Here is a 144,179-nt window from a genome sequence, read left to right as displayed (position 1 = left end):
GGTGCTCGTCTACGGTCACCCTAATGCAACCCCAAAACATGTAAGCGCCAATCATTACAAATTATTTGCGTCCGCCACCGGCATCTTTCTCACACATTTCAAGTCTAGTAGACCAGAAATAACAGTGGTATGTCTACGTTAGCGTCCTGTAACACCACCCTGATGACATTGCTCGACACAGCGACCACTGTGGTTAGTAAACCATGGTGATACATATACGTTCTCTCCTTTGGCATCACCTTGTGGCCCTGTCAAGCAGTAATACCCTAAGGTGACAGCATGAAAAGAATCCGATAGATATTTATCGGAACACAATGTCCGTGAAACAGATGAATGCGCCGTAGACAACGGGACGAACATGAAAAAAAAAATCAGTTTCATCGCTCTTTTTTTTAAAGAACCGCACTGACTATCGCCGCGATAAGATCTCGCATGATCATGTCACATGCTTGGACCGAGTGCTATACACCTCCAACAGATCTATAATCCGGCATCCACCACTGCTTCGAACACTTGCGCAGTCCGCAGTTGTTCGCTCGACAACTCAACAAATGTGATTGACACTGCATGCTCCATGCTGTTATTAGTGACCAAAGTTATGTATTGTGGGCGGAAACCTTGTCCAATAAGTAAGGTAGTCGTCGCAATGTATTTACGAATAACAATTTAACTCATGTCAAAGTAAACAGCGTAACTTATTTCGCAGCAAAACTGTGCCTACGCTGTTAGGATCGTCTTACGTTTCGTAACTACTCATCGCTGTAAACCACAACTTAAAATTACAGTCAGAATTCAGCAGTAAAGTCACATTCGTGAAAAGAATTTTGAGAAATAAATAACTGATCTGAGAGACTGATTATAGGTTCAAGCACGTGCGCACACGTCAGCCTGCGTGCTCCGTCCACCTATAAATGCCAGCAGGAACTCCGCCCACGCCGATTTAAACAAATATGATGAGGTTTTACGTGCCCAAACCACATTATGAGGCACGCCGTAGTGGGGGACTCCGAAAATGTTGACCACCTGGGGTTCTTTAACGTGCGCCTAAATCTAAATACACAGGCGCTTTCGCATTTCGCCCCCATCGAAATGTGGCCGCCGTCACCGGGATTTGATCCCGCCACTTCCTGTTTAGCAGCCCAACACCATAGCCACTAAGCAATCACGGCGGGTACATGCCAACTTAAATCAGTTCAGTAGGTCTCACAGAATCGTTTCCTATTCAGAAGACGCCGCGTCATACTAAATAGACTACGCGAGTGTGAAAGCAACCACCAGAAATTGCCGCCTATGGTAAACCTGGCATACAACACGGAGCGCTCGCCCGAGCCCGTATACGGTATCCCAATAGAGAAGGCGACTGTCTACGCAGTATGGCGGCGCCCATTAAAAAAGAGACCTGCAGTAAAAAGACCTTGCAAGAAGCTTTAGCTCATCGCTCAACCTTGCTAACACTGTTGATTCTTTGTCCCTTCGGGTGAAACTGCCAAAATTTTTCTATGCTTAGTAATTCCTATCTGTTTCGAGTTAGGTTTCAACAGCATCACGCTCTGTAATACTACAGGAAACAATGACATGAAGCGTGCAAAGAAAAGATTTAAGTTAACCAAAAGTCGAAATCGCCATTTGAGTATTAGAAATCAGATATATCTCTTAAACACCACATCCATTCGCATTATCGATATAAAATAATTTATTATATTCTTGCCGCATGTCCATTTGGTTACTGCATCTTTTAGAGCACTATAATATTTACGATTTGTTACGTTGCTTTGCTTGTAGTTTATAGCTTTACCGCCTCACTGGCCAAGAGGAGCACATCTACTTTGTTCTTTAAAGAACACTGTCCACGAAATAAAAATGGCATGCAAGATTTTACCAGTAATATTGCTCGCAAATGTTGTCTGTGCAGCTTTAAAATACTGTGAACTGTTTCTTCACTTGTACTGCCATAAGTTTAAGCACACTTGTAACATTCGGGAAGCATGTCTGATGACTGATTTGACGTGGAAAGTTCACCCCTGTGACATTTTAAAAGGGCTTTTCCACAGCAAGAAAACGTCTGCAGAGAAGCGTTCTTACTGATGGAGCTTTGCCCGGTCAACAAAAACGAGGTGTTTATATTTCCATTTCGCCTCACACATACCAAATATTGACTAGCAATGCCTTAATACAGGACTCAAAAGTTTGGTTTACAGTACTGGGGCTCTTCAACGTGTGCAGATACGCGGGCGCAGCACAGAGTTTACATTCCACGTCCAGCAAGATTTACGTTGTGGTGCGTTGTATAGAACTTCTGATCTCGCAATCATGGGCAGAGTGTTGTCCTCAGAAAGTGTTACGATTACACCAAGCGCCGGTTGGGCCTTTTTTGTTTTACACAGTGAGTATTGCGATTAAAAGGGCATCAACAGATCATTTGACATTAAAGAAATTGAAGATGAGTGCTTAAAATATAGAAACGTAGACCCTTTTTTAAGTTTCAAAAGATGAAGCGCGAACAGAGACACCACATCAAAGAAGAAACACCAATGACAGGATAAGGCGCTACTTTCAACTGTTTATTGAGGTCAAAAGCGGCTGAATATACAGCCATGGGGAGAGGGGGAAGTAAAAGGAGAAGCACTGAACATGGTATGCGCAGGCGCGAGAAAACAGATGTATAGGAAGGGAATGCCGAGATAACCAATAAATTCAGAACCTATCTAAAAACATACTTTCATTTCTGTAAATATTCAGAGACGGGCTGACACAGGTGTTTCACCTTTCCTTAATCTGCTTGGCCTCCAACAGTTCACGCGCCACAGTATCTTTGCTTCTAAACATGATTGCTGTATCACGAAGTCTCGTTTCACATACTTTCTTATGCTCATACCCGCAGGCCTTGCAATTGAATCATAACCATTCTTCAGCGAAAGCTTGTTCTTCCGCAGGCGTTCATTAATACATCAGCAAATTACGCCCATATATTCTTTCCCACACTTCAGCGGTGGTATATTGTTGCGCATTTTCTGCCACACCAAACAAAACAAGAGCTAGCGTGGGGTTGCACAGACGACACACAAGTGATAACAATTATGTCGACATGTCAGGCAAATGTTCACCATCGCCGTCACTGTAACGTTTATCATCTTTTGAAAGCTATGAACCAACAAGCCACACAATGTATTCTACTACAATACGCTTTTTTAAGATTTCTAGGTAATGAAAGTTAGTCATGGACTTGAATTTATCCACGTATAAATAAATATATAGCTTTCATTGATTATGAGAAAGCGTTTGGTTCGGTAGAAACGGCAGCAGTCATGGAGGCATTACGGAATAAGGGTGTAGACGACCCGTACGTAAAAATACTGAAATATATCTATAGCGGCTCCATAGCCACCGTAGTCCTCCATAAAGAAAGCAACAAAATCACAATAAAGAAAGGCGTGAGGAAGGGAGATACAATCTCTCCAATGCTATTCACAGCGTGTTTACAGGAGGTATTCAGAGACCTGGATTGGGAATAACTGGGGATAAGAGTTAATGGGGAATACCTTGGCAACTTGCGATTCGCTGATGATATTGCCTTGCTTAGTAATTCAGGGGACCAATTGCAATGCATGCACACTGACCTGGAGAGGCAAAGCAGGAGGGTGGGTCTAAATATTTATCTGCAGAAAACTAAAGTAATGTTTAACAGTCTCGGTAGCGAACAGCAGTTTGCGATAGGTAGCGAGGCAGTGCAAGCGGTAAGGGAATACATCTACTTAGGGCAAGTAGTAACCACAGATCCGGATCATGAGATTGAAATAATGAGAAGAATAAGAATTGGGCGGGGGTGCGTTTGGCCGACATTCTCAGATCATGAACAGCATGTTGCCACTATCGCTCAAGAGAAAAGCGTAAAGCAGCTGTGTCTTACCAGTATTCACCGACGGAGCAGAAACCTGAAGGCTTACGAAAAGGGTTCTACTTAAATTGAGGACGACGCAACGAGCTATGGAAAGAAGAATGATGGGTGTAACGTTAAGTGATAAGAAAAGAGCAGATTGGGTGAGAGAACAAACGCGAGTTAATGACATCTTAGTTGAAATCAAGAAAAAGAAATGTGGGGCATGGACAGGACATGTAATGAGGAGGGAAGATAACCGATGATCATTAAGGGTTACGGACTGGATTCCAAGAGAAGCGAAGCGTAGCAGGGGGCGGCAGAAAATTAGGTGGGCGGAAGAGACTAAGAATTTTGCAGGGACAACATGGCCACAATTAGCACATGACCGGGGTAGTTGGAGAAGTGTAGGAGAACTCTTTGCCCTGCAGTGGGCGCAGCCAGGCTGATGATGATGAAATAAAACCTACGAAGAATTGTGGCTGGTACAAAGTGAAGAACTCGAGAAAATGCGATATTTATAAGTAAGAACGTTAAGGGATAGCTGGCTTCTACCTCTCACGCAAAAAAACTAAGGTTGCAAAACCAGAACTGCGGTTTTGGATAGATTGGTTGAACGCTTGTCTGCAGAGAGGGCAGAAATACGACACAGCATGGACCTTACGCACACACACGCACAAAAGAAAGAAACACATTTGTGCCAAGAAAAACAAACGCAGCCCCCCCCCCCCCTTACAAAATCTATTTGGTTGTACCACCCTTGCATCGTCAACAGTCCAAGTTTAAAGCCCCCAAAAGACATCGCTCTCAATGCGTGGCGGCCGGAAAAAAATAAAAGCGGGCTCCATGCTTTCTTCTCGTGGGAATCGTGAGCGACGCGCAGACGAAGATTTGGTGTCCGCTTTCTTATTTGCCAGCGTTCTCGTTGCTTTCGTCGGCTTCCTGCTTCGTTTTTGCATCCTATTTATCTCTCTGACAGTTGCTGATTGTCTTCGTAAAATATCTGAAAAGTGTTTGCTATCAGTCTTGCATTCATCTTAAGGAACGTAAGAATTTCAACAACGCATTTTCTTACGATGGACGACACTTGAAGGAGTAAAATAAAAAAAACGCTGAATCATGGTATCCTTTGCGGTCCTCGTATATTTGTTGTGTATTTTCTGCCACACCGAAGAACACAAGAACTTGCGTGGGGCCGCACAAACTACAAAGAAGTTATAGCAATTATATGCACATTCCAGGCAAATGTTCATCGTCACCGTCACCGCCGCTGTAATGTCCCGTATAAAGTTGAAGTGCAATGAAAATAAACTACGCACTCCCCGTGCCATTTTCACCTACTGTAATGTTTAATATGGCTAATTGGCGAATTGCAAAAATGTTCATACTTTCTAGTTATTCATTTAATTGCTCAATAGTTAGATAATCGATGGTGATCTGCATTCTTACACCATTGGGGTCTCGAGAGCTCTTCTGTCCTTGGATTATTTTCTGCGACTGAAAAATCGACGTGCAAGATAACAGAAAGGGGACGCCAATTTATGCTTGTGCGCACGGCACACAGCAAGCTCACGTACATTGTTGACACAGGAAGGCAAAACACTGGCTACAAAAAGCCAGCAGACCGTAACATGACCATCCAACGTCACTATGTTCCCTATGCAATCACAAAACGGCAGCCTCTACTGTCGATTAGAAATAGATTGGTGAGAATAGCCACTAGAAATGACATAAATCCTGAGGCCATTGAACTTGCGTGGGCATGCTAGATTAAAAGAAAGAATCAAGCACTGCATTATTTATACCCTATTTAGGTATGAGTTATATCTCGAAATGTGGGAGAACGTCTAAGTGACCCTATTCATAATGAGTACCTCTGTATATTAACAAAAAAACTGCTATCGCAACCGAATCTGACGGAGAAAACACAGACAGAAGAAGGCATCCAAATGAGATACAGCGTGAATACCAACGAAAAAAAATACAAGTAAATTCACTTTGTACCCTGACACAGCTGAACATCTGTGAAAAGATAATTTTTACTTCTGTAATCATTATCTGTATACCTATTCCAAGATTTTCCTTTTGCATGTTTGGTTAATGCTGCCAAATTGTTTTTAAGTTGCTATTAAGAGGGTTTAGGTATGCTGTTTTTATGCGAACATGCTCATCTGTTGTAGGGAGCACAGGCCCAGTCAAGCCATTTCTCTTATGGCTCTTTGTGGGTGCTACTGACATTTTGCACACACTGTTGAATAAAGATTTGATTTGATTTGATTTGAAAATGCTTCTTGGCGAGCTATGTGCTCAGTGCGAGTATTATGTCAATTGTTATGAGCAAAACAAAAATTATATTTTGTAACGAAAGAAACTGATGAATAGAATGATGTAATGAAAGTTGATGAATAGAATGGCGCCTATCAGATGAAAAAAAAATGGTTAGTGGAGGACCGCCTAGCCATTGTGAAGCTACGTTGATTGTTATCCGAGATGATTCCTCTCGTGGGCTCGCGAGAGCAACCGCTTGGTAACGTGATCGCACGAGACTACTTTCGCGTAGCCAAGGACTGCCGCCCATTTCAGTTACTCTTTCTTCTTGTTTGTCCCTAGCCTTCTGTACATGTAGTAAAACTGTAGTCAAGTTGGCCGAAGTCAACACTAAATTATCTATGTAGGTAGAAGAAACACAGCTACCACTACCACACGTGTTTACTTGGCTACATTTGTTATCCTTCGCCCTGTGGCGGCCTTTGCGCTTTTTGTAAAGTAATTAAGAAGCCCTTGCCATTCTTCTTTATTCAGTATTAATATTTATCTTTCTTTGTGGCTTGACTGGCAACAAGTGTGCTTGTTTCTTGTATACGAATATGTGTTTTGGTGTAACGTAGCGCGAATGGCGAATACATATATTTGTAGTATAATTCGCACATGCACTATAACGAAATAGTGGCTTTTTTTTCTTGCATGGTTGTGTCACCCATTAAGTGACATATTTATGGTGTACTGTTACATGTGTAGCCTATAAATACGGCTGCGCGTCGTGCAACTTCCTTTGGCGCTTAGTAAGTAACTAAGGCTGTTTCTTCAGAGGAGGCATGTGCTCTGTTCACATTTAGGTCGTCAGACGGTAGAGAGACGCGCATGTCACCATTGAGATGAAAATATTCAAACAGAAATTAATTAATGAGTCATTCTTGCTATATAGCCTTGCCTGCTGCATAATGCAGTAGCTCCTGTGAATTCTATACGATGGGGCTTTGCTCAGTCGTAAATTTCCTATGAAGTGCTTAGACGCGAGAGAGAGAGAGAGCAAATGATAAAGGAAAGATAGGGAGGTTAACCAGGACTGAGCCCGGTTGGCTACCCTACACTGGGGAGAATTTTCATGACACCTAAGTATGTGATACAGCAGTTTCAGTTACGGTTTCAGCTTAATACGGTAATGCCGATCGAATAGGCTTCCGAAGTTCTTAAACGATGCGAAAATATCCGCATGCTTTACGTGTCAGATGAGGGGATGTATGACAGCAATCAATCGTGCGAAGCAATAAATCACAGCAGAGCGAACTGTCAAGACTGGAAATGCTTTCACTGGCAGCATTGAGCCTAGGGGTGCAAGGAGAAGAGTAAGTACTGTAAGAGAAGAGAAACACACAAAGTACGAAAAAGAAGAGCTGCACCAAATTTAAGCGCAGCGCTTCAGGAGAGTCGCCCGCGGGACGTGGTTGATGGTGGAGACCCGATACGGGCAGCTTCTCGCTTGAATTCGACAAACGTAATGACGCCAGTGAATGCGACCTCCGAATGGATCGAGTTTGGAAATCGAGCTCAAAATCTCGACAAGTGGGAGTCCTCGCACGTAGAATATGGCTGTCTATAGACAGCTTCCAACCTCTGACCAAGGTGTGGTTATGCATTCGCCCCTGCAAATAGCTATGATGTGTAGATATTATTAAACAACTTTCCGCTTCCTTCGACCAATGATTCTGGAGAAAACCGTAACCCTAATATTTCTTATAGGTATTGCTTTTTTTACAATTACGCTAGGTACATTCGGGCTGCAGTACATGAATTTACACGAGGTTCTCCTGGGGCAACAAAATTCTTAATTGTTTTTTTCGAACTCGTGGTTTATTCGTAGGCAAGTTGTGCAAGTAATAAGTGATGTTGAACAGGCTGAGAACCACGACTGCTACGAAAAGAAAGCGGATACAGCTGCAGTGTTTAGAATATTTTAACCTAACATGCAAGCTCGCTATTTTCGTCGTACGAATGTATCAGCTCTTTGAGAGGTGGAGCTGGCTGTCCACCAAGAGACGCAGCAGTTTTGACAACGACCGAACCGATCAATAGACGCAAAGAATATTACTGGATTCAGCACAGTGGCCTTATACGTAGTTCTGTCGTGAAGAAACGGCGTTTATTTCCCGCAAATGGCCACAACAAAACAAAAAACAAGTGGCCTATACTGGCTGGTTGTGTGGTCGTTTCCTATAGTGAACAAAAAGGGTATGCGCGCTGTATTCTCAATGTGCAATTCCCTCGTCACGTCGTCGAGCCTTTGCTGCCGATAGCAGGCATCGGCAGAAACAACATGCAGGGTCTCAAACGACGTTTCACGCCATTCAGAACGCTATATTACGCACCGTCCTGACTACCACGCGACGCCAGAAGGGTGTTGTTTGCACACAAGTGGGCGTTGCAAAAGCGTTCACTTGTGCTTATCTGTGTCGCCATTTATTATGTTTGTTTGCCCTCTCTTTTTTTCTTGGCGTGCCTCAGTCGTACGATCGAATGGCCGGACATTGTGGACACCTAAAAGCACCGCTCTTGGTAGAAGCGGCGCAAACGTTTGGGCAACTTGGCACTCAGTACTCTTCGCAGCTTGTGGTCTTGTATTATACATAGTGCATAAAATTTCAGATGCACTATGGTAGTTTATGTAGCAGTCTGCTAATGAGCAGCAAGTCGCGGGTTCAATTGTCGGCCATGGTGGTGGCATTTCGATGGGGGCGGAACATACAGACAAAATATTGCAGAAACAATGGACGATGATCGTCAATGTAAGCGAATAGAACGAACGAACGAACGAACGAACGAACGAACGAACGAACGAGCGAACGAGCGAACGAGCGAACGAGCGAACGTACGAGCGAGCGAACGTACGAGCGAGCGAACGAACGAACGAACGAACGAACGAACGAATGAACGAACGAGCGAGCGAACGAGCGAGCGAGCGAACGAACGAACGAACGAACGAACGAACGAACGAACGAACGAACGAACGAACGAACGACCGACCGACCGACCGACCGACCGACCTACCGACCGAACTAACGAACGAACGAACGAACGAACGAACGAACGACCGAACGACCGACCGAACGACCGAACGAACGAACGAACGGCCGACCGACCGACCGACCGACCGACCGACCGACCGACCGACCGACCGAACGAACGACCGACCGACCGACCGACCGACCGACCGACCGACCGACCGAACGAACGAACGAACGAACGAACGAACGAACGAACGAACGAACGAACGAACGAACGAACGAACGAACGAACGGACGGACGGACGAACGAACGAACGAACGAACGAACGAACGAACGAACGAACGAACGAACGAACGAACGAACGAACGAACGAACGAACGAATGTGCGGTTTCCTTGCCAAGTCCGACCACCAACCACCGACCAAGTACGTAAACGGGTGAAACAGGAAAAAAAATTATATTCGCTTTTAAAGAACAAGAAAAATACAAACTCATGTCGCCTGTATTGCGTGCACTTCGAAACTGCAAATAGTCGACAATAATTAACAGCCCCCCAGAAAGGAGTGTTTACAACCCGTGAGTTGGTTTGGGAGGTCAGACTCCATAACTTCGTTGAGATGTGAGAATACAATAACTCGATTTTATTTCGATTTGGTTGAGCATTTATGTACAACATTGCACGCTCGAAAGGTTTTAATGAGAGCGCACCCGTGGAGCGCACTCCGCGAGGCTCCTCCGATTACACGTTTTTTATCTGTGTTTCATATCATGGATGTTCCAATCAGCGCTGTACCCGCAGTGGTTGCTCAGTCGCGATGGCGTTGGGATGCTGAGCACGAGGTTCCAGGATCGAATCCCGGCCACAGCGGCCACATTTCTACGGGAGCGAAATGTGAAAACACCCGTGTACTTAGATTTAGGTGCACGTTACAGAAACCTGGGTGGTCGAAATTTCCGGAGTCCTCCACTACAGCTTGCCTCATAATCAGAAAGTGATTTTCGCACGTAAAACCCAATAATTAAATTAATCAGTGCCTTCTATAGACGCACCCAAGAGAACCATATTATACCGTCTTCCGTGGTCTGTGACGAAATAAACAATAGATACGGTAGCACAGATTGAAAATCGGAAAGGACAAACCGAACAGTTTCGCAGTGCCATGCTACAATTGATGGGAATGTGTCCAGCCCGTACCTCCCTCTGGATTACGAAAGGCACTACACAATATATACGCCTCCGGACGAGCGCGGTACCTTGGAAGCACGACGTGATTAAGCCCACTCGCAACGACCCACACACCTCTACGGCTTCCGCCAAGGATCATTGGACACGGTTGTTGGATCATGGGTGCTTCTCAGGCATTGCGCCCCTGCACGCGGTTAATTTGCTAGCAGTGGTCGTAGGCGGCTTGAAATAATTGACGCAGTCATACCAATCAATTGGTGGCCCCTACACTGAATGCCTGTATGTTCGCACCGGCATCCTCGAGCCACATCCATGGAATCCGACACGAAGAACGTGTTACGCGTGGAGAATACCGTTTGATTATTTTCCAGTGCTCATTATGTGCCTTCCGTTTACTCGTGTTCCGGCGTTCTCATAGTGATTGCCATATATATATATATATATATATATATATATATATATATATATATATATATATTGATCGTACATATTGGTTGCAACTCGAGCTTCCAAAGGTTCTGAAAATGGGTTACGCGAAACCCAGGGGTTCCGTGAATAGTATTTTAGGGTTCCGCAAGCGGACAAAAAGCGAATCAGACTCCATCCTCCCTTGGGTAGATTTTTACATTAAAATTTGAATTAAACAATTAAAACAGCCGCTTACTCAGTTCGGTAGCCTTCGTGAGCAATATTCATTCATCGCAACAATTAACACGAGCCTGTTCATAAGCACATTGTTGGGGGGAAAAAGGAAACGGGGTGCGGCAGTCTGGGTAGGCAGGCGAGGTTTCCTAAGGCCAAAAGTTTGGGAAGCCGTGGCTTAGGCTATCGAGCGACCAGCCACGTTAATTTCCAGCAGGGCAGCACACCAGCTTCGTTCTTAATTTGATGAATAACGCATGAATTTGACGTGTTTACTGAACTTCGGCAACTTGTATTTTTATTGTGGGAAGCAGTATTGTTCCAGAGAAACGAGCGCGAGCGTCGCTTTCAATGCATATGTTGCTTAGTAAGTTAATGAAAAAAAAAAACGTGACAAAACCAGACAACACAAGTCCAGACTGACAACAAACGTTTGTTTGAAAGGTAGATATATGGGGTGCCGTAGCCAACAAAGCCCGAGTTAAAGAAAAAATTAGGAACTGATGAGCTTAAGAAGAATGATGAATGGTGCGGACAAGACTAACTAGGTATTATTCACAGTTGACTTGAGATGCTCACGTGACTTTGTATTGATAACAATACGATATTCAATTAGGACAGTATATAATGAGTGTGATAATTATTTATGAATAAGTAATTGCTTGTCATGAAAAAAAAACTTGTGACTGTGAAATGTCTGCTTTGTTTTGTGCGCGTAAAATCATCCACGTTATTTTCTCTAAATACTCGCTGGGGCACCCTGTATGTAGTATAAGGTATAGAGAAACGGCTAACGCTAAAAATTTGTACGAACGACCGAGGTTACCTGGCTTTATTCTATTTTCTTTTCGCGCAATTCCCGAGCATTCATATAGATATTTACCAACAATGGTAAGTGTACCAGCCTTTTGTACATAATAAATCGTTCTCCTGGGCAAGACAAAATACAGCAATATGAGGAAATTCAGATGAAGTTATCAAATTTTGAAAATTGTGCTAAAATTATGATTGTCATATTTAATCTAGATACAGTTGTTTGCTGCTGATCGGAACATTCGCGCTGCTGCATGTTCCGACCCATTGACTTAGTACATGCTTTCGTAATTTCTGCTATAACTAGGCTATGTGAAAGCTACCTTGTTTCTGAGAACAGCTTAAAATGAAGCAAAAATTCGCGGACATACTAAGCGGAAGATAGCACGCCATAAATTTACCTTTGGTATATAAGCCTTCCGATACATTTGGCGTAGTATCTTAGCAATATTTTTCGATTAGGCTTTAACAAACTTGATTTGATGTTTTCTAGAAGGAGATAAAACTTATATAGAAAACAGGGTTGTGCTCTTTGGCACGTAGCTTCTGCCTTCGCACGAAAGCTTCCTATCGAAGGGTAGGTGTGTTCCAAGACAATCAACGTGCACCAAAACAGCTCATGTTCCCGCATGCACTGCGCATTGCCTAAATTTGTCTGCTTTTTCTTCATTTTGCGGCACCACCGCCGTCCAAAAAAGCAGTTTAAGTATTATGATTGTTGCCGTTGCTTTCTTGAGTATAGTTTCTTCACACGAAAGTGCGTTTTAATGGTTCCATATCTCCGCCATATCTCAAACCTCAACGGCTAATCCGAGATGCTTTTTCATGACTCTAGGCGGGAAATGTATGCAGGTACAAACAGGTCGACCTAGTTTTCAGATACACGCAGTTCACATCGACGCCTATGCAAGTCAATCCTACACATTCACTGCCATCTTCGGCGCCCTTTCTACTCAAGTGCAGCACTTTTAGAGCACACATGGAGACATTTATTGCGTATTTGTGATCGAAATTCTAATTTTCCCTAGTGCGAGTTCCACCGTTACATATATAGCTATACGTATACGAAGGCTGCTAATACTAAGGAAAGTGGTGGCAGCTTCTTCTTTAAGGGGTATTGAACAAAGTCCTGAATCCACATTTTCTTCCATCTACGAGTTTGTGTTGAGTATTTTCACTCTTGCTTAGGATGCCTTGCCATTTTACATTCGCCTGCTATCATTTCAAGGCGAATGCCTGCTTAACGAAGCTCATTTCAGTCAACCAATTTGGAGATGAAACGGGCCAACTTTCTGCACAGTATGCTTCAATTCTTATTCCTCAAATTAGTGTATGAAGTTGCAACAGTCTACTACGGCACAATCTCGTGAGTCAAAACTAATTTAATAGAAGCGAGATTCTGTCCCTCGTAAGTCCTTGTGTTTTTTGTCGCAAAGCAAGGTAAGTAAAAGAATAGAAAACGTCAATCATCATGGCGGATCTCCTTTCTGTATCCGTTTTTTGTAAACTTGAAATACTTGTTTATGTACTTATTCATTCCTTCATTCATTGAAAAGGAATATTGGGTTCCAAAGATGGCTTCATTCGAATGCTATATGGCTTTCTTGTAGCTCGAGTTAGGGAACATACTTTATGCAGTGCTCCTATGGGATTTGTCTCAAGGTTTATTTCCTCTGAGTGTAACCGCTCTTCTGACGCATGGTCTTTCGCTATATACAAATACAAGGCACTTGGAAGTATGGTGAAGTTCTCATGTCTTCTTGCATGCTTGTTTACACTCTCACTAATAAATGCGGCTTAGCGAGAAAAAATCTGGGGCGCCGCTCAGGACCCGTCGATCCAGGTCCTGTCTCTGCGAAAACAAATGGCAGGCGACCATGATGCGAAAACATAGGCAGCCCGGAGAGATGGATCAGCAAAGGTTGTCCTTAACGTTAAATATGCAGATCGCTAACCTTAAAATACCCGTGCGCCTTTCAGTCTAAATTATTACTGACACGCTTTGTTGGTAACAAGGTAAAGGGAAATACGTGCTCTAAGAAATTAGCGAAACTTCATTCCAGATTTCACTAGATAGAAAGATTAGCAACGATGTCTTTCGTAGACTAAATGTCGGTGCACTTATATTAGCCGATATTGTTAATGACAATAATTTTTCTTTATTTTTTTAGATCGTTTTTCTTTTTGAGCTATTTTGACACTTTTCAGTGGAGGGTAGCCAACCAGGCTCAGGCTCTTTCTCTCTTCCTGTGTTTTCCACATTATTTTTCCAATTCATGCCACGACAACAACCGTTATTGTTACCAAACTGCTTAGTTATTTTTTTACATACTTGAGCTGGAAATTCAAAAACAGCACATGTTAGTGCATTCGTAGATCACACCAAGCCTTCGGTACCGTAGTACCAATTTTTAGCCTGGTGTTTCCGGCGTAGGACGCAGCTAGCCCTGAGGGCAAACTGTCAGGCCTTGAGCGTGATTTGTTCTCGACACGCGCTTGGCATTCCCGTGAGACGTGTCGGCCAAGCTCATCGGGTGGATAGGCAATTACTGTGTTGCTCTGTATGATTCATCGGCGGCTGCACATCATAGGACGCTCGGTGGCTTTGCGACCCCGCTTCAACTTGATTTGCATAGAGTTTCTGTTCACTCTCTGCTCTTCTGGTTCCATACTCAGCGAGGACACGGGGCATCTACAAAAGTGGTAGGTTTTTCTTCGTATCATGGCTTACGCGTGGAACACTATCATCAAGCGCGGTCCGGAGGAGCGCGCATATTGTGTATGGTAGCAAAGATGGACTTGCGCTTACATCAATACTTGGCATAAATTTAACACGGTGCGATAAAGCCCCATTATTTTGCACATTTGCTAAACTGGGTGAGCGAAGTTCAAAAAGGGAAAGAGATAGAAAAAAAGATATAAATGGCGTTTGAGTGGGTGTGGAATGTAAACATGCTCCCGCACCGCTCTTTCGGTTCGCGTTGTTGTGAAGTCGGTTGTCCGAGCAGCCACAAAGGTTTCATGGCTGGTGCCGTGCCAGGTGCCGGGAGAAATAGAGGTCCAAAGCGACGTCTGAGCAAGGAGAAAACAAGTTTTATGTACAAATTTGCGTCATGATTGTTTACAAGGACGGCTCCGTGATTCTCGCAGCCTACTACACGTCCAAGTACTTGCATGTCCGAGCAGCCTTCAACACACTCCAGCTCCAATATTTAAGTAGTTGATTTCCCTCTTGCACACGACGAGGAAATTGAATGTCCTTCCTTGCGGCCAATTGTAAGTGCCGCACAATCTGCAGAATCTCCCTCATGGTGTCTCACCATCCCACCGGACTCCGCCTCTGGTGCCCAACCTTCGGCCCGCCCTCGATGCAATGAAGATGCAATTTCGTGTGAAACCGGGGTCGACGCGGTTGACACGAAGTCACCGCCGTAGCCTCTTCAGGAATTGGTAGGTTTCACATGGCCGATGACCCCTTTACAGTGTGGGGCCAAAGAACTCGCCTCGTTCGTCAGCTCCGGCTTGTTGAACAGACATAATTGCTTGTCAATTATATTGACGTGACACTGATTCTGTCGCCAGCTCTTTCGCGTCCAAAAGGCCATGAAGCTCGAATGGCATTCCATAGCTGCACGTTCGCCAGTGTGCATCCTTTGTCCAGAAGGACCACCAGGCACAACAACGTTGAACAATACCACAAGGTAAAAGTTATTCTCAAGTCCTCGACTATACGGCGCCTCTCAGAGTCCCTAGTTTCTATTGGGAATGTAAAAATAAATAAATAAATAAATGCATATGTAAATAAATAAATAAATAAATCAGTCGGTCGGTCTGTCGGTCGGTCGGTCGGTCGGTCGGTGAACGCGTGCTTGGGGTAGGGTGCGAGAGTGATGATGTCTTATCTCATTTATCTGTATCTTATTAAACCGACAGAGAGCGCTTCATCTGTCTACTAGGACGCTTACAATTCATAATTTCAAAATACAACTGCGCTCATCACCGTCGTCTCCGCACCCCAATAACAAGTGCTTCGTGGTCACATTATCGAACCGCGTCGGCTGCGAACCATGGCAGCCACTGCAGGCATCCAGTTATCATGCGCCATTAAGCGCGTTCGCGTGTCGGGTAACAGGCCATTAGTACCGTGCGAAGAACTTGAGTCCGGTAAATCTTTCCCGCCTGACTTGACCTAATTACGGGAAGAAGGGAGCGTGGAGTCCTTTATTAACGATGCAATCAGATCATACGTCACAAGAGCTGGCTCGGAGATTCTCCCGGTTGCTTGGAGCCCCGTATATTCTTCGGAATTGGTGGTGTGCGAGGAAGAAAGGGTCTCTTACAGTATACGTTAGTTAGTTAAATGTGCTTTAGTGGCGCGAAAGCGGCTAAGGCTATGCTGCACCAAACACAAGGTGTTCATTAAAATTCAATTTAAATAGAAAAAGGTTTTGTTAATTCATAGTTTGTGTAAAAAGCCGATGTCATCTAGAAATTTACGCACGTCAGGTAATGGGACCATGGAATCATCTCCTAAAATTAAAGCTGATTCTCAAGGTATTTGTAGTTGATATAAGTTGTGCAAAATGTTTCTTCTGAGTACTTCTGTACGTATATATGTCAGTATTATATGCATAACTGTTATTGGTTCTTGGCATTTCTCGCATGTTGGTGCGTCTTCTTTTGTAAGTAAATAATTGTGTGTGAGGTGTGTGTGCCCAATGCATAGTCAGTATAAAGCTACTGCAAAGAACCGCTCCTTGTGGTTACACGACTTCCACTCACCAAGTACGGGTTTAGTAAGATGTAGCTTATTCTTTGCACAATGGTCCCATTCCTGTTGCCACTTTGACGTTAAGGCCTTCCTAATCGCACGGATACTATCTTTATATGGAAGTGTTGCTTTTGTTGTGTCTTTTTACGCTGCCATCAAAGCACATCTATCAGCTGCTTCATTACCCGGTATCCCAACATGGCTTGGGACCCAGCAGAAACGAATTGATCTTCCGTATTTCTTTAGCGCCACCATGTTTAGAATATCCACCAGCAGGGGTTCGCAGTGAGATTTCAGATGTAGAGCCTTTAGTGTACTTAAGGAATCGGTGTATATGACTGCGTTCTTCTGTTTGTCAGTGACAAATTTTTAACTACCACCCATACAGCATAAAGTTCCGCAGTGAAAACAGAGGCACGTTTTGGTAAACGAATACTTGCTTTCCAATTTTTCGTTAAGGCCCTTGCCCCAAAGTGTTCTTTTGTTTTAGAGCCATCAATGTTAAATTTCATGTTATTTGTATGTTTGTCCTGGAGAGCACGGAATTCTTGTATAATGCGTTCATGTGGTTTGTCTCTTTTCTTTAAATGTGCTATTGTCCAGTCCCATAACTGTGTGAAATCGTACAGCGGTGGGAATCGTTCTGCTTTTTGGCATCCTGGAGGACTTCATGAGGAATGTAATACTCCCGGCAATATTCCTCATACTGCAGGACAAGTGGCCTAATCATGTTCGGTTTGTTTGTCTACTGTAAGCGTGAGTTGAACCGTGTGACGATGTTGTAGCATATGTGTTGGGGTGAGGATTGAGCTCTGAGCACGTATGAAAAAGTGAGTAACGCTCTGCACTGCTGTAAGGAAGGCTCATTACACTCAACGTATAAACCTGGGACAGGTGATGTTCTGTAGGCACCGCTTGCTCGCCGCAATCCAAGGTTATGTACTGAATCAAGTCGTCGAATGTAAGGCTGTCTGGCTCAGCTATAAGCCACGCAGCCGTAATCTGGAATGCCGGGCACAAGATACCCGTAGATACGTAAAAAACACGTTCTGTTGGAACCTCAGTGCTCATGAGATAAAAATTTGAGGAGATTTGACGCCTCATTTGCTTTAATCTTTAATGTTTTTATGTGAGCTATGAAGTTTAACTTGGTTTCAAAGGTTACTCCTGGAAACTTGTGATCTTGTTTCACCGACAGTATGGCGTCATTCAATTTTAGGACTGGATCGTTGTGTAGCCCTCGTATCTGAGAGAACAAAACAGTAACTGTTTTCTGTGTGGAAAAACTGAAACCAGTTTTCTTAGACCACTGTGTAAATTTATTATGATTTGAAGCTGACTTTCACCGATAGACAAATTTTAGGCGCGGCAACCCTTTTGGAGATCGTCTACGTAAACGGAGTGCATAGGAGACGACGGTATAATCTTATTACCTGAGTTCATTTTTACTATGGACAGTGTCGTTCTGAGATAAACAGCCTTGTGGAACGCCATTTTCCTATGTAAACGTATGAGAATGCACTGAGCCGAGACGTACACCAAATGCTCTATTAGACATAAAATCAGCCGGGCAGTTCAGCATTTTACCAGGGATCCCGAGGTCAGCCAGGTCTCTTAAAATTGCATATCTCCACATGGTATCATAGGCTTTTTTTAAATCGAAGAAACCTGCAAGACAGTGTTGTTTGTCTAAAAATTCACGTCGAATTTCTTGTTCTAGACGGACAAGATGGTCAGTAGTTGAACAACTATTTTTGTATCCACACTGGTGGGGATGTATTAGGCTTCTTGATTCTAAAATAAATGAGAGTCTTATATTGATAATATTTTCATATGGTTTTGCCAAACAGCTTGTGAGGGCAACTGGTCTGTACCTACTTGCGGACGTTGGGGATTTACCAGCTTTTACAAATGCAACTGCTATTGCTCTTTTCCACTCTTCCAGCATTATGCCAGATGCCTAGAGAGTATGCTGAAACATTTTCGGAGGGCATTTACTCATGCTTGAGATAGATGTGGCAGTACGGCGTAGTAAATACGGGCGCGACCTGGCGCGTTTTTTTTTCGTGCAGAAAGGACTGTTATTTTCTTGTTGTGTGAGGAGGGAATTGTACGGTTCATTTGACGCGCCAGTAGTGGGCAGCTTCTGTTTTTCAGCAGACTGTTTGTGCTTTAAAATTCCTTTGTATAATTTACTGAACTGGAGACATCGCAAGAATGTTCGCCGAGTATATCTGCCTGTTCTTGTAGTGTTGTTCGTGTGCCTGAACTAGCAAGTACCGGTATTATGTTAGATGAGTAATCTACCCGAAACTTTGCAACCTGTTCGCACATTCGTTTAGATTTGACTGAACTGTTTATTGAAGATATATAACTATTTCACGATGATTTTTCTGCCTACCTTCAGATAAATCGTGCTTTGGCTTTGGCCTGTTCAAAGCATAAGGCGTTTGTATTGGTGGGGTGTCTTCGTATGATTCCCCAAACCATATTTTGAAGCTTCTTTGCTTCTGTACACTCAGGAGCCCACCAGGGCTAGATTTGTTTGCGCACCACGCTAGATGTTTTCGGTATTGCCTTTGTCGCCACTGAAATTAAAACCATCGTGAACTTTTCAATAATTTCGTTTACGCTGAGTTCACTTGAAAATACTTCGTCGAGTTTTGCATGTTTCAAGAAAAGCGGCCAGTCGGCAAGATGTATTTTCCAGCGACGAAGTTTAAAATTTGTAATTGGTAGTGATGCTGCGAGTTTCATGACAGCAGGTAGATGATCGCTGCCATATGAGGTGTTCCCGACTTCCCATTTAAAATCACTAAAAATACATGTTGAGCAAAAGGCTAAATCTAGGCAACTAAAATTCCGTGATGTGGGCGAGAAATAGCTTGGCGTACCTGGGTTTAAGAGACACATGAAATCTTCAATAATCTACTCTCTTTGGCCAGTTTTATCGCTGCCCCCAAAGAGCAGAATGAGCATTAATGTATCCCACTGAAAGAAAAGGCTTAGGCAAGTGTTCTATTAAGTTTTCTAGTTTTGTAATCGTAACGTGGGTGTGAGGTGGAATATAAACCGAACAGATGGTAACAGTTTTGTATCATATAAGAGTGATGCCTACAGCCTCGAAAAACGTATTTACTTGAATGTTGCGGGTAGGATTGGCACCTTGCACGATTATAGCGACTCCTCCCGACAAACGACTAAAGTTTTCGCTGTCCGTTCGGACAGCGGTGAAACCATTGAGAAATTGACTGTGTTTAGGGCCTAAGTTTGTTTCCTGTAGGCGAAATGCGACTGGTGAGAACTTATTTATTATGTCTTCAATGTCACCTAAATTGTGTATCAGTCCTCTACAATTCCAGTGTATGATAAAAGCCATGGTGGCTGAATTGAGAATGTTAATTTATGTGTATGTACTCAACAATTGTAGGTGACATGTGTTAAACGTATTGTACTATTGGAAGAAGGGTAACTGTTCAGGTTACCACTCCATTTCTTGGTGCAGTTACTAAGAGCTTATCTTTCTCAGCGTGTTCCAGAGAGCGCTGATCTTTTGGTGTCAATGACGCCGGAGTTATTGCGTCGACTTTTATAGCCTTCTCCGAGGCGCTGGATGATCGAGAGCCCGGCGCTGAGACGCGCGTCTCAGGCCTTGGAGTTCGGTTTAGCCTAGGGCCGTGCGAAACCGGGGTCTACAGGCCCGTCTTTAATGATGATGGAGCAGCACTGCCTGCTGCCACCTAGGGGGCGGATGGAGTTACTACTGGGCCACTGACTGTGGTCCCTGTAGAACCCTGAGACCACTGTGGCTCTGGCCCCTGCCGCACCGCACTGGCATAGGTTGTTTGAGGTAAGCGTCATACCTTCTTTCTTGCTTCATAAAAGGAGGTCTTCTCTTTCACCGTAAGTGCAATTATCGCTTTTTCTTTCTTCCAGCAAGAGCAAGATGCGAATAGGCTAAATGATCTCCTTTGCAGTTTGTACAGTGTGGAGGAGCGTTGCAGTTGTCCGACTGATTATCATCGGCACTACACTTTGCACACGTCGATTTACTTCCGCATGATTGCGATGCATGTCCGAACCTCTCGCACTCCAAACACGGCCTCGGGTTTGGGATGTACGGTCTCACGTTGATCTTCACATACCCGGCATCAAGTGTACTAGGCACAATACTGCTACCACAGGTCAGTATGACGTGTTTGGTTGGGATTTGTTCGTCATTTCTTCGGAGAGTTATTCTTTGAACCTTGATTACATTTTGTTTTTGGAAACATTCCAGGAGTTCTCCATCGCTCAGGTTCAAGAAATCTTCTGGTATGATGCCCTTGCTTGTGTTTAGAGAACGGTGTGCTGAAATTGACTTTGATGTCACCGACACTGGTGAGATCAGCCAGCTTTTCTACTTGGTCTTGGTTTTGAGTTCGAGGAGGAGGTCGCCACTTGACATCTTTCAGGCCTTGTATTGCTTTCCAATTTTTTCTACGAGGCATTTCGCCACTAGGAATGGAGAGAGTTTTCTCATTGGTGTGGATCCATCACTGTGAATCACATGGTAGCGTGGGAATGCTTCAAAGTTGCTTCTTAAAGTGAAATCAAAAATCGCTTCGGTGCGCCCTCTTTGTAAGGGTGATCTGGAAGTGTGTGTGTGTGGGGGGGGATTGCATTTGCCATGGTGTTCTTGGAATATTAAACGGCGATGGTAGCCACCCACCACCGAGCCTAACAAGGGGACCCCACGAGGTTAGGAAAATATCTGTAGACGTCAGCCATACAACACCACTATAACCTAATATATGTACCCGAGGCTGGGTAGATACACACGGTTAACCCTTTCTGCCTGAACACGAGAAGTAAAATGAAGTGAGTAGGAAACAGCAAAGATTGAAAGTGAGAGAGAAAGGCGCAGATTGGAGAGCGTGACAGGAAGAGGCAACTACCGATTTCGCTCGGGTGGGTCAATCCGGGGATGCCGTTTGCGTAAAGCGGTGGCCAATGAGGTGTGTTGCCGCCACCGAGGAGCCGTAAAGGTCCAAACAACTGGAGTTGTCGCAAACCCCGGGATCCCTATTCTTCGCGACACGGCTGAGCCGCGCACGGCAACACGTGGGAGGTTCCAACCCTCGTGTGCTCGGGTACGTGGCGTCACAACACACCAAACGCCTGCTGACGCAGACGCCACTCCGGGGTCTTACAGTGTTCGCATTTAAGGTTTCCAAATATCTTGTATTTGTGTTTGCTTTTTCTTAGTTTCAACTAAGTCATTTCAGTGGAAATTAGGACAGGCCGAAATAAAGCAATGACAATTTGGAATATATTAAATTAAATACCGAACAAATATATGACAAGTTGGCATGCTTGCTTTGACTGCGATATGCCAGTAGTTACCCTTTCATTTCCTTGTTTAAAAGAGATGGTGAAAAAGGCAGGAAAGGCAGGGAGGATAACTCGACCATGTTCAGTTTTCTTCCCTCCAGGTGGGGGAGGGAAGTGATGGATCGTAGCGAAATTGGCTGCGGCCAGTAAGCAATAAATTAAAGAATTATGGGTAAAAACACTTTTACTTTCCTGCCTATAGTAATGCGTTCGTCAGTAACACAGGTTTATTACTACACTCCATTTCATACATAAAGTGAAACGGTGTGGAAGCTAGGCAAGCAGTGCGGTCTTCTAATTTCATCACTCCACGCGTTCCGTCTATGCTTCGCCGGGCGCCAGCGGTGTTTGCTCGCGCGATCATGCACGTACGGCTGCCGCGGCGGGATGCAGATAAAAAAAGAACAACGAAAAGCAAATTGATACAAAACAATGTGTTAGCAGCCGAATAAGCGCATGGTTTGTCTGCTTCTATGGGTAAATTCTTATTTTCCTTCAGAACTGACTTTATATAAAAACATTTTCACAAAAATCGGTCAAAGTACACCGAACTGTTTCCAAGTGCGAACGCAGCCACTGCAAAAAGCATCTCTAGCCTCCACAGCGTTGCACCTGATGCATGAAACACAGTATAAGTGCTGGAACACTGCTTCCATGCTGCGTAATTAGACCCCGCCGCTTCTAATAAGGCCAATACTTCAAGGCCAAGTGTCTATTCGCAATACTATTATTAATACTGTTATTATTGTGCCTCAGGAAATGCCTCTCTGTGTAGGACGCATCAAATTTCTTTATTAAGTGTTACAAGAGCTTTAACATCTCGAAGAAAGCATCATTATCATCATCAGCAGCAGCAGCAGCAGCAGCAGCATCCTATTTTATGTGCACTGCAGGACGAAGGCATCTCCATGCGATCTCCAATTACCCCTGTCTGGCACCAACCGATTCCATCTAGCACCTGCGAATTTCTTAATTTCATCATCCCACTTAGTCTTCTGCCGTCCTCGACTGCGTTTCCCTTCTTTTGGCACCCATTCTGTAAACCTAATGGTCCACCGATTATCTAACCTACGCATTACGTGACCTTCCAAGCTTCATTCCTTTCTCTTAATGTCAATTACAATATCGGCTATACCTATTTGCTCTCTGATCCACACCGCTCTCTTCCTGTCTCTTAACGTTACGCCTAACATTCTTCGTTTCATCGCTCTTTGCGCGGTCCTTAACTTTTTTTCGAGCTTCTTTCTCAGTCTCCAAGTTCTTGCCCTGGCAGCACTGTCAGAATGCAGTGTCAGCACTGGCAGAATGCATTGATTGTACACCTTTCTTTTTGATGATAATGGTAAGCGTCCAATCAGGTTCTGACAATGTCTGCCGAAAGCATCGCTGTGCTAAAAAACATATCCTTGAAAGAGTTTTTGAACATTATTTCTTCCTCGGTGTTTCTTCATACGTGTATATTGAGAAGATGGGAAGAACTTTAGGATAATTTCTATTTAGCAGTATGACTCATGATTTCATAACGGCATTTGAATTTTCCGAACTGGAAGTCATAAGTCATAAGACGAATGTTTAGATAGCGAAGGACTGCTTTGCGCGGAGTGTGGCTACCGATACCATTTTGGAAATTGTTCTAACGTGTCTGAGAACACATTTAAGTCAAAAGGCGAGTCATGGAGAAAGGCATGGCGGTGCCCTACTTGTAGAACGGGCCGGACGAGGGGTGTTCAGGAAACTAAGCCCAGGATTGAAGCTGAACTAGCAACACTCCTGGTTGCTCTGAATGAAAAGGTGGACGGACTTGCAACGCTTAAAGATACTGTTGAAAATATCGAGAAATCAGTTCAGCTGATGTCAAGTCAGTATGACGAAATTCTGATCCACATGCGTCGCCAGGATAACGAAATGGGTGAACTGAAGAAACGTGTTGAAACAATTGAAAGGCAAGAAAAAATCTTTGATACCTCCCAGATCATGAAAGAGGTTGACCAGCTAGAATGGCAAAGCAGGAAAATGAATCTCGAGTTTCACGGCATTCCGGTAACTGAAAAAGAAAATCTGTTGTCAAAGGTAAATGAAGTAGCAAGGAAGATTAAAATCCCGGAGTTGACTGATCATGATGTTGTCGCTATTCACAGGCTGCCAGCCGCTAAAGATAAGGTGCCAGGAATTATCGTCCGTTTTGGAAGGCAGTCGACAAAGGAGGCGTTTATGAAACGAAGAAAGGAACTAAACGTGTTGAATGAGCGATGTCACATCCTTGAAAATCTGACGAAAAGGAACAGGACACTTCTTGCAAACGTTAAAAACTGGGCACGAACGCATGGCTTCAAATATGCGTGGCATCGAAATGGAAACATATATCTTCGCCAGAAAGACGGTGACAACGCTATCAACGTCCGCCACGAGGAGGACCTAGATAAGCTCGTGTAGTTCGTTTGATCTCTAGTTCTAACCTTGGTCCCACAGTTTATCATGGCTGAGTCTGATTATGTTTTACCTTCCGATCTTGCCAAACAATCTTGCAATCTACACTCTAATTTTTTAAAGTTTTTCCACTTGAATGTACAGTCTGCCAGAAACAAGGTCGCTCAACTCGGAAACGTTGTTCTCTGAAATTCAGACTCATTTCGACTTTGTAATGTTAACGGAAACGTGGTACGTTGACGATTCAAACGCCTTTCGCTTGAAGGAATACAGTAATTTTTATCTCAACAGAACTACCGGCCGTGGGGGCGGTGTAGCAGTGCTTGTTAAAAAACAGTTTTCTTGTGAAATCTTGCCGGCCTACTCATGCATTCACACAGACTATGAAGTCCTGACATTAAGGATAGACAGAAATATTATTGCTGTTGTTTACAGGCCCCCGAGCGGAGACATACGCAACTGGTTTATTTTTCTAGAGTCTTTACTGGCTTTTGTCGGTGATAATAAGTACACCATTACAATGGGCGGAGATTTCAATATCAACATGCTTACTGATACTCCCGCTAAAAGAGAAATGGAGCAGCTTTTTCTGTCCTTTGGATGCTCAAATGTTATTAGTTCCCCCACCCGAATTACCGCTACATCTGTAACACAACTTGACCTATTTATAACAAATAACTACACACCTTCTTGCAAAGCCGGAGTAATATGCAGTGATGTTAGCGATCACAATGCCATATACATGTACCTTGAAAACAACCACACACGCCCAAAGAGCACACAGCGTGTTCAGTTCCAAGAAATAACACCGAAAAACTTAGAGCTTTTCAGACAAAGAGTCAATAATTTTGATTGGAGCAATGTGTTGTGCGAAACAGACGCAGATCATGCATATAACTTATTCTTGAGTAGCTTTGTGAAATTATATAATGCATCATTTCCTTACAAGTACCTTACGCAGTCAAAAAAAATACGTAAACCCTGGATAACGCCAAGTCTACTTACTAGAATTCAAGCGAAGGATAGGATGTATAAGAAGTTCTTGAAAACTCGCGATTCTGATCTCTTTAAAACATACAAATGCCTTCGTAATAAACTAACGAAAGATATTAGAACCACTAGAGACGAGTATTATTGCAATTTCTTTTTTAACTCAACCTCTAGGACTGACGTGACGTGGAAAAAATTAAAAAGTGTGCTTCACCCTCCCTCTTTATCAAATCAAGTTATAAAAATTCGTCGAGAAAATGAAGAATTGTCAGGCAGGAAGCTGGCTGATGCGTTTAATGATTTTTTTATTGATCTCCAGAGAAATGATTATGATGTGATGGCTCTGGACTACATAAATTGTACCATGAATCAGACATGTTTCCTAAGTCCTGTCACTCAGTCCGAAGTAAAGACCATATTTTTTTCATTAAATAATTCCGGGAGTTGCGACAAAGACGGTATTAAGGTGAAACCTGTGAAATATGTTATGGATGTAATAGCACCGAGTCTCACCCATATATTTAACCTTTGTTTGGCAAATGGTGTCTTTCCTCAGCAAATGCAGATTGCAAGAGTAGCAGTTGTTTATAAGAAAGGTGACAAGAATGACTTTGCAAACTATAGGCCTTTGTCAATACTACCTGTTTTCTCGAAAGGGCTTGAGAAAGTAATTTTGACCCGGATGAATAACTTTTGTAGTAAGCATAATATACTGACACCTTCACAATTTGGTTTTCGGAAACACCGGTCCACCGAACTCGCTTTATTAGAACAAAAAGAATACATTCTAAAATCTCTTGATGACAGGAATTTAGCATTAGGAGTATATGTAGATTTTTCGAAGGCTTTTGACCACCTGAACCACAAGTTACTTTTAAAAAAGCTTCAAGTATATGGCTTTAGAGGAACGTCATTGATGCTTTTGAGCAGCTATCTCGGAAGTCGACAACAGTATGTTGAAATAAACGGTCACCGATCCAATGTTAAAGCTCTCTCTTCCAGCGTACCGCAAGGCAGCATTATGGGCCCGTTTCTTTTTAACATATACGTGAATGACATAACACAAATAGACAGAGAAACAAAAATGGTCATATATGCTGATGACACCAGCTTATTCTTTTCAGCCTCGTCTGCCTCGAACGTGGTCATGAAAGCAAATACAGCACTTAGGCAGCTTGAGAAGTGGACAAAATATAACGCTCTAAAAATTAACACTTCCAAAACAAAGGCCATTATTTACCGTCCGAAAAACAAGGATGTTCATATTAACGATGATATCATTCTTAATAATTTTAAAATAGAGATAGTAAATTCCTTTAAAGTACTAGGTGTACTTTTCAATGAGAAAATGACGTGGGATGACCACACAAATTACGTAGCATCTAAACTGTCACGTGTCATCGGATCGATTTACACTCATAAGGACATCCTCCCTATAAAAGTGAAATTGCTCCTTCACAATTCATTGTTCTGTTCGCATCTAAATTACTGCCATTTGGTCTGGGGGGAAACATCCTTCGCGAATTTACGAAAATTACACGTTCAGCAGAAAAGAATGCTCAGAATAATATACAATGTAGCATATGACCACCCATCTACACCGCTCTTTATGAAAGACAACATAATGCCGATTCATGATCTGTACGCATACCGCCTAATCACTAAATACATTACCGAGGTCAAAAATAACGTCTCGTCATTGCACAACTGGCATCACTGCAGAAAAGAAATTTCGCTTACGCAACTAGAAACACCGATATTTGGCACATACATTCATTCAGAACAGGTTACGGACAACATATGCTCAGAAACACTCTTCCACATCTCTTAAACCTGTGCCAACATTACAATTTAAATCTCCAACGCACCCGGTCAAAAGATTTGCGTCATTTTGTTTCACTTATAAGTGGAAGGGCAGCACTTTCTGTTTGAAATATACGATATGATATTATGCACATCGCTTTGTTTTTTTTTTTGGAATTGTACATTTTTGTAAAAATTGTCATTTGTGATATTGTGATATTGTGATATTTTGTCTGTACTCACATGCTTGTACTGTTTGCCTTTTTTTCTAAACATCATGTATTGTATCGGGGAGGCGAGAGCCCGTCAAGCTGGATATCTAGCTTTTTCTCTCCCCCTCCCTCATCCTTGGGATGGAAAATAAAGGCATTATTATTATTATTATTATTATTATTATTATAAGTGCCGTCACATACAATTTAAACAGAAAGCCACTCACCTCTCTCAGAGAACTAGTAAATAGAAGTGTGAAAAGAGGCCAGGGGGGTACTGCAGGGTGGCTCAAAAAAGAAAGCTTGCCCGCTAGTACTGAAGTAATAAAAAAAAACTATAGAGGAAAGAAGAAGAAGAAAACAAGAAGAATGTTGCTCTGAAATGCCAATACCGCTAGGCTTCGTCTAATTTCTGTCCCCGGTTTCTGAATTTATATGGCTTTTCAGTCGCCATGGCAAGCGCCGAGACGCTAAAGAAATATCTCGCGCGTGCTGCCGAGACCTGTAAAACTCCCCCCAAGTCGCTGCATGTGGCGCAGTAGTCGTGATGGTGTGCGGTCGCCAAAGTCCGTGTGGTTCAGGAGTTGCCGTAAGCGCTCTGGTTCGGATGGTGCGAGGCATCGAACGAGTGTATCCTTCAAAGTATGGTATGCGTTCTCCGCAGGTGGGGCGAGAAGCAAATTAGGGACCCCGCTGGCCGCAGCTGGCGGTAAACTGCTCACGATGTGATGATACCGCGTGGGGTCGGCTGTGATGCGCCGGGCGGCGAATTGTGTCTCGATTGAATGACCGAGAGGTCCGAGTCTGCGGGTCCAAAATGGGGGCAGCTTCAATTCGACTGCAGGCACAGTAGTGGGGTTGGTGTTGCTGTGCGTTCTCATTTTGCATCACGACTGTTAGTTGCTAGCGCGAGCGAAAAGCAATGAGACCGTAAGCGATGAGTTCCAAACGCAGACTAAATTTTTATTCTCTCACGAGACGGGAGGAGGGGAAAGTGATGAAAGTAAAGCTTGAAGGGAGTCGTTCCTGTCGTAAATAGAAAAGCTGTAATATAGCCCTATCACTCCATTATTTTTCTTGAAAAATGTGAGTATGAGTGACGGCGACATTCCTTGGATTCATTCAAGGCGCCATCGCACGTAATTTGAACTGTTTCTACAGCATCTCGATCAAAATATCCGTGTGCATTTGATTTTACTGGAAGCGGAGACCGGATTGACCGAGATCATGTTTTAACAAAAATATATACAGCTGGAATTTTATGGGGAGCAGAAAAAGTAACATTAATGCCAGCTGGCGTAAATTCCTACTGGGTATCCAGCAGTGCACGCGTTTGACAGTGTCTGGTGATAAAACAAAAAGTCAGCAAATTACATTGCCAATCATACAGTCTCACAGCGAACATAAGCGGTGAACATTTCTTGTTTACTGCATGCAGAAACAGCGCATTGCCACAACCGGCGAAACAACACTGTTTTGGCTATGCAGCTGTTATTCCAGGCAAACAGATGCCCGATCGAATAAGGTGAGGCGTAATCTTCGTATTAAAAGTTGACAGTCACCTTAGCATACGCAAAAGAGGACGAAGCCGAAAGCCAGGGAGCACACGACATATTCAATAAATTACTTTGACATTCTCATTTGAATGCGTTCTTACTTCCTACTTCTTTTCCCTTTACTTGTTGCCTTGTTTGGTCGCCTAGACATCGGCACTGATTCTGCGTGATTAATGGCACGTTAGCATGGTCGTGGTTAGTCTAAGAAGGCCATTAAAATGCATACGCAGTTTCACAGAATTAACATTTTTCCTTTTAAAACTTTAATCGACGAGGGTAGCTACATGGCCTTGTATACGTATATGGTGCCTTCTACTTTCTTGTAGCCAAGGCAGAATGAGCGCGACACGGAATGGAAATTGGGCAAACACGGGGCGCCAGCTTTCTACGGCAGATTTATTTGCAGTTCTCGCAGGTGTACTTGTACTCCCAAAAACATCATAAGACATGTGTACAGTGTTCAGTAAATATGAACAAAACTGGGAAAACCACACGCAAACATTTTTGTGGCCTCACTGATTATTTAGAAGGGTGTCCGTTCAACACGAACAGAGCTAATCGAGCTATATTATTGATAAAGAAATTGATGGCTCCCTGACGCAAGCACTTGTATTTTGGACGGTCATCAGATTATTCGAGCCAAGAGCCATCTAAGGCTTTCGCCTCAGGAAAGCGATGTCCACGATCGCACCTGCAGCACCAACGAGATACAAGCACAGTTCAGCTGCAGTGCATGCCTACGAACGACGCACGGCGAACCGGCTGGCTGGGCTCGCACCGCAGCCGACGGCGTCACAAACACCGGCATGTTTTCTTCTTTGTGTGAAATTATTGATGCGAAAGCACCAAAGAGCCCATTAAGCGAAAAAGCTGGCGTCTGTAGCAGCATGACGGCACTTAAATTCGCATTGGCTGCGACGCCACGTGATGTAGCTCTGGCGTGCTAGGTGTGCGTGAGGGGAGAGGTCATTGCCGCGATGCCATTTCATCCTCAGTCTCGCTCACTGAGTCCTGTATTATCCGCACATTCCTGCTCCGCGCAAGCTCTCGCCTACGTTCTATGTTCGCCACGGTAATGGTTATAAGGAAATTGATGTCTAAAAAACTCAGTAAATTCAAAAGAAGAAACGTTGGCGGTCGGGAGTCTTGAACCTACGACCCCAAGCTCTGAAGCCGAGTGCCTTACAGACTGGGCTAAACCAGCTCCTCCTACATAGGAGGCCTACGCACTATGCTTGATGACGTCATGCTACTTGGACGAAACTTCCATTAAGAAGCCCGGCGTGACAAAAGCGCTGAGGCCTAAATAACCGCGGCTTACTCGGTTGCTTTGATTCTATGGCAGTTGGTCAAGGTAGCATGACGTCACGGATTGGCCAAGCGTCTCAACACGCTCGCTTGCCCTCGAGGAGTTCGGAACTAGAAGGACAGCTCAGAGGCGTTAAATTGGACATCAATGTTTTCGCATTCACAACTCATAAGAAGTGCATAGGTGTCCTCGGATATATTTCCTTCCTTTTTTTTGCGAGGAGAGGGTCAAGCGGGAACAACGGTAACAAAACCTTGTGGCTTGGGAGTGTCATTGGTTCGTTCTGAAGCTCCGTCAGCTACAGACTCGAGGTGAACCGGAAAAGGCATATAGACAAGATCAACGGCGGTGGGGCTGTCGGCCGCGCCAAAGCGTAGCCGCATCGAAAGCTCTGTCTCTGAAGGGCCACGTTGCTGCGTCGTAGGGCGATCTCACAGGGAGATCCTCTGTGCGACAGGGAGATCTCGTCGTTTGCCAGCAAGACCGCCGTCTCCCGGTGGTTCGCTAAGGGCAAACGGCGTGCGGCGAGTTCCCGTGCTGCTATATATCATTGACGCGCCTTGAGTTCCGGCGCCGTGGACACCATAAGTGGCTCCCGAGAAATTACCCTCACACTGCTTGCGAAAGAAATGCAGAAAAGTACGCATTTGAGCTGGTTTGTTCATGATTACGAGCAGTAAACAGCGTTAAGCAACAGGGCGAAGAGAGGGACACAGGCCACAGCGCTAACAAACAAGTGTCTTTGTTCTTTCAGTCAGCATGTATGTGTATATATATATATATATATATATATATATATATATATATATATATATATATATATATATATATATATATATATATATATATATATATATACTGCACTGCTATACCAAAGCACAAAAGCAACAGTAGTTCAGCATGCACAGGAGCAATGAATTGCAATTAATGAGATAGGAAGGCTATCTCCTTCGGAAGGCGAGAAATTTAGGGGAGGCTTGCACATGCTTCACCGCTACTATGAGTGTCAAAGGCTTTGGAAATAAGACGTGCGCGGTCATCGCGGTATTTTAACAAATAGTTCAGCACTGTGGTCTGTGTCCCTCTCTTGGTCCTGTTGTTTATCGCTGTTTACTGCTCGTAAATATGAAGGAAATGTCTGAACTTGCGTCACGAATATGCAGAAATGCAACAAATGATCGCTTACTTGAATTCCGAGGGCGTTTATTTAGAGATTAACCAACGGTGACTTGTATTTCGCTGAAACCCTAAACCGCCTTTGTTAGGTGTCGTTTTCTCATCGTAGAAAACAATTTGCTGTATGCAAGCATGCAATTCTCGCCCTTCTCGAATAATTTTGTATGAAATAACTCTTACAGCGAGTCCATTCTTTAGAAACCAAAATGCACCGCTATCGGCGGCACATATGCTCGCAGGTGCTGGTGGCTCCCAGTTTTCTGTGCGAGATACCTTTAGAGCATAAATTCACAGTTAGAGAAATGAAAACGATAAACACGGCAAGGTCGCTAAGGCTGCATACAGTTTCGTAAAATGTGAAAACAACCTGTTCCCTTCGGCCCAATGTTTCTTTGGAAGACAAAAAGCTACGGCGCTTTCGCATTCACGGCGCTGAGGGCCGTTTTTCCCGAGCGCCCCCTTGGAAGCGCTGCTTTACCATTGGGGCAATCTTAGGGACAGATAGCGAGAGCATTTACGACCGTCAAATGCACAAGTGAGCGCCTTCATGTAACAGCAGTCATTGCGGCAGAGGGCGACATGAAGCTAATGCTTTCATAAAGGCGACATGAGAAAGAAATCAAGGAAAGCCAGTGACGTTAACGAGACAAATGCCTCTTGGGAGAAGTCAAAGATGTCACAGGGTGGCATGGCAAAGCGCTAAAAAAGAGCCTACTGGTTATTTAACGAGTCTACTATATCTAGTCCTCAGCAAAATTCTTCAGCAATGTCAATTTCTCTGCGGCCCTGATGCAAAGCGAGAGATTTGAAAGTAACACGATCTTGCGGTGATACGCGAAGTCCCCGAACAGTTCTCCATATCTGAGATAAGCGCTGACGTGCCAGCTTAGAAAGAAATAATGGAAAGAATTTGGCTTGCCTGGAATGGTACATGTAAAATTACAACGTGGACCCAGGTGCTATGGCTGGCTTCCGGCGTGGGTGCTCATCCATAGATAATGTCATCGATTTGGTTACGTTTGTTCAGCATAAAAAACGTCTGAAACGACTCCCTGCGGCAGTATTCTTAGACATAAAAGGCACCTATGATAATATAGCACATTCTGCCACTATAGATGCTCTGATTGAAGCCGGAATCGGTGGCCGCACTTTTCAGTGGCTGTGCAGTTATTTGACCGACAGGCATTTCTTCGTGATGACCGAGGATGACGCCACGACTCAATACCAAACATTCCATGGAGTACCGCAAGGCGGAGTGTTGAGCCCGACGCTATTCAAACATACACTGTTAGCCCCCTACCCAAAAACATGGACCCAAACCTCCGCACGGCGCGAAGGGACGCAAGGGCGAAATACGTCGAAAAGTACCTGGCCACAAAAAACACAACAGTATACACAGATGCTGCAAAACACACTAAGCAAGATGTTTCCAACCCCGTATAGAGACATTTGCCCCTGGTGCGGCGCCAAGCCCAGCTTATACCACATTACATGGGAATGCGTTCACAACAAACAATTCCTTCAAATAAAAGACCCGAGAGCGGAGCAGTGGGAGAGGGTGCTCTCCAGCAGCGACCCGAAAGTCCAGCATGGAATAGTAAGGCACGCTCACCGAGTAGCCACCCTCAGTGGTGCCCTAGAATAGGGGCGTCGACCCTGCGCAGATGGGGAATAAGACCGTGAAGACGGCCGACCACATCTGCCACCGCTAATTTCTAATCAATTAGAGCAAATAAAATTTTTCCTCCTCCTCAACCTAGTGCTCGTTGGCCTATTTAGATGCTTTCCCAACACAGTTAAAGTATCAATCTATACTGACAACATCTGCATTTGGGCATCTGCTGTATCACGACTGCAGGTAGGACCAAGGCTACAAAAGGCAGCTACGTTAACATCACTGTACTTGCCAAAACAGAACTTAGATATCTCTTCAGAGAAATGCTGCCTTGTTATATTTACTAGGAAGGCAATGAAACGTTACTCTGTGAGTGTCAACTGGCAAGCAATTGCAAACGCATGGAAACACCGCTTTTAGGGGTAATTATCGACCGCGACCTATCATGGAGCCCGCACGTTTCATACCTAAAGAAAAGGTTAGCGGCAATAATACATCTCCTCAAATTTCTCGGCAAATCGGGGAAAATAGTGCTTCCAACGTTATAACGCCTTGTTTCTCGTTTTCGCAAGATACAGCCCTGTGCTTGGTAACACCTGTGAAACAAGCCTCCGTGTACTGCAGGGACTACAAGCTCAAGCCCTAAGGACGTGTGTCGGTCTTCCGAAGTGTGCGTCTACAGCGGCAACGATTGTCATAGCAGGAGTTCACCCAATATCATCGGCACATATTCGGCACGTTTCCCGACCACCATCTAACCATCATACCGCTTTATCCGCAGAAGGGCCACACACAACTTTCAGTCGTATATTTGCTGCCAATCGTACCTCATTGCCATCGAGCTAAATGCCTGCAGCAAGACCACCCTCACCTTTATGGTGCCTGCAAACACCTGAAATACGCCTCCACATCCAAGGAAACACGAAGAAAGCTAACATGCCGTCATTTTCCCTGCAGCAGGCCACATTAGGACTTTTACTTGAGTGCACAGTGGCCGCGTACACGTTTACATCGATGGCTCAGAAGACTAGGAAAGCCTTCGCAGACTGCGTGACAGTGCCCACAGAAACAGTTCGTGTGTATCATGTGTACGTGTGTGTATGTCCGTTGTAGTTTTTTTTTCTTTTGTTTTTTATCCTTTCCCCTCTCTCCCCTATCGTATTCCTTTGCCCGTCCCCCAGTACAGGGTAGACAACTAGAGATAATCTCTGGTTAACCTCCCTGGTTTTCGTTTGCCTCTCTGTCTCTCCCTCTCTCTCTACAATATCAATAGAAGGTGCGTGAAACGTGCATGCATTAGTTGAAATGACAGTTCTGATTTAGGAAGGTCTTGAAGCAGGAAAACTGGTGTGGTTGTATGTGAGAGAGAAAGAGAAGAAACTTTTTTTGTCAAGGTTGAGGGGAGTTTTCTTTCCCAGCGGTGTGGGCTAGCGTGGCGCCGTGGGCTGATGGCTGATGGCTAAATAAACTGATAGCTTCGTGGCTTCGCCGCGACGCTATCAGCCCATTCCGTTAACCGTATCTGTCTTGCGGGTTGGAAGTTTTCGTCTTCATCTCCCACTCTTCGTGTGAAGGAGCTCGCCTAAAGAGTTCTCTCGGGGGAGGCTTCTTTTGACATCCCCACAAGATGTGATCTTGGTCCACCAGGGGGCAGTTACAATGTTTGTAGTTTGGTGGATATTCACCACCAGTCATTGCAGCTAGCCTTTTTGGTCTAAGTACAGATCTAGTCTGCACTCTCCTGAGGTTAGTGACCTGTATTCTTGTCAGTGTCTCGTGCGGGGATAAATATATTCGCCTGGATTTAAATAACGGTGATTTCGTTAAAGGTATGGATACCCTTTCGTCGGTCAACCCCGTAAGGCAAGCCCACCTCCCGGTTACTAGCTCCTCGGGCGGCTACGTGGGCGGCCTCATTGCCAGGGTTGCCCGCATGAGCGGGTGCCCACACCAACTTCAATTTATTGAGTTTTTTGTTAATGATTCTGAATGCTCGAGGGTAAATGAAACCTGAGGTGTAGTTACGAATCGCTGTTTTAGAGTCTGATATAATAATCTTGGTAACAAAAGGCCAAGACAAGAGGCCACCATGGCGATGGCGGCCTCTTCCGCCTCCACAATGGAAGATGTGTTTACGGTCGCACAGCTGATGGTGTGTCCGTCGCCAGTAGTGACGGATATGGTGTGTCGACCATCACTGGCGCGAGCAGCATCCACGTATAGGGCGGGTTGGTTTTTGTAGCATTTCCAGAGTGCCGCCGCCCTAGCTTTGCGTCTACCGCTGTTTTCAGTGCTCATGTTTTTCGGTAGCGGGGGGATAATGATCTTGTTCCGGATAGTGTTATGTATCCGCTGTTGTTGCGGGATGTCTAAGGCTGGGTGATACCCCAAGGTGTCCAGGATCCGCTGTCCCACGTGTGTGCCGGATAATCAAACTGTTTGAGCCTATTTGGGGGCCTCTATGATTTCCTCAACGTTATGAGGGCATATGACCTCAATACATGGCAGTGCGGAAACGTTCTGCGAGAATTTATAGCTGAGCTTGCGTATTATTTGCACCAGCACGCTCGACAACTGTCAGCTCTGTACACCGTGCTATAACGAATTGGTCCTCACGAGCCGGACATGTAAGCGTATACATGCACTGGTGCACAACCGCTCTGAGCACGCGGCACGTTTTAACAGTTCTGCGCCTTCTTGTCTGCGGGAGTAGAGGACAACCCCCTCAGTTTTTCCATCGGCTCGAGCAAAGGGACGTGTGCTCTTTAAACTATAGCATTGATGAGTCGCGGCACTAAAAATGTCGCCACCTAATGGATTACCTCAGCCCAAGAAAACACGGTCACAAAGCACGAGCGCCACGAAGAACTCGCTAAAGCTGTCGCCCAGTAGTGGTCGTGTTTTTGTGCTGAAGCTTAGTAATTCCTTAGCATGTACCAATCAGGGCAGCAGCATGTTCTTGTCACCATGTTTCTCGTTGTCTGATCGATGGCATGTTTCTTTTTGTATAATGCATTGTATTCTTCAAGTGTTCATTTGGCGGCCTGGCCAAAGTAAAATAAACTGAAAAGGAAAGTTAACTGGCCGAATTCCGTGCTGGCAGAACCCGGAGAAGCGTGTATCTGCACGGTACTACACGAAAAGCTCTGCATTTTGCGCCCATTAGTCTTCTATTTCTTCGAGCACGCATTACTTATAACATTTTTTCTTTCGTGGCGATGAAAACTACAAACCAAAAGCTGACAATATAAAGGAAATCACAAAAATAGGAAGAACAAAAAAAGAGGGAGAGTCAGCAATCGACAAGGAAGAAGTCAAGGAGTCAGCCACACAACATACGCCTGGGGCATTTCCAAATGCTACAGGTGGCCTTGGATCATCTTTGTGTGATCGAGTTCTTTTGGTAGAAGCGGATCGGGCTAGGCTTGAAAGTATCGTGCTTGAAAGTATCGTCTGAGAAGAAAAAATAACTGACACATTTCGGAATGTAGCTTTTTCTGATGTCTGAATCATCCTTCTTGCGCTCTGCCCTACACTTTGCAAATGAAATTGCTAAAAATAAAAAAAATATAATTATGGTGTTTCACGTGCGAAAACCACTTTCTGATCATGAGGCACGCCGTAGGGGTGGACTCCAGAAATTTCGAACACCTGGGGTTCTTTAACGTGCGCCTAAATCTAAGTACACGGGTGTTTTCGCCCCCATCAAAATGCTGCCGCCATAGCCGGGATTCGATCCCGCGACCGCATGCTTACCAGCCCAACACCATAGCCAGTAAGCAACGACGGCAGGTTAACTGAAATTGACTTACTGGTCCTTAATAAAAAGAATGACATTGCCAGATGGAACCAGCCATTCCCTGGGACGTTATGGTTTCGCAGCATTTATAAGCACGCCACAAAACGCAATGTTTGCCTTCGAAAGAGGCCACGATTTCTGGTCTAAGGGTGGCGCTGGTGAAGCTGCTTCATTTGATAAGCACGCAGTGTTACGACGAATTCTCTGAATGTGGTGGTTGGTACAGGGCTGTATAGAAAAAAGGTAGGTACCAGAATAGGTGTAAATACAAAAGCAAGAACAATTACGCAAAAATTATTATGTGACGATATAAAGGAAAGCTATGAAACCGACTATAGTACGATTCACAGATAGATCGCCCAGAAACATGGCCAATAAAGGCTCCTCTGTGACCCACACGGGCAAGCACAACTTGTTCTTCTTGCCAACCAGTGCGAAATCTAATAGCTTCAATGCTGATTGGGTATACGTATCAGACGACCAAACACAAAAACAGTACAATGCACAAATTCCCCAGTTAGTATTGCTTTATTGCAAAACGCCGCAACCTACTTATTGGCACCTATTCTCGGCGATCATGCTAAACCAACTTCCCCAGCGTAAATACTTGAAATGCTGCAGGGATACGTAGTGGAAAGACCATCCCCAATGTTTTACCTCAGCATCAGAAAGCGCAATATATGGGGCGCTTTTTCTTTTGCCTGCCCCAATTTTTTTACGCTTGCCTGTGGCAGATAGGATAATTCTAAGTTTTGATCTAAATTACTCAATCAGACGTCCATTAATTCTTCGAAAAAACAACATGTTTAAATTAGGAATAAATATAATTACGCCAATTTACTTTTTTTTAATGTATAACTTTACGGCACATACTTCAATCCACAAATTATAGCCGATGAGTTGGCAAGGCGTATCAACATGGTGCAGTCCTGACATAGAATTGTCAGGACTGTACTAGCTTTGATATGTTAATTTTTAATGTGTCCGACGAAATGTACTGACACTTAAGCTACGCTTTAAAAATTACAAAGACGCTGTTTTATGCATAGAAGCTCAAGAGGAACGGAAACACCAATGCATTTCTTCGGGCACTTAGGAAATTAATCTCGAAATTGTGAAGTCCTGAGAATTGGTTCCAAGAGGACATTTGCGAAGTCAATACCTACAATTCTTACATTGCGATATATGCCGCAGAATACTTAATTCAAACGTTAGTTAGCAGAATTATGTTAAATATTCATTTATGCATTGTGGTTTTTTGTACAAGTAATGGCCGTTGCATCGAGTAATTTATATAGAGGGCTACAATGTGCTATCTGCCACTGATAATTTTTAAAAATTTGGTGCAGCAAAAAAATAATCCTGTATTGCAATTTGTTCAGAATACATGGCACATCAAAAGTTCCTGTACTTCGTGCAGCGCTCATATTTTGTATGACTTAAAATAAAGAACTAGGCGACAATCCCAGATCCTGATGGCACTTAAGAACAAGAAAAAGACAAGCAAGGTGGTAAAACATACCGTATTCTTGCACTCTTATGCAAAATTGTGAGCAAGTTCAAAGTTTATGCTAGCAAATGTAAGGATCTGCTTGGGCACTGTACGGATTTGTGAATAATGAACGCGAGTACTCGCCATCGTATAGGCCAGCGCCTTATGACGTATATAACCTCGCACGATAGCTGAATCGGAGACAGGTTCGTGCTCGCCAGCGCACGCGCCAGTTCGAACGCTACTTGCATAGATAATGCCATGGCAACGGAAACAGGCGGACATCGGCAAGTTCACCCATCACAGCTTCTGGGCATGACAGCGTAATGAAGGGCTTTTTTCTGACAAGTGCGAGCAGTAAGAACACAATAGAAGACAGCTAGGCGCATTGTGCAAGCCCCATCGCCTACGCATTGCGCCGGAGAACGAATGAAATGATTGCTGGTCTTCGTGGGAAGTTCAACACCTGCCCAAACACGAATAGGTCGCGAGAACACTGCTTTCCTGTCCTGTTTTATGATGCCGCCTCCTTTACTTAGCACGAAACTTCGCATCATTTCGCCAGAGAACCGCGCTTAATCATCGGTCACTTCAATCGACGTACAACGACCTCGTTCTTCTTATTATCAGTAAAGTAAAATGTTTCAGTAGCTCTCTCCCCATAGAACTCCCAGAAATAAGCTGAACTGATATTGACGGAGTTAAATTAAAAGGTGTGGTTTCTCCTGATTTTAGCGCAGCTGGCTTCACCGATACTCTTCGCGTCTACCTGTTCCCGTAGAGCACACGATTTGTAGGTCGAGGCGTGCCGCCCGTTCCTGTAGCTCTAGCAAGAACCACTAGACCACGTCGAAATTCCTTGTTGATAAATAGATCTACAACCTTTACCTAAACATGCGTGCACGCTCAAAGAAAGACACCTGTTGACCAGCTTGCGGCGCAATACTTAATCTGTTATGTGCAGTAAAACAGTAAAGGTGTTGCTGCAATTGTGCTTTCTTACTCCGTCTTCTGCACATTGTTTTCCGTTGTTCGATGCGTATACTGCGTAGTCCATCATGTGTTCCATTTACTGCATTCGCTTCCTGCGACCTATGATTGTGTGCTTCAGGGAATCGCCTGGGGTGCATTTGATTTAGATTGTTTCATATTAAGCACTCTCTCTGAGCAGTCATCACTAGGTGCAGTCACACTGCGATGATTTTCTTTTTATTTCCTATCCTTTATTAAGGCGAACGGCTCTTTCTGTTTGCTTCGCCATGGTGCATGCAAGTCAGATAACACTCGATATGAGCAAACGTCATAACTTGACTTCAAAACTGTTGAAAGGTCTTGGAATCAACAGTGTGAGAAAATATTTTGTTACCAATTTCACGTAATTTGATACTAGCAGGCTGACAACCATTTTATACTTAACTCGCAACGCAGATCAGGAAAAGAAGCTTTCCTATTATGAATATGGCTGTATATGTTGCTTGATTTACTTTATTCTGTTATATATATTCCTGAATTTTATATACAGCAACACAGAGCGAGGACGGAAAGGACACCCTGCCCTTGTCCTGTGTTACGATGTCTAAGAACAGAGATGATCAACGAACTTTCTCATATTCTGAACTGTTTTGCTTCCGCCAAATGCTGCGCCCTAATGTAGATATATTATCTTCGCTTCCACCGTATCCGTGGCTGCTGTTAAACGTAAAAGCGGGAAAGGTTGTTTCTGCTCTAACTAAGTTTCTATTCTTTGATTTGTAGGAAATCCACGCACGGGAAAAAAACCACCCGCAGTGGCTATGCGATTCTTGGCGCGCGTGTAAACACGCTAAGCTTTGTTGTCTGGCTTCGAGTCAACAAAAGCAGCACAATGCTTTCTTTCGAACAAATTTTGTTGGAAAGCAATATCTTCAGGTTTTTCGCGCTTCTTAATGCGAAACTAATATTGAACAGCTATGAAAAGCATAGCTGAAAGCATAGCATCGTTCACGCATAGTGAGGGTGTTCGAGACAAAATAAAGCGCATGCCCAGATGTAATTGTAATGAATTCTTCTGTGCGGAAGAAAAGAAATGAAGAAAAGAGACGCTCCAGCATAAAACGTGTACGAATTTGTTTTCAGTACATAGATTATATGCAAAATGCAATCACGCCGGTTTTTCTCCCAGGAGTGTTTTGTTGGTCCTTAAGTGAATATCTGAAAATGATTTCTCCATGCATTACGACTAAAAGCAATATAGTAAGACGTTAGCAGATTTCTCTGTTTTTATTTGTTTCACATACTGTTGGCAAACTTTGGTATCGCCGCATTTCAGGGCATTTTCCGCTCCATTTCAAGGAAGCTTTTAATGTCATGGGTTTCTGAGAATAAAACGGTGGACTGATTACGCCCACCCGTTTTAAGAGCCTGTCTGGATAAGGACACTTGATGCTCGTGCCATGTCTACTGCACGGAGCTTTGTCCTCATTCTGCGCGAACTGGTATTAAGGTAAGAAGGAGATTATGCTGCAGAAATTGCATTGTATAGAGCAATAAAGAAGAACACCGTTTCAACTTACATTTCTGTGCTGCTCATAGATGAATAAGGCAGTTGGCATGTTATCTTCATGCTTATAACCCAGCATTGCTTACCTTTATTTTATGCGACGCGCGAGCATTACTCGGTCATTTAAAAGAAGCAGAACTTGGGGGAGGGGGCGGTCGGGAATAAGATAGGAAGGGGGGGGGGGCGGAGCGATGCGTTATAGTATGGACTTTGCGCGAGTTTGAAAACTCCGCGGCCAGTTCTCTATTTTCGTTCTTTTGGTTGAGCTTGCGCACACGAGCTCATGCTCTAAAGCAGGCTTAATACAAGATGGGGCCTGGCAAGTTCCCTTTTACAGAACTTCTATAAAACAAGAAAAAAATATGCCGCTTTACCAAGAACACTTGAAAACGGGCTCCTACAGATGAGAAAACAGGCAAGATATATCTAGGGCTTCACGTGTAACTGGGAAGCTAGAATCGTCCATTCGGATGCAGAACCGCATTCCTTTTTTGATAATATAAACTTGCTTCAAAAGATGAACCTAATGCGTGATGGTCAAGACCCTAAATTTGAATCCTTCATTAGTTTCCAAAAGCAGTATTTAAGTACGAGCACACTTTATTTTTAATTGTTTCTGGAATATACGCGCGATTATTTAGCAGGATACCTAGGATATTTACATTTACTATCCGTATTGTTAACTACGATATTCATAACTTTAATGTGCACGACTTTCATGTATAGACTTATGCACAAGAAACACTAGCCGGCCTATCAAAACTTATTACATTTACGTGACAACGTATCGCACAGGTCAGGTGAAGTGAACTACACCTTCGACCTTTGTGCATTTGAAGACGGGTGTTTAGAGATTTACGGCCTGCCGCGTGTTACTTTGCCTTTGGAGAAGCAAATAAAAACGACCGATAGAAGGCGGTGGAGCAACTGAGGGTCTTTCATAGCTCCCCAATTTGCCGCACACAGAGATGAATCTAAATGAGCCGCGAGATCAGAGACTAACGATCTTGACAGCAGTGAATGGGCAAAGGAAGCTCAGATCCTGAGATTGCCGTTCGAAGGAGCTAGCCAAAGCGAGTAGAGGTTGTGAAAGGGTGAGTGATTGGACGAACTTCTAGGCAATAAACAGAGAGATGGGCTGAGGCTTTGGTTGCGAATGATCACTGCGTCATCGATGCCCACGAATATGAGAATGTTGTGCATACTTGACTGTTTGTTAAGTCTGGTTTTTGGGTAATTTCGTCTAAGTTACCTTAAGTGTTGGAGCTAAGATTGACTGCTTTTGGTGGAAAGCATGAAAGTAAACAAATATGTGAGCACAGTTTTTCTGTATGATCCTTACTAACACATTGAAGCTTGAGTTGCCTAAATTATTGCGACCTCTTACACGGGCTTCTATGCAGAATACGTACTATGATATTTAACGCAACTAATGCACTGACGCAAGATTGAAAGAATAAATTACTGACGAATTAGCTCATGGCCTCCATTTATGTCCTTTGTTGCCAGCATCAGATCAAAAGCGAGAGCTGTCCTTTAACTAAATGACTTCTAAGCGCATGATTGGTACATCGTTCACACTGACTTGTCTGTGTGTTTTTTTCAGTGATGTGGGTGCAGTTTAACCACATTCAGAGTGTACAGTACTATCCTATCTAATCGCAAATATATGAGGCATACATGCCTTCTGCAGTAACACCATACACGAAGGAAGAATTTTCTAAAATAGAACGATGGATGTACTCGCCTGAGCACTCCTTGTTGCGACTTTGCATTCAGTAATGTCGCCAACATCGAGTACCAGCAAATTCTACATTATTTATTTTCTCTAGTATTTTCTCTCGCCCCGAAGGAAAACGGCCGGACCAGTTTTTAATAAAGTTTATTCTCTCACTCTCTCCGGCATTGGCTGCACACCACACGTACTTCTGACCGATACTTGACAGAGGCGAATATAGAAAATCCAAACGTGGTATAGAACTACGTAAACCACAAAATTCCCAAACCATGAAAAAGCTCAGCTCGAAAGAGCCAGCTGTTTCGCCGGAAACGCCGGAAGCAACCTGCACTCCTTCATACGCAACATTATGTACTGTACCAATCAGCTTGTGGATTACGCGCCGCGCTTGAACGTTTCTTTGTATGGGCACGTCATTTCGTGCTATATACGATGAACCGTATAAACCACACACGCTGCGTTCCTACGGAAACTTCGGAGTGCGGCTTTTGGCCAACCCAAATTTTCTTCGTTTCTTTGTCCCACCATGGCCAACTTTTCTCAATTCGTTTGCAAGGGCGCGTTGCAATGTTCCCACTTTCTGGAGTCATTCCTGAGATTGTTTTCACGCGAACGTGTTTTATGCCGGCATCCACCATCAACTTCCTGTGACGGATGTGACGTCGGCACCAACGCGTCAAATATACTCTCTCTTGACAGGGATGGCGCTGCCATCTATAGGAGCGGTGAAGCGAAGTACTGCATCATGAAACTAACGAGCGCCGACAGCGAGCACTTCGGTAGTCTCATCGTAGCGGGGGCTCCAGCGCGGCGTAGCCTGGTGTAGATGGTGCAGGCCTACTGCTGAATTGACGACGCAATTTCCGCACCTGGTTTGTTTTCGCGTCGGATTAGCTTGTGATGCCTCGCCGCCTACTAAATGCAGCTTCAACACGCATCAGTAGCGCTCACACGCCGCCTACTGCTTCATTTGCGACGGCATGAACTAAGAACCAACTCGCGCAGAAAGGCAACAACGTCGACGAGCGAATCTCGCTTTGGTCTGGAGACACCGCTAGAAGGCGACGCGGAGTACACGCGCTTCGCATGTACTCAGTACACAAAAAAATAACTCCAGAGGTGTAATTTTTCAATATTCCTGGAAAAGGACCACGACATCGAGTGCCTGAAGGTATTCCCCACCCGAGGAAACCAAGGTTTCGAAGATCCGGCAATCGGCTGGCCCGGGGCGGCCAGTTTCCATGTTGACAAATCGCCGCCCCACGAACGCTAAAGAGGAACACGGCTGCAGCGGCACGGTATCGGCGGTGGCCGTAGGCCCAACCTCGACGCCTTCGACGCGGTTAACACCCGGAACGATCGGAGCCATCCCAACGGCCAGCGGACTCCGGCGTGGACTACGTCGAAGTAGCAGGTAAGGAAATCTCACCCGCGGAATTCACAGTAGAAGAAGGCTCCATGGCTCGCGAGCCATTGACAACGTAGCAAGAGAGCCCTCGGCCAGCTAAGCCTAACTGCAAAGACTACGACCAAGGAAGACGCCGGCACCCGAGCAACGAGTCGGAAGCCACATCACAGACAAAAGCTGTGTCGGCAGGCCGCCTTCCCGCGGCAAAACATAGACCTTCCTGAAACCTCGAGAGGGCCAGGATGTTACTAAGTTCAGCGCCGCGGGGCTACGCGATGGAGTCTTCCGAGCCACCGGCCTCACGGCCCAAGAAACGACAAAAGATATCCTCCGTACCAACCCGGAGAGGAACATAGTCATTGCTAGCAAGTCCAGCATGGCCAGGGCAACGAAATACAACTGCATATTGGAACTTACCCAAGCGGGTAGAATCTACGAGGTCAGTGCCTACGTAGCGTCGCCTGAAGGCCAACCAAGGAGGTGATCCGCAACATTCCTGACTACCATTCAGAAATAAGCATCACCCGAAGCCTAGTATACAAGAAAAACCCAACCATTCTCCAAGCAAGAAGTATGGGCAAGACAAATTCAGTGGTCATAGTCTTCGAAGGTGAAAAGGTTCCCTGTTACGTCTATTACCATGGTGCGGAGTACAGATACTACGTGCACAATAAGAAACACAAAATATTATCTGCCTGCGGCACGGTGGGGCACCGCATGAACGTCTGCCCAGCGCACGAAAATAAGACATGCGCCTCCTGCGGTGAGACAAATCTGCTAGCAGCACACCAGTGCGATCCCACATGCGCTCTGTGTGGAAGAAATCGCTCTATACGGGAGACAAAAAATGCAAAAACCGCCTCCAGACGCCATGTCTTCGGAAAATGCAGTGAGCGAAGGAACAAAGGCAGAATGGGGCCGGCCAACGCGCCAGCCATCCAAACGCGACAACGACGACTGAGCTTCAACGCAGGGGCTCTGGCGGGGGAGAAGAAGAGTGAGGAAGGATGAGAGATCGTTCGAACTCCTTTCCCCACCTGCCGCTGCACGAAGCACGTAACGGAGACAGTGCGGGGTAAACGCCAGCAGCTACACGCTCAAGTTCCAGGTCAGAATAACGCAACCCTACTACGCAAGACCGGCGACAATCACAGTCGGCGTCACGTTGGATACATCATCACTCAAGATCGGCGTCCCGGGGCAGTGAGCATCGACCCTCGGGAGGCACCGGGCAAGGAAACAAGGTGAGCTGGGCTAGCGCGGTCTCCAATACTGCTCCGCTTAATATTCACACGATAGATTCCCCCACCTTTCCGGACGAGGGAAGCCACCAGGCAAAAATCACTAAACTCAGGCAGATGACATAAATTGTAATCGCCGAGAATAAGGCCCTCAAAGCAGAGATTACTAAGCTCAAAAGCCCATGCGTGGGTATGGAGCCCCCACAGCAGCGCAGCCTCCTGATCTCGCATAACACTCACATAGCTTCATGTGCAGAACGCTTCAGGCAAGATCTGAAGTGAAGGCGCGACAACGACGGTGGACGAAGAAGGAACGCCGTCATTGTCGCACCTTAACTTCAGATCATGCTTAACCAACCTACCGAAGTATCCATCCTAGCTTCAGGCAATGCACAGACCGGCCCTTCTGAGGACCCAATTAAAGAGGACATGCAATCTCAATCCCTTTTCATTAAACGCAAGGCGGAAGGCTCGAATGCCGTCACACCGCGACCCCCCAAAAAAGCAAGGGTCACGGAATTTGTAAACATGTAACAGCTAGAGGAGAAGCAAAACGAATGTAGCAAAACGCTCTTCGAAAGGCTCACCGAGAAATTGAAAGCCCAACTCACCAAATTTGCCGAAAATATAGGCAAGCAACTCACCGCGCTTAACTCCAGAACATGAGTGCTAGAGGCAGCACTACCGCGGTTAGGGAACGAAGGTGGGTACGCCGGCCTGATAAAATCGACCAAACGCTATGAGATCCAGCTCCTCAGACAGACGTAGAACCGGCTCAGAGAACGCACGAGTAAGAAACTATGGCACCGATTAACCCAAAATACGTAATCTGGCAGTGGGATTGCCACGGGTACCGCCCCAAACGGGACAACCTTCAGCAATTCATTGACAATAAAATATCGGGAGAGGCGCCAGACGTCATATGCTTGTAGGAAGCTGGAAGCTTGGGCAAACTATCGGGATAAAAACAATATTACGGGGGAACGAGCCAGCATCGGACGATAGAAATGTCTCATTTGCGACTCTCATTCGACGTAACAAACCGGCCATACGTAACGACACCGGCGTGGCGACCGTGGACCACGTGCTCGTGGGAATAATATCGAGCTACAAAATGATTCAGGGACGCTTATTCATCTTGAACGTATAGAGCAGTCCGAGGAAACAATACAGGTTCGCGAACCTCTTCCGCAAAGCATTGAACATTGCCAAGCATCAAACACTAGTAGTATGAGAGGATTTCAACTCACACCGCCCTACCTGGGTGGGGATACAAACAGGAAGCGACCGAAGGGCGGAATCTCTGTCTGGGTTCCCAGCACGAGGGGTGTCCCTGATCATCGACCCGGCGCACCCCACCAGGATAGGCAACAGCGTGAGCGTGGACACACACCGGGCCTAGCATTCAGCAAAAACGTTCGACATGGTGCCGTATGGCTAAATACGCAAGGAAATCTAGGAACTGACCATTACGTAGTCGCCACAAAACTCAAAGCAGGTCCACGCAAACCGAAGGGAGGCACGCCAACAAAAATAGAGCGCGACGTTTTCGGGGCGCTTACAGCAGCCAAAAGGAACTCGCACGACGGCAGCGCAGAAACACTCGAAATCGAGGACATCGAATTGGGAGTCGAACAGCTTCACACATGCGTGGCGAAAGCCACAAGGACCATTACACAGGAGGCCGGAATGCAACAGGCCGACGCCAAACTTCTACACATGTGGGAAGCGAAGGCTTGCAGAAATGGCTTGGGAAACAAAAGCTCAACCACGCACTCCGCAGTCACCTGGCAATGGCACAACACCTGCGATGGCATAAAAACAGATAGGCCTGGCAAAAACCTGGAATATCCTTGGATATCTGATAGACCCAACTGGCACCAAAACTGAACAAAGACACAACCTAAGCAAAATTCTGCACTTCTTCCAAAGCACGCAAGACGCGCTAATGAAAGAAATCTGTGACTGATACATCGAGACAAATCCGAATTAGGAATCCTAAACTTAAACCGTAAGCGGGAGCTGCAAACGCAACGCTCGACCTCCCGCTCACGACGGCGGAGGTGAGGGGAGCCGTACAGGATCTCCTTACCGAAGCCGGGAAAAAAATTCAGTTGGAGAACTTGCGACCCATCTCGCTTACCTCGTGCCTGGGAAAGCTAAAGGAGCAAGAAGTGTTGAACAGACTCAACAGGTACATGGATGAGAAGGGGATTTTTCCTCATACTATGATTGGATTTCTATCCAAGCTGTCGACTCAGGACGTGTTACTGAGACTCAAACAGCCCCTCCTCTAGACGCTGCTCTCCTCTAGACGCCAGGGCAATACTTGGGCTGGATTTCACCAAAGCCTTTGACAAAGTGAGGCACGAAGCGGTGCTGAAAAACCTAGGAAAACTAGGCGTGGGCCCTCGAACCAACGGCTACGTGATATCCTTTTTGACGAAATTGACGGCAGTCCTAACGATAGGGGGATTGAGCCTGTCGAGTTGGAGTTGGGGAGCAGGAGCACGCCGCTAGGCTCGGCCCTTTCGCATTTACTCTCTACCCTGTAGCCTACAATCGTTGTTACCCAGGACAGCATGCAGCCGAATGCAAAATTGGCAAAGGCAGGCCAGACCTTCAGCACGTGGTTTGGTCGTGCGCCCTCAAACGTAATCACGTCCAACAGAAAGAACATTCTTTAGAAATCAGGTCTGCGTAGTAGTGCGAGACCGCGATGCTAAACTCCGATTCGAAAGTGCAAGTCCGACTCGTCCGTATGGCTGAAGACGCCGCCGGGGCCCAAGGACTCCTGGCTGCCGCCTAAAGGGGGAAGAAGACAGAAGAGGATCTCCCACCTCTTCCCCTTCCCTTGACCCCATCCCGGGTACACAATATTGTTGTTCTCTCTCTCTCTCGCTCGCTTTGGTCCGGCGAGCAGGACGCCTTCGCATGGTGGCGGTGCCAGAGACACTGCGCCAGAGAAAGAAAAACTTTATTTTTTTTAAGCCAGAATCCGGCGCTCACCTCTGGTCCACTCGCAATCCATGAAGCTGAGCGCATGGCATTTGAACTGGGTGCCTAGGACGCTACACAGACGGATGAACGTGCTCGCAACTCCCTCAAAGTGACTCGCCAGCAGGACGCCGCGCGTCAAGGAAACCTGCAACACGGTCGCCGTCCCTAAAATCGTCCGCATTTCGCCGCAGCTGGCCATGAGTTAACGAAGCAAACATGCAACAGCTTCTGTGAAGACACGCTTAACTTTTGTTTTTCTACCGATTCCTATGAAAAAGGGGTCAATTTATTACATATTTGTCTTGCATGAGTGGGCGTATGCCCTCCAGAAGAGAATACTGATTTGGATGTCCTTGTAACTTTGCCTCCATGGCAGAAAAAATTTTATTGGGCCTAAAAGAATAAAAACAAGTTGCCTTCGTGCGACACCGAAGTGCGCCTAATTAAAATAACTAAAATAAATCTTAAAGAAAAAGAAAATTTCGCTGACGATTACCGTACTCCCTAATACGAAGTTTTAGGGAGTATTAGGCACACACACTCCCTAAAGAAGTGTGTGTGCCAATATTGCTTTCAGAATAATGTCAATAATGCTTTCTGAATGACTTTATCATTTCATACAGTCGGCACTTCGTGACGTCCACCTAGCAATACTCGAGACCGGCGAGCAGTAAACGGAATATTGATATGCTCGAAGCTCATATCCTGTGTCAGTGTCTCTCACTTTGATATAGAAATTCCCACCATCCTGCGCCCTGATACGGGTGTATCTGCGGCACCATGACTGCTAGTTCCCGAGCAAACGGGAATAGATTATTGACAGAAAAATAACTTCAATTCTTTTCGTTAAATTTTGGTATCGTCAAAATAGCCTTGATAAACAAATTTTCTCGGAAATCGAAAGCTATAATTATGAAGGCAAGTATAAAAGGAAGACAGGGGCTACTGTTAAGCCAGCATGTGGTGAGACGACTTTACTGTTCGCCTTTATAGCTGTGTTGTTAAGGCTTACTTAGCCCAATATTCATTATTTTTTAATACCGTATACCTACATCGCCTATAAGGCATTATTGTAGGTGGGGGGGCGGGGGTTACAATAGAGGGGGTCACAATGGAAAAATGCTCTGTATTGAAAGTACACATCAGTAAATGCAACTTCGGTTAGGCACTGAAATTCGAAATAGTGGAAGACAAACTAAGAAAGAGTGCAATAGATTCTAGAGCAAAAAAATCGAAAAACAGTGCATACAATAATGTATGTTCGGAAAAGAATAAAAAGAACTTTAAAAGAATATGTCTCTCAATAGATTTTCAATACTAGACGCTGCCATAACTTCATTATGGAGCTCATTCCCATCGTTCATCGCTTTTGGAAAAAAATGAATATTTAAACACACTGGTACGCCACCGATAAGGTCTAATTTCGTAAGCGTGGTCTCTCCTAAAGGAAAAGTAATGTGGCTCCTGAATGAAAAATGTTTTGCCAATACCAGTTTTACTTTTGTATATATTGTAAAGAAATTTCAATCTTAGGATTTTCCGGCGTGAAGAGAGAGTTTTCCAACTCAATCCTTCTTGATGTACAGCTAGTGCATCATTCATCAATATCACTAGGATCTGTGACTGTACATAGCAGATGTTTCGTTTCTAGGAGATAGTGCAAAGACAACTTTGAATGCATTTTACCTGTTTTAATAGACTGGGAAGAATTCGTAGAAAGGACGTGATAAATGTCGTAGTTTCCTTCAGTTAAACGCATTCCTAGGATTCTGTGCTGAACTGGCTCATTATGATTTTATGAGAGCATGCTCAAAGCTTTTGTGGCTTGAGAGAGGACACCACATTCTGAATACGTCGTTTCATTCGTCACCAAACAAGCGAAACGGCTACGCTTTTCCTCACTAATCTGTGCAACGTTGTGGGAGCTAAAGTTAGCGTCAGTCTATCGGGGAGCGAAATAACAAGCCATTCGCAATTGACAGACTGCGCCAGAATCATATTAATTATTAGACTGCGTACGTGTATGTTGTCAGTCTAAATATCCCACCGACACACACACACACACACACACACACACACACACACACACACACACACACACACATATATATATATATATATATATTTATATATATACACTTTGTAGATAACCGGCGCCTAAAGAGAGGCGTTGATGAATGATTATGGATTGGAAGTAGGTGGAAGGGCCTACTTTAGAGGAGGCCCTTCCACCTATTATAATTTATGTATATATATATATATATATATATATATATATATATATTTTTTTTTTTTTTTTTTGAGGCCATACAATATGTACAAGTACCGAAGTTCTAGTTCGACAACTTTCAAGTCCAATATTATTATGTTGCCTATGGGATGCTATAAGATAATCATATTCAAAAGGAAGATATATAGGCTGAAGAAGTAATTATCAAGACTTCTATCAAATGTTCGTTGACTTCTGTATACTTCTTATTTCTATGGTTAGCTTTTGGTGGTCAAGCAGCTGAAGAGCTAGAAGAAATAATGGATCTTTTTTTAGTTACGTGCAGAGTCCTGAAATTCGTCTCACTGTTCGGTGGCATCAGCTCTAGACACCGCATCACTGCACGCACTTAGAGCAGCGGAATATGCAGAGAATGGGTCCGTTCCATTGTGGCGCGTTGCACCGGGGTGATCTCTTTTGGAGCGCATTTCATATATACGGAACGGCTTCGTTTCCCGCTCGGTGGTCTTATTAATGATGCGCGACGTCTGCCTATGAGTGGCGCCTTCCAGTTTGACATTCGGTCGAGAAAGGGTGGGCTTTAAAGCGGACGACAAAAAAAGTATATTTATTCATCTTAAGCATAACAAAAAATGCAGCTCAAACCACACTTTCAAGCTGTGTGCTTCCTGTCAAATGCAGGAGGTCTTCTGTTTGCTTTCCAACCTTGAGGCTATTCCGCCTCCTCTAAAGCATGCCCTTCCACCTACTTCTCTGTACGCTTTCGAACGTTCTATTCCTTCAATAGCATTCCGATTGTCCCACACGGTATAGAATGGAGACGATATAGCTTTGTTCCTGCTGGCAATTATTCTTCTTTTTTTTTAATCCATGTTCGCTAACGCAGAACATTCCTCATCTTTCTTCGGGCACAAATGCCCTCCGCCTAACATTTCCTGCTTCATTTAAAGATCGATTTTGCTCTGCCATTAGCTATGTCTCTCGAAATTCGTTTGCTATTTCCAGCTTTGCCTTAAGCTTCGCCTATCTTCAGACTCCTTGAGCATTCTCCCAAATTTGCTCTTCGCTTTGTGGTTCATTTATGTTCTCGAAGATGACCCGCCTCATAATTTCACAACACATTGTTCCCCTTGTTACTTCCACCAGTTCTTAAGCGTCTTTATCTGTGTAGCCGCCCAGCGTTTAGAAGATGTGGCAGAGCGTTGCCACTAAACATTTGAAGGTGAGTTTTGATTCATAGTTTGTTTCACTTTGGAGTGATCGTTCCGGTGAGCTTAGTTTGTCGTGATCTGAAATGGTGAAAATAAGTTGTAAAATTGGCAAGGGTGTTCAACTTTAGTATAAAATACCCTTACTTTTTATTTCTTAATACTACATGGCTGTCATTTTGTGTTATAAAGCGCTCTTCGAGTAATATTTTTGCCTTTACCCACCTTTCTTTTCATCATCACAGTGATGCGATCAGCCCTGAACCCGACCCTTCTGTGCTCAACCCAATTCTAAAGCTCTCCTGCTTCTCCGTACCTGGAATTTGTGTACGCATACGGTTCGGGAATGCTACGTTGCTAGACCTATTTCTAAGACTCCCTATGTTGGCAAAGAGCAACATGCCTCTGCATTTACAGGTCCATTTCTCTCCCCTCCTAATCTTCTTATTCTATTTCGGTAACATTAACGCAAAATGATCGCAGCATGCCTACTAACATTGGGGCATCTTTAACCGCACACATGTTACAACGAGACGCTCGGCCCGAAACACTGCTGGCTTGTCTTTGCAAGCATTGATCCCTCTGTAGCGAAGCTAATTTTTCCGCTTCTTTGAGTACTCCACTGACTAATTATTTACACGGTGCTAGGTTTCTTTCGAAACACGGACGGGTCATTACAGGCCAAATCGACCAGTGTTTTTAATGCGAAAGTATTATGTGCCCTATTATACGAAAATCCGCCGGCGTCGTTGGCGTGACCGAAGATGGTACCAAAAATGGTCAATGGCGCATACAATAAAAACACATAAAAAATTTTCGAATCGACGTCTGATTTCGCAGGGAAGTACCTCTAAACAAAGTAAATAATGGCTCTGGAAAGAAAATTTGGTAAATTTTGGTTTGGGTGGGAATCTCATTGGGGCCTCCAGGGTCCGAGACGAGCACGCTTCCCCGACAACATGGCAGCTCCACGATTCCGGCTGAGTAAAGGCGCGCCGAGTGCATGCATTATTGCAACCGTCAAGTCGCAGTCATCGGGGTGACTAAGCGTGTGGCTTAGTGCGAGCATCATTACTGGGCACGTGACGGCGCAGCCAATGGGGAAGAGGTGGCGCCACGTCATTAGCGTATAACATGAGCGCGTTCATGGCGTTCCGAGGGCTACAAACAGTACAATGCTTTCGCATTCCCACACGTAAGCAGTCGTAAGTGCCTCAGCCGAAGAAGTTTCTCTCGAACATCACAGATATATAGGTGAATAAAAATTCCACATGTTTGTTGGTGTTAGAAACTCGTTCCCGACGTTTATTTTTCATTTATTTTAAAACTTGCAGCATTTCAGCTAACATTTATTTTTTCGGCCGAGATCACCAAGAAGGCATCAATCAACGTTTTTTTACAAGGTACGTTACATGATTCAGTTGGTGAACTGTTGTGTATGGCAAGACAGTGAAGTTATGTGACTGCCAAAATAGGCGATTTGTCAAGTGTTTGAAGACTTCGATAGCTTTTGGTAAAGGCAATAGCGAGTAAAATGACAAAGTTTAAATTTTTTATCGGAACGTAAGAAAATACAGAAGGCGCAGATTAAATACAGTATGGTAGCCCTTTTGGCATAATAAAACTGAAGAATGGTTGGTTAGTAAGGTAATTAGTTAGTTCGTTAGTTAGCGAGTTAGTTACTTAGTTGTGTGCGGCATAACGGAGAAAAACCGACTACGGCGATGGTGCGCCAGCCACAAGGTAATGCTCAATCAAGAGTTTCGTGAAACAGATAAAAGGAATAAGACCTTCTTTTACAGCTTATTTATGAGACTCGTGGCCTCCAAAAACCTAAAAAATGTCATCGAGGGGTACTAGTGCATGTTCTGATAGTAATAAATGTGGGTGAAATGGTGTCGGTGTTATGTATAGCTCGTGAAAATATTTCTATCATTCCCGAACGTGAGGCTTGGCCTTCCGCTCCCCACATGGGAGCGGCCCGCTTAGTGTTTAATTATCACTATTTGCAGGACCAAATAAAGATTTCCTTCCTTCCTTCCCGAACGCCGGACATGTGACTGAAATGTGATTCCCAGTGAGAGGTCTTTTGCATTGTTCACACTCCACTTTTTGCTCTCCTCTTAGTAAATAAGTGTGTGAACTGTGTGTGGCCCATACGTAGATGGCATAAATCGCTTTAGTAAAATGTTCTTGGTGGCAAATCGACTTCTATTCTTGTAGAATGGGCTAAATGGTCAGGAGTTTGTTGTGTACCTTGGAGTCCCATTCCTCCTGCCACTTTGAGTAGAACGCTGTGCGAAGTTTGTGGATACAATCTCTGAAAGGTACCTTCATAACTACTAATGTTCCGCATGCCACCGTTAGTGCTAATTTATCTGACCTTTCATTTCCTGCGATACTAGTAGGGTTCGGCCGCTCGACAAGGCGAATTATTTTGCCGTGTTCTTATGCTCTTCGCCGCATCCGCAATACGTTTCCTAGAAAAGATTCACATTCAGATTTTAGATGTAGAACCTTTAGTGCACTTAAGGAATCTGTTCACATTCACCTTTTTGTAATTCCCTGATACGATTCCCTTTACAGCTATACACAAGGCTCATACTTCAGCTGCAAAACAAACTGTGGCCGTGTAACGCAAGATTCTGAGTGTTTGGATAAAACGGCACTTCCAGAACGTTCTTGTGTTTTCCAGCCGTCGATATAGAATTCAATATGTTCATTATATTTTTCTTTGCAGTGCCAGGATATCCTGCATAATGTGCTCACGCGGTGTTTCTTTGTATTTGTTATGCGTGAAGGCTGAAAATATCTTGAAACTTTGAAGGTTCAGCTGGTCGTCTGAAAAAAAAAAAAAAGCTGTGAAGGTCTAATCTTTTGCAAAAGAGCTTCGTGTTCGGGGTCAAAAAGTAGCTTTTGTGGTCGGTCTAAAAATATGTCTGATACATCATTAGACAGGTCTACCTATATGCTACGCATCTGAGAAGTTACAGAAAGTTATTACATTTCAATCCAAAAAATTATTTCTTTAAAATTTATGTGAGCACCGCATTTTCTCCGACGTGCCCAAGCTTGCTGTCATGGCATGGACACGACAAAGGTGGCCAACGCAGATGACACAGAAATGATGTCATTGTCTGCGTTGTATTGCCAAGAGACGCACATTCTAAAGCGATGCGGCTTAAAGGGCCCTTCACCAGGCCCCATAGCAAATTTTGGTTATACGCTGGAAGTTGCTACGTCTCCTCTAGGGAGCGTTCTGCCACAAAAAGTTTACAAATCGGCTCATTATTAGCCGAGATAAAAATGTTTCAGTGCCGTGAACCCACGATTCCAGCAGGCGGGCTCCACTGCCAAGCAAGACGCTCTCTCCACTCGCCCCTTCTAGCCTCCCCAAGCGAAATTCCTTCCCTGCGTTTTCCCATACCTTGAGGATCGCGTGATGCATATGTCACAGGCTCCGCCTTCATTTTTTTTCTCCTCGCTTTTTTTCGGCGCTATGGACTTCCGCTGACGGCGTTGCACGCGAGCTGTTGTCTCGTTCACGCAGCGCATGATGTTGCGCGCTGTACACAAGGAAACATGACTAGCGGTATAATTCAGTGCTACACGAATACTGAGGCACAACAAGCGGATCGCAGAGCGTGATCACGCGCTGAAGCACGGTAGAAGATGTCATAGTTTCGGTAACGGCGCACGTGACCGCACGACCTTGGGAACAAGCAGACGAAGCGGAAGTACCTCTGTCGTGCTTCGGTGCGAAGTAACACAAAAGACACGCAGATTACGTTTGTGTGTTTTATGATTTCTCTAAACTCCAATTAGTCAATTGAAGCAACAGATCTCGCAGATAACAGATGTCTTGAATAAATCTCACGTGTCACCTGTCACGCGCCACGTGAAGTCACTTTTCACCACAAGCGACATCACACGACTACGTCATCCTCCGGCTTGGAGCGCGGCGGCGGCGAGGAGCAGAAAAAAACGGCGTTCTGTTCGAAATTTCCGATCTTTCTGCGGCGCGCAGCGATGTAATACTTTGCAGACATGATCGCTATCCCGCATTGGATGCTTTGTGCTTGTCATCGCAATATGGCCAGACTTGATGAGGGGCCCTTTAAGCAGGAGGTGTAGCAGGTGAACCATACAGCCATTGCACTTAAAATATTACAACCTGTTAACTTAGTCAGGCAGCCCGGCAGAGTTGATAGGCACGTTTTATGCAGCTTATAAATAGCAATATTTGCTCCTGAGTAGAAAATGAATCTAGAAATAGCGGTGATATTGTTACGCGAACGAAATATCAAGAATTGCAGACTATTTACAAAGTATTTACAAAGGGAAATGTACCGCTCGCCAGTTAAGCCAACAGCTCGAGAGCCCGAGAGCATTCGTCGTCTTCGTCGGGGCGCCCGCGTGCACCGGCCACAAGAAACACGCTTATGCATGGTTCATTATCCCCGGCGGCGGAAGCACCCTCCCGGTGCGTCTAAATATCGGTGATAAGAGGAGAGTAATATGGTAGGTTCCCAGCGGTTGTTCATGATCTTGGCCGGAGAATATGCCAGGGTCGCGGGGGTTGGTAACCCTAACGTACGTAGTTGTCGGGGTCGCAGGAGTAGAAGGAGACGAGGTGTCGTCACAGGGAGCCATGGCGGAAAGCAGGGCGGTGCGGCCGCTGCGGAACTCCGTGGCGAGGACGGGAAACGGCACCCTCCACCAAAATGTTACGCGAACGAGAGATTAAGAATTGGAGACTATTTACAAAAAGTATTTACAAAAGAAAATGTAGCGCTGGCCAGTTCAGCCGACAGCTTGAAAGCCAGAGAGCGTTCGTCGTCTTCGTCGGGGCGCCCGCGCGCATCGGCCACAAGAAACACGCTTATGCATGTATCAATATCATTTAGACGAAGCATATTAAAATACATGCCGCACTGCAATACAGCGCAACGTACCAACCTGCATTGCGACCTGCATTGCAATGTGACATACTGAGGGGGCAGCACACTGCGCCCGGCTCCCTGGAACATTTGTAAGACTTTTATAAGGCGATGCAAGCAGAAAACGCCTTCATAATTACAACTTCGACATCCTGAACATGCTCGGCTATAAAAGTCTTATATGCCCTGTTAAGGCTGATGTGCTCTGTCGTGGTTGATGTCCACTTCAATGGGAAAATAAAAAGAAAAAAAAATGAGTGGACACTGCACCGCTTGACGTCGCTTGTCTTGGCATTGATAAAAGAAGAGAGTCCCAGTTTGTTGCATAAGTTATCGGGCTCATTTTTAAAACAATCTCTACTTGTTAGACGGCAAGGCTTCATATATTTATGCGGTCTGCGCGATACAGGCATGAAGAATTCAAACAATAATTGTTCCCGTTTAAAAATTATTACCTCTTTTTAACTTCTCACAAGAATAGTAGACACGTAGGGCTATGCAATAATGCATCACAGATGTTCTTATTCCGTACACCAAAGGAACCTGTTTAACCTTGAACACGAAACTTTTTGCAAGAAGTTGGAATTGTGCAGTTATTCTTAGGCGACCCGCTGAAACTCCAAAGCTTCAAATGTTCTTCGGCTACATTATGTCAGTTGGGCTACCACCCTATACTTATTTTGTGCCTTCTGAATTTTCCTGTGTTGATAGAAAAAATTCAAACTTTCTAATTTTACTCGCTTTTGCCAGTTCCAAAAGCACTCGAAGTGTTCAAATATTTAAAAATTGGCTGTTTTGGCAGTCACACCAGTTCATTGTCTTGATACACACATCGTCTGAATGCCTGGATTGTGCAATGTCGCTTTGAAAAAAGAATTAATACCTTCTAACTCAGTTGGGAAAGGGCAATACATTTTCTCCGAAATGCAACAAAATTTTGTGGAAGAAAAATAAACGGGCAGAATGAGTTTTTTATCTCAATACGCACGTGCAAAGCTTTTCAAGTGTATCTGTGACGGCAAAAAAAAAAAAAAAACGCGGGTTGATTTGGCGTGGTACGACATAGATGTATTCTTCAGGTGGAAAAATAAGCCATTCATTTCATTCGAAGAGATCCAAAGTGCTACATGTCTGAAGCTGTACTCCTACCTACTAGTCTCTTCGCTATCGATTGCAACAGGAAGCAAAGTGTTCTATATTTTTTATGTTTACTTGCTGCTTCGCTGACATACGTATTCTTATTTTTGCGCTATTCTTTTTATTTTATTGCATTTTTTACGTTACTTTCACTCTCTAAGCCTGCGCCCGTTCTATAGCTTCACCTCTGGCGATCAATGTTTTCTGGCCCGCCGGTGTCAACTGCGCCGGCAGTTACTGAACGCCACCCCGACGAGCTCCGGTCGCAGCACGCAGTGCAGTCGTGTGCTGCGGGTCTGAACCACTGCCTCAGGGCTCCTTGGGGCTTCTGGTGTAGACAAACTCCCGCTCAGCCCCGTCTTTGCTGTCGGTCGCATATTGCTCTTCGGGCGTGATTTATTGCGTCATCGTTGTCGTTCGGGCAGCGATGACGACAGGGTAAAGAAAAATAAATACGGGCCACCACAGAAGTCTGTGCCCGCGACTTGGCAACTAAACGATAATAATTTCACGAGAGAGCTAGCTGGATGGCCCCGAATAGCCGGGAAGGATAAGGACACCAAAGATTAACTATAAGAAAAGAGGCGTCACGACATCTTATTTCTGTCAAAGTAAACAATCCTTACTTTTCATGTTCAGCAGGACCCCCCCCCCCCCCTATTTTTCTGATTCATTTTCTAGTTATTCGGCTCGCTATAAAGGTATGAGTCATATAAGCAAGATTTAGTCCTCAAAGATGACAATTTTGTACGTAACATTGACCCCTTGAGAAACTTACTTATTTCCTTGTCTCGGCGATTTCAATCCGGAGAAAAAGAAAGAGAACACAGAATTTAGATTGTTTAAAAAGTATCATATGGAGAACTGCATCACAGTGTTTGGTTACAGTGGGCACAGCTAAAAAAATGTAACATATAAAAATTATTTTCACAAGCGCTACAATCCTAAAATTCTAGACAGAGAACTAACCTTTGTTGAAAACTAAGTCTGGGAGCCTAAAACGCAAGGAACACGGCGTTGTCTCGCATCCTCTCTAGCTTGAGGCAAACATGTGGTATAGTACAGTCTTTAGCGACAGTGGAGACAGAACTGCAACTTTGCTTCAGCGTAGTCATTTATACGCGTACCGGCTGTCTTCTGTGCTGTACTGAACAATATTCTGAGAGAAGCGAACTGTTTGAGAGCAGTGAGTTGCTGCACGAGTGTGGTCCCCAGTGTGAAACGTACATTTGCTGCCGCGTTTCTATTGTGGTATATCACAGAAATGTTCACATGATAATAAAATAATCACACATCTTTTGGTACTGAAATGAAAGCAAGTAGACGAGATTTAGCCACCCCACAACAACGACAGGCTACTGCTCTCCATATAGGAGTAGCAAAAGTAATAATAATATAAATAGAGAGCAACAAGCCCAGGACAAGGAGAGAGATGGTTGCCATGAAAAGTAAATCGGGTCCCAGTGAAATCCGAGGAATCTTATTAAGCAGGAAATACGCACCATAAAGGCCAAAGGAGGGGCAAAGCTGTAGTGTCTGCGAAAAGAACATCTACCAATCGGTAGGCAGCCTGCTCTGAGAATGCCGGTGAGCAGGCGCCGCATTGCTGCATGCGGCGCATATGGGTCAACGAACGCCGAAACAGACCAAGACGATGGCGTCAGTAAGAATGGCGTGACAAGCAAGGGAACAAACACGCAAATCGTCAATAAGTCCACCGCCGGCGTTCAAGACTCGAATAGGTCGTCTTTCGACGGCTACGTTCGACGCGGGCCATGTTCTCCGGGCGCAGCATTCTCGGTCCATTTATCGTGCGCTGGGTAATTTGATTTGGTGTCGTTCGCTCTGCGCGGTCCTGCCGCACGACTATCGGTGCCTGTCCAACCGTGCCCTTTTTCTTGTCGCGCAAACCAATCGTCGCTTACGGTCTGGCTGGCACCATAATGCCACTTGCTCTCCTTCCGGCATTCTCGCTTTTGTTGCCGCGAGGCTAACACAACACGGGCTCTGCTTTATGTTCATCTCGCCGACCGGCATCGTCGGAAAGGCTTCGACCCTGGAAGATTGGAATAATAGCGTTAGCTAATGTTAATTGCTTTCTTTACAGCATTTGGCAGCCACGTGGTTATCTTATGACAATACCAACAGAGAGGCAGATGAAACGGCCTCCTCGCATCTTCGCGCCTTAGCGCGTTGAATAGTGTTTCTTTTACTTTGTTTTTTTAGTTTCCTTTTGGACGCTCTATATCATCTTAAATGCTTGTCTGCAGTGTCTCGTGCTAAACTATTTATTATATACGTCATGTAGTACGGAGAGGCAGGTGCTGTTTACACCGGATAGCCGGCCATTGTCAGAGCAAAGAGAGAGAGAGAGGTTAACCAGATATCAGTCTCCGGTTTGCTACCCTACACTGGGGATGGCAGATAGGGGTTAGAAAGATGACAGAGAGAAAAACCTAAAAAAACAAAAAAGACATGAACACATGGAGACACACACACACAAAAGGTGTTCCAGAGCAAAAAGTACTATTTGGACAGTGGTCACAGCGGACGTATGGGCCAAATTTGGCAAGAGCACTAGATCATTTCCCGCGGCCTGCATATGGACTGCCATAATGGCTTGTGCCGCCTGAGAATATTGTGCGCTGATCTCCGTACAGCTTTTCACTTTTCTCGCTCCCTATCTTTTTGAATCCCTTTTTCCATTCCGCACTGCTGGGTAGCAAACCGGCATTTTTTCTTGTTAACCTTTCTGCATTTCCTTTGTTTATGTCTTTCTCTCTCTCTCTAATTATATTGTTGTCCAGAGAGAATGAACACCAGTTCTATAATTGCACAATAATGATGCGATTGTCGCTTACCCGAAGCTTACTCCGATCTCTGATATTTCTGAAATCAAATTAAGCTGTCGTGTTGCCATCTCTTCTTTTGCCAATATGACATAATCTCCTCATTTATTTATTTTTACAATTTTTTTATTTTGATCGCTGTCTTTTTTTTATTCTACACTGGATCTTATTTTTGAGCTTGAGCCAAAGCGACCGCCATTAAGCAATCAAGGCAGATAGCTGGGCTAGTTGGAGTGTCATCATTATTCAAACGACTAGCGCAAAATAGCAGGACAAAGACAGAGAAGACGACAGGACGAGCGCTAAACATCAACTGGTTTTTACTGCGAGCGAAGGTACATATATACATTTCGTTGGTGCATGCGCACACAGTGTTAAAACAGTACAATCACGTTCTAATCAAAATGTGGCAGACTGTTCTGTAAGTACATTTTTTCTTTTTTGGACAAGGCAAGTGAAGCCGTGCTGACACAGTTATCACCCTCCCTGTCAATGTGATTAGCCTCACAAATCTCGCGCCCCACCTTGTGCCTCCCCTACCAAGCACACACGTGGTGTCAGACGCCGGCACGCACCCGCATCGCTTACAGTGCATGGCCAAATGGCCGCCCCCCGCTAATGAATCTACCAGCGTTCGGTGCTCTCGTAGCCGTTCATTTAGGCAGCGACCAGTCTGCCCTACGTAGCATCTACCGCATGAGAGCGGTATGCGGTATACGGTATGCGGTCAACCTATTCGCCATTAAGCAAGGCGTAGCCTGCGCAAGCGTGATATAAGAGTAAGACCCCATTCATGTACGCCGTTAAACAAAAGAAATTTCAAATGAAACAAGGCGTTGGAGACTCTCTACAGAGCTTTGCTTTGAGTAGCTGCTTAGTATAAGTATTGTAAGGAAGGTGGCGCCTGATTCAAATGCGCCTTGCGGACCCATCACTCATCACCAGCTCGCTCCCAGACTGATCGCCGTCCTCGGTTCGAACGCCTCCGAGCACCCTCCCCACGTCGCCGATCGCTTTCCCCTATGCGTCGACGACCCGTCTCTAACGAAGCGGGAAACTAGACGACGCAGTTCCTGATGCAAGAACTGCGCAAATGTCGACATGCCGAAGTCCTCCTCCTTTACCTGCCAATGTCATTGATGTGTTATCGAAGATGTCGCTACAGTCGCCCTCGTCGATACCGGTGCCGCTATTTCTTTTATGGATGCCAGGTTTTGCCGTTCGCTTCGTAAAGTGACGACGTCTCTGTCAGGATTGTCGCTTCGAACGGCGAGTGCTCAACCCATTTGCCCTACCGCTGCTTGTACTGCCCGTGTGACCATACGGTCCGTTTTGTACACAATTGAATTCATAGTTCTTTCATCGTGCTCCCACGCCGTTATTCTGGGATGGGACTTTCCCTCACGCCACAATGCCATCATCAATTGCGCTCGGGCTGAGATTGAACTTTTCCACCTTGGTGACCTGGCCTCCGTTGAGGCTCATCCTGCCGCTAAAATTGTCGTGAAAGAAAACACCTGTATTCCCCCGTGCCCTTCAGCATTCGTACCAGTCTTCTGTAGTACCATATCCGACGGGACGGTCTTCTTCATGCCCTCTCATCACTTTGCTACCTGAAAAGCGCTTCCTTTGCCCTTTGCAGCTCTTAACCTTGCCGCAGCTGTCAGCACGATGCCCATTTACAATCATCTTTCATTCCCGCTATCACTGCTCCGCTGCGAATGCCTTGGTTACGTCGAGTCGGTCGATTCAACACGAATTGTCTCCGTCCTCGACGAAGTGCCTTCTACAGCCGTCCATGAACTGAGTGCCCTATCCGTACCCGACTCAACATCGACTGGTGTGTTCAGCCGATTCATCGCCGAAGAACTGACGCATTCGCAGCGATCTCAACTTCTCGCAATCCTTCAGCGCTTCCGCCTTTCTTTCGACGTTGCGCAAACATCTCTTGGCCGTGCATCGACGGTCGAGCATTACACTCACCGCTGCGACAAAGACCATATCACGTGTCCGCTACGGCACGTCGCGTCATTGCAGACCAGGTCGATGACATGCTCCGTCGAGGCGTCACTCAACCTTCCCAAAGCCCATGGGCCTCTCCCGTGGTCCTCGTCACAAAGAAAGATGGTTCCATCCGCTTCTGTGTTGATTTTCGACGTTTGAACAAGATTACGCTGAAGGACTCTACCCATTCCCACGCATTGATGATGCTCTGGACTGTATGCAGGGAGCCGAGTTCTTTTCTTCGCTGGATTTGCGGTCAGGCTACTAGCAGGTTCAGATGGCAGAGGTCGATCGCCCTAAAACTCCCTTTGTTACACCGGACGGCTTGTATGAATCCACCGTCATGCCTTTCGGACTTTGCAACGCACCTGCTACGTTCGAAAGAATGATGGATAGTGTTCTGCGTGGCCTCAAATGGAAAATCTGTCTTTGCTATCTTGACGACATTGTGGTGTTCGCCCCTGATTTCGCAAAGCACCTGCTCCGCCTCCAGCACGTACTCACTTGCTTGACCAACGCCGGGTTGCAACTTAACTTGAAGAAGTGTCGATTTGCTGTTCGTCAGCTAACAATTTTAGGCCATGTCGTGTCAAAGGAGGCCATTCGTCCGGATCCTGAGAATCTACGTGCGGTGACTGCGTTCCCAAAACCTACCACTATGAAAGAGCTACGCAGTTTTATCGGCCTCTGCTCTTACTTCCGGCGATTCGTTCGAAACTTTGCGTCAATTATATCGCCTCTCACGCAGCTCCTTGGTGGCGCTAGAGATCTCTCATCATGGTCTCCAGCGTGTGACGATGCCTTCACAACCTTGTGCCGTCTTCTCACGTCGCCACCCATTCTTCGCCATTTTGACCCTCAAGTGCCAACTGACATCCATACCGATGCAAGCGGTGTAGGCCTTGGCGCTGTGTTGGCACATCGTCAACCTGGCCACACAAAATACGTCGTCGCATACCTGAGTCGCACGTTAACCAAGGCGGAGACAAATTACAGCGTTACAGAAAAGGAGTGTTTGGCAATTTTGTGGGCGCTTGGCAAGTTTCGCCCATATTTATACGGCCGATCGTTTGACGTAGTGACAGACCACCGCGCACTATGTTGGCTGTCGACGCTCAAAGATCCATCGGGCCGCCTTGCCCACTGGGCATTGCGAATCCAAGAATATGACATCCGCGTGCTTTACCGTTCCGGGCGAAAGCACTGCGACACTGACGCGCTATCCCGATCGCTGCTTCCCCCGAAGGCCAGTCACGACTCCTCCTGCGAGTGCACATTATCCTCTCTGGACGTTGACACTATCGCAGCTGCACAGCGTAATGATCCCTGGACTGCATCTCTGCTCGACCTTCTCTCGGATACGTCGAAAGTTCCGGCGTCACGTATGCTTCGGCGCCAAGTTCCTCATTTTACGATTCTAGACCAGCTACTTTATCGACGCAACTATGCCCCAGAGGGACGCGCCTTGTTATTCGTCATTCCGAGAATCTTGCGATGAGGGGCGCTATAACGTAAAACTATTGACAAATTTTCCTCTTCCGATTCTGCAATCAGCCCACCGCGATTGGTCAAAAACTTTTTTGGACCACCCCCATTTCACCTGTCTCACACGCGACATCACGAAAACCGCGATAGCTCCCCATCTGATATAACGTGCACACACGGATTATAATAATAATATTTGGGGTTTTACGTGCCAAAACCACTTTCTGATTATGAGGCACGCCGTAGTGGAGGACTCCGGAAATTTTGACCACCTGGGGTTCTTTAACGTGCACCTAAATCTAAGCACACGGGTGTCACACGGATTATGCATGATTCGAACGAACAAAAGAAAAAACAATTATTTCTGATTCGACGCCTTTTCGCCATTAACCCTAGGCTATTGGTCAAAAGTTTTCGGGCCGCGCCCACTTCACCTGCCTCTCATGTGACGTCACAAACACGCAAAAAGTCACCGCATCAAAGTGACGTGTACGTGATAAAGATGCATTAATATGCCGAACAAAACTGAATTTTCTTCTATATAGCCGCAGCCTGCCCCGTTCCGAAAGGAATAAAAGATGGCTTGGCTATTCGCACCTGTCGGATAGCATAGGTTTATTTGCGTATAATAAAACTTTTTGCGTGGCCGTGTAATGTTTTCGAGCTCTTTCGGCATGTTTACGACCTCGTTCTGCCAACTCTTCTTTGCTGAGGATCAGTTTTAGCATCATTCTTAAGCTTCCGTTGCGTGCCGCCGCGATTGTCGACGAGCCACCGCAAGCTAAGCAAGGGAAAGCGGACGAATCTCAGGCGCCGCCACCACCCTCTTCATCCGGTTATCGAATTTCAGTGCAGTGGATCGGCCCTAATGAATCCCTCTCCACTTGAGCATGCTCCTCGCCTCTTGTGACCCAATTAGATAAGACAAGCCGTTGAGTGTAGGCGAAGTTATTCGTTTTTCAAGCAAACAAAAGTTACCTCCTATGAACGAGGAGAGCGTTTGATTCGACTGTTCAGACAACCTCCGGGAGACCGCCTGATGCTGGCGTCGGCAGTTACGCAACTTTGACGTCAGGAGATTGGAATAAAACATATCGGAATAGTTTTACGTTATAGGGCCACAGAGCTCTGCTCCTCGTTCCACGTCGACCCTCAGTGTGGTCACGCGGGAGTCTTCAAGACCTACGAAAGACTTCGACACCGCTATTACTGGAGGGGAATGTACAATTTCGTTCGAAATTTCGTCCGCTCTTGTCATGAGTGCCAACGCCGTAAAGCGCCACCGCACAACTCCGCCGGTGAACTCCAGCCTTTACAATGCCCATCCCGACCATTTGATCGCGTGGGCATAGATCTCTACGGGCCACTTCCGGTGACTCCTACCGGCAACAGGTGGATAATCGTTGCGGTAGACCACTTCGCCCGTTATGCGGAGACTGCTGCTCTACCAAATTGTACAGCGCAGGAGGTCGCCAATTTAATACTTCGCCGTTTTCTTCTTCGTCATGGAGGTCCACGTGAACTTTTAAGCGACAGAGGCCGCGCCTTCTTATCTGAAGTCATCGAACAATTGCTAGCTGAATGCGCTATTGTTCACCGTAAATGCATTGCCTATCACCCACAGACTAATGGTACCACGGAACGCTTTAATCGAACTCTTGGTGACATGCTCGCCATGTATGTCTCACCTGATCGTTCTAACTGGGACCTAGTTCTTCCATTTGTCACCTACGCCTACAACACCGCGACTCAGGCCACTACCGGATTCTCACCCTTTTACCTTCTTCACAGCCGTCATCCTTCGCACACAATCGATACCGTTCTGCCCTACCGGCCGGACCCATCTGAATGCCTGCCGATCTCGGAAGCCACCAGACACACCGAGGAATGTCGCCAGCTGGCCCACCGATTCACCTCGGACGACCAGAACCATCAAAAAGCCGTTCACGATGTCCAGAACTCGACTCCCCCTTTTCTCCCGAGCGCTCTCGTCTGCTTGTTAGCGCCATACCGCACGCCTGGGCTCGCTTCAAAACTCCTTCCGAAGTACGACGGGCCATACCGCGTTCCCGAGAGAACATCACCCGTTAATTACCTGGTTGAGCCGCCAACGCTGCCGTCCGACATGCGACGTTGTAACCGTGAAGTCATTCACGTTCAGCGTCTCAAGCCGTATCACCATTTTACCGTCCTTCCAGAAAACTAAGTCGCCAGGATGGCTCCTTTATTTCCGCGGGGCCACTGTAAGGAAGATAACGAACGTGCGCACACAGTCAGCAGCATCGGCAGCATCAAGCGCGCAGCAGAGGCTCGAGCTCGGGAACTGCTCGGTGCATCATAGAACCGGCGGTCGCTAGGAACCTCAATAAATCTGCTTTATATTATAATTAACCCCCTTCAATATTATCAAACACGCTGGAAAATCAAGCAGAAATTTGGATTATAAGTGAGCCCAGCGTTATGACAATTGTCAATGAGGTATTTCAACTTGTGCACATGCACTAAGTGTTGGCAAGAACTGCGTACTAGATGGGTCGTTCACGCCAGTACCATTCTATATTGCGGGTGCTACTCCAACAGTGACTCCATGCGTGAGAGAAATTCCAGCGTGCAGCCGAGTGAACGCTTTAATCGCTGTATACTCAGCGTAACTGACTAGCAAATAAGGCTAGGAGATTTTCACGACCATCGCACCAAGTTAAATCCACAAGTCTATCATAGAAAGCATTGTAGATGTTGATACGTTGGACACTCGTAGAAGTTGGGGTGCCACCAGGGGTGACAGACTGTCAGTGCAACACTCGCTTAAGCTGGGGAGCGAGGTGACGTCACGACGAGGCGAAACAGGTGCTCCGCGAAGTGATGTCAAAAAGCACAGGGCCCATTGCCATGTAACGCGCCCTTAATAGCCAATCTCGGCCCCACCTGAGCATGTCCTGGTAACATGAAGATGGCGCCGCAAAGACGAAAAAAATGGGGGGAAGGGGGCAGCTAATCGATATCTGGTTGGTTACTAAAATATACAATTATTGTATATAACGGAGGACATAAGTTGGGAATTTTGTTCTTTCCGGTCTTACCCAGCATAAAAGTGGCTCTGACCACTCTAACGACACGCAAATCGAACTTCCTGACAGCACGTGTGAAAGAATTGGCAGGGTCATTTTTTATTTATTGGTTTTACATTCTAACATAATTTGTAAGGAAGTGCTGGTGCGTCGGTTATTCCTTTTCACAGAAAGTGGATATATATTAAAGATAAGCACCCCCAATACGAGATAAGGAAAATAAAACTTCAAATATTACACAATATGTCGGCATAATTCTGCATAAAGACGGTTCGCTCATACACACTAACACAGCTCACAGAAATAGACAACGTCGGATAGCATGAAGCCCAGTGAAAAAGATAAGGACACTCTAGAAGAAATAATGTGCGCTATCATTATTACTTCGGTCTGCTTGCAACACAATGAGTAGTGGGTTATAATACACATTGTAATTAACATGTTTAACGAATGCTGTCACTTCCAGAAATATCTGAAAGGTGATTAGCGCGTGTCTTTGCAATGTGCATACCTACCATATAAACTTAAGACTTCGAGGCTTAAGGAAGAGTGAACAAGGTTATTTAGCGATTATTTAGTTTAAAATATTGGTAAGGGCAGCGACGTCAAACAGAGCATGCATAAGGTATTGATGAGGTATACCATGTAGCTTCTGACAAAGTACAGTAGAAAAACTAACCAACTATGCATGCGTGTGCAAAACAGCATAATTTATTCGTTAACCATCCCACAAATCATGCTTTTTCCAGAATGACACCGTCTACGGATGATGCTCGATTAGTTTTGTCTATGCGTGGTTCAGTAAGGCACAGTGAAATATTAGCCCAATTAAATGTTTTAATTACGCAAAAATAACAAAAAGTCCATGGCTTTCATGCTCAGAAGTTGATCCTGAGCCCCCTTTCCCAGCACCATACTAGCGCAGTCACGAGGCTACCGCGCCGGTTAAGCCAAATTATTGTAGAAAGGAATATCGACGAGTACAAGCGAAACATACTGGCATGTTCTGATTACTGTGGCTACGATGCAAAGAGGGCATGATTAACAAACTTCTTACCGAACGGGGTGCCGCGAAGCCTCAACAAACGAGAAAAATAACTTTTCGAGATGTTCACCTGCCAGTTTCCTAGCAGTCCTTCCATTCCCTGGACAAGTTCCCTAGGGAGGAATTACATTGCTCTCGCGAAAGTCGACAGCCGCTCTTTCAACACGAAATATTTTGGGTGCTCGCTCGGTCGTCTTGCTTAAGGCGGAGTGCGTATCGGTCCGGCGCAGTGCGTGTCGTGCGGCCGGTGCGACAGCGCGAGCGCCGCAGCCTGTTCACAACGCTTTCAGCCTTGCGAAACACGGGGTCCTTCCCGCCGCTCGCTGTCACCACCGAGACCGCATGGCGTCCTGTTTCGTCTACGAAAAAAAGCAGCGCCAAAGAGGGCGAGCCAAGTGTGGCAGGCTAAACATTGTTGGGGGATCGGCTCGGAACTTTATATGGTAGCTTAGCCACCGCCGACACCGGATACATTTGGTACGCCATAGCGGGAGGGGAGGACAAAGAAAAAATAAACTAGTCTGGAGTCAGCACTTTCTTTAGAGTAGAAACCTTCGCCAAATTTCAGGCATTTCTTTATATCAAGAATAAGGAATTGTTGGTGAAAGCGTACAGGTGTACGTGACTTCTGTTTCGCTACGGTGGTGTTTACCAACTCCTATACCTTCCTAATTGGAGTGACCAATAGCCCACGTGTGACACATGCAGCTCTGACGAGACACTCTCACACATTAATTGTCCGTACGCACGATATGGTGTCGAGAAACATGTGATGTGCCTAGTACCGGAAAGACTATTCAATATTTTATTATCAGAACAAGATTTTTTAGGTCAATTCCCCGACTGGGAAACTTGCTCCTAAGGTTATATTTGCGTTGCTCCCTCAAGTTCCTGAGGTCTACACGCCTAAATCATGAACTTTTAGAACGCCACCTGCTACCGCGGTATAGTGTACGCGGTTTAGCTTTAGTGCTCCCTTTTTCTTTCTACTTGCGCTCTGTTTCTATTTTTCTAATCTCTTTTGCTTCCCCCAGTGCGGGACAGGAACTATAAGTTCCTGTAGTTAAGCTTCCGGTCTTTCTATAGTATATTCGTTTTCCCTCTCTGTGTCTTGTGTGATATTTCTCACGTATAAAATGAACAGTTCAAAGTACTTTTCAAAGTTCAGATGGGCAAATTGAGAGCGTTACTTGCAAGTGATTACACGTTGAATGCCGCTGGTCCTGGCGCGACAAGAGGTGCATGAACGTTGCAGAGAAGTTCCCCAGGCTCTGAAAGCACACCACGGTGACGGGACAGCGCTACGAGGTCACAACAAGGAACGCGGACCCAAGCGGAGAAATACGTCACGCAAATCTTGAAAGCATCGCCTTTCTCAGAAAAAGCGCATGCCGCATTGTCGAGGTATACCCAAGCACTTAGTGGAATTATCAGGATATACCGTTGATCTTCCTCAAGACACATTCATGCAGATGCAGCCAGTCACGAACCTTCAGCCACATATCCCTTACCGCTCTTCCGGCAACAACCGGCTCCGAGGAATCTCACAAAAAGTAAATTATTCGCTGCTCCATACACGCATCGGTAACCTCTTGTCGGGGCGACAACCCATGCCGTCTCTCTGGCCATGGGGAGTTTGCACTGAGAAGGATCTGCGTGGCAGCTGCTCGCAGCCGTGCTGCCGCCTGTTTATAGGTTCGAGATCATCGACCAGACTTCGGCGCTGAGGGGTTGATAGATCCCGGAAAGGCGCGTTTCAACAGTACAATTTAATTTACACATTTAACGCACACAATCCATCTTATGCCGCAGGGTAAGTTATCAAAAATAAAAATAAAAAAGCAAAAATGCCACTGTTTCTCCCAAAAGGCCGAGCTTCGATTGCGATTGAAAATTGCTAGACACCTATATAAAGTGAGGATAGTAGTTTTGTCAGTCGTATACACTTGTAAACATTCAACTATCTAAACTAACAAGCATGGTCTAACGCGCGCACAGGCAAACATGAACACATCTGACTCGATGACAGTGTACACTCGCTGTCAAAACGCAGGCTTGAGGAAGCGCGGCAGCAGAAGCGAGCTAATTGCTTTTCGTGCTGCCTCTTGCTTCGACACGAACTAGTCGACGAGAACACAGCGCACACGAAGCTATCACCCCAACAGCGCTTCCTCGAATAATTACTAGAGTCAGCCATGGCGATGCCATCGTTCAGTCACCGTGGGAATGATGGTTGGTGGATGGATTTGTCTGATCTTGGTGCTTGTGGCTTCAGACGTTCATATGCCTGCATGAGCCTAAATTTTAAAGCAATTTATGTTTTTTTAAGTTTAGAGGGCAGATAAGATTGTGCGAACACGCATAATCGCACCTAACTGCTGCAGTTCTGCCTGTCGAAGTAGCGAAATTGAAACACACCAAGAGTTTTATTAAGCTGGCTTACCCGAGAGATATATTAAGGATGTTCTTGCCAGTTGTCGCCGCATGCACCCATGGTGTAATGGTTTCATTATCGGGCTTCTGTGCCCAATATTCAAACGATTACGTCGTGTATTTGGTCCTGTTTTCGAACCCTGCTGTCGGAGATTGTTGTAAGAGTTTATTTAATTATTTCTAACGCATTACTTTGTTGAAAATGGTCAGTTTGCAAAGCCACAAAGCCGCTTATACCGAGAAGCACGAGCTAAACTACCACATTTGCAGTTCCCATAGAGACTAGCGCCAGAGTTTGATCTACTAATTATTGTATGAAACTCTATCATCAGCCCTCGGTGCACCTAGGGCGCTATAACGTAAAACTATTCCAAACTTTTCTATTCCAATTCTGCTATCAGCCCTCCACGATTGGTCAAAAACTTTTTTCGACCACCCCCACTTCACCTGCCTGTCACGCGACGTCACGGAAACCGCGATACCTCCCCATCTGATATGATGTGTACACACTGATTATGCAGGATTTGACAGAAAAAAGAAAAACAGTTATTTCTGATTCGACTCCTTTTAGCCATTAGCCTTCGGCTATTGGTAAAAAGTTTTCGGGCTGCACCCACCTCACCTGCCTGTCACGCGACGTCACAAAACCGCAAGAACTCACCACGTCAAAGTGACGTGTACGCGATAAAGATGCATTAATATGCCGAACAAAACTGAATTTTCTTCGGAATAGCCGCAGGCTGCCCCGTTCCGAAAGGAATAGAAGATGGCTGCCACCGATCGCTCAGACGCTGGCTACTCGCACCTGCCGGAGAGCATGAGTGTATTTGCATATAATAAAACTTTTTGCGTGGCCGTGTAACGTTTTTGAGCACTTTCGGCACGTTTACCCCGTCATTCTGCCAATTCTTCTTTGCTGAGGGTCCGTTTTAGCGTCATTCTTGAGCTTCCGTTGCATGCCGCCGCGATTTTCGACCAGCCACCGCAAACTAACTAAGGGAAAGCCGACCAATCGTAGGCGCCGGCACCACCCTCTTCATCCGGTTATCGACTTTCAGTGCAGCGGCTCGGCCCCATCGAATCCCTCTCCACTTGAGCGTCCTCCTCGCCTCTTGTCAGCCAATTAGATAGGACAAGCCGCTCAGTGTAGGCAATGTTATTCGTTTTTCAAGCAAACAAAAGTGACCTCCTATGAACGAGCAGAGCGTTTTATTGGTCTGTTCAGACAACCCTGCGGGTGACCGCCCGGTGCTTGCGTTGGTAGTTACGCAAATTTGACGTCAAGAGATTGGAATAGAAACATATTGGAATAGTTTTACGTTATAGGGCCCCTAGTCTCTGTCCCCACCGAAGGTCGCTTTCAAGATGGCGCCCAATCGCCCACACTCAGCCGCGCCATACGCAGCCGTCGCCGGAGCACGACGCCCCCCAGTTTTCCTTGCGCGCGATGGAAGACTGCGCGCTTCCTCTCCGCCTTCCTCGCCCTTGCATGCCTTAACTCGCACCCACAGCACACGGTGCGTGGCCGCGGTAGTACCGCAGTCGGACCTTATGCAGAACACCATGCGACGCCGCTGCCGCCGGCGGAAATTCGCTTGGACTGTTGATGTAGGGTGTCCCAGCTTACGTTATCCAAGATAATAAACCAAAAAAGAAAGACTAAAAAAAAGATAGTGCAAGATAAGATTTTAACATTTACAGTGTACGGCCGTTAGACCTCCGGCAACCGACCACCGTAGGTCGCAGGGCTCAGGGCTCAGGGCTCAGCCAGTCTCTCTGCGCTTATTGCAAACAGGCTCACATCCCACGTCGTACCACATTAATAAAATATTTCCAGAGAGGGAGATTAAGATGGACGGCAACGATTGTAATTACATCATTGGAATCAGAGATATGCTGGCGGGGTGCCCTGCGACTCTCCCCAACCTCGTTGAAGAATGCACACAGTGGGAAGAAAGGATTTAAAGCCCATTGTTTTAAGACCAACTCAGGACCGTCCAGAGGGCCCATGACGTCGCCGAAGGGCTTGGCCTGTCGGTGCCAACGTGGGAGCGGCCCTCATTGGCTTAAAAAGTCCAGCCTTCGGACCTCATTTCAGTAAAAATTTTCACAACCAACCACCACACAGTGCCCTTTTAATTTATTTTTTTTTTCGCTGAACAGCTTGACTAAAGTTAGTTGGCACACACTGTATAATTGCTATCGCAATAAAAAGAAAACACGGAATGCGTTTTCGACCTGTCGGTATCCTTATATTGGACTGTGCTGCACTAAAATTTTATTTCTGCGAGACCGCACAAGTCAGTCGATTTTCCTTTTTTTTTCTTGTCAACTAGTTTTGGCGTCGTTTTCCCGCCGTTCCAAAGGGCAATATAAAATATCAGCGTTTAATATTTACGGGGCGTAGAACATTGGAAAATGCTCAACTTCCGCGTTTAGTTTGGGCTCGCGGATCACATCAAAGCTTGTCGGCAGCTGTAGTATGTGCAGCCATCACAGCGTTTTAATCTGACAAAGTTCTATGATGAAACTGCGCGGAAATTGAGCTTTCTCACTGATCATACGACGCGCAAGAGTTTTAACGCTGATTGCACATGTCGATGTCCCGATGACTAGTATATGTTTAAATAGCAGTACAAAGAAAATGTTTGCTATAGAGGTGAGCTTACTTAGCTCCCATAGACGTACGAACCATGTCATGCGACGTGGTTTCGAGTGTAGCGTTGCAGCCACCAGAGGTTCGAGATAGAGAGAAAGCGCTTTATTCAAAAACTGAGTCGTTACCCGAGGTATATTCGTGTACATTCCACTTGCTTCAGCCCCCATCTTCTTAATCATCTCATTGAACTTCATGCGGAAAGGTTGTGCTGTCTGTGCATGTCTCGAATCAGAGGAAGTGTGTTCGTTATTCGTGCAAGGGGAAAAAGTATGTTCAATTTCGAAATTGGGATTGCTTCTATGCGGGCTTCCCATTTGCATATCGTTCCTTTAATTTGTTTCGAACTTCATACACGGCAGTTCAGAGCTGTCTTCTATGCTCGTGCTCCTCAGAACAGCACTTTGATATTTGACTTCACTTTCGTTTTGTCGTTACTTCGAGCGAAATGCATATTTGTGCGTTGTCGTTTCCTGCGCTTTAAACGGCCATTGGCTAGGAGCAAGTAACTCGCTGAGATTTAAAGCAATGATTCCCAATTCTCTCTATCCTTCGTTGAAAAATCTAAACGCACTAATTCCCAGCTGTATGCCTCAGCCCGCGTGGTTTAGTATGCAGATCGCAGATTGAACAGAGGTCAGAAAAGTGGGCAAGTGCTGCGAAGAGGAAACACCGTCGGCCTCTTTCGATATTCCTGGCACGTATACTCTCGCAGTGTCCCCACTGACCTCTTTTTTTTTTTCTGGTAATGCGTTGCCGATGGTAAACGCTTCCGCAGGCTTCGTCAAAAAGGTTGGCGGGAGGTGAACGGCATGATGGTTGTATGTCACGTAGTTTTCATTTTAATCTGGATGAACCTTTAACGAGACACAGTGATCAAGCTTAGCCTCCTAATTAGGTCATGCTGATGTACTAAACGAGTTTCTTTGTGACGCGAAAGGTAAAATAAGTGGAAATACCGTGAAACTGATGTGGCGTGTTTGCCGATTGGCTGACAACGGTGCCACCATTTTGATGCCTTGCTTGTTCGCAGCTATCGTGCATTTTGGACGATGGTGAAAGATAAAAAAAGCTATACTGGCGTAGCCCTAAGAAATGAGGCCAAAGATCGGGCAGATGTTCAATAAAGTTGAATTGAACTGAATATTCATCAGTCATGATCACCAGACTGATTATGTTCACTGAACTGCGTCTACCTGCGACAGCAAAACGAATCAATAATTATTTCTGAAAAAAAGAAAGAAAGGAAACAATGCCATAATTTCCAGCATTTCAGTTTGAAAAATTAATTATAATAAATTAAAGATGTGATGGATGCGGCAAGGGATCCACTGTATTTTACCAGACAGGTATTTCATTTTCTATAAAGGGAAATAATTTAATTATGCAGCTATGTGTAAGATATGTTTAATAGGGCACAACTCTGGGGTGCAGCCGCATTGTTTTGTCTTTTCCTCTGAGAAAGGAAAAACTGAAGCCCTCTGCATCGCCTGAACAAAAAAATAATGAAGCAAACAGTGGACAGCACAACCGCTTATGTGATCCGATAAGTTTCTGTGATCAGCTATTTTTCATTATAAATCGACGTGCTTACAAAAAAAAGAAGGTTTCGTCGTTAAATAGCGACTTACGGTTTCAGAAAATACAAAGTATCAGACAAAAACACAGATTGTGGTTCCAAGTAAATGAATGTAGTAGAGCAGCCTGTATGTCAAGCAATTAGCGTGTTTTATAGTACTATTTTCAACACTTTCTCAATTCAGCTACTTAAAACACGAAGAAAGACGAACCACCACATTTAGAGAAACAATTTGGAAAATTTGCGTTATAAGACAATATAGCTCTGAAATTCTCCTTTTCATTATTTTAGTCATCACGGTTGCCTTCGGCGTCAGAAACAATATCATAACCTAAGCACAATAGCGCTAACATTTACTCATAGTTGTTCCATTTAAGATGAAAGAGAGATGCTGTCTTTATTGAGAGCTGGAGATGTTCGCCGAGCTGACGTTGTGGCCTGCTACTTCAGATGTCGGTTGAAATATATGATACTTTTCATTGACCTATATTGAGCTTGCGTTACTCGGGTTTCATTTTACAATTTTCCTGAACCGATTTCCTTAATTTGGGCTACGCCATTCGTAAATACTGTGTATGTGCCGTCGGATAATATAGCATTTATGACACCTAATATTGAGCAACAAATTAGTGCTAATGAGCACACCTATACTCTGCAAGTTCGAACAATAAACTGCTACATAAAACCTGCAAGTTTAAGGTCTGCCCAAAGGTGCCTCAAAAGCGCACAGACTTCTTATGAAATATACCATGTTTTTCAATGTCTCATTTGATTTTTGTATATTTCCTATATTTGGCCTCCCTGATTCGTGGGCCACTAGACATGTGCCACTATCACACATGGGGAAGCATACCAGCAGGGTGTATTCTTTTATTTTATAGCTGCACCAAATATTTAAATATTACCCATGGCAGACAGCACCGTTGAACTGAATTATTGATGAGGCGGCCACTACTTCTACGAAAAATCAAAATGCCTGATTGAAATAGAAAACATAATTAACTAAACATCTGCTTAATTACTTACTTTACGGCACATATTTCAATTTAGGAAGTGTAGGCGTAGCCACTAGGAATGAATTGGCAGGACTGCGCCAGTGTCAAGATAACAATTTTCAAACTATCCGAGGAAACGCATTGGGGTTCCCGTTAGTTTTGTGCTTCAGTGTACAAAACCCCGTCCTCTTAAAGAAAGTAAGTCAAACAGTGCATTTTCACCGTTAGTTTGACGGCCCATATCTCGAAACCGGTGCCATCTTCGCCTTAAAAGATACTAATGGGCTAGTTGGTGAGCCACGATATTGAAGGAGCGTGTTTTGCTCTGGCTCTCGTCACGCCTCACTGCCGGCAGAGCACATGTGCTTCTCAAGGGACACTACAAGAGACGGGGTTTCGACCAATAATGCACTGGTTGCAGTCCAGCGCCTGTGTACGTCCTTTCTATGTGAACGTGTACGTGTCAGATGTAAGTGCGCTGCTTCAATATCACGGCTTAAGAACTAGCCCATCAGTATCTTTTAAGCAAATTGATTTCTAGTTATTCGAGCTCACTACCTCTCCGTACTCTGGAGCACCTACACCGTGTCGTCGCCCTGATTGCAGCAGCTACGTGCAAGGCCAGAGCTTTAGGCTTCTCGATTAGGAATGAAGTGCTGCCTATGGAAGTGGTGGCGTTGCTTGGTGGATGCGCCCCGTCAATTAGCCATAAAATGTGGTTACGCAGAATTCTGCGCGAAGAATAGCAGCCCCAAGTTCACATCTACAAGGACCATCTTTAGCTTCTGTTCCGTGTTTCGTCACCTCCCACGATTTCAAGATACAAGTGGCTGAAATTTTCTAAGATCATCGACAGGTCTACCGAAATGTTGTGGCGACACGTACTCCTTCAACTACGTGAATGCGTTCCCAAGGATTCCGGGACAGAAAACTTTTTCCATTGTATCGGTGATGTTCAACTACCAGAACCAGTCAGGCGTGTTCTTAACTATAGCCCTGAATTGGCTGTGCAGCCTACGATGACTCGCCCAGATTTGTTCAATATGGTAACACAAGTCGCTTCACGTGTTTTTAAGACTGAAATAGACAGATGTCTTTCTGAGGGACTTGATATGCTCGAAGGGTGCAAGCGGCAGTGCGCTAAGATGCCTTTGCATATAACAGTTTCATAACTAAAAGAAAATTCGTTGTCTTTAGTTGCAGCTGACAAACAAGGCGATTTCACGGTTTTTCCAAAAAAGCTTGCACAAATGCAAAGCTTCTGAGGCTGTTCTGTCCGTCTTTCAGAAATGTCCTGACGTTTCCCCAGAACGTTTCAAGAACAAAGCGATGAGGTTGTGCAAGCAGCTTAAACTAGAACAGCTTGGGAAGTCCGCTGGCGCAAAAAAAGAAGTTAGGTCTAGATTTATTCTTCGCTGCGAAAACACATAAACCTGAGTGTTCGCTGCGGGTAATTATCTCGGAGAACGTGGCAGAAAAGCGTCGACAAGTATCTACAAGAAAAACTTAATCATTTAACCATCCACGATCCTTTCCTAGTTCGAAACTCGGAACAGGTGATAAACTTTTTAAAAGATGTAACCAAGTCTAATCAAGGATTTTCGGTTTTTCTATAGGCATCAAATATTTATATTACAGCTTTCCTCAAAACAACATAATGGCAAGCGTTAGCGAATGTATTGACGACCACGGTGCCACGAGATTTCAAAATAGCGCCGGCGTTCACAGCAGCCAGTTTTTAGAACTTCTCTCGGCTTACGTGCATTCCATTTTGGGAAGGCGACGTATATATCCAGAATAACGACATTTGGATCGGCTCCGGCACTGCGCCTGTGTTATGCGACATTCATTTGGCTGCGCGTGACAGGAAACTAAAGAAACGTCTTTGAAGGTCGAAAAGCCACTAGAGTTTTCAGATACGTTGACGATTTCGTAGTAGTGGTTTTAGACTGCGAGGAGTTTTTTTAGTCTGCCGTGACTAATACTGTGGCGGCGTTTTCTAAATGCCTCGCGCCATTGTTATTAACAAGTGAGCTACCTATCAGCGGTTTTATTGGCTTTTTAGACCTTGGTGTGTACGTATCCACTGATCATATATTTTGATCTTATGAACCAAGGAGCAACAGACATGTCCTACTCTACCAATTGGCACATTCAAAGCTTGTGAAGAGGGCGATTGTCCGCTCTTGCTTTGTTAACGCACTGCAAAAATCATGCCATCACAAATGTGAAACCAGCTTCACAAGCCAGGTAACCCACCTCGGGAGGTCGGGGCGTCCATGGCAGCTCTTGATATCAGTTGCAGAATGCTTACTAAAGAAGTGAAAGAAAGCGAGCGGATCCACGCGCAGTCACAGAGACTGTGAAGACAAGGTGGCCATACCTTATGTACACACAATTTCCCACAATCTGCGAAAGATAGGTCAAAATGCCGGCGTTGATGCGGTGTTTTCCGCACCTGTGCGATTCTAGAGCCTGTTCAAAAAGGTGAATGGCCCAGAAAAAAGAACGAGTCCCTGTGCAAGCAACCACTGAAAGCCCTACGTCACTTGTACAGAGTGAGTGGTTTATAAGATCCCTCTGTCCCATAACAAGGTATAAATTGGCCCGACGAGCAGGTGCTTGAATACGAGGCTAACTGAGAACAATTGTCACAGCACGGCTAAAGATACAAGTCATTTAGCGTTTCATTGCAAGGATTACGGCTGCAAACCCGTCCTGAATAGTCCTGAAGTTGTGCGCAGGGAACACAAAAAGGAAACACGGGAAATTCTTGAAGCACTCGAAACTGACAAATGGAAAGAGAGGTGTATCAGTTGCCCCTCGGTATCATTCTCTGAATAAGCGTGCCGCTATCTTGGACTTTGATTGTTTATAGAGTGGAAATCCAAAAACTTCATCTATATATGCATTTCGTGCATGTGTTTTACTCTGGCTTTAGCCACGCCTCACTACACGTGCCCTTCTCAAGGGGCGCTAAAGAAGACCGGTTTTAGACCAACAAAGCAGTAGTTGCAGTCCAGCGCCTGTGTATGTCCTCTCTATGTGTATGTGTACGTGTCAGATGTAAATGCTCTGCTTCAATATCATGCCATCCTCAGAACTGGTTCTACGTCAATATGCCTTGCTTACTCACTACCAACAATTTGTAGATTAAAATATGTGCCGTAAGGTATTTACTCAAGAAGTTAATTAACCCAATCTTGTTAATTATTCAATTAAGCATTTAATTGCCAGTGGAAGCAATGGGCGCCTCATTCAGTAATTAAGATAAGGGGTTAGAATTATGCTATCTGCCACAGGGAATTTTCGAAAGTTTGGTGCACCAAAAAAGCACCCTGTAGAAGCTTTAAATGGCTTCACCTAAGTTTTGCACATCTCTCTGACACGTCTCCTCACTATTATTTTCTCGACAAACATCAACTATCGCATCAGTTCTCGTGACATTTCTGCGTCGACGTCTCACATTGTGCATCCGCATTAATTACTATTTGCATTTCGGTATAGCTTGTCAGCGACCGTGCAGTGCTGAAACGTAGACATTATATCACATTAACGTTGTGACCTGTGAAGTGCATAAACAGAAATATTGCGTGAGCGTACACATCGTACTATATTGCAAGAAAAATAATTGTGAGCAATAAATTAAGTTATATGGTCTTCATTTAACCACGTTCACGAATGTTATTGAATAAATAAATAAATAAATAAATAAATAAATAAATAAATAAATAAATAAATAAATAAATAATTAAATAAATAAATGAATAAATTAATAAATAAGTAAATAAACAAATAAATAAATAAATAAACTTTTGACTTCGTCTATTTCCCAAAAGCGGCGAATAAACACTGCCATTTGGCAGCATGACGAGCCCGCTGCCGCCATTACAACAGTTCACAGCAGAACAGACATAATTATATATCAGATTAAGATAAACACAGAACTAAAAATCACATCGGTAAACTAACAAGGTGGGAAATATAATCACACGATGCCGAAAGTATTTATACTAGTAAATCGTTTAATCACAAGAGAACAGGTAATAATAATTCGGAAGACATGATGGTGTATAGCACAAGCGTTGCATTCCCAAGTTAGAACGCTCGGTTGGTACCATCTATATTTGTCCTTGCCTCATAACCGTATTTTTTTTTCTAATCACCAAACCGTTGTCAAATGCTCTAAGCTTTCTTTTATTTTGCCTTTAAATCGAACACTTGAACTATGATGCAACAACTGGTGGATTCTAAACGATATTTGTATGGCGCAACCAAGAGTGGCGCCAGTCAGAAGAAGATTAGACATGTGTAGGTGAAATCAGTCTCGACAGCCATCTTGTTTGTGCATGGTTGTCTCTCGTGTAAATATTATAAACACATCGTTATATGTGACTTCTGCAACGTAAGGAATTGGTGAAGGTGCGGGGTACGCACGAGAAACAACAACGGAGCTCCGCACTGGTCGCCACCTCGGGCTGGACAGCGTGACGGACGAAACGGGACCCGACATGGCACGGATTTATGCAACGTAACGATGTAAGCACTGCTAAGTAAATCAGCAGTTGGTGTCCTAAGAAGCGGTATTACTAATTAGCACACCGAATGAACCATTCTTGCATTATATATGTGTTTTGAAGGTTAGATAACATCGTGGCTGCCGAGACTAGTGCATAGTAGGTTAACTGAGAGTAAAACAAGGAATTACAGACAAGTAATTACACCTGTGTCAAGAGAAGTTGTTTGAGGCAACCAATTATTCCTTCTCATAGATTACAACATGCGCGTTTGACATGCATTATTTACACGCATGGCATGTCTCTTTGCACAGTGCTTAATTGAAGCGTTTCGAGAAAGATTCGATTTTTTTTCCTGGGCTTGTTCTTTACTCGTCCGCTGTCTGTACTAACTGATATCGTTTGTTACCGTTGTTGGGTCCGAATAGCGTCGTAGCGCTGGAGCCGCGGTAATTAACTTTCGTCTGTGCTTGTGCTGTTGTTTAGCCGATCAGCAACTGCAAAATGCAACTACAGTAGAAGAGTAAGCAACAAACTGCGTACAGAAAGTGAAAAGACATTAAGATGGCAGTGTAATCTTGTTCTTGAAGCAGGTTCCCCTGTCATGTTGAGAAATCCTTCGGGAGACACGAGAGTGACAAAGGGTTGCCCAAGAGTCTCGTAACGCAACTTTCCCTCGAGACGCAAAGTTCGGTATCCTGAGGGCATGAGGGGTTTGAGACGGAGGCCTGGTATCTGCGACGATGCAATGAAATAAAATAAATTTCTTGGCTGCACCGACGAATACACTCCAGAGGGTACGCGTAGACAGCAGTGTGGAGAATTCTTTTTACTTATTTTTCCTTGGCGCGAATGAAAAGCTTTGTCCCTGTAAAGCGAGACGGCAATAAATGATCTTAAGCGAGAGCGTAGCAAGAGTAGCGATCACTTTCGTGAAGAGTGCTGTATGAGATACCCGAAGACAAGGGTAGAGTCAGGGCGGGCTGCAAAAGCGTATCTCGCGCAGCTGAGTGGTTATCCATGACGCGACATGTTGCATGGAAGCTGTGTCCTCCCGCTGTCGATAGCGTGGACCCGTTTTCACCAGCGTCGTCTCTTGGGCGCTGAAATTATACAGGACGCGCCTTCCGCACTCGAGAAGCGCATTAAATCTTCAACGCTACAATAAAGTGTGCTGCTCAGCCCGCCTGTGTATTCGGCAATATGGAACAGCGCGATGAGGAAAGCTACAGTACCTCTAAACGTGTACGTTGACCGTTCTTTCTTTTTTGTCTTGTGTCTCGTTGCCTCAAAATGCACATTCCTATAAGGCGTGTTATAAATTGCCAGAGAGTGAAAGGTGACGAGGTCTTACGCTTAGAGGCGAATTTACGTCATCCGCGTAGAAGGTTTTTGTTCTTGTTGATTAGCTTTAGTTATTAACTCGTGTTAGTTCGTGTTTATTAGTTATACGCATTAGTTCTACGCTAGGGAACGAAAATATGTTTTCTGTCTTGCAGTGGAAAAAGGAGATACCTTCACACCTTACATGTTTGTCCCTCTTTGTTATCCGTACTTTTGCGAGAAGTGCACAGCCACTTCTCATCGAAGATTTTAAAGGGTGTCTCCAACAGGGTCTATTGTTACCGATAACTGCTCCTGTGGGATTTGAAGGCAAATGCTACATCTCACTGAAATGTGTCAGAATTTATAATCCCGCCCGAATGCAAACGGTGAGGGATTGTTGGTGGTGAAGCGATTGAACTCTACCTGGTTCTGTCTATTCATCTGCGATGCTGATTTGGGTAGCGAAATAACCCACCGCTGCTAACGACGTGTGTTCCTGGAGTTTTGCATTTTACTACCTATTCTTTTGCTTAAATTCCCACGTGCCAAAGAAATCAATATTAAGGTCAACTTGCATCGCTAGACCAATTTTTCTGCACTTCCTAAAAGCAGCCTTTTACTATGTCCTGGAGAAGCGTCAACGACTGCACCAATAATTCGCTTTCTCGTTGTCAAGCGAGCTCTATATTTCGCCCTTCTTGTTAGCGCTAAGAATCCTTCCTCCCCGTACTTCAACATATATACTATGTTTAAGCGCCGCTTTTATCTGATTGTGTAGCCTGCCCATAAAAAAAAATAAGAAACTTTGCTTGCGCAGAAAAAAAATGTTGACGTCTAATTGAAACCTAATGGCGAAATCAATATGCGATGTAGGCAAGACGTTTGAACTAAATTGCTAAAAAACCCGTTAGCGGATTTTGGTGTGGACTGGCAGATGTATTGCCCTGCTGTGATAAAAAAAAAGGCAGTGCCTATTGCATAGTTCCAGCTTATGCAAAGTTGGGTGCCGTTGTCAATGTGCGTCTTAGCTCTACAAATGCAGTCGACGCTCACTGAAAGTACCCGTGTCCTTCTTCGACTGAACCATTCTAAAAAGTTCGGCTCATTTGGAATATGTATTCTCCAATAGTTGACTTGATTTAAGTTTATCTATTTATTCATTTATTTATTTATTTATTTATTTGAAATACTATGAAGGCCAGATGGCGTTACAGAGAGGAATGTAAGAGAAAAAGGAGGACATATGCAATTTGTTCACGAGAAAGCATTACAAGCAGTAGATTTAAATTTGTGAGAGTCTGGTTGGTGGCAGAAAGGTGGCTCCAGTCGGTGCTTGTACTAAGGATGAAAGAATCGCTAAACGTATTCGTACGGGAGGGAACATCTTCTGCTTAATACTTGTCGTCTAACCTGGATGAAGTGTAGGTGGGTGGAGACAACATAACTTCTTTCAAAACAGGTTTATGATAGCAAATTTTAAGGAAGAGGCAAAGACGGGGATGCTTACAACCCAATGAAATATTTGAAAGCTTTAAACTGGTCTTCGTCAACGGGACGCTGACATGACGTGAATAATCAGAATGAAACGAGCGGCTCTATTTTGAATATTTCAAGTGTGTTAATGAGAATGAGCTGACCGGGACTCAAAATAGCAAAGGCTTATTCCAGTTTTGGCCTCAGAAGTTTTCGATCAAGATAGGGTTTAAGAGAAGACGGTGCCGAGTTAAAATTCCGACGCAGAGAGTCGAGCGTGCGGTTGCCGTAGTTAGAAATGTAGTCTACGTTGACGCGCCATGATAGGTTTTTAGTGATTAGAACTCCAAGGTACTTGTAGCATGTGAAAGGCGACAAGCGATAACCATTAAGAATACAGTTGCGCGCAGGAATGATATTAGCACGACGGGAAACGTGCATGAATCTAGATCTTCCGGTATTTAATGTCATACACCATACTTTCTGCCCATCCCAGCACAGCTCAGGATGTAGAAGTGATAGGTAGGGTAAAGGTCAGCGATCATATGTTAGTGAGGGCTAGGATTCACTTCAATTTAAGAAAAGAAAGAGTAAAATTGGTCATGAAGAAACAGGTCAACCTAGTAAGGGTAAAAGTAGATAAATTGAGACTCGTGCTTGGAAACAAATATGCAGCCTTAGAACAGAGGGATGAAGATGACATAGAGGTAATCAATGAAATCCTAACTAGGCTGGATTGAGAGGCAGCTATATAAGTGGGAGGCAAGGCACCAAGGCAACCAGTAGGCAAGCTCTCTCAAGAACCAAAGGACGTAATAAAGAAACGACAAAGAATGAAAGTGTCCCACTCAAGAGATAAGATGGAATACGCGGAGCTGTCAAAACTGATCAACTAGGCGAAAATAAGTGATATTCGAAATTATAACGTATGAAAGACTGAAGAAGCCATAAGAAATGGACACAGCCTGAAATCAATGAGAAGGAAACTTGGGATAGGACAAACCAAGATGTATGCAGTAAAAGATAAGTGGCGTAATATCATCAGCAATCTCGAAGATTTAGTAATCGCAGCGGAAAAATTATGTACTGACCTGTACAGTACCCAGAGATGAGTTCTGACGTAACTTTTTTTTTTATTCAAGCGCAGCGAAATCTCTGAACTCGCCCCGAAAATCATCAATAACGTTTGTTTAGGTGGGCACTGCCGAGTAGAAAAAAAATGTCCTTGATTTTCTCACATTGCGGTTTCTTCACAGCTTAGTGCTTCTAAGTCCTTGATACCTAAACACACGCTGTCTTCCAGTAGAATGCGTCATGAGAAGCAGCCGTGTCATGGTGAAATACACCCAATCTTCTGCAACAATTATAACCACGTGGTGGTGACCCCTCATGATGGCAGAACATACCGAGATATATGCATATTCTTGCCGTGGAATCACGCTTGTGGACTTCGCACCCATGAGCTTAAACAGGGCAGCCAGTGAGAAAACAGCGATATTTAAATAGTTTTAATAATCCATCAGCCACTCAGCTCTGCTGTAAAAAATTTGACTCTTTAATTCGAAGGGATATGTATTGTTGCAGGCCTTATCGTGTCTCGGTACTTTTGAATAGATTCACATTGTGAACACTCAGCGACATATGACGGTAATCGTTGAACACAGCTCACTATATGCTTAGCACACTTTATGGTAACTAAGACGAAACAGCTTGAGTCAGGGCATTGTAGGGAAGTTTTTATTTGTATTAGTTCTATATAGGCAGCCTTGTAAGATCGGATGCTGGTCACCTTTTTCGCATTCATCACTAACCCATGCTTCCTCTTCGGAACTAGTCTTCCGTGTATATTTGTGTCTGAATGTAATCCCTTAGTTATAGCCCTGAGATATGATTGATGAGCAAGGGACTGATAATGTCGTATCTGGCATAAAGGAACGCGCCCGTTTACACTATGCCACACAAGCATAGAGCTGCCGTACTACAAAACACATACTAAACAAACGCGCCCATAGTGCCATTACATAAAATGGAGCGTCTGCGGAGGACAAAAGGGCCTCAATCTGATATTGGGTTTCACAGGCAGCACTCCGATTCGGTGTTTTTCTGTCCTTACGTGCTTAGGTATTTGTGCTGTTATTTGCGATATGCCTTTGGCCAGCTGCATAACACTATCCTTTCCGGTCTTCCTTTTTCTTTGTGTTTGCTAATGTGCGTACGGGCGGGTGCGTATGTTTGTGTGTACGCGTACGTACACGCGTGTACTTGTGCGTGTTGTGCCACGCTGCTCCGCTGTGGTTCGGGCGAAGCGAAACAGCGGGATCGGCATCGACGCCAGCGACAACGAAGAAGCACAGGCGGTGGCGATGCCGAGCTCCGTAATTACATCTCGCGCTAGGCCGCGGGATTTCGGATCCTAAAGGGGAAGCAGGAGCGAACAGACGCGGCGGCCACTTAGCTTTTCTCGGCGGGCGAGCCGCTCTCGAGATGCTGGTGCTGATGGAACTCTCGTCGCAGTAATGACCAGCTACTTCCCTTATTCTCTAAAGCGGTTGCTTCCAGGCATCCACTTTTCCTTCCTTTCCTTGGCTGTTGCGACACTACAAATTTGTGTCCTTCCACATCATGCAACGCCCTTTCTTATGTCTCGTATATGTCAATTCATTCTTTGTCATCGTTATTTTGCGTCGTTCTCGCTGATGTGCTCTTGCTGATGCTGTTATTACTGGCCTGCTGCTGTGGTTGTTTTTTTTCTGCCGTTGCTTTAGCTGCTGCTGTTGCTGCCATTGACATATTTTGTTTTCCCGCCCACAAAGAATATCCGCTCTTTCTTCCTTCCTTCCTTCCTCATCATGCAACACCCTTTCTTATGTCTCGTATATGTCAATTCATATTGCTTTGTGCATAACTAGACAAAGCCTGTCCGAGTACGAGTGATCTTGCTATCACTACTTCCTCACCGAAAACGTAATTCTCCTTACAAATTCTTGAAAACGGTACTTCATACAGTTGCTTTCCCAAAAACGGCGTCTAAGTCCTATATGCCGCTCAAGCATATGGGTCAGCGTAAACGTCTCTTTATACGCCCCCCACAGTGAGCAAGTAACCACTACAAAATAACGGTTTGTCACAACTTACGAGCTTTATTACACACATTCTTGACATGTCTGGTGAGTTGTATCTGCGTGCGTGGTGATCTTAGCGAAGACAGGGTCATTCATTATTAGGTGACAGTGATCCAAGGCTGAGTCCTCCGGCCCAGAATATAAACAAAAGCGGCCCTCAGTGCAGCTAGCGCAGTGACGGTTTAGCTGAAGTCTGGCGACTGAGGGTAGCCGAGATGAAAAAATTTACTTATGAGATCCCCACGCGATTTCCAGCTAATGTTGGCTTGACTAAGTTATCGGTGTAGATGAGATAGTGAGAACTGTTGCAGTTGGAAATATACTCATGAGCAAAATATGTGAGCGACGAATTTAGTTTAACAATTAAGTAGCTGAAGCAATTGGTCGTTAGTCTATCTTTATTTTTTATTGTATATTACATACTGTGGCCCTGCAAGGGCTATAGCAGAAGGGGGTACAACAGAGGATTTACAAAGAACGAACATGGACGCCCATGCTACAAAACACTAGGTAACAGATAATGCTATACTAGAATGAACTGCAGAAACAAAATCGCTAAGGGTAAGGAACGCACGTTAACAGCTGACAAATTACAAAGATACATTGTTGTGGGATAAAACTCTACTTAAATATATTTATGCATAGGCACAAAGGTTGCAGATTAAGTTTGTGGGGACTTCTGGTAGAAGATTTCTTTGCGAGCGTTAAGTGCGCACAGTTTGATAGACTGGAGGAAGAATAAACTATAGTATACGAAAATTTCAGGGAGTCCACGTCGCGGTGCGCCGAGAGTGGTGTCAAGCTCAAGAAAGGGTGAGAAGAAGGGGTAGCAGAAGGTGAGAAGTATCGGTCGTATCTGTGGCATATAAAGCATAGACATTTTTATTGCTCAGATTCAATTTTACTCGCGTAACACTAGTAGAAAGGGCACCAAAAACATAGCTACACTCAATTATAGGTTGCATCAGTAGCTTCGTGTCTTTGGGAGCAGCAGAAAGCGTGCGCGCTTTATAAATACCCAAGCTTTTGAACTGCTTTACTGGTTACAATATGTTCATGCACTGACCATGCTAGGGTACGTGTAAAAACAACACCAAGGTGTTTATACCTATGCACTCTGGTCAACGAAAAGTTATTCAATGAATAGTAAAAATACAGGGGGGTTGAACTAGCAAAAGATATAACCACTTTTTTAGTAAAATTGATATTCACCTCCCAGATTTCACACCAGTCGCAAATCATGCTGAAAGAGTTGCCAAGTCTCGGGTCTTGATTAAGTCATACAGTATACGATCATCAGCACACTGACACACCTTCGAAGTTATGTTGTTTGCGAAATCAATACTATAGATGAGAAATATTAATGAACCGAGTACTCAGCCCTGTGGCACGCCAGACGTGAGGAAACTAGAAATCCACTCTATTAGTTGAGGTTTCTTGGAAATATCAGTAAGCGTTAACATGAGCTTATAATGAAGCACGGTATCAAACGCCTTCGAGAAATCAATGAAGATGACATCGACATGAAACCCAAGGTCTAGTTGGTAAAAAACGTCATGAAAAAATTCAATGATTTCGGTTACAGTACTCTAACCACGCCGAAAACCATGTTGTAGACCAGACAGCAAACTGTTATCCTCAAGAAGGTGAATGATATGCTTGTCAGTGATGTGTTCAATAGGAATAGGATGTCACAAAAATGGGTCCATAATTACTCAAGGTATGCTTGTCTCTGGATTGGAACATAAGCAAAACTTTAGGTAATTTCCAAGAAGAGGGCACCACGCCAGACGATATAGACGTTTGGAAAATTACTGTCATATACCGAGCTGTCCACACCAAGTATAGCGAACAAGAAAGGAGTTGGGGATTCCATCGGGTTCGGTGCATTCCTCAGTGTCCAGGTTAAGAATAAGGTTAAGTATAGCGGATATGCTGATTGCAACGTTGGTAATAGAGCAAGAAGAGGAGGAACTAAACGAGGGAATATCGGCGTTGACACGTGCAAAAACGAAATGATAGTAGGAATTAAATACGTTAGCGATTGTCGATGGGTCAGTGATAATTTCATGATCACGCATGAAGGAAGTGCTACATGACATGCCATGGTCAAGACAGGGCGCGAACACTTTCGCGGGCTTCTCTTTAATAAATTTGGTAATTCTACCGGGAAATAAATTTTTTGCCAGGATTTCATTAAATTTTTTTTACCATGCTTGTCTTAAGCCGAAGTACTTCCTTCGCAGCGTTAAATCGTGTGAGCCTATTAGGATCATTGTAGCTTTTTGCGTGCCTGAGTCTTCTTACCCGACGTGAAAGGTGAATTAGATCTCGGTTCATTCAAGGCATTAGGGTGCTTTTTCCTTTTTGTTTTAAGCGAAACAAAGCACTGAATGCGCAATTTCCCCGGAGTCTCGAAAACATTTACCAAGGTGGCGATACCACTGTTTCGACAAATCATTAAAATTGATATAACTGAAAAAAAATCATACAAGCGACCCGGGATAGATGTATCATCAGCATGATCGAAGACAGAGAATGTGGTAAAAGGAAATGGTTGTTTTGGAACGGAACAACAGATAAAAAAAGTACAGTATTGTGATCGGAAATTCCATCGATTACTTTGCAGGTGAAGCCATTCGCTGAAAGACTAGAACTTAGAAGAACAAGATCAAGAAGGGAATTGCCTCGAGTAGGAATTTGACTCAACCCTCAAGACAAAGAAAAATTTATCAGTTTAATACCTAGTCAAGAACTGTGACCGGAAGTTGAAAGTGTGCGCCAGTCAACACCAGGCTCATTATTGTCTCCCATGATTATGAAGTTAGATATGTCGATACTATGACTATGCACAAATTCATTAAACAAACCAGTGGATGCACGGTGGTGCAGGGATTAGAACCCACGTAGATTCATTAAGCGCACATTACAATACCGCAATGAAGATCTCGAGACAAAATGTCACCGCCCCTACCAGTCTGTAAAGATGGTCGAACAGCGAAGCCGTTCGACCATCTTCAACACACACGAATACAGCGACGCTGTCTTTGTTACGCTGAATGTTACAGCATGCAAGTCAAACTTCGCAAGCAGTCTATATTGTAAATCATTTGCTTCACCATTCTTTCACCTCATTTTCGCCTTTGCGTGCTTCGCGTGGTGAGCACGCTTTAGGAGTGCCTTTTTTTTTGCTGTTCGCCGAGCCGAGTCCCAAATTGAACAGGAGGCAGGCCGTCATCTGGAGACATCTCCAGACAAACACCATCCCTAATCCCTTCCGTCTTAAACGTATCTTTCCAGATAAGCATCAGGGCGACATGTGCAAATTGTGCCAGGAAGGACCAGCAACACCCAAACACATGCTGTGGGAGTGCAATGTAACTATAGGAAGGATGGCAGTGTTTCCGGAGACCTTTTCGTCAAGGTGGGCCGCCACTCTGCGCAGCTCTGACCTCGGAATCCAGACGTGGTCAGTCCAGCAAGCCCGTGAGGCGGTGTTGAGGCAGGGACTTGACATTCCTCCGTGGGACACCTGATCCCGGGTCGCGTTAAACCTTGCCGGACGCACAATAAAGTTGTATCCATCCATACATCCCAGTGTCATTTTTTGCGCTCTGTGTTTTGCCGTGCTTTCTTTTTTGGCGTGCAACTTGCTCGGCCCCCTTTTTTACGCGTCAGTAATGAGAGCAAGGTTTGGCGTGAAATGAAAACAATCTGATTGTTTTTTATACATTTTGTGTATAACCTTGTATTTGCTTGGTCTCGTGTTGTCTCTTCTACCGCTTGATCTTGAGTTGTCGTCTACTGTGTCTGCACTGCTCAGTGTGCTTTCTCGGCTTGCAGTGCAGTGTCTGGAGACGTTCGATCGTGCATTTCTTGCTCTTGAGTTGATGACATGTGACGGTGTTTGCATTTCACAATCGCAGCCATGTGCTTCAAAATAAACTTTGTCCGTCACGCAAAACAATGAATGGCGCATACGCCCTTAAGCAACGGCTCATACCCCCGTAAACATGACCTCCCTATTGCAACGACAGAAGTGAAATTCTATCCTCGAATGACGAGCGGCAACTGAGCCAGCTGTGGAAGACGATGACGACACTCGAGCCATTGCTGGTGATGATAATTTTAGTGAACTCCAACAACAATGGCACAGGCTCCACATAAATAGCTTCGCTGTGAAAAAAAAACTAGACGTTAAAATTGGCGGAACATACGCTACATACGAACATACATACGAACATACATACTGCCATGGCAGCAGCAGCCGTGGCAACAAGGACACACCAATAAGCAGTACTTTTTGGTTACGCAGATCGGAGCACAGTAATCGGCAAGCGTTGATTTCTACCGCCGTTGCGCTGACAAGCATACGGCTATCTTGGCACGTGGACTTCACGCCCACCACCCCGCCAGTCGATATCACCGTGGCCACCTGGTGACATCTCGCAACGCTACCACTGAACTGGACCGCTCCGTGGTGCCACCAGCACTACAAAAAAGGGATCCGTCTGGTCCTGCGCTTCACTTGGCAGCAGCAGCCGTGGCAACAAGGACACACCACTAAGCAGTACTTTTTGGTTACGCAGGTTAGTCTTCGCTTTTATACGGCATTTACCATTCTGTTCATAACTTTTGTCGCGCCTGCTGCTACCAAGGTTACTCCCGCGTTTTTTTAGCAATGCCCAGTAATGCAGAACTTGCTCGCGATGTTGACGCCCTTCGGAAAGAAATCGCAGAAATGCGTGAAAGTTTGCGCATGATGAACCAGCTGTACGAAGAATCGAGAGGGAAATGTGACACTGTGAATGCAGAGAACAAAACACTCGCAAAGGAAAATGAAAAGCTGGCTAGAAGGGTAGCGGACCTCGAGCAGTATTCTCGTACAAAGAATGTCGAGATCAGGGGTGTGCCGTCCACACAGGGCGAGAATCGCATCGCTGTTCTCCAAGAAATCGGCGACAAGATTGGCTGCAATGTGGCACCATCTGACATAGACATTGTTCACCGCGTCCCTGCGAAGAAGGATAAACATATAATTGCACGCTTCTATTCCCGCACTAAAAAGGCTGATTTCGTAAATAAGGCCCAGAAAGCACGACTAAACACTACTACTCTCGGCTTCCCTCCGTCTGCAGAGGCCAAGGTCTTTATTAACGACCACTCAACACAAGACAACAAACGTCTGTTTGCTCAAGCCCTCGAACTGAAAAAGCAGCACAACTGGAAATTTCTATGGACGGACAACTGCCGCATCAAAGCACGGAAGACAGGAGGCCGCGTGTACATTATTTCTAGCACACGCGACCTTTCTCTAATCGCCTCGTAGCTGTCCAAGCCTTCCGTTTTTATATCTAATCAAATAAATATTCCAAACAATGTATTTTTCTTCAGAAGAACTAAAACGTTCACTAAATAACAGCACGCTCACCCACAAATCTCTGACACACTTCAACATACGTAGCCTCTCAAAGAACTATGATAACATGATAGATTTCTTTTCTAATCTCAATAACCCTTTCACTATCATTTGCCTCTCAGAAGTATGGTTGACAAACGCTGATAGCAAGCTATTTGGTATACCCGGATACACAATGGAAGTATGTGTCCGTAAGGATGTTCGGTATGGTGGTTCAGCAATTCTTGTCCAAGATAACCATCCATATCACCGTCGCCATGATCTTTCTCTTGCCCTAACGTTGAATCTGTATTTTTGGAATTCGATAAATCTTTTCTTTCAGCTAACAGTAGAAACACAATATTTGGATCAGTATACCGTTCCCCATCATCTTGCTCTGCAAGCTTTTGTTCTCAACTAGATGCTATCTTGAACATCATTGAAAACGAAAACAAAAATGTTGTCATCCTCGATGACATAAACATAGATATTACTAACCCCAATGATGGTCATTGCTCTAATTATACCAACTCCTATGCGGGATATGGCCTAGATTCATTAATAACCGTACCCACAAGATGTCCTCCGTCCGGATCTCACTCTTTAATAGATCATGTATTATCAAACTTACACCTAGAGCAATGTGCTGGCGTAGTCACTGTTCCCATAACAGACCACTATCCCGTATTCGTTCTACTAAAGTCTGTTAACACACCGTACCAACGAAACATAAAAACGGCGAACTTTCACACCACTAAGTTCATTAGTCAAATTGCTGAAATCGACTGGAACCCGATTCTTTCTATAACAGACCCAATCCTGGCATTCGAACAATTTAACAAGAAAGTTAAAAGCGTGTACTCGGAATATGCTAGCCTAGCACAAAATACTCACTGGTTCTCCGCCCCTAGAAACCCCCCATGGATAACATGATCCCTCCTAAAAAGTATTAAAAAACGGGATAACCTCCATAAATAATTAAAACGCCAACCTTTTAATGTAACTTTAAAGTCGCGGTACCTAACTTATTCTAACACACTTACCAGACTCTTGAAAGAAGCCAAGCGTTCCTACTTTGAGAAAACCATTGTTAAACACAAAAATAACACCCGCAAAGCCTGGGATACCATTATGTCCTTTCTTCATCTGTCTTCACCAAACCACGCACTGAACCAACTTAATACAGGAACAAGGGTAGTAACGGAAGCCGCTGATATCGCAAATGAATTCAATACTTCTTTCTGTCCTACACATGATCATTCACTACACAGTATACCACAGCCAGTCCTCAGGCAAACACCTTATTCATTTTACTTGTTCCCTACATCCCTCAAAGAAGTATCCGATTCAGTCGCTAGTTTACGAACTACAGGTCCCGGCCTTGATAATTTACAACGTTCTAAAATCAAATTAGTATCATCTCATATCGCCGATGTACTCGCGCACATTTTTAACTGCATGTTCATAACAAGCGTTTTCCCCGACGAATTAAAGCACGGTAAAATAAGTCCTATATTAAAAAAGGTAACAAAGAATTAATTTCAAACTACCGTCCTATCTGCATGCTATCTTTTTTTAGCAAAGTCATTGAGAAACTACTTGTAACCCGCTTAACAAACTAGTTTCACAAATTTAATCTTCTCTCGCCTGAACAACATGGGTTTCGCAAAGGTTATTCGACTGAAACAGCTATAACATCATTTACTGACAAAATAACACATGCCCTTGACGACTCCCATATTGTTGGTTCAGTTTTCGTTGACTTCAGTAAAGCATCTGACACAATCTGTGATAACATCCTTTCTTACAAGTTAGAAACTCTGGGCATTCGTGGCCCAGCTCCTACGCTCATCCCCAGTTATTTGACTAATAGAACCCCTCTTGTAAATTTCGTAGGTTCACTTTCACGTACTAAATCAGTCACTAAGGGTGTCCCACAAGGCTCACTTTTAGGCCCTTTACTTTTCCTGGTGTACATTAATGATCTTCGTCACTGTTTAACCAGTACTTCATCTATACTATATGCTGACGACACGGCTATATTTACTAATAGCAAATGCATTATTACTGTAATAAAACGACTAAATTCTGACCTAAGCAACTTATCTGCGTGGTGCACAAGTAACAAACTTCACATCAACCCTTCGAAAACTCAGTTTATGCTTTTTCATACACATAAACGCGTCATCGCGCCCGCACCCCCGCTCGTCTTACAAAATCATGTTCTCTCACCTTCACATGAAGTTGTCTTCCTTGGCGTCATACTTGACCCCCAACTTAAGTTTAACTTGCATGCTGACATGGTCTCAAAAAAATTGCCTTTGGAATAAGAGTACTAATCCTAACGCGCTCGTATTTTCCACAAAAAGTTAGAACTTCACTTTATTACGCATTTATTCATTGTCACCTGCAATACTGCATCTCAGTTTGGGGAAACACACATAGCTCGCACATAATACATCTACAACATTTACAAAATCAAGCCTTGAAGATAATCAATTTCTCTAGTTACATGTCACATGCAGTATCAATTTTGTGTTCCTTAAAGATACTACCATTGCGTTACATGCTCCAGCACAAATTGGTTTTACTAATATACCGCACACTAAATACTGGAACAAACTATCACCCCATATTAAAGCCTGCCGCACAACATTAACATTCAGGAGAGATACGAAGAAATATTTACTAACGACACTACTGGCTACTGATTCATTACTATAAGTATATATTGTCTACAAATCTATTAACCAGTTTTCCATGATTCTGTATTTCACTATTGTATCGACAGCTTTTATTTATTTTTTATTCTATATCTTCCTTTGTCTTCTTTTTTCTTCTTTCTTAGGCATATTAAATCTTTTGTCGCAAGTCTATATAACGTTTGTACTTTGCGTATTGTAAGCATATATTTGTTTCTAATTATGTGTTACATTACCCTCGTGTTCTTTGACATGTGTCATTCCTATGTTTCCATAACGTGTCAATTACTACATATTTATTTATTCATACGCTGCATCGGTTTCATTTGCTTGTGTTTTGAACTTCAATTATTGTAAGCAACTTTTTGTATTTGTTTATTTTTTCATTAACTTCGTGTTTTCTTACGTCTGTCGCTGCTGTGCTGCCATAATGTATTAATTCATGCAATGTTAAATTACTAATAGGAGGTCCCCCTGACAGTTCTTGCAACTACAGGACCTCCTTCTGTACTAATGAATGATGAAATAAATAAAAAAAGTGAATGTGTTAGATCACTGATAGGCAATATGCCCCAGGAATGAAACACCTTGTGCTCCACTTCTCACTGCAGTACTGGAACCCACCTTCTTGCTTTCTAGCAAAACTCATCTTGCCGGTGAAACTCAACGTGGTTCTACACTAAGTTCTCATTTTGTCGAGCACCCAGCAATGGAAACGCATCAGCGGCGTCGCCGGAGGCGTTTGTCGTGTCGAAGAGTCATTTATTTTCCGCGGCGTTTCTCGGTTGCCATGAAATACTGCTTTTAGGACCGCAACCAATGCCCATCACCTTCAAGCGTTATTTACCTATCGGCTTTGGGCTCACCTCGGGATCGTACATTGCGACCCCCGGCTAGCCTGAGAAGAGTTAGCATTGGCGGCGTTGAAGAAGAGTTGGGTGAGTACGAAGCAGCCTGAAAGCGGCTTGTTTCGTGCCGGCATTTTTCTTCTTGCCGCGGTTTCTGTTCTCTTGCCCTAGCGGAATTACAGGTTAGCAGCCTTTCCACCTCACTTTGCACCCAGAACTTTAGCCTACTTCACAAATCCATAGAGTGTTGACGCTACATAGCTGTCACCAGCAGGTAGGACTTCACAAAGCCGTCCACACGTGATGATGTTTGCTGAATGGACGCTCTGTTGGCTATCGAACCTTAGCCACCGCGATTGACCAGTACGGAGGTGTCGGCCGGTCACATCTACAACTTCGTGAGCTCGGCTCTTAATAAGGTGACGGTAGCTAACGAATATCAACGCCACATCATTTCCGTGCGAGACAGCATACGTTAGTAGAAGAAATCGACTGGACGAACTCGTATGAGCTTTTTTTTTCTCGATTTGCCTAACAGAACAGACACTGGGCAAGGAAGTGAAAATAAGAACGCAAAAAGTTTTACTTTGGCGGCGACGTCATCGTTGTCGAAGTAAAAAGAAAAAAGACATATTGCGGCCACGGGGAAACCTTTTTTTCCTGGCAGCAGATTCTTCAAGAATGCGAAGAGCATGAAGAATGCAACAGCTGCCAGAGCTGCCAGAGCACATAAGGTTTCGCTATCTTTAAAGCATAACAATGACACGACAGCCGCCCAATAGTATACGTAGGGCTGCATTGGTTTCCTTCAAAAGAAAGTCTTCAAGCACCTAAAGAAGAAAGGAAACAGAAATAAGCTCAAGTAGCAACGAGAGTTCGGTTTGATGAGCTAGCCAACCGTGGAGCATATCAACCGGCTGGGTACAATGGGTTCCAAAATCTAGTATGCCGGTGACATCTTCCCTTTCAAATCAGCTCCGTGCTTTGCGTCCAAGGCAAAAAGCACGCGAGTTTAAAGAAGATGAACTCTGTACAGTAACAACGAAATTTTGCCGCATTTCTCATTTTCTGCCTGTTTGTGCCATGTTTACGATGATTGTACACAGGCTTAACGTTTTCCGTGTCGCCGATATATAGGAACAGACAATCGAGTGCAGCTGGCTCTATTGTCGCAGCCTTCTTATGCGTATGAAGCCAATGCGAACTGACGCCTCGTTCTGGTGAAAGTAACCTTTCACGCCACTCACGAACATTTGCCTGTTGCAAGTACTCACTTGGAACTACGGCGTTTCTTTAAAAGCGTGGGCTCACATTTTCGCTAAATCACGAAAATGCTCACACTTCGACCCAGTTACTTGATCCTTGGAAAAGTGTATCTTCAGGCAGGCATACTTTCTGCGCACGTCGCCATTTCATAAAGATGAAATGTTGTTCAGAAGCTAGTGTGGTAATGCTAGGTTAAGATCCACCAGGAGCGTCAATACGTCGAGGTGCACGGCTGTGAACAGTCAATTTCAAGCAATAGTTTTACGTTCTGACCCAATGGCGACTTGTATGAGAAGAAAAACGCGATTGCCTGTACTGAGATCAAGTGAACAAATTAAAATTAGAGCACTTGGACAAAACAAACAGAACAAAAACGGTCCTAAAGCAATGAGTAGTCACGAAGTTGTTCCTTAAAAGCGACTTGGTGATGTTGCACGCCACTGATGGAGCTACATATAATTCCTGTCGTGTCTGCAGCAGGGGCATTGGGAATTTCACCTTGCGACGTTATTTATTCTGAGAGTCTGAGGCCAATTAATAGCATAAATAGAGGTATTCGTTCTAGCTGCTTCTCTCTCTTTCACCGTGACATGCAAGAGGAACAGATATACAAAATTTTAGGCCATATATAATGTAAAGAGCACATGATTGTTATATTCAATAAAGAAAACAATTTGATGGAATCTACATATAACGCCATACGTTCCTGAATGACCAAATAAAATTTTTCAGTGGCGCAGTTTTGTGATGCGACTTTCGATGAAGGAGTTAATTTGACTACCCGTAGTTGGAAACTCTGCATCATTACACGACGTAAGATAGGAAAAAGCGGCGAGTCTAAATGTTATTCTGTTTGTCAGTATTTAGCGTCATCTTGTGTCTGGGTGGAACTACTTAACGTGCGAGGTAACGGCGAAAGAAAAACGCTTCTCTGACGAGCAGTCAAAATAGAACTGTGTAAAAAATGGTTCTAAGCATGCACTAATAGCAAAACAACGCTGCAAGTTCATCTTTCCTACAGTGTCTAGGCCTTTAAATTGGAAGAACACGCCTCCCTAAGTACCACCAGTAAAGGGCAGCATGGACTAGGAGTCGTGCACTTTCTTTCTTCCTTCTTTTTTACGTTATTCTGTCACATATATCCATAAAGTGAAAAGGAAAAATTGTCATCCACCTAAATTACAGCACGAAGCCACACAGAAAAGACTTTCACGCACTTTCCTCCCCCTTCCTGGCTTCCGAAGAACTGATTTGCCATACTCATTGTCCCAGCGCCTCGAGTTGTCCATTAATTAGCCCTCACTCTGCGATGTGCTAGCCTCCTGGTTAGCTCAGTAATAGAGCGACCGCCCCGGTAACGTGTTGGTTCTGGATTTAAACCCCACAGCAGGACGAATTTTTTTTTTAACGGCGAGGTTTTCTTTCTGAGAGCACCGTAGGGGTTGCCTTTGTAGCTTTGTGTTACAATTCGGGTGGATGACGATTTCTCCCTTTCATGCACGTTAGTCCCCCTTGCGGGCTTCCGCAGAACTGCTTTGCCATGCATCCGTAACGCTGCCACCTTTAGAGCTACGGAATGAACAGTGAAAGACAAAGTACACTGAACCTAAAAAAAAAAAAAATGTGCCATGGGAATTTGACAGCCCGATGAATTCTTCCGATTTTGCAGTAGAACAGAGAAATACGAAACACCAAACAATTTGTAGCCGACTTTACTGTCGTATACGCTTGCTGGTTGGGATAATGCTACGTATAGACTAATGACAGTCACTCCGCCTAGTCACTGTTTATGATCAGTTTGTGTACTGCAAGTACAGCGAAGAAAGTTGCATGAGCATTCTTACTTCAGTTCTCGTAGTAGCATAAAAACAACCTATGTCTAGCCATAATTTTTGAATGCATCTGGGCTTTTCTTAAGCTGTCCAGATGTCTTATGAATGAGACCGTAATTAACAGGTCTAAAACTGCACAAACCATATGCCATATGTCGTGTGTCCGAGAGAGGGGAGATATGTTTGCGATGCGTCTTTCCTACTTGTTTACAAAAATTATTGGTAAACAAACCAAAATAAGTTGTGTCAGACGTACTGGCTGTTAAGTTGCGCGCCATAGCACAGAATTCTAAAAATCTAGAGCTGATATCTGTAGAAATGCGAATATATTTAAGTGTTCATTGGTCTTATTCCGTATTGTGTTGCGTAGAAGCTAGAATGTACTTGTAGTATACATTTACTAACGTATAAAAAGTATATGCAACAATGTAGAATACGATGGCATGTAGCACCACTATCTGTTATTTGCGTGCACACGGTAATTCACTGACATACACTTGAACTCGCGGAAGCAGACGCGTTGGTTGCTCTCTTCTAAAACAGAACAGCGCTGGCGATGCAGACTTTAATCTTGTTGGCAATCCTGTGCTACGGAAACAGGGACGCCTTTTAAGCCGACAATCCTCAGTATATTAGTTGAGTTGAGTTGTTGTAGGCAAAACGTGTTACATTCTAACATTCTAGTTTCGTATGCCGCCCCTCCCCCTTCGTCTTTTCTTTCGCCAGATATATGGAGCACAGATAGAAAAAAAAAGAAGTAGAGGTGTTCGAAAAAGACGACTACAATACTGACGGACTGAGGACAAATCAATGCACAATGTTATTCGGTACATAGTGTCACAACGAGCATTGCAACCGCGTTGAGATATAAAGCGAAAAAGACGGGAGGGAGGGGTTGGGGTGAGGTAAGTAGATGGTATATGCGGGGCAGAAGGAGATAAAATCAGCGTTCCTCACGACAGGGGGCGCTAGTCATCACCATATTTCTGGCGCCGAGGAATGTCTGGCGCGTAGGAAGGCCCTGAATCGATCATAAACGCCCACGCTATTCTGTCTTCCATATCACCTTCTACATGTATATTCGCAAAACCAGGCAGATAGTGCATAGCATTACTTGGACAAAATGTAAGTGCACGGATAGAAGTAATTGTTTAAACAGAATTCAAATGAGAGCTTTCGAGATACAGAAGCAGGCTATGCCCTAGTTTTATCGCGCTGCTTCAATGTGGGGACCACTGTGCTGGGTTAGTGGGAGAGCTTCGTGAATCACTGAGAACTGGCAAAACCAACTCCTAGATTTAAAAAAAAAAGCATGACCACAATCTCAAAGAGTAGCTTAATCGCCTTCGGCATTACATTTCAGCATCCCAAAAGCAAAGGCGCAGCAAAAGTTATGAGTCGAAGAGTGAGGCTTGTATATATATATATATATATATATATATATATATATATATATATATATATATATATATATATATATATATATATATATATATATATATATATATTGCAAGTGCTAGTACCTACAATGGAATATGAAGCCACTCCATGCACCTACGCGCGCTTGTATTTCTTAAGGTAGGAAACTATGTTTATGTAGAATAACTCACGATTATGTGGAACGAGACATTCTACAGAAGCACCAATGCCGCGGCGCCGTACCCTAGGTTATTTAAACAATACGGAATATCTGTAATTTCACTGGCATTCCTAATAATAGCTGCAGCCACTACCACGCACTTCGGAAAGGAGGCAGTGGGTCTCTGAGTGAAGTGGCACTGTGTGACCCTGCGATAGGCAATGACTAAATTTCGGCGATGGCACAAAATACACTGTGCGTTTGTTTTGACCGAACAGACAAAAATACAGATATTCATTGTATCGCTGCAGTTCTCTAATTTCCAATATGAGTTCGTCTGCTTGAACGACTCGCGCGAGCAGAGAACTGTCAAGTGCCGCCATTATACGCTGTACATTGCCTCACTAAACCGCTCGCCAGTCCACCCCTCCCAGTAATACGTTGAGCCAGCACGCTGGAATCTGTGAGTGAGCGCACAGTACTGCTAGCAAAGAGAGCGCCCGCTTTTCTTGAAGGAGGGCGGGTGGAGGGGACGCGGTTATGCATTGCACATTCCTGCTTGATCGATCTGTCGCACGCTGCTTTGGCTAACACATTCTGAGGCACCATTCGAAGATGGCGCCAATTGGGAAGAATCGGACAGAAGGCCAACATGATTCGGTTGGCTCGTGGACGTAAGTGGGTCTTCGCGGTTGAGTCCGCCTTACAGGAGCAGCTAAAACGGGCGAGACATGTTTGATTAGTTCAAAAGGGGAAAGGGAAAACGCGATGAGGTGGAAAGGAGGTCAGTACCATCTGATTGGGGCACAAAACTCCAGTTTTGGCCAGAGCCATCAGAGCAGTTTGCTGGACAGGTTACAGAGGGGCACAATACGCTGAGGCTGTCTTGCTTCTGAATTCGTGGTGCCTCTTTCATCCCACTCTCTACGCAAAAAGAAGAAAAAGGAACGCGGAAGACAAAGAAAGAGTAAACAGACAGACAACACAATAAAACTTCAGTGGGGCTTACGCGGTGTGCCTGGCGAGGCGCAACGTGCCGGTTTGTTTGGATGGTCGTTTAGCGAACCAAGATGTGCCGTCAGCAAGGGACATCTGGGGCCCCCTGCTTTAAAGGAAAGAAGCCAGGATGGCTGCGTAAATGCTGCGTAAAAGTTGGATTGAAGAGCGTAAACCTGGGTCCTGTTCTTCCCCTCTTCGAAGTGAATGAATGAATGAATGAATGAACATGTTTGTTTGCAAAAAAAAAAAACAATCCAACTTTTTTTCGTGTGGGAGGCAAGGACTAAAGGCGAAAAGCCTGACGAGATCTTGGCCCCCGATGTGTGCCTGCCCATTCCAACAATCCTCTCTATTAAAACTGAAGTGAAGGCAGCAGCAGACATTTTCTTTCGCGAAAGTGAATTTTTGCGCGAAGGTACGATTACGCCGTCCATGTAACATTCCTCGGATGCGCTGACTTTTGATGAATGGACTCCTTTGCATCAGACTCAGGGGTTGCGGGCGTCAGCCACAGCAGCGAGTGCGCATTGACGCCGCTCATTCTTTAGTGAAGAATCTTTTTAGTGACGCAACAGTTAACCTGGGTAAATTATGCGAAATTAATAAAACGACGACAGGAGATGATAGAGCAGAGCAGAAACAGAAAAATGGACACTAGAAATTGATACACGCACGTGCGACAAGCCTGCAGCGGAAGGTTAGTAAGAAAGTTAGTAACAAATAATAAGGAAAGCTCAGTAAGAAATAAATAAGGAAAGCTTGAGTAAATGCATGGTTTGTGGCAAAAAAATCGCACACACGCTCAAGACATTTGAGAGAGAAGCAAACTTGCAATGGTTTAAAGTATACGCAGTTATCACAGTTCCTAAATTTCAATTCGATTCATAAAGAAAAACTGACATGCATACACACAGAGAGAAATGTATAAAATTGCATGGAAGTGCGTTTCATTACAAGCTGCAACGCGAGCTTTAGAATTCATCTAGAAATCCATGCAAGGGAGTGAGAAGGGGTACGTCAGCTGCATTGGAGGATTCAAAGAACCGTATCTGGTACAATGCTTTCCTTGGAACAGTATGTACAGATCAATTCCTTAAGAGGACGTTCCATATGAAAGGGTGGCTCCTGTCATATGCCGCGCACCAAGAACCTTGTTCCTCGTTATATATGCGCCTTCATAATCACTATGAATAGACTCTGAAGCTGTCCGCTCCCAGCTGCAATTATGCATGCATTTTAATTAATATCGCCGAAATATACGCCCCTAAATTGAACCCTCTTTGACGCGATGAAAGGCGACATTTCTTTGTAATGAAGCTGCACGCACATATTTGTGCTTCTGCTAAAGGTTTTCATGCTTGCCTATTGGTCTGTTTGTCACCGGGCAACAGCGAAAATTTCAGCGCAGGGTTTTTTTTTTCGGCTTGTCCAGTCTCTACGTGCAAGTTAAAAGAGTACTTCAGAAAGTTATTACAAAATATTTTGTTTTTATGTGCCTTTTAGTGGCATAAGCATCGAGGGACACTCTTGTTTTTTGTGCAGCATTTCCGGTTCACCTCATGAGACGACCAGTCAGTCAGTCAAGAACTTTATTGAGTTAGTCAAGAACTTTCTAGCCATGAGACAACCAGGGATAAAATTCGATATACACGACAAAAAAATAGTAGAGTACAAATTACATGGGTTTCATTATAGATATGATATCAGCACGTAAGGTAAGTTATGTTGAGTTACTGAAGTGTCTGGAATAATTAAAATTAATTAGAAATCACTGATTACCGCACACCAAAACAGAGAAACGTGAGCACGACTTTGGCGAAGTTCTTGGAAACCCGGAAGTAGAAAGCGGAAGTTATAACGTCACTTATGATGCCACGCACAACAACATGCCATGATATTTGACCGGCTACTTAAAGAAAAGCAGTTCCCTGGCATTGACTGAACATCTGCGTAGCAGAGCGGATATCACATCACTCCCTCCTCTCTCGCTCCTCCTGTTCCAGCGCGCATCTGCTCGCAACAGCTGCGCGCGCGCTCATTCGTGACAAGCTCGGACGTCAGCACGGGTGAGGGCGCGTAAAGTGCGCTTCGTGCGCCGCTCGCTTGGGGCTACGCCCCGTAGGTGGCGCACGGTGCGCTTCATCTTTCAAACAGAGGAAAAAACAGTAACAGTAAAGGGGAAGGGAAATGTAGCCACAATGAAGCAGTGAGCGCTATGGGGATACAATACGTAAGATATGCTCCGAGATATGTGGAAAGCTGTAATGGTTCCAGGACTTACTTTTCGAAATGCGGTTGTTTGCTTATAATCACTGGTACAATCAGGAGTCGATGGCGACCAAAGGTCAGTGGAACGCCTCTCATTGAGCGTTCACGTGAAGACTACAAATGAAGCTGCGCAGGGTGATATGGGTTGGACAAGTTTTGAAGTGAGGGAAGCTGGCAGTAAAATTGATTATGAAGGACGACTGAGGATAATGGAAGAAAGTAAATGGGCTGGCAGAGCGTTGAGGTACTTGCACAGGAAAAACGCTGATTCACCGTGGAGGAAAAGAACTACGAAGCTTACGAGCAAGTATGCGGCCTGTAGGGGGAGCAACACAGCAAGAAAGAACGTCAGGCGGAAGGCCAGAGAGGCTGAAATAATCTCATGGGTGGCGGCAATGGAAAAGAAACTTGCCATGAGTAACTATTTGAGAGGAAAGAACGCAATCAGGAAAGAAACAATTTATGATAACTCAAAGGGAAGCTCATTACTTTTCGAAGGTAGATCGGGATGCCTTAGAACAGGCGGCACCTATAAAGCGAAATATCAGAACGAAGAAGAAGCATGTGCTTGCTGTGGTAAAGCTAGGGAAACGATGGAGCATGTTTTATTAGAATGTGAAGATATCTACCCAGCGGTCGATGTAGGCACCACTGGACTCCTTGAAGCCCTTGCGTTCAGCGAGAGTAGGGGGAAAGTTAACATGTCCGCAAGAGAGATTAATAGGAAGTGATTGGAGGATTGGTTGAAGAAAAGTAAGGAAACAACTGAAGACGAAGACGTACAAAAACAAAGTTCACAATAGGGAGTCAGAAAATTTGCTATGGGAATTCGTCGTGCGTTTTTTTTTCTTTTTTCTTTTCTAACTTAGGTAGGACTTTACGCAGTATAATAGCAAGAGCTTCGTGATGCAACCCACGGCACCGTTCCAAAGGGGACGCTCATAACACATACATACATACATACATACACACATACATACATACATACATACATACATACATACATACATACATACATACATACATACATACATACATACATACATACATACATACATACATACATACATACATACATACATACATACATACATACATACATACATACATACATACATACATACATACATACATCCTCGCCCTCTTTCGCTCCTCGTCCGTATATCGTGCCAGGGGAAAGACGTTCGCTCATTTAACCTAAAGGAAACCAACGCCAAGGTGCGAGTGCCAGTAAGAGACGCCTAATGTTAAGGTCACCTACCACTTTTATTTTTTATAAACCAATTACCACCCCAGTTCGATGTACAATAATAGGCAAGTTCAGGTCCACGCACAAGCAACATTACTTCGTAGAGAGCACGGAAAGGCACAGCTGAGCACAAATGTTTTCGGAGCACGGAAAGATTTTGTCACAGCTTCGCTACGTAGCCTGAAGCTCAGTAGCGGAGTGTAACAGCACCACAAAGCACACACAGCGCCTTCCGGCCATGTATTTGACTTTGAGGGTGACGTTAACATGTTAACTCGTACATGTACGATGGCTGGTTTCGAACCCGGTTATTTCAGCACAGAAGCCCTGTGTTCTCATAATTAGACCATAGACGCATGCCTAATAAGGCGGCATAAGCACCCTTAAGAATTTCCCTCATTCAAACCAGCGCTTTTACAGGCTTGACGCGTTAGTCGCGTCACATAGCAAAAAAATATCTACTGATAAAAAGTGAGCGCGTGCATATTTTGGCAGACGATGAAGTTGGCACCCCGGGACACGTTCATCGCCGAAATTCGCTGCATGTCTTTCACCGTACTGTGATTCACTTCTTCATGGTTGAGTTCGTCGAGTCTTGTGATTCAACACGTTTTACTGATGAATATAACTTGCACTTGCTCACCGGTAACCGGTGAGATTGGCGGTAACCAACCATGGAACGCATTGGTTACCGAAATGTGCATCTTCTTTCTTATTGCAATGCACCAGTTTGCCTTGCTAGCTCATGGATGCTTAGCTTTCACATTTTTCCCACAGCGTGAAAGATATCCACACTTTTATTTTCGCGACCACTGCTATCCTAATTTTTTCGCGGTCGGAGTTTCATGAATTTAATGAGCTGCTAAAGGGAAGGGTTGGGTTTGTGTGTTTTAGCAAGGGTGCTTTGCCGCTGAAGCACACGATGGTGCTCTGCATTAATTTGGCCCCCGACGCGCTTTACGGAGCAGCCAAAGAACATCACGCAAGCGTTTTCACGGCCGGGAATCACACCCGCGACCTCGTGCACGGTACCTGAAGGTCGTAGAGACAGAATGTGCGCAGCTTGTGTCCCAGAGCTTCTCAGCTATTGGTAACAATAGGTTTTTTAGATTTGTGAAAGCAGCCAGGAAATAAGACCTTGAGAATGGTACTCTTCTGATGATATGGACGGATAATTACTTCTTGTGTAATCCTTTTTTTTTATTCTTTTCAAAGAACGGTTTCGTTGCGGAAATGTCTAATCAGCAAAACTGCGATGGTGACCGTTGCGTGGTTCTCAAGAGGTTCAACCTGCGCGCTCTTCCATTGTGATTCAAAAGTCGTTCTCGAAAATCACTCGAGAGGCACAACCGCCTTCCGTCAGGAGCCGCTAGATAAACATAGAGCAACCACGTACTCCCTGCGACCGGTAACGGGGGGATGGGAGTGGGGTCGCGGATTTGCATCTCGAATGACTAGGTAGGCGTACCTGATCGTGGTCTCGATTGGAGAGAGGTTTGTCACGGAGTGAACCACAATCGGTGCCTACTGCCCTAAGGAGGGTATAGGGCAAAGGCAAGAACTAGGAGGTAAGGCCTCAAAGTGTGCTGCGTTGTATACGCTGACGTGGCGAATTAAATGCTTGATAGAATATTAGAGCTTTCAATAGCTCCTTCACGGAAATAACAGTGCACTCCTGTGCATAAAAATAAAAGACCTAGTGTCTGATACTTTTGTAGTTCGGGAATTTCGCAGATAAAAATGCGGCATAAGAATTCATATAGGAGAGCTTACCTGTGGCGGGCACCTCGTCATTTTTACAGCTAATAAATACAAAGCTGGTTTTACACTATTCGGGCGTGGGACTCGCTGAGCGATTCCAGTCGATTGCTATGTGCCTCATAAGTGATACTGGGCATAACAGCAACAAAAATAACAGAAATAAGCAATAACAGCCATAACAGCACTAAAGAAGGAGCACGCCAAACAAAATGCCTGGGGCAAAGCTGTAGCAGTTTCAGCGAATGTCGCTGCTAGAGAAATTTGAGGAGGCTAAAAATGCAAGGAAATGCACAATATATGTCCGCATGTGTTGTCGATCCTTCTGCTGTCCCTCGGTGAAAGCGTTCGACCACGAGCCATAAAGGAACATTGAAATGGTTCGTGAGGTCAGTGCGAGTACAGAGCACAAAAACACTGTGGTTAGGAAGGTTGAAAAAAGTGGGCTCTGAGCAAGTTGTGATGGCACTACAAGTGCGCCTAAGCTAGCGGGAGATTCTGTTGCTTTAAGCTTCTTCAAAATGTCAAGCTGCATTGCTCATGCTTCCAACCCCCACGTTAATACAGAGAGCTTGATAAGTTTGAAGCCCACTGGTCCTTTGAAGATGTACTAGAGTTACTTTATTTCGCTACAATATCCTCTATTATAAGGCAACGAGCCGAGATATAGCTCCGATCTGAATACACGTCGTCGTGGGCCCTTCCGCAGGAACTAGAAATTTATTTCGTTTTTGTTTTGCATGTTTAAGTTGTTTCATTGACAAATGTGCTGGACGAGTAGGTCTGCATCAAGACATTCACCAGTTCTGCTTACGAGGTGACTGTATGCCCATGAAATCTTATAAATGGCGACACGAATCTCCTATCATTGCTGCTTGGGCTAACATAACGAGCAAGCGCAGCGCAAGTTGGAATCAGTCGGTGCAGTACAGGGGTTATTGTAGATCGCTGGGAGAGGCCTTTGCCTTGCAGCGGACATAAAAGTAGTAAAACACGGTGTTGGGCTAGTTGGTGCATTGCATGAAGAAAAAAAAAACAGGCAAAAAAGACGCACACAGGAAACATACAAGACAGAAAAAACCCTCTTTCCTTTCTCCTTGTATGTTTCCTGTGTTCGCCTTTCTTGGTTGGTTTTCTAACAAAAAAGATGATGATGTTGATTATGATGCTGATGCTGCTGCTGCTGCTGCTGCTGCTGCTGCTGCTGCTGATGATGATGATGATGATGATGATGATGAGGATGATGAACGAACAAGCTGCTGAGTGTGACGTCACGAAAGTACGAACGCAGTGCCATCACATAGCGTGGGAGCAAAAAAACAAAAAGAAAGGAAAGAGACAATCTTTGATCAATTTTCTAGGCAGGCAAGATTAAGAGATGCTGTGAACATTACAAAAGTTACTTTGGAAAGATTTTTTTTCGAAACAGCAAATATCAAAGTAGAAAAAACATAGAAGTGGAAAATGAATGTAAACATAGTCGTGAACTTTTTTTACCCTGTACTATATGCTTCTTCTTTACGAGCGTGAAACCTGTCTTGGCAGTTCTAATCTCTGTCCACATTCCTGCAACAGATAACCAGCTCGTCGAATCTCAGACCATGACGTTTGGCTCTGTGAGCGCTTCGAAAGAACTGTCTATAAATTTCCCTACTTTTCCGAAAGGAGTACGATCTGTTCACCTTGCATGTATTACAGACCGGACGTCAGCGGTAAAGAAGGCGCCAATGCAGAGAAATATGCTTATTACGAATATGTACTAACGCAAGCGTAGAAATGGCGGGCGAAATATAAATTTATTTGCGAAGAACTTCATTTTTATGTGTTGTCGTAGTCACAACGTCATCTCTGTCATTGCATTTACTACGGGAGGGCAGACAAGGAGACCTTCAGAGAAAAATGTGGATGACGAATGGAGAAATACGTACAACCAAAATAGGCCTATGTTCTTTCCTTGTTCATCCGCGATTTTTCACGCCGCCCTCTCTTCATCATATTCCAACTAAATGCTCTTTGCAAGAGTGGCAGGGATGGGTCTGAATGAAGGGTGTCTTTATAGGTAAGGTTTGTTCACAGCGTCCGGTCTCAGCACCTGCAGGGAATTTACCCAATGATGCGCCACCCCTTCCCTCGCCTGTCCCCGGCGCACATACGCCCCTGCTACGACGCTTTTGAACTGCCCCAAAACATTTAGACTAGAATAAAAGAGTCGGCTGTGTTCCATCAGCGGGTGCTCTCCCGTCCGTTCCTGCTTAGACCCCCTGATTTACTTCCTGCCCTCATGGGAAAAGTATCAGATTTCAATGTCAAATGGGCTTTAATGAAAACCTAAGGTTTAAGCGACTCTGACTAACGATGGAGGCTACAGGACTGACAGGTTGCTCGAACACTGGGGAAATTGTGCGCACGCAGGGCATGTCACAGGGTTTATGCTCTTTTTCCTGTAATTTCTCCCTCCTTCCTCCTTTCTCTAGCGCCTCTTATCTCTCGTAGATTACTATAATTCATCGATGTGCGTAACTGGGTTAGCAACTGCCGCGTTCTTCTCTCTCGTGGACGGGGTGAACTCCCTCGAGAAAGGATGTGTCCCGTTTGTCGTCGTAGTGACGTTATAGGATGCTCTCGTATCTAGGACAAGCCGCAATGGTTCGAACGACGCAAAGGGCGTCCTGCGCTCGCGCACGAAAGCCAAAGAAGTTTTGAAGTGTCCTAATGCCGTCACCGGGGTTTCATACTCAAGTGAAACCTGTGGTTTTACCGGGGCCTTCCAGAAAGCACGTCCTAAAACTAGCACGAGAAGTTGTCTGTCATGGAGTTAGGTTGGATACATTGGCGTGAGACATTCAAACTGCAGAGTCTGGCATAATAAGAGTCAATGCGCACACGTAGCTTGTTCAGCTGAGAGAGTGAAAGAGAAGAAAAACAGGGCCCGTATTCACAGAAGTGTTCTCCCGGTGAAGCTGCTGGTATGTTGCTAAACATATTACCTATTAGCAAAGGTGGACGACATATGGTAAATTGCGCTTAGAAACTTACCTTTTGTGAATTCGGCTTCAGGTATTGTACTTTTGTGATTCATTGGCGCTGTACAAATCCCACGGTAAATTAAACCACTTTTCTCGCGGTTTAGGAACTGAGAAGCTATGTGCTAGCGCTTCTACAGTGGCGTCCATAGGCCACCATTGTGTCATAGTGAGGTCAGCCGTAAAATAGAACCGTGCTGAGAGTGTGGGGCGCAAAGCGTTATACCCGTGGGTCGAGGCTTTGGGGTATCTATGCTTCCAGGCTTTGCGAATTGAAGTTGCTCTCTTTCGTTGAGATGTACAGGTCAAGCTTGATACTGCCCTGACGACCACGAATGACATTGCTATACACATAATCACATGAACGAGACAAGTGGTCTGCCAAACGACTGTTAAGCATGTGTACAATGGACTAAAAGGACCATATTTACATTGTGGGTCTGTTTTAGATGTTTTAAGAAGTCTAAAAAATATGAATATACAGAAAACAAACAAAACAGAATATAAAAGAAAGAACTGCTTTCACTGTCTCTATATCTTATTACCCCCCTTACTATAAGATATTGTGGGCACGTGAGAGGTACTCCATAGGTGGCCGCACAGCTATCGCACGCGTTGTTCCGGCCAGCCAAAAATGTCATCGTGTGTTGTGTGGGAGAAAGTATGACGCTCTATATAAAAAAGCCGCCTCCATTTCACCCTGCGAAAGTGGATGTACAGCGAAGCTGCTGCCTACGTTGGATAAGCACCACCACTACAAGCGAGGTACGTTACGCATGCACGTACGTGTGCGGAAGTGCAACGTATATCCACGTTCTCCTAGGCCCTCCGCCAAGTGTAAGTGCCTGATTGAACTACTTCAATTTTTCAAAGTAAATTGCGTCAGAGTATTCGTCGGCCCAGCATTGCACATCCTTCGGGATCGGCCCACGTATGGGGAGTGCTTAACGCCCGCTTCACTTCCTCCGCGGGCCGGCCCAGCATAGCACTATCTTCGCGATCGGCCTACGTATGAAAAATTGTTGGTCGGTGTCCACAGAGTCGAGATACGTCAGAACCCAGCCATAAATAACTTCCCTCTAAAAATGAGAAAGGCTACACTAAAAGCTTGCTTTCCAATCTTGCATCCTTGTGAAAAAGTACGCGTTCTCACACAGCTGCCAAAGTGCTCCACGCGTAGCAGCACTAACAATTCTTCTCCCTAGCCTCTGTTTACAAGAGTTATTTATAGCTTTACTCGAAATAACAGCGAGCCGGAAGAACGGAGCTGCACTGCTGGAGGGGGGTTGGGTAACGGAGGCTGATAATGACGCAGGAATATTTAACGCCGCGGGCGATCTGTGTCACGATCCCACCAGCGGCGACGTCGCTACAACGGGGGAGCAGGCACTGGCGCGCTGTTCTGCAAAATTGATTCAATCTCGAGCACCACGGGCATCTTTGCTTTCTTTCCCACACCATCACATCTGCCGCTTTTCTTAAATCCTTCTCTGACGCATTACATGAGAGAGAGGGAAAAAAAGGGGGTGCGTATATTTTCCTCACTCACTTTTTTTTCTCTTCACGATTTTATCGCTTGCGGGCAACGTAGCTTACCCAATTAATTACCGCTGCATCGTTCGCCATTCCTAACAGATTGCACCACTTAGCAGTTTCGCCGGGAGCCAGAGCTTATCGCAAGCGTATACCCATGCTGCTTCTATCGTCTTCATTAGCAACGTGTTCTCAAGTCACCATCACGCTTCTTCACGCACCGCACATCCATTAGGCTCACTGATTTGTTTTCTTTGTTATCTTTAGCACGTGTTTTTCTCGTTCTTCCCTTGATTATGAGTAGTGTTTTATGTACTGTAATTCTAAATAGCTATACTTTTAATTACATCCAAGATCCTCTTTCTCACACTTTATATTATGCATTCAATTCAGCCACCCATAATTCCGTCGTCACTGAAAATTATAGCCTTGAAGTTGGCCGTAAACGCAATGCAGAATTCTAGGAAATCGAAAAAAGCTTTCCGCATTGCCCAAGAGAGTTAAGATTGGCTCGTCGTCATAAGCCTTGTGGCGACACGGAACGTTCGTGAGCAATATCAGGCGTTTCAGTTATGCGAAAACAAATGGAAAGCATGATCTAGAAAAAGAACAACAGGATTTAATCGACATGAATAAGTATACGCAAACCACGTTTTCCTTTCCCTGGACAACACAAATCATGGACTAAGAAGGCACCCGTAAAGCTATCGACAAAGCCGCGCATAATGTTGTGGATCCAGATTAGCTGCCGCAAGGCTAGATTAATAAATGCTGGGGTAATCCACAATGTGATGGTAAATGTATGATGCATGCTTAATAGATTAGGTACAAGTAAATGCAAACAAGTTCCTTAGAAGTAATCGGAGTTGATGAACCACTTGTCTTGGTGTCTTGGAGTCCAGCAGGTGGGCTAATGCGCAATCAGCCTAATAGGAATACCAGAAAGCTGCTAATATCGCTGAGTGACTGACCTCCTTTTCGACATCTTGAAAGAGTTTTTAGCTAAAAACTTAAAAGCGCCTCCGTAAAAATAAGTGACTGACTGAGGGTTAAAATTATTACAAGTCATCCTCGTAGATATTTGCCGTAACAGTGCCTTCCTCCTTGTTTATATAGCTTAAAGAACTAACTGTCAAAAAAGTGTTTAATTTGATAACGAATGTCAGAAAAAACTAAGTATATCTCTTAGCGAATGGAGGACTTAAACTTGCCGTGAAAGAGCTATTGTTAACAAAACGGCAGATAAAAAAAGAAGAAACCAGATAAATTGAGAGAGCTTCTTCAAACAAACAAATGCACTCAACTTTTGTAAACAGTACGATATACATGTCCTCTTGTCGCAAGTTCATATTCGGTCCCGGCGTCACGGTTAACACTAAAAACGTTGGCTACACTCAGCGAAAAGTAGTCTCTGTCTCCAGATAGGTCTTTGTTTCCACTTGACTGAGGGGGCTGGGACTTTCGATCTAACGCTAAAGCTTCCTTCGTGCAGGAAGCAACATCGTATGTCCAAATGACAATGAAATCTAATCGATTTTTGCAATATCAATTCGGTTGTGAAATTGAGCCATTCATCGATGCCTGGGGATTAGGCATCTTCCTGTATTCATTAAACACACTTGGAAGGTTCTATTGGCATCGCTTATAATAAAAGGAGAAATACCTAGAATTGGGAGCTTGAGGTGACATGAAGAAGCGCCATTTTCCTTCGTAATGTCAGCGGGAAATAAATTATGGCTTTTTTTGCGTACATTTGCGAGCACATTTTGCGATGTCTAAACCGCAAAGCTGGTCGATGGAAACGCGAAAGAAAATGATTCGACAAACTAGAAGGAAAATGCGATTAAAATGGCAAAGGTTATGATTTAGACAACGAGAACCTGAATATCCTTATTTTCTTGCCCTCTCGGAAAATGAAGCCTGATTAGGAACCCGTTCTACGACTTCATTGTTTTCAGATAGTATATAAGCGGAAGCAATCTGGAATGTTACAAATCGTTCGCGAAGCGCTTATCAGGGCATCTTCAGTAGGCACTTTTTAAAGCGAAGCTTTCTTTACGATCTCTCGTAAACATTGCTGGCCACGGCTTCTCGGTGCTGCCGCGGTCTTGCCGAATAGTTCATGCTTAAAATAAGAAATTGACTCGCCATTTCGACCCTGCGAAAGTAAATGTCCAGTAAAGTTGTTGAAAACCACCACTACAACTGCTGAGGGGGCTATGCAATGCTTTATTGCTTTAGTGTAATGGGAGGAATGGTAATTTTGCCAGAACGCTGCCGCTGGTCATTTTGCCGTTTCTCTTCGCCGCTTCTCTCATTCACGCTGCCAATCGGGAATCCTAGCTATGCGTTGCCTACCCGTTGCGCTGCTGCAACAAAAATTAGATCGGTTGGTGGGTTGGTTCTTTTGCATATGAAAGACTAGCGATGTACCTCCTCACGTCGCAAGTTGGCGTCGCCGCGGAAGCTTGCGCAACAGTAATCTTTACTGGAAAACCTATGCGGGGAGCGTTGCGTACTTCGCATTGTTATCAGGAGCGCCTTAGCATCAATGATGTGGCTTGCATGCTTGTTTATTGCTTGTTCATTATTGAAACGAATGCCGTTCTGTATGTTGTGTGTGTGATACCAAAGAATGTATGCTCTTTTCACTTCAGTTGCTGGAGGTACTTTTTTTAATCGCTCAATGAAGTTTTTTCTTTCCATGAGGACGCGCCGCGAAAAATCCCGACCAACTATAAGCTGACAGCTTCGCTGCAAAAAAAGAAGCGCGTGGACGATGATAGGACTGATGATGGTCCTCCAGCACAGCATCATGATGCTCTAACCATTAGGTCACAATTTTGTTTTTTCTTACGATGTATTTATTGCATCATGTATGTTCAGGTCTACTCAGTAGTATGAACTTATTATAAGCCCAGCAACATGTACTTCTGGATGTTGGGGAGATGTGGAAGCACTAGCCAACACATCGCATACTGATGGCCCAGAAGTGACGTATCCATCACGATGTATCCATCGACGTATCCATCGAGACTTGGCAGCAGCGAGAGCAGCGAAAGTTGACGGCGCGCTGGCAAAATCGACGCATCTACGCGTGGTCTACTGACTGTACCGACACGCATTGCTGACTGCACCACATCGAGAGGCAAACCGACGCATCGACGCGTGCCGAGGCACGAACACTGCCTGACGAAGCAGGGACACTACAGGCGCAGGGCATCGCCAGGGGAACCCTCCTATAAAACCTGCTGCATTGGAACCCTGCACTTCACTTGGCAGCAGCGAGGGCAGCGAAAATTCGTTCCTCACATGCCTGTTCTCGTTTATTGCAGGTTAGCAATCATTTTCTTACTACAAAAGTGTCATTCAAATTGCTGCCTCTCTGCTGCCAAAGTGATAATTTGGTTTTGTGAATATGAGCGAATTAGCAAAGTTTCGAGAAGAGATGAGAAAATAAATGCTTGAATTCAAATCTGCAATTGAGAGAGAACTACGGAAGGAAATAAAAGACCTAAAAAACAGTGAGCTTTTTGAATGAGGAAATCGAAAAATTAAAGGGAGAAAACATTGATCTTGCGAAGGACAACAAGTCTCTTAGGAGCATCAATGAAAAGCTAACAACTGAGCGCGAAGCTTTGAGGAAACAAATGTCTCAACAGGATCAGAGGATCACTGCCTCAGAACAATAATCTCGAAAATGTAACCTTGAAATAAATAGAATACCCAAACTTGCTGATGAGGACCTTCCTAGTACCCTTCATGAGATTGACGTACTGTTAAATGTAAAAAATCCCACTTCAATCCCGAACATAGTAGTCCAATTCAAGAGCCGCTCCAACAGGATTCGGTGCTTCAAAAAGCAAAGAAAACGCGCATTTTGACAAAGGATCTTGGCCACTCCTCTAACACGCCTGTGTTCATCAATGAACACTTATGCCCAGTTTTAAGGCAACTTCGTGGCATGGCAATAGCTAAAAAGAAAACAGCAAACTGGAAGTTTGTGTGGACGAATGATGGGCGTATTCTTGCACGGAAAGATGAAAACTCGCGTGTGCTGCACATTCGTGAAGCATGCGCCATTGAAAAGGTTGCTTAGAATCACTGTGCGCTGTTGTGGTGCATCCTTTCTTTCGCCATGGCGATATCATCTCGTGACGTCAATAATCATGTAGCGAGTCGTTTTCGCGACAAACTGTGCTGCTTTCATCTAAACATTCGTTCAGCACGACACAAGAACTATCTGCTTTTTTTAACGGCTTTTCTTTTACTTTTGACATCATAATGATTACGGAGACTTGGCATACTCTAGAAGACCAGGTTTACAGGAAAGATAGTTATAACACTTACTTCCTCAACCATAGGAATAAAAAAGGTGGTGGACTTGTCGTTTTAGTAAAGAGCGACATCGACTCTCAGATAGTACCAGAATTTTCTTTTATTAATTCTGACATTGAATGCTTAAGTCTAACGTCACGAAATTACGTTTACTCTGTTATATAGAGACCACCTGATTAATCTGCAAATAATTTCACCAGTATTCTTGCAAAATTATTCAATTACGTAAACGACAACCATTTAAGACTAATTCTTGGTGGAGACATTAACATCAACGTACTAGAGTCATCTCTCCTCGTAATTGAGTTTGTGGCTACGGTTGTGTCAAATGGTTACGAGATAGTAAAAGATACCCCCACACGTATCACAGCAAATTCGGCAACGTTTATTGATGTTTTCATTACCAACATAAACAAAGATAACATGGAGTCAGGTGTATTGTGTTGCGATATGAGCGACCACCTAGCACTTTATTTTATTACAGACAGTACTACCAAAAAGCCGACGGAGTTACCGACTAGAACAGTTCAAGACATCACGCCTTTTCCAAACAGATTGCAGAGAATGAAAGGTAGACTTTACTCCAGATTCAGTCTACGAGACATTCATAGTTATCCTTAAACAAATTTATTTGAAGCATTTTAAAGAAAAGGTTGTAAAAGAATGACGTAAAAATCGAAAACCATGTATATATTATGAATGTTTAAATATGATCAAAAAGAAAACGAGATTCATTAGTGGGTTTTTAAGAACTAGAGACATATCAGACCTTAAAACATTTAAAGAATTCCGCAACAAAGTAAACGCGTTTATTAGGAAAGAAAAAAGAAATTATTTAAGCCAACAATTCGATCCAGACTTCTGCAGTGGGAGTGCAAACATCTGGAGGAAGCTTAATACGTTACTTCACAGGACCCCTATTTGCTCAGGAATTACGGAAATAGAAATGGATGGCCGCATTGTTAAAGATCCAGAGCTTGCAGAAAAATTTAACCACTTTCTCATAAACGTTGTACAGCCAACACAACAATTACAGCCAACGGTAACTCGTGCAGAGACTACAGAAACGAACAGCATCTTTTTCGCACCAACCGCCTTAACGTTCTCTACGCTAAAGAACGCCAGCGCGCGTGACATAGACGATTTTCAGATATCTCCGATCAAGCATGTAGTCCATATTACAGCTCCTGTGCTCACTCACTTTTATAACCTGTCTTTATCGACATGCTGTTTTCCAAAACAAATGCAAACGTCTGTTGTCACTGTGCTACATAATAAATGAGACAAAAATGACCTTGCGAACTGTCGACCCATTTCTATATTACCGATATTTTCAAAAATTTCCGAAAAAATTATTTTTAAAAGAGTTATAAACTTTTGCACCAAATTTCACATAATAACAAAATCCCAATACGTTTTCATGAAGGGCAGGCAGGTCGACTGAGACTGCTTTACTAGCCCAAAAAGAAATAATTCTAAAATCTTTTGAAGATAAGAAACTCTGCATTGAAATCATCATAGATTTTTCCAAGGCCTTTGATCCTCTCCGTCATTACACTTTAATTGAAAAACTAGAAATGTATGGTATTCGTTGCATCCCACTTTCACTCTTGAAATCATACCCTAAGTGCCGATCGCAATGTGTAAAAATTAACAATTACTGCTCTTCTCTCCAGCCGATAATCACTGGGGTACCACAAGGTAGCATTTTAGGGCCGCCGCTTTTTAACTTATACATCAACGACATTGTAAAAATTAGTGATAAACCTAAATATATAATCTATGCCGATGCACTAGCATTTTCTTCACTGGTAACGATATGGATGCATTGACTATACTTATGAACACTACATTAGAGAGCATATATGCATGGAGTGAGCAAAATTCATTAGTCATTAACACATCAAAAACAAAAGCTGTTATTTTTCACTCGCGGATGCAGCTTACTTCTCCACGCGATGCCTTACGCTTAGGTAGTGCGACGATTGAAATTGCAGAGACGGTTAAATATTTAGGAGTGTTTTAAATTGTATAATGTCATGGGAACCACAAATGAATAAGCTAATGACTAATATTTCAGATGTGTATTTCCAAATAACAGCTTGTTTTTATCGCATGTCAGTTATTGTTTTTTTGGTATGGGGAAGTACAACAGCAACGAACATTAATAGACTATACGAACTACAGCAAAAAGCGATTAGGCACATTGCTAATGTTGACTATTATGCACACACGGGATAATTATTTAAGCGGTTTAACATTATCCCAATTGATCAGCTTTACGAGTATTGCCTAGCAATAAGATATAAAAAATCCCTGCTCAACAGCAATCGAGCCTTCTTGAATATTTTTCAACTTGAACCATACGCTATCCCATACCCTACTCGTCACCAACAACACTGGCTCATTCCATTGTGCAGAACACAATTTGGCCGACAAATGCTTCGCTTCACTGTTCCTGTTTTATTAAACAAATTAATTAAAGAAAATATAATAATTGAAGAATGTGGCATACGTGTTATTAGGGAAGCCCTTTTATAATTTATTCTACGCAATATTATTTATCACTAATTAAACTTTCAGTGTATATTGGAATTTGCCTTCATATATTGTACTGCATAATTTAACCGTAAAGGAATCTGTGTATCTATATTTTCAGTTCATGATGAAACTATGTGTATTACGACTTGTAAAATATTAACCCCTTCTTGCTATGAACGAATTTCGTTCGTCTGTGCTCAATGCATTCCATGTATCAGGGAGGCTCGGGTTCCCCTCAAGTGACTCATGTCAGTTTTATCCCGAGCCTGCCCTCATCCTTGAGATGAAAATAAACTGAGTTGATTTGATTTGATTTGAAATGGGTGCACCATGCACCACAGAACAAAAGGTGTCTCGCATAAAAGAGTGGCAACCACAGGCAACTTATCGAGAGGTAGTTCCGGTTTAAAGTCTGTTGGGTCGTACATGCCCCTCAAGTGACCAATAATTGGAGCTCACTGAGAGCCTCGATCATTTGAGGCCTCCCGGCCATGTCCCAGCTGTTTGGCGGTGTCAGTCCATCGGACAGCCTTCGGAAAAGAGTCTGCAAGACTTTGAAACCGGAGTCAAAGAAACAAGTCATATCCTAGAAGACTGGTCGAGGGTGTGCTGCGTTGAAAGGAAAGACATCGGAACCGGTGGCTATGCGACGCTGAAGGAGCAGCAAAGGTAAGCGTCTGTACTGTCAAGTCTTTTTTCACCCCTGCCATTAAAATCGCTCATACCTTTACGATATGTTACGCCCGCTGACCCCGCAGTTTACTATACTGAATATCATGCATGTCAACACAGAGGCGTCCAGCGTATCAGACTTGTCCCATGTCTGGCACAATTTTGTGTTCGGCATGGCTCTACTACAAAATGTGACATGACTGCTTCCTTTCTCGAGTTGTGCTCAGCTAACCGCCGCTCGCCCTGTTTACGGTTCAAGAAACAAGCGTGTAGGGCGCGTGTGCTATTTGCATGTAACTTGTACCATTGGGTTATCTAGCTCGGTTTTCCACTTCAAGCCATCCCCAGGCCATTTGCTGATTTTCAAAGCGAAGCTTTCTCAAATTTGTGAAGCATTTCCTCCAAAGCAAGAACTACACGCTATAATGCGAGCTGTCACTGACGTTACCTTAACATGACTGCAAGAAGGGACGTCTACACGTCCCGATTTGTTCAAGTATCCGGTTATTTGCCAGTATTCTTAGGATAGCGCTTGGTTTTTGTCCTTTTGTAGCAATTTCCGTATATCTCTTTAAGCAGATTGTGGTGTCGTATGGTCGTTCGCACGAGATGGTTTTCCGGACAACTGAAAGAGAAACATCTATAGCTACACGTTCAGTTTTATTTCCCGCAGTTAGAAGCGTGCAATGATGAATAAATAGAGAGTCGAATTGGTAATTCAGTACTTTCTTGAATAGCACCTTAACTGTTCTAGTTCTTGCGGCCTCCTGTGCTAAAAGCACCCGCGCTGTCAAACGAACAATTGTTTTTACTAGCATCCAGTATTGCAACATCAACGTCTGATTACCTAATACTGGCTCTACATTTCGCACTGCTGCACGGATTTATTGACAAAGTACATGCAAATTTCTTCCCATACTACAAAGTATGAGAGGCGTGTTCATCCCACCATTGCACGCTGGATAGCATAACGGGAAAAGTGAGGCAGCACATGTTACGACCTCGAATATATCAAGCACTTGGATAACGGCTTGTAGGAAATGGAAAATTTAGAGAGCGCACGGAAGCGGAAAATTGCTTTCCACAAAATGCAAGGTTCCGCAATAAAGGAATCTACAATGGGCGTCCTTGGTTGTCTACTTCAAGAATTTTCGACACCTGGATTTGGCATTCAATTCTGCCTGTTGAACACAAGATTGCTAGTGCTCGCCCGAGATAGGCGTACTCTCCATGACGCATGACGAGTAACAGACCGTATAACGTACATGTTATTGCGGCACGCGTTCCTGTGCCACTTGCTTTTTTACGCGTGAGCATAGATCACCCGTCTGGAAATCGGTGAGACTACGTATGAAGCCGCAAGGGGGTAAGCATGTGGCGAGGAGGAAGGCGCCTGGAGGTGGAGAAGAGAATCGCCGCGTTCGCGCCCTTTTCGTTTTTGCGAAAAACAAGATGTTTTTCTGGGCAGCATTGTGCGCTTTCTGTCTCTGGTGAGAATCCGTGAGTAATAAGGCGTTAAATTACAATTGGCCGACCACACCACTAACTACAGTACACTACATTCTTTGGTTTTACATGCCAAAACCCCGGTCTGATTGTGAAGCAGACCGTAGGAAGGGACTCCAGATTAATTTTGGCCACTTCGGGATCTTTAACGTGCCCCAATATGCAGGGGACATTCGTGTTATTGCATTTACCCCCATCGTAATGCAGCCACCGCGGCCAAGCCCCTAACTCAGTATAGCTACTTACTAGTGCGTTAATATTATGGCGATGGAACCATTGAAATGATTGCCAAAGCATGAAGAGAGATCGCGTTTTCTGAACTCAACACTGCGAAAAAGCTTTCAATATCTCCTTTCGCATGTTAATATTCGTACATGTAAGACGCTTTCCACATAAAATGTCAAAGAAGTCTGTCATCGCATGCAAGCCGAGGATAAACCAGACATTCTTAAAAACGATTAAGGGCAGTTGTCCTTCGGCCCTTCCGAATCACTTTCTTCGTGATAGATGTCATGGTAATCTTTCCAACCTATCTTTCCGTAGACCTATTAGCGCAGTAGTGTTCTGTCATTCGGGGCTCAAAAATTGAAAAATAACTACAATTTTTGTAATTAGAATTATCAAAACAAAGTGTCACTGTCTATAAACACATCAATTATGTTATAAATACATTTTCTGTGTGTCGTTGATTTACGGCTATGTCATGAGGACTAAAAGAAGTCCGCAAAAAGCGCACAAGTAAATTAAAGCACTGCTTCTTACTCTATCCCCATAGATCTGAAACATGCTATTGCAATGTTTTGTGTTCTCGATAGAGGAAAATGAGGTAGTAGACTATCTGTCTCTCTTTGTGTACGTGTGCATGCGCACTAACGTGTGTGTTAGTATGTGCGTGCGCTTGCCACTTCGACATCTGATTTTGCTAATCCGTACAATTTTACAACACGTGAAGTGTTTATATTCCGGCTAGCCTACGAGTACCATACAGTGAAGAAACATAAAGTTTCCAGTATGCGAAAACAGTAAAACACAATGAAACATTGGAGCTAAACCCTACATTTTTGGAATGGCCGTCTGCGCAATCTTAACGGATCACTGTTATCAACGCATATCATAAGTACCGAATATCTTATGGGTCACAACGCTGCATCTGTTATTTATGGAGATAATACTATAATACTACTTTATTCGACATGACAGTGCACATATTGAATATTCAAGCATAGGCTACAGAAGGACATGAATGCAGTTCAGAAACTGTCTCTGACAAAGTGTTTATTGATGAGCACCGGAAAAACAAATTATATTAATATCCTCCGAGGTAGCCCAGTTTATGGTGCTGCGTTTCCGAGCTGGAGCGAAATGCAAGAACGCTCGTGTACTTTGACTTAGGGGGCACGTTTAAGAACCCCGGATAGTCGAAATTAATCCTGCGTTCCCCATTAAGGCGTGCCTCATAATCAGATCGTGAATTTGGCACGCAATACCCAAGAATTTGATTGAACTTTCTTATGTTGCCCTCAGAGGGAATTAATGGTATTTCCATGTATTTACTCGTAACATGTAAACACAAATCATTGAGTCTTTTGAAGCGATGAAATGGTCCGGATTATTATTTCTGCAAGAGATTCGTGGAATCAAAATCTTGTATTTGTGTCGCGCTTAGTAATGATCGACACTCCGCATTGAGAAAGATGGCACAATTTTACCCGATTATGTTATTAGCTTTTTTTTCCTAATGCGGAGGCATCATATTGTCACGTGGTAGTGACGGTGAAGAAAGAAGCAATACGGTGGAATACAAAACTAGCTTTTATTGGGCGAACCTGTGCCCACAAAAACAGGCTACACTTATAGCACAACGATAGCGGCGAACACGGTCGGCGATCGTCGGAAAACTGATCAGCGGGTCAAGCGCGCCGGCTTTTATAGATCAGTCGTCGAATGTTCCAGATTAACTGATGGGACCCGCGTGTCTTCCACAAAGTTCTACACCATTCGTGTCACGCGATGAAATCTGATAACACAAGGTTTGGCGACAATAGACACGCGGATAGAACCGTCGATAACTTTCCAGAAACGTCGGATACATGCAGGCGCGTCCCTCGCTGTGGGATTACAGTTGTTAAGCGGCGAAACGTAGTTGCCCGATAAAGATAAGTACACGTGTCATTACCCCCCTCTAAAAAAGATCGACCCGATGCTGTAAACAAACGAAAGTAACGAAGAAAAGCACTCGTAGCAAAGAAAACAACAAACTAAAGGAAGTTCATCAGCGTCCGTAAAATGGTTTCAGGCGCACCACGTGGACCACTTCAGATCGTGCGCGGCGCCGCTGTGAGTGCGAAATGCCGTCTGGCACGACCTCATAGTCTAGTGCGCCAATACGTCGGATGACCTTGTAGGGTCCGAAATAGCGTCGCAGCAGCTTCTCACTGAGTCCTCGCCGGCGTATCGGGGTCCATACCCAAACACGATCGCCGGGCTGGTACTCGACGAAGCGTCGTAGGAGGTTGTAGTGTCGGCTGTCGGTACGCTGCTGGGTATTGATCCGTAGGCGGGCGAGCTGTCGGGCTTCTTCGGCGCGCTGGAGATAGGTAGCGACGTCAAGATTCTCCTCGTCAGTGACGTGCGGCAGCATGGCGTCGAACGTCGTCGTCGGGTTCCTGCAGTAAACCAACTTGAATGGCGTGATCTGTGTTGTTTCTTGCACCGCCGTGTTGTAGGCGAAGGTGACATACGGCAGGACCGCGTCCCACGTCTTGTGCTCGACGTCGACGTACATTGCTAGCATGTCGGCGAGGGTCTTGTTCAGGCGCTCCGTGAGATCATTCGTCTGCGGATGGTAGGCAGTTGTCCTCCTGTGGCTCGTCTGGCTGTACTGCAGAATGGCTTGGGTGAGCTCTGCGGTAAAAGCCGTTCCTCTGTCGGTGATGAGGACTTCTGGCGCACCATGTCGCAGCAGGATGTTCTCGACGAAAAATTTCGCCACTTCGGCTGCGCTGCCTTTTGGTAGAGCTTTGGTTTCAGCAAAGCGGGTGAGATAGTCCGTCGCCACGGCGATCCACTTATTCCTGGATGTTGACATCGGAAACGGCCCCAACAAATCCATCCCAATCTGCTGGAATGGTCGACGAGGAGGTTCGATCGGCTGTAGTAATCCTGCTGGCCTTGTCGGTGGTGTCTTGCGACGTTGACAGTCTCTGCATGTCTTGACGTAACGGGCGACGTCGGCGGTCAGACGCGGCCAGTAATACTTTTCCTGTATCCTCGACAGCGTTCGGGAGAATCCGAGGTGCCCAGCGGTTGGATCGTCGTGTAGGGCATGCAGTATTTCTGGACGGAGCGCTGACGGCACCACAAGAAGGTAGCTGGCGTGGACTGGTGAGAAGTTCTTCTTCACGAGCAGGTTGTTTCGTAGCGCCAACGAAGACAACACGCGCTTAAATGCCCTAGGGACAACGTCGGTGTTCCCTTTCAAATACTCGACGAGGCCTTTTAGCTCCGGGTCTGCTCGTTGCTGTTTAGTGAAGTCTTCCGCGCTTATTATCCCAAGGAAGGCGTCGTCGTCCACGTCGTCTTGCGGCGGGGGATCGATTGGGGCGCGTGATAAGCAGTCGGCGTCGGAGTGTTTTCTTCCGGACTTGTATATTACCGTTACGTCATATTCTTGTAGTCTGAGGCTCCACCGCGCCAGCCGTCCTGAAGGGTCCTTTAAGTTAGCTAGCCAACACAACGCGTGGTGGTCGCTGACGACTTTGAATGGCCTGCCATAGAGGTAAGGGCGGAATTTAGCTGTAGCCCAAATGATGGCGAGGCATTCCTTTTCAGTCGTAGAATAATTGCTTTCCGCTTTTGACAGCGACCGGCTAGCATACGATATCACCCGTTCAAGTCCTTCTTTCCTCTGGACTAGGACGGCACCGAGGCCTAGGCTACTGGCGTCAGTGTGGATTTCAGTATCGGCGTCCTCGTCGAAGTGTGCAAGTGCCGGCGGCGACTGCATGCGTCGTTTGAGTTCTTGAAATGCGTCGGCCTGCGGCGTTTCCCAATTGAACTCGACATCAGATTTCGTTAGATGTATTAGCGGCTCCGCGATGCGCGAAAAGTCCTTGACAAAGCGCCTATAGTAGGCACACATGCCAAGGAATCTGCGCACTGCCTTCTTGTCGATTGGCTGCGGGAACTTTGCGATGGCAGCTGTCTTCTGCGGGTCGGGGTGCACTCCAGATTTGCTGATGACATGGCCTAGGAATAGAAGCTCATCGTAAGCAAAGCGACACTTTTCCGGCTTCAGGGTGAGCCCTGATGACTTGATGGCCTCTAATACTGTCGCAAGCCGCTTAAGGTGATCGTCGAAATTTCCGGCGAAGACGACGACGTCATCCAAGTAAACAAGACAGGTCTGCCACTTCAATCCTGCTAAAACCGTGTCCATCACGCGCTGGAACGTTGCAGGCGCCGAGCACAGTCCAAATGGCATAACCTTGAGTTCATAGAGGCCGTCTGGGGTGATGAAGGCGGTCTTTTCGCGATCCCTTTCGTCGACTTCTATTTGCCAGTAGCCAGACTTGAGGTCCATCGATGAGAAGTATTTAGCATTTCAGAGCCGATCTAATGCGTCGTCTATCCGTGGGAGGGGGTATACGTCTTTCTTCGAGATTTTGTTCAGTCGACGATAATCGACGCAGAAACGTAGGGTTCCGTCCTTTTCCTTCACTAAAACAACTGGAGACGCCCACGGGCTTTTCGACGGCTGGATGATGTCGTCGCGCAGCATTTCGTCGACTTGTTGTCTTATAGCTTCGCGTTCTCGCGTCGAAACTCGGTAAGGGCTCTGGCGTAGTGGTGGAGCGCTCTCTTCGGTGATTATGCGATGCTTTGCGACTGGTGTTTGTGGAATCCTTGATGACGTCGAAAAGCAGTCTTTGTATCGTCGAAGCAGACTTCTGAGCTTTTGCTGCTTAATCATGGGGAGACTTGGATTTATGTTGAAGTCTGGCTCGGGAACTACGGTCGTCGGGGTAGATGCAACAGAATCCGAGAGGACAAAGGTATCGCTGGTTTCCTGTATTTCCTCGATGAATGTGATCGTCGTGCCCTTGTTGATGTGCTTGAACTCCTGGCTGAAGTTTGTCAGCAACACTATCGTGTTTCCTCCGTGCAGTCGAGCGATCACTCTTGCGACGCAAATTTCACGGTCGAGTAGTAGACGTTGGTCGCCTTCGATGACGCCTTCTAGGTCAGCGGGTGTTTCAGTGCCGACCGAAATAACGATGCTGGAGCGAGGCGGGATGCTCACTTGATCTTCGAGCACACTCAAGGCGTGGTGACTACAAGGGCTCTCCGATGGTATCACTTGATCTTCCGACAGCGTTATTGACTGCGACTTCAGGTCGATGATTGCGCCGTGTTGGTTCAGGAAGTCCATGCCGAGAATGACGTCTCGTGAACACTGTTGCAGGATAACGAAAGTGGCAGGGTAAGTCCGGTGATGAATGGTAATTCTTGCCGTGCAGATTCCAGTCGGCGTAATGAGGTGCCCTCCGGCGGTCCGAATTTGGGGGCCCTCCCATGCAGTCTTAACCTTCTTCAACTGGGCGGCGATGTGTCCACTCATTACGGAATAATCGGCCCCTGTGTCGACTAAGGCAGTGACTGCGTGGCCGTCGAGAAGCACGTCAAGGTCGGTGGTTGTTTGTCTGGCGTTGCAGTTAGGTCGTGGCGTCGGATCACGGCTGCGTCGTGTTGAATTGAAGCTGGAACGTCGCTTCTTCAAGTCGTCTTTCGTCGGTGTAGTCTTGGCTTCCTGACTTCGTCGGGACGGCGGCGTGTCGTCATTAGGTCGTCGAGATGGTTTCTTCGTCGTCTTCGTCGGCGGCGGAGGATCTTCGTCAGTTCGACGAACAGCAACCGCACCTCCATCGGTTGCTGCTTTTAGTTTTCCGGATATGGGCTCGCAGAGCGGCCCCGGGCTGGGCCGGTGTATGGTCGGTGCTGCGGCGACAGGTAGCGGCCTGGTGACGGCGAACGGGACGGTCGTCGAGGGCTCCACTGAGTAGCGGCGAGGTAGTCGGCGATGTCACGGGGGCGTTCACCTTCCCTCGGGCGCTGTGCGTTCACGGCGAATCCTCGCAATCCCAGGTCGCGGTATGGGCATCGGCGGTACACGTGGCCGGCTTCGCCGCAGTGGTAGCAGAGCGGGCGGTGGTCGGGGGCGCGCCAAATGTCCGTCTTCCTCGCGTAGGTGCGCTGGGCGACGGGTGGGCGTGCTGGCGGCGGCGGCGGTGGACGACGGAATTGCGGCGTTACAGGGCCCTGGCGTTGTCGCGGAGGGGGCGCTTGACGGCGTGCGACGGCGGCGTAAGTCATCGCTTCTGGCTGGGGCTGCGGTAATTGTGGTTGCACCTCAGGAACTCCGAGCGATCGGTGCACCTCTTCTTTCACGAAGTCGGCGATCGAGGCCACTTGAGGCTGCGACGATGGCAAGACCTTGCGCAGTTCTTCGCGCACGATGGCCCTGATGGTCTCGCATAAATCGTCCGTGGCCAGTGATTGAATTCCGGAGTAGCTTGTTGGCTTGGTGCGTCGGTCAAATTGCCGGTTCCGCAATTCCAGTGTCTTCTCGATGCTCGTCGCCTCACGAAGAAACTCGTCGACGGTCTTCGGTGGGCTTCTTACCATACCGGCGAAAAGTTCCTCCTTGACACCACGCATCAGTAGACGTACTTTCTTCTCCTCGGGCATTTCTGGGTCGGCGTGGCGGAACAGACGGCTCATTTCCTCAGTGAAAATCGCGATCGTCTCATTCGGCAGCTGCGCTCTTGTCTCCAGTAGAGCTTGGGCTCGCTCTTTTCGTAGGACGCTTTGAAATGTTTGCAGGAAGCCGCTTCGGAAGAGGTCCCACGTCGTCAAGGTGGCTTCTCGATTCTCGAACCACGTCTTGGCGGCGTCCTCCAGTGCGAAATAGACATGGCGTAGCTTGTCGTCGCTTGCCCAGTTGTTAAACGTAGCGACCCTCTCATACGTTTCCAGCCAGGTTTCCGGGTCCTCAAATGTGGAACCGCGGAACGTCGGTGGTTCCCTCGGCTGCTGCAGCACGACGGGGGACGCTGGGGCTGCCATTGCGGTTGCCCTGGCCACAATCTTCTTGGTCTTCTCAGGTAAAAGTCCGTGCTCCGGGGGCAGCTGTTGAAGACGGCGGCTTGCTCGGTGGTCCGGGACTACGTTGGTGTTTGCGGTCTGGGCTGGGATCACGGCTTGTCGGGGGCGTCCTGTACATGGACGAAAAGCACCTCCACCAGATGTCACGTGGCAGTGACGGTGAAGAAAGAAGCAATACGGTGGAATACAAAACTAGCTTTTATTGGGCGAACCTGCGCCCACAAAAACAGGCTACACTTATAGCACAACGATAGCGGCGAACACGGTCGGCGATCGTCGGAAAACTGATCAGCGGGTCAAGCGCGTCGGCTTTTATAGATCAGTCGTCGAATGTTCCAGATTAACTGATGGGACCCGCGTGTCTTCCACAAAGTTCTACACCATTCGTGTCACGCGATGAAATCTGATAACACAAGGTTCGGCGACAAGAGACACGCGGATAGAAGCGTCGATAACTTTCCAGAAACGTCGGATACATGCAGGCGCGTCCCTCGCTGTGGGATTACAGTGGTTAAGCGGCGAAACGTAGTTGCCCGATAAAGATAAGTACACGTGTCAATATTCTGCTACATAACCGTTTAACTGAATATAATCGAGTTGCTGTTTCAATGGTTGTGCCATTACGAAATGCGACTTTACACAACGCATTTATACAACTATTTTTATGCCAGCGAATAGACTGTAGTAATGTACAGTTCTTCGTTAAAGACACAAAACAGCAGCGTTAACAGCGCAAGATGGTGGCACCTAAACACTTCCGTAATATAGTCGATATTCACCGCAAAGGCCACAGTGACTCAGTTTTCCAAGAGCTCATAGCTAATCAACCTAAAACAAGACAGCAGAACCAGCGTGCAAATGAGCATTATCCCAATTAAAACACTTACGTGTGTAAACAAAAAAACACCAGCGAATCGGCACTGTTGAAGCATTATACACCACAATTTATTCATTAAGCGCTTGCAAGCCACATGAACATCAGGCCTATTAATACGAACACTTGCCTTGACTCTGCATGCATGATACATCGTAATCCTCCATTTCTGCGTAACGTATCCATGGTTTGACTTCTTAAGAAGCAACAAGGGGCAGTATGCATGCTTTATAACAGCCGCCAAGCAATAGTTTACGCAGTCTCATTTAGGTACTCAATGTAATCAAAATGAGTACAATACGCAGGGTGTTTAGCTATGCCCTTAAGCAGTACTCCCCACATATATTGCACCTGAGGGGTTCCCGAGATAACGGAAGAGCGGCAAAAATGTAAGAAAAGTCTGGGCTGTAGAGTGCGTCCAAGTCCATCTCGGCAGCTTCTAACGAGTAGCTATTCTACGCGATGGTTCCCTAAGGCAAAGAGCTGCCGCTACGACTCAAGAAAGTAAAAAAAATTAAGTTTGTGTACGCGCAACAAGGCAAAGGTCTTCTTCTCGCGAGCTGCGCGCCAACACATTTCCTCATTTGCATGAGCACGTATACAACAAGGAAGACTGCTTCTCGAGCCACACGTTTGTTTACGTGGTCGCGCGCGAGGTTTGAATGGCGAAAACGAGGGCGGTCGTTATGCGCCTCCCGCTAGGCGAAATTCGCAGCCTCTTTAGCCAGCACGCTTACCACGCCGTGCAACGCACCGTGCCTCTGGAGAGGTGCTGACTGCGCGAGCTGGAAGTTCCGGTCTGTTGCTAGACCAAACCCAAGGAGGCGAGGCGAGATGGCAGCACGAAAACAAAAGCACTCAACAGACTTCATTTGGAGACTACATTGTGCACGGCTCAAGTACTTTTGCAATTGAGAAAGTGCAACAGCATAAAAATTGTGCGGCAACTGCGGCCGTGCGGATACAAAGTGCCGCTTCTTCTTTCTCGTCTTACTAAGAAACGTAAAAAAAGAAGGTTTTGCCACGATTATGGCCAACAACAACTGTAAAACGTCTATAAAAATGGCAAAACAGTGACAAAGCAAGTCCGGTATTATAGGCCAGTTTGCACACGATTACTACTGCTGGCTCTTATTCCCTTGCCATCCCAGTCGCGACATGGCTAGCGTGATGTTAAATTGACCTGTCGCTGAAGGACCTTTATCGGGGTCCTTACGACAGCGTGTGCTTTGTGGATGGATGGATGCTATGAGCGTCCCCATTGGAACGGGGTGGTGGGTTTCGCAACCAAGCTCTTGTTATTATATTGCCTAATGTCGTACTTATGTTACGGAAGAAAAAAAACAAAAGAAAAAAACCGCACTATGAATTCCCATAACGAAACTGCGTGAACCTATATTGCGAAAATTGTTTTTTGCACGCCGCCGTTGTTTGTCGTTTCCCTACTTTTCCGCCACCAATCTTCGACTCGCCGCTTACTAATCTCTTCTGCGGACATGTTTACATTTCCCCTGCTTTCGCTGAGCACAAGGACTTCAAGGAGGCTAGAGATGCCTAAATTGACCGCTGGGCAGATATCTCCACATTTTAATAAAACGTTTATTTATTTATTTATTTATTTATTTATTTACTGTATCTTCAAATCCCGAAGGCGTTAGAGAACTGAGTGGAATAAAATACAGAGCATGTACACATGACAGTTCATGATAATAAAAAAATAAAAAAACGCAGATTAACAAAAGTATTCATCAATAGCAGTTCTAAAAGCAGGCGTATCGGTTATGTTAACACTTGAGGCCGGCAGATGATTCTATTCATAGGTAGTTTTGGGAATAAATGAATAAAAAAATAGGATCGTGCGAAAATGCGGAACGCTCGATTTATTGTGATGGTCAGTACGAGATGATATGTATGCAGGTTCGGAGAAAAGTTCAAGTTTTTAATTCCGTATTGTAGTAATAAATTCTGTGCAGCAGTGATAAGCCTGCTTACTTCCTACGGGATGAGAGGTGAAGGAGGTTTACATTAGCCTTCATAGATGTTATGCTTCATGTACGAGAATAGTCAGTAAGAATGAAACGTGCGCTACGATATTGTATAGATTCTATTGCATTTGCTAAGTAATCTAAGCCCGGGTCCCAGCCAGAAGAGGCATATTCAAGCTTAGGACGTATTAGTGTTTTGTACAGAAGTAGCTTTAAGTTAGCGGAGCCCATAAAGAAAATGCGACGGAGGTAACCGAGCGTGCGGTTAGCCTTCTTAGTGATGTGGTTTATCTGTGTTTGCCAGGAAAGATTAGATGTTATGTGGGCGCCTAAGTATATATAGGAAGTGACTTTTTCGAGTAGAGAGCTCATCAAGTGATAATTGGATAGGTTAGACAAAGCAGTATTGCGGGAAATTCTCATTAGCTTGCACTTTCGGCTGTTAAGTCGCATTTTCCAAGTGTCGTACTAGTTACAATCCACTTCGAGATCTAGATCAGATAGTAATTTTAGAGTGTCAGAATTTGATGATATTATTCTGTAAATGACACAATTGTCTGTAAATAACCTTGTGGAGGACGCTACACAGTTAGGCAAATGATGAATATAAAAGAGAAAAGGCAAGGGTCCGAGACCAGAACCTTGCGGCACCCCGGAAATGGCAGGACAAAGCGAAGAGTCAAAATTGTTAGAAGAGACAAATTGTGTTCTATTGGATCAGAAGTTTTCAATCCGCGAGATAATATTGCGGTCAATATGTTAAGTGTGTAATGAAGAAGAAAAGCACTAGAACAAGGCCAGCCAGATAGTCTCTTCCATGCCTGCTGTGCAACCAGTGGGCCAGCCGGATCGCCAGTGCTTGGCACGAGTGTGAGCCGTTCGGGAAACCAGCTGTTCCTGCTCTGCGTCACCTGCCTCCTCGGTTACGAAGAGACGTTACCCTCGGAACTGTTCAGTGCACCCATTACAAGTGTATTTAATGTTAGACAAAGTAATTGGTGAGAGACGAGATAAAATGCTTTAGAAAAGTCTAGGAAGATGGCGCCAATGTGAAATATTTTATCCAACGCGACACAGATTTCTTGTGTAAATGAAATAAGTTGAATAACACAGGAAAACGATTTACGGAACTCATGCTGACGAGATGAAAAAAAATTAATTTGTTTCTAGGAAGTTGATGAGATTAGAGTATATAATATGCTCCTGAATTTTGCATCCCACACGTGTTACAGAAATCGGCCTGTAATTTAAAAGTGAATGCACGTCGTCACACTTAAATGATGGAACCACCTTGCCAACTTTAAAATCCTTTGGTAATGATCCAGACAGAATAGACTGCGAAAAGATGTTGCACAAAACTATGGAGGAGTACACTTTGGTATTCTAGGAAAACTTGGAATTAATATCGTCTATTCCTTACGATGATGAAATTTTTAATTTACGAATCATGTTCACGACACCATCGTAATCAATGAGCAAGGGCTCCATCTGAGGAAAATTCATCTTAACAACTTCAGGTAATGAAGTACAGGGCAACACGTTATTCAAAAATTATTTATAAAACATTTCATTGAGTACAGAACAATATGATTCTTGCGGAACAGCAGCACCATCTACATCAGTTAACGATATCGTTACATTCGAATCCCTTGATAATTTTCCAAGATTTTTTAGTATTTTCAGTCAGCAGAGATGGAAGTGTATCGCAAAAGGAAACGCGTTTAGCTTGTTTGACTGTGTTTTTAAACAGTGAAGCAACCTGCTGATACGCAAGCCAGCTTTCAGTTGTGTTTTGTTTTTCAGCTTGGCAAAACAGCCGCTTCTTCCTGTTAAAGATACGCATTAGGGATGCGTTAAACCGCACTGCTCAATGGTTACACCGAAAAACTCGGAGGGGCGTGTATTTTTGTAATAATTCATCAACTTTATTTTTAAAAAGCGACCAGTTCTGTTCAACGCCCCGAGTGTAAAAGTCCGGCATATATTCTTCTACGAAAGCTTCAAGTTGTTTGTTCAGTGATGCGTAGTCGGCTTTACTGTAGTATCAAATGTGTTTTTGTTTGCTTTTTGGACTGTTGATGTTTTCTTTAAGCTGGAAATGAATAAAACAATGATCTTTAAGCCCTGGCGAAATACTTAAAGAATTGACAAAATCGGGAGTGGTAGTAAAAACTAAGTCAAGGATCTTAGCCCTGGCTGCTGTAGTTCGAGTTGGTTGAGTAATCAGCAAAACACAAATCGAGAAATGCCTTGCCATCACTGGATGAGTCAGATACAGTTGGCGCAGGATAGGACCAGTTTATGTTGGAGTAATTGAAATCCCCGATTAAGAAAATTTGTGAGTGTGGAACGCTTATTACGACGGTATTAAGCAGGTCATGAAGTTTTCAGCGCAAAACGTAGAGGAAGCGCTCGGTGGCGCATAGCATGTGCAAAATATAATTGCGGTAGTTGATTCTAATTCCTGTGCAGACTGCTTCTAAACAGGAAGAAAGAGGAATGTGAACTGAATTACGCCTGTCAGCCACTGTGATAAGCACGCCGCCCCCTCGTCTACTACGAAGGTCACACCGACAGATACAATCATGTTGTTGGCATTCGAATACTTCGTTGTTGAATATTTTTTGGCGATAGCCAGTCTCAGTTAAAGTGACGATGTCGGCAGTGCATGTATCGATTAGGGAATACATGTCATCACGTTTATTTACAATACTACGAATGTTAGAAAAAAGCAGATTAATATCAGGTGCAAGGCGGTGTGTGTCCGAGGTTAGCTATGCGGGAGGTGTGTCATGCGCAGAAGATGGAATGACGGCTTGCGAAGGAGGCAAGCATGATTCATCAGCCTCGATTCTGGACTCAATCTCACAGACACTGTTAGTAGATCGGTGGCACATATAAGCCTTCTTTTTGATTATCAATTTGTTGCATAGTACTGACAGTTGTTCACCGCTAGCTTTTCCAAACTCGATTAGTTTTTTGCGTGCTGTGGGCAGATAGAAATGGAGAAATCTTCGCTTAGAGTGATACCTGTCACTTTCATTTGGGATGTTGAGGAAAATATTTCGTATTTTGTTTTAAAAGTGGTGAACTTTGTTATTGTCGAAAGGCACTTATTTCGCGGAAACCATCCCAGCCTGTGGGCACGAGATATGGCCTCATTCGACAGTTGAATTTTGAGCGCTGAAGAAATTATGTCCCACTTTTTTTCAGAATCAGCCGATGTTTCTGTCTGGTCATCAGCAAAGCCATAAAACATCAACTTATCGCGCCTTGACCGACTTTCAAATTGACCAAAACGACTATTAATGCAGGCCTTTTCCTTGCCCACAGCCTCAGTTACTTCTCGGGCAACTTCCACCTCAGCACAGTTTTCAGATGCTCCTAATTTCTTTTCAACAGCTGTCAACCTGTAATTTAAATACGTCATTTGCTTTTTTAGATTCACCTAAATTTCCTTTACTGTATGAAGTTCTGAGAGCACCTCTGCATGATTTTTATCCATTTTAGCATTAACTGTCTTATCAAACAAAGAAGGTCGTTAGAAGTTTTGCTAGGGTCCTCCTTCGGAGGCCCGGACTTCATTTCGACATCACCCTCCCCTCCCCCCCCCCCCCCCCCTAAAGCAAAAGTTTCATGACATACGCACTGTTACAAACAATGCTAAACATGGCGTTTGGGCATGGAAAGAGCAGCAATATAGTATTGCTGAAGCGTTTACAGTGCAAAGCAGGGCTAGGACTGACCTGCATCGAGAAGCAAAGAAAGATTTGGGGCGTCCGCATTGTAGCCGCGCTTTCTTGCCCACTCAAGAAGAACATGCTCCATCGTTTCCAAAGCTTTACCGCAGCAAGCACATGCTTCTTCTTCCTTCTTATATCTTGCTATATAAGTGCGTGTTCTAAGGCATCCTGATCTCGCTTCGAAAACTAATGAGCTTCCCTTTCAGTTATCATAAATTGTTTATTTCCTGATTTTGGTATTCCTCTTAAGTAGTTACTCATAGCACGTTTCTTTTCCATTGCCACAACCCATGAGAATATCTCAGCCTCTCCTACTTGCCGCTTGATGCTCTTTGTTGCCATGTTTTCCGCATTCTTAAGCGAACCCCAAATTCAATGGCCTCAACTAAAGGACGTACCCACAAACACACACTCACGCGTACCCACACACTAATGTCACTTCTGGCGCAGCACAGTGTAAGCAACCAATGGATTGTCTTTCTCTCTCTTGTTTTTTTTTCTTTTTTTGTGGAGTTGGAGAAATTGCAGAGAAAACACCAGTGCCGTCTTTCAGCTGAAGCTTCAATGACACGTGATAAATATATACATGCACAGTGAACCACACGAAAAACGAAACAGGAGGTAAACTAACAAAAGAAATCAAACACCATATACATGTCGCTACATATTACTCAAGTAAGCAAATTCATCCTGCGTTGAATAGATAGAAAGTTGACTCACCTGCACTTTTACTTGCCTGCTTGTGGATATGATAAGCCTTAGTCACCTCTCCTGTGCACTGATTTGAGTGTCTCAAGACGATGGCCGTGTTTGAGAAGCCTGGTGTGCAATGACAAAAACGGCAATGTCTCGGCGGGTGAGAATTCGGCGTGCCTTCTCAAGAGTTGCACCGTCCTTTCAAACGGACACTCACGCATCGCCCAGTCTGTGTGTGAAAGTCAACCGTCTAGATTTTTTAACCCAAGATGAATGTACTTGCCTGAGGAATACGTAACGACACCCGTATAGTGTTTAGTTTCTTTTGTTGTTAGCTTAGTTCGGTGTCTCTCGTTCATGTACCATTGTTATGCAGCAGTACAGAGTGAATGTACTCCAACTCGCCTAGTTCACCATTCTTCTTGCTTTGCAAGCTGGCTTCACTTGAAAATAAGTATTCTTGCTGTTGTGTATGTTCTACAGGTGCTCGCGGCGGTATGAAGTCAACTGCCGCAAATAACGACAGAAAGCTGAGCTAGTTGGTAAGGATCCATTATGCAAAAAAGAGGTGAGGCGTGCAGACAGGACACAAGAGTAGAAAAGTGTACAACACGAACACCGGCGTTCATGTTGTCCGCTTATCTACTCTTGTGTTCTGTCTGCACGCCTCACCTCTTTTTTGCATAATGCCGCAAATACGCACGCTACTGAAGCATGGGAAAGAAGCTACTGCTGCCTCGCACCACATAAACATTCATTAGTTAAGAGGACAGACGAGGGTTCGCAACTCTATTTATACGCGTATAAAATCACGCGCATGTAGTTCTAAACGTTAGGCGCTGCAATTCGAAGCTCGTAAACAGCTTCCACGCCAACGTAAGGCGTTGAGAACATTTGGTTCACGCATTGGTCGTGTCACCGAGCGCCTAAAGAATCATGCACACACTATTTACGTTCGTTACGTGTATATCTACTAGTCTAGAAACAATGACTATTTTACTACAAGCGTTGCAGGCGTGAAAATGGCCGAGTTGCGGCCGCATGGTTAAATATTCACGTTTTGTGTTCACTCCTACGTAAAGTGCTCGGCTGTTCGTAATTTTCGTGTGAGCAGGAAAACGAAGGACCGCTTGAAAAGCCACCCAGTCTCTCGCGAGTGCTGCGTATTGTTGTTTCAGGAAACAAACTGTACCACTTCGATATTATAAGCAACATATCAGCACACAGGAACTGATAGAAGTCAGAGTGTGGTGAGCCGAATGAACTCAGAGAGCGCCAGAGAGAGAGAGAGAGCAAAAAGGCAGGGAGGTTAGATAGATTGGAGTTTCCAGTTTGCTTATATGCACTGCGTTGAAAAAAAATACGTTGGAAAGAAGGTAAAAGGGGCTCGTCATCCAAAAACAAAAATAAAAAATAAACATGATAGGTGTTTCCATCATAGGCAGGGAAAACACGGGGAAGGCGGGAGATGAAAATTCAAGACGACCAGCAAACCAAGAACGAGGCAAAAACGGGAGCCAACGTTTCGACAAGTGGATTCGCCTTCCATTGAAAAAGGCAAGTCTACTTGCGGAAACGTTGGCTCTCGCTTTTACCTTGCTCTCGGTTTGCTCTCCATCATAGGCAGTCGCACAAACTGGAATATCGTTAAAACGTAGTTTAGGCTGTAGTGCATGCAATTCTCTGAAAGCCACAGTGGTTATTCAATATATTGAAATAGTGCGCGTAAAATATCCAATGGCACTGGACGACCGAACATTACCAGTGTATGAAAAACGTTATGTTACGCTGTGTACTAAACACAAAAACGTTATACAGATCCAAAGCATGGTGGAATTTATGTGAAGCTAAGTTTTCGCGGTTAACTAAATGTATTCAAACTGTTGATATTCTGCCATCCTTTTTGCAGCGTAGCGATTACTTGCCTGCCCATCAAATCAGCAAGACGCGGAGACCCCGACCGCAGATTACACCGCATCCGGAATTAGCCCAGTTTACGGCAGTGAGGATCGGCCCACTTTACTCAGCAAGAAGCCGACCAAGCAGACGGGCCAAACCTCCGAAAAGAAGGCATGGAATTGATAAGTATTCTACGCTTGAAATATCTATATTTAACTGTTGCAGTGGAGATACTTACGTAGCATTTGTTTCTTCATTGCATAATTTCGTAAATAATAGAATTGGCTAGCGGCACATCTGCAGACATTGTAAATATAATTATATGTAAGCCGATTTCTTGTATGAGTGCTGTGCTGTATCTGAGCTAATCAGCAAGACAGCCGCAGGAGCACCCAGCACGAGCCACGGACAGCAAAGTACGGGATGATTCGCCTATAGAAATTAATAAATGTTCACAGCGGGAGTCCAACGAACAAAGAACAAACTGTGATTTCTCCATATACACCCCACTATGCAAGTGCTACTTGAACACCGTGCCTATTGCTCATGGGTCCACAAAGGTGTGCAGCCCTTTTGTCTTTCTTGAGAGCGACTGGCCTATGTAAATGTCTTTGATTTGCTCAGGCCCTCCGCCTGCGCGCGCGAGCCTATGGCGTCTTCCCCCCTCCCTCTCTATCTCATATTTATATTCCCACTTTCCCATCCCTCAGAGTAGGGTAGCCAACCAGACGCATTTCTCGTTAACATCCCTGCCTTCTTTCTTTCTCCTCCTCCAAAATGAAATTAATACACCGAAGTTCTTTGAAGCGCAAGAGAATTGCTATTGGTTACTCCAGCTAGCCGCTAAATACGCGTTATTTCTTGTGTTAAGGGCGTTTTGTTATAGCAGTTGTCAGACGACGGAGACACGCAGAGATCCAACAGTCCCCGCTCTCGGCACCAACAGCAACCGAATCTCGCGCCGCGCGCCACTGCGTGTGCATCCTTCACTACACCTGTACTTTTCTTTCCTCTTGTCATTACTACAATTTTGTTTTCAAGTGTTGTTGATGGCGGAAGACCGGCACTACGTTTCGCAGTTTATCCAATATTTTCCCGACCTCACCGACGAAAGAGCCCAAATTTTAGGCTGTTCACAGTTCAAAATTTCTTGTAAGAGGGGAGTTTTCGCTAATGCAATTTACAGCGTAAGTTTTGCGGGAATACTTCATAACCTCAATAATATCACGAATGCTCTGTTCAAGTGAGGACCAAAATTGTCACACAAGGGATCAAGGGGTAAAGATGTGTGGTAAAGATGCGAGAGGTGTGTCGCCGAGCCGGCTGTTCTGATCTTTTACTCGCCTGTGACGTTACGACTCCACTGGGTTGCGAGGAGGTTACGTGGCTCGGTGTTCTCGCAGGTGATTGCTACGTAAAGCTAGGCGACCCACAGCTTGGCTGAGTTTTCTGGTAACGCTCCACGGCGGAACTAAAGCTTACACAGCTTCTCTGTTAAAAAGTCCCCTTGGTGCAAAATGCAGCACTCAACTGTTTGGACACCAATCCATCTAATGTTTATCGCATTTCCAACACACCCATATTGTTCGCTGAAAAGTCGGCCACATGCCTGTCACAGCTGGTGAAACTGTCCCTTGTACATAAGATGTTTCAATACTTACAGTCTCATTAAGGGTTTAGCCTTCCTTCAAGCACTGAGTCACTGCGGTACCTTTCAGTGTAACATGGGATAGAGCACACTTAGCGCCTGTGAAACGGGTGGTAGACATTCTCCGAGGATTTAAATGTAGGGAGGAAGATTTGTTCATTGAATAATGCTAAGACTTTTGTGCTGACGTCTAGTGGAGTTAGTGCCCCAGACGCCCTAGGTTATCTCTAAACTGAAGGGTTTCAGTGAAATGCGGAATATAAATTATGGAAGGACTCCTAGCACACTGCAGGGAAGCTTCATCTAAAGCGTGAAAGGGTTATGTAGCTAATAAAGGTGTATTCATTGCACGAAAGTAAATGTATCGAACTTAGAATAACAATATGGAAAGGGATAAGTGAATTTAGTTCGACAGTCTTCCGCTTGAAATTGATTAACTGTCAATAAAAATAAAGATAGCTCACTGCTGTAAAAGACAAAGTGGTTCCTCAGCTCTCTAGATCTTTGTTTTAATGGCACTGCGAGTCCCACCTAAACGGTTGTATTCATTACAAAAAGATGACCGAAATATGATTCTCCCTATTTTCTTTATTCTATATAAAAAAAAAAGGTTGCAGAGCGCAGAAGAGTCCCACGGTGTTTGTCGCAAACAGCACTGCCATAAAAAATATTAACATGATTACTCGTTCGCTCAGGGAAGAAAGATTACTCGCCAACATCGAAATGTGTTGCGGGAAGTTATCATCAACTGGGCTCAGTGGAGCCACATACAAGGCCCTTGGAAACCTTCGCCAAAAAGCCTGCAGTGTACTCTTGAAGAGAAACAATGAATCCTGACAAAGAATTGGTTCCTTGTGAGTGTAAGGTCAGCCGCTTAGTACGTTTACAAAAGCGCCCCTCACCAGGCCCCATAGCAAATTTTGGTCATACACTGCAAGTTGTTACATGTCCTCTAGGGAGTGTTCTCCCGCAAAAATTTTTCAAATCGGCTTACTAATAACCGAGAAAGAAATATTTCAGTGCCGCGAAACCATGATTTCAGCAGGCGGGCTCGGTTGCCAAGCAAGACGCTCTCTCCACTCGTCCCGTCTAGCCTCCGCAAGCGAAATTCCTTCCATGCGTTATCCTATAACGGACCTCCAGGATCGCGTGACGCATACGTCACAGACCCCACCTTCATTTTTTTTTCTGCACGCTTTTTTTTCGGCGCTCGCACTTCTGCTGACGGCGTCGCGCGCGAGCTGTTGTCTCATTCGATTTTCCGCGCTGTGCACAAGGACACTCACTGACCGCGCCGCCTCAGCAGTCCGCCTGCTCCGCGGGGAACCCTTGCTTACGTTTAATGAAATCACCACACACTACTATCTGTCAAGACGGGTATTCCCCGTCCCGCACCCCGCCTTATGCAGGGCGCGGGCGGTTACCCTTCGACATTTACAAGCCCGTGCGTACCCTAACCTCGCGGTTTTTCATGCCATATACCCTGAAAGATATCCCAGTGCGGACTGCCCGGCCTGTGGACTAAGGGCAACATTGGACCATGTGTTGTGGGAATGTGAAGCCATCGGATCCTCCTTCAGCGGGGATAGGTGGGCTGCGCTCTTGGGCACCCCCGAACTCAGCGACCAAACCCTGGGCGTCCATAGTGCCCGCGATCGGGCCGTCATGCTCGGCTTGGCGGTCCCTACGTGGGACTAGCCGGGTGTCGCGGGGTCTCCACTGCGTCTTCTCTGAACCGAAATAAAGTTACTTCACTCACTCACTCACTGACATGACTAGCGGTATAATTCAGTGCTACACAAATACTGAGGCAGAACAAGCGCATCGCCGAACATGATCATGTGCTGCAACACGGTAAAAAATGGCATAGTTTTGGTGCCTGCGCACGTGACTGCACTACCGTAGGAACAAGCAGACGAAGCGGAAGTACACCTCCCTTGCGTCCATGCGAAGTAAAACAAAAAAAAACACGCTGACATTCCGTTTGTGTGTTTTAATGTTTCTCGAAACTTCAATTCGTCAATTTAAGCAGCAGATCCCACAAATAACAGATGGTGCCTTGAATAATTCTCGAAGTCACGCGTCACTACGAGAGACGTCACACTAAGGACCCGAGTACGTAGGCTCAGGGACGCCAGTACACCACCGTCAGGCATGGAGCGCAGCGGCCGGGAGAAGGGAAAACGGCATTCGGATTGAAATTTCAGACCTTTCCGCGGCTCGTAGCGATGTAACTCTTTGCACACACGATTTTGGCGCGTATTGTATGTTCTGCGCTTGTCAGCTCAAAATGGCGAGACCTGGTGAGGGGCCCTCTCAGAGTTCTAAATCTACATTAGACTTGGCACCGTTCTTGCCAGTTGCGCTGGGAAACTAATGCCAAGGACGGTGTTGATGCGCCTTGAATGGCACTTGGAGCATAATGAGGTACATCCGAATGAAATAACGGGCTCGCGACGCGGTCGGTCACCCATCAATAACGTGCTTGATTTGGTAACATCTTTTCAACACCAAAGGAGCAAGAAGCAAATTACGGTGGCGATATTTCTTGATGTCAAAGGCGCATATAATAATGTAGCACACCAAGCAATCCTCGATGCTTTGACTGGTGTGGGCATTGGTGACCGTGCACTGCGCTGGATTCACAGCTATTTGGAGGATAGACCCTTCTTCGTGCTTACAAAGGATGGAATGACATCCCACCATCTAACCAGCAAAGGTGTGGCGCAAGGCGGAGCCCACGCTCTTCAATATAGCACTGTTGGGCCTTGTTGGATCATTGCCAAGGACCGTCTAGATATCCATCTATGCAGATGATATCCGTATCTGGGCGTCCGCGTGGAACGTCCACAGATACGAGCGAGGCTGCAGAAGGCGGTCACGCAAATGGATTCTTACCTGCATACGAAAGGCCTAGAACTCTCCTCAGTAGAATGCCGATTAGTTGCATTTACACGCAAAACAATGACTCCATATGTTATACGCGTAAACAGACAAGCAATTGCTTACGAAATGAAACACTGTTTCCTTGGAGTCATCATCGACCGTGATTTGTGTTAGGACGTCACTTATTTCATGTATGAAAAACAAGTCGATTTCAATAGGACATGTGTTCGAATTTGTCAGAGGTAGGTCTTGGGGCGCATCTGTGCATTTGATGCTACAGCTGTACCACGCATTCTTATGTGCTTCTCGAGATACACCCTGCCCGGGCTGGGAAGCACCGGTAAAACGAACCTTCGCACACTCCAGAGTACACGAGCCCAACTTCTTCCTAAGTGTGCATCCACAGCAGCCACAATCGCCATAGCGCGTGACTACCCCATAGCAACAGACATTGCAGTCGACGCTTTAAGATTGCTAATTCGACATGTCGCATGGATACTCTTTCACCATCTTGCCTGTCTGCCAAAAATTAGGTCACATACGAGTTTCAGCCGCCTCACGACTATTCGCGGATCATCGCTACCATCTAATTCCGTGTCAGCGGCATGGCCTTCGTTGTCACTGTGGTCTCTGAATTCACCTCGAGTATGTCTTACCATTCCAGACATCAAGAAGAAGCCACAAATGCAGTCAGCACCATTGAAGCAGGCAGCATTATTGCTATTACGTGTGGTCCACAGTGACCGCTTATACATGTTTACACCGAGGGGTCAGTCACGCACTCCAGTTCAGGAGCTGCAGTATTTCTCCTAGCGAAATCTACAGTGATAAAATTCACGACATCGTACTTGACATTAACGACGGCTGTCGAACTAGCAGCTCTGCGTGCAGCAATTCAACTGATTGATCACGAAACACACCAGAAATGCTCCATCTTCTGCGATTCCAAGGCCGCCCTCCAGAGCTTACTCTGCATTACGCCGTGGACCCCACCAATGACATGTCGCGGACAGACGTGAAATTCACCATCAGGCAGTTGGGCAGTTGAGAACAGACATGACATCGTGTTACAATGGTTGCCAAGTCATCGTGGTATCCTTTGAAACGAGAAAGCATGCGCAGTCACTCGAACTTCACATACCAGTGCCGATTGCGTCGCTATCCTGCTGTCAAGAACGGGCGCAGCGGGAAGGCTCCGTGCGCCTGCTCGCGAGCTCACGTTGGCCCAAGGGAATTCAGCCGACTTTAAAACCAACGCCTTTGTTCCCTGGATCCTGATCGGAAGCTCAGCCTTCCACATGGCTTACCCCGACTGGAGGCAACTCTCATCTGTCGCCTAGCTCTTGGAGTAGCTTTTATCAATGCGTGCTTTTACTTCATCGGAATGGCCACAATTTCGGATTGTGAAGTTAGCCGGTGCAAAGAGACTATAACGCACATTCTGTGTGATTGTCGTAGTTTCAACGCACAAGCATCCTCAGCACCACGCTCGACAGGATTGACTCCCACCCCCTTACGTAAGGCAAAATCCTTGTGTCCTGGCCCCAGTTCACGTCAGCACAAACTGCTTTAAAAACGCTAGCGTGCTTTTTAAAGAAAACGGCACTCATTGCAAACTATAGAACGTTCGTGCGAACTGATGCGTTCTTTTTTTAATTTTCTCTTGTTTTTCTATCGCTTCTGCTCTTACACCAGCCCCATGTGGAGAGTAACCAGCCGGCCACTTAATCTAGTTAACCTTTTTTCTCTTTGAGCTCTTGTTTTCCTTCTTCCTTCCTTGTAAAAACTGTCCTTCTTTTCGTCCCCCCACTATGTAACGCCCCTTGTGAGCACTTAGGGTATCTCAATAAATAAAAAAATAATAAAGAATAATTTAAGTTAGGTATAGAAACCGACATTACTACGGTGCAATCTATTGCGATGTGCGTTTGCTTCAAAATCTTTGTGACGAGTGCAGAAAATTTCCCTTACATAGTTTTGCTGTTATACCATCGCATTTAAAAGAGGAAAAGCAACGTTCTGGGAAATTATCACACTTATCAATACATAATTTCATTGGGATATTAACAAAGTGTGGGAAACAGAAGATAGCTTGCATTGCCCAATGTTTCAATTTTGCTCCGTCTTGAATTTGTCAGGCCAAGGTGAAGTGAATATTTAATAACAAATTCTTTGTGAAAGAAAATGCCCAGTTTAGTGTTTTGTCTTGTCGCTTATAATTGTTGGAAGCTTTCATGTGTGGAATTCACTCTATCTAAAATCTTTTCGAGCTTTAGTGAGTTTCAATCGGTCGGCCGAAGTGAACGGACGTGTCGTCGGCGCAATCCGCAACCACCAAGACTACGCGACCTTCACCGACCGCCCTTGACGGCCCTTGCCCGGGCCGCTTTCGCCGGGAGTCATATGGGAAGCGGTTTTCTCGCCGTTTCCCACCGACTTCCTTTTCTTCCCGGGACTTTGTTGCCGCTCCCCGCGCCTCTACAGCTCTGAAGCAGTTCCAACGCGGCTGCCCTTCCGGGGCCATAGCTGCCTTGGCGTGTTTTCTACACCATGAACCAAGAGCGCCAAGCGACCAGCTCTTCCTAGGCCCATGTTCTAAACGGGCGTGCAAAGGGCCTTCGGCCAATTCACCGCTCTGTTTCGATGGAGCATTTATCTATCGCTACGTCATTTTCCAACGACCAGAAGACGCAATCGGCGACGGAGAACGCCGCCGCGCGTTCCTTAACAACAACGAAGACGCCCGAGGTGGATACCGCGGGAGTGGCCGCCGATCCCATCGTCGCCAATTTTCCCTCCCAACAGCGAGAGGTGGACACTCCGACCGGGGAAAGGATGGAGGAAGATGCTGCCTCGAACATTTACGACGACAAAACTGACGACGACACAGGTGAGTGTTGGAAGACAGCCATACATAAGTGACGCATCCGTCAAACGCGTGCTAAGACGCAACCCTCCGAGAACATCTTGGGCATTCCGGACGCCTCCCAGCCTACCGTACGCAAGTGCATTCGGAATAAGAACCTGCCTCAACTTCCTTTGCATGATGAAAAGATAATTCTGCGGCCTCACGGAGGACTTTGTCTCGATAAGTGGACGCGCCCAGAACTCGCCAGTGCTCTATGGAGTGCAGCCGGCTTCACCACCGAGGAGCGTCCGGACATCGTATTCTGACTGCGACCTCAGCAGAACTTGGCAATCATCAGCACACCCCAGTCACACGTAGCCGACGCATTGTACAAGGTGAGGGAGCTGAACCTAGGTCAGCGGGTCTATCCCATCACGACATATTTTGCGGCCCCAGACAACTCATGCAAGGGAATTGTTCCTGGCCTTTTGCCCGGTACACCGTCTTCCTAATTAGTGGCTGAGCTTGTGGCTCCTGGAACTCAAATACTTCAAGCACGAATGATGGGTCAAACCAACGTTGCGTTGGTAACATCTGAAGGACTTAAAGT

The 144,179-nt window shown here is 44.9% G+C and overlaps 1 protein-coding gene across 1 annotated transcript; it reads left to right on the top strand.

Annotated features, from left to right (window-relative positions):
* Nucleotides 1-91,055: 91,055 nt before the first annotated feature.
* LOC142586387 (uncharacterized) lies at nucleotides 91,056-91,643 on the top strand. Its single transcript, XM_075697634.1, has one exon. It carries the CDS (start codon nucleotides 91,056-91,058, stop codon nucleotides 91,641-91,643), a length of 588 nt encoding a protein of 195 aa, XP_075553749.1.
* Nucleotides 91,644-144,179: the final 52,536 nt, after the last annotated feature.

Source organism: Dermacentor variabilis, chromosome 6 (genome assembly GCF_050947875.1).
Source record: "Dermacentor variabilis isolate Ectoservices chromosome 6, ASM5094787v1, whole genome shotgun sequence".
In the NCBI taxonomy this organism is placed as follows: domain Eukaryota; kingdom Metazoa; phylum Arthropoda; class Arachnida; order Ixodida; family Ixodidae; genus Dermacentor; species Dermacentor variabilis.
Note: the sequence above shows the minus strand (reverse complement) of the source record. Positions and strands in the feature narration are given on the sequence as shown.

What these genes read in the sequence shown, in the direction of transcription:
- LOC142586387 (XM_075697634.1), top strand. Translation starts at nt 91,056, where the DNA reads ATGCGTGAAAGTTTGCGCATGATGAACCAGCTGTACGAAGAATCGAGA.